Raw genomic sequence first — 123,266 nt, 5'->3', positions numbered from 1 at the left:
AACCCGCGTCCCCTGAATTGGAAGGCAGATTCTTAACCACTGGACTACCAGGGAAGTCCCAGCAATCTGTGTTTTAACAAACCCCTATTAGAGGCCTGAAATGATAGGCAGAGCCAGACCTAGGAATGGAGGGTGGAGACTGCTGTGAGAGGCTTTGAGGAGGTTGAATCCATAGGAGTCGATGCCAGAGTGGATGTGGAAGACAGCATGGTAGTAGGAGTCATAGTAATAATAACAGCAGCAGCAGCAGCAACAGTAACTGAACATGTATTGTGCACATACTCTGTCTGACACTGTGTTTCTAAGTATCATCTTCATTTAACCCTCACAAAACCCCTAATAGGTAGGTACTATTATAATCCCAACTCTTTGGAAAGGAAACTGAAGAACAGAGAGGCCGTATGAATGCCCAAGGTCACATGGTGGGTAGGTGGTGGAACCAGTCTTCAGGTGCTGGGTTTTTGCTTCCTCTCTGATACCGGCCTGCTTTGGTAAATCTGAGGAGGTGGTTGGTGAACAAAGTGAACAGTAAGGATTGCTCAGGGGAGGAGTAATTTTAAGGCAGTCTAACACTGTGTTTTGTTTTTGTTTTTTCTTCTGGGCAGGATCTTAGTTCCCGGAGCAGGGATCGAACCTGGACCCCCAGCAGTGAAAATGCCGAGTCCTAACCACTGGACTGCCAGGGAATTCTAGACACTATTCTGTTTTTAAATATACTGAGCACTTACTGTGTACATTTGCTGTACATTGTCACATTTAAACGTCACTTTGATCCTCTAGGTACTGTAACTATCCCCCATTTTACAGATGATGCAATCGAGGCTCAAAGAGACAGGGTCACCTGCCCAAGGTCATAAACTGAGTGGTGCAACACAAATTTAATGCAAGGCAGCAGGAATTTGGAACTCTTGCTCTTAATCCAGATGGACTTGGTAGGGACCCACTCTAACACAGGGGTGCCTTCCTGGCTTCTGCCAATCTGGGATGTCCACCTTTGTGTCCTCAAGCACCTAGGATAGATTCAGGCACAGAGTATGCACAGAGTGAATGTCCATTAAGTGACATTAATAACATTTGTCTAAATAAAACAATCTACAGAAACCAGAAGAAGGAATTAAAATTTATGGAGTCTCTCCCACGTGCCGGGCACCTTATACAGGGCACATTTAATTCTCTCAGAGGGTCCTTCCTTTTGTTTTATTATCTGCATTTTATAGATGAGGAAAGTAGACTCAAAGAGGAAGCATGATGTTAATGGAAGAGCCAGGGTTGAAGCCCAGTCTGCCTGACCTCCAAACTGGTTCTCTTTCCACTGGTGGGATCTGTGACTGGAGGTTAGGAGTGTGCAGGTAGGGTGGGTTCAATAAATGGCGACTGGTATAATATGGTAACAATAATTATTATTATTATCATCATCTGTAAAGTGGATGTGTAATCCTGACATGAGGAAGGGAAGGAAGTGCTTCAGAAGTGGCAATCTCAAGGATGCCCTATTCTCACCCCATTCTATTTGGTTGGCCAAAAGATTCCTTTGGTTTTTAAGTAAAAATAAAAGACACGTTTTTCAGTTTCATCAAGAACTTTATTGAACAACGTATTCACCCTTTTGTTCCACTACCTTCTGCCATTTTTCAGGCAACTTCATAATTCCATATTCACAAAACTTTTTATCTTTTTGAGCAAAGAACTGTTCCAGATGTCTTTTACAGTCTTCAAAGGAATTGAAAATTTTTCCATTAAGAGAATTTTGTAAAGACTGAGATAAATGGAAATCCGAAAGTGCAATGTCCGGTGAATACGGAGGATGAATCAGAACTTCCCAGCCAAGCTGTAACAGTTTTTGCCTGGTCATCAAATAAACATGTGGGTCTTGTGTTATCCTGATGGAAGGTTATGCATTTTTTGCTGACTAATTCCGGATGCTTTTCGTCGAGTTATGCTTTCAGTTGGTCTAATTGGGAGGAGTACTTGTTGGAATTAATCATTTGGTTTTCGAGAGGGAGTTCATAATAGAGTCCTCCCCTTCCAATCCCACCATATACACACCGTCACCTTCTTTGGATGAAGACCGGCCTTTGGTGTGGCTGGTGGCGGTTCATTTCGCTTGCCCCATGATCTCTTTCGTTCCACATTATTGAACAGTATCCACTTTTCTTTGCCTGTCACAATTTGTTTTAAAACCGGAAAGTTTTCATTACGTTTCAGTAAAGAATCTCATGCAGAAATATGGTCAAGAAGGTTTTTTTCTGCTTAATTTATGTGGAACCCAAACATCAAAGCGATTAACATAACTAAGCTGGTGTAAATGATTTTCAACGCTTGATTTGAATATTTTGAGTATGTCTGCTATTTCCCTCATGGTAAAACGTTCGTTGATTGTTCTCAATTCATGTCTCGATTTTTTTTTTTTTTTTTGCGGTACGCGGGTCTCTCACTCTTGTGGCCTCTCCCATTGCGGAGCACAGGCTCCGGACGCGCAGGCTCAGCGGCCATGGCCGCTGAGCCGCTCTGCGGCATGTGGGATCCTCCCGGACCGGGGCACAAACCCGTGTCCCCTGCATCGGCCTGCGGACTCTCAACCACTGCGCCACCAGGGAAGCCCCATGTCTCAATTTGATTGCTATCAACTTCAACAGGTGTATCCGACCGTGGAGCATCATCCAGTGAGGAATCTCTAGCACGAAACTTCGCAAACCGCTTTTGACACTTTGATCAGTCACAGCACCTTCTCCATACACTGCACAAATCTTTTCTTGCGTTTCACTTGTGTTTTTACCTTTCTTGAAATACTAAAGCATAATATGTCGAAAATGTTGCTTTTCTTCTTCCATCTCCAGTATTAAAATGGCTACACAAAAATTCACCAAATTTTTATGTTTTTTCTTTTTAATGTACGCTGATATGACAGCTGTCACAATACAATCTAACACAATTGTTTCCAATGAAGTTAAAGACAGCTAAGTGCTACTAGAGCCATCTTATGGAAAAAACGAATGAACCTTTTAGGCAGCCCAGTGGGTTCCAATCTTTCTTCTACCAGAGCTGGATGGCCAACCTGCCCAGGACACTACAGCCCTGGCTTTCTGCTGCCCTCTGCTGGCATCTGTCAGATGTGGCACGAGGATGTGAAATCCATATGGCCCCAGCATCAGCTCGCTGACAGGTTCTTTGTGAGTGACCAATACTGGGTTGGGGAGACAGGGCTAGTGAGGCTCTCTAGGGCCTCCCTCGTGAAATACTCTCCTTGCTTCCAATTCACCCCCCACTGCACATTGTCCATATCCTATCTGGTGGCCAGAAGGTTCCTTTAAAAACATATTAGTCAACAGTTTAGTGGATTAGATAACTCTGAACAACTTTTTTTTTTCTGAACACCTCTTTTGCTCAAAAAAATCTAAAAGTGCTAGGTAAAATATAAAAATACACTACTGAGCTGCTAAGAATGAAAGGGATATAGCAAAACCTATTTCTTTTCTTTTTGGCTGCGTTGGGTCTTCATTGCTGTGCACGGCTTTCTCTAATTGCGGCCAGCGGGGAATACTCATACTTGCGGTGTGCAGGCTTCTCACTGTGGTGGCTTCTCTTGTTGTGGATCACGGGCTCTAGGCATACGGGCTTCAGTAGTTGTGGCTTGTGGGCTCTAGAGTGCAGGCTCAGTAGTTGTGGCACACGGGCTTAGTTGCTCTGCGGCATGTGGGATCTTCCCGGGCCAGGACTCGAACCCGTGTCCCCTGCACTGGCAGGCAGATTCTCAACCACTGCGCCACCAGGGAAGTCCATAGCAAAACCTATTTTGATACACGAGTATTTCTGCAACATCTGAGTCATACAGCTTATGAAAATAAAGGAGATTATCAATTCATGAAGTCTTCCTACATGTAAATCTCAAACATGATTGGACAAGAGTAATTGTATCATCCACTTTAGACCTTTTCTATCATATTGGAGGACATGAGTCAAGTATGACAGTGGAATCTTTGGTTCTGAAAATTGTAAATCTTTAATTGTAATAAAACTGGAATTATATAAATACTCAGTTTTACTGAAATACAAGTTATATATCACAAAGTTCACTTGTATACAATTCAATGGTTTTTAGTATATTTACAGAGTTGTGTGACCATCACCATAATCTAATTGGATTTTCATTTTACATTTTCATTACATTTATCACCCCCAAAAGAAACCCTTTACCCTTTGATAGACACTCTTCATCTTCCCACCCTGCCTCCCACTCTGGACAACCACCCATCTATTTTCAGTCTCTAAAACTTTGTCTATTGATATAGCTTTGCTTATTCGTTTCATATAAATGGAATCATTCAATATGTGGTCTTTTGTGACTGGCTTCTTTCACTTAGCACAATGTTTCTGAGGTTCTTTCATGTTGTAGCCTGTATCAGTACCTCATTCTTCTTTTTTATTGCTTAATAACAATCTATTGTATGAATATATCACATTTTGAGTATCCATTGCATCAGTTGATGGATATTTGGGTTATTTCCATCTTTTGGTAACAATAATAATAATAAAATACTATGAACATTATGTACGAGTTTTTGCATGGGCAAATGTTTTCATTTCTCTCAGGCATATACCTAAGAGTAGACCTGCTGGATCTTATGATAACTCTATGTTTTATAACACTTGAGGAATTGCCTAACTATAAAACTGGAATTGTTTATTTTTTCAAACAAACTTTTAATTTTTTTAAATATAAGTTTTGCATTTTTCTGTCTGGTGATCTGAGGGTGCAGTTCCTTAGACCATAAGAGTAGACCTTAACACATATTTATTGGATAAATTGACTGTTTTGTTTGATGTTGACATAAGCTAGAGGTTATTTTTATCTCTCTTTTTCTTTTATTATTGAAGACACACAAAGACTCTTTTTAGAGTTTTACTTCAACCATGTCTTGTAAAATATTCTTCAATTTTTCTTTAAATGAGTGCTGTAGTGGTATGTTGATTGAACTGATATATATGAAGATGATGTATCAAAAGATTACTATCGGGCTTCCCTGGTGGCACAGTGGTTGAGAGTCCGCCTGCCGATGCAGGGGACATGGGCTTGTGCCACGGTCCGGGAAGATCCCACATGCCGTGGAGCGGTTGGGCCCGTGAGCCATGGCCTGTGCTCTGCAACAGGAGAGGCCACAAGAGTGAGAGGCCCGCATACCGCAAAAAAAAAAAAAAAAAAAAAAAAGATTACTATCAATTTTGATGAAATAAACTTTTAATTTTAAAAGTTTTAGATTTACCAAAAAATTGTGAAGATAGTACAGAGAGTTCCTATACATCCCACACCAAGTTTCCCTTATTATTAATGTCTTATATTATTATGGTACATGTGTCACAATTAATGAACCCATGTAGATATATTATTATTACCTAAAATTCATACTTTAATCAGATTTCCTTAGTTTTTCCTAATGTTCTTTTTCTGTTCCAGTATCCCATCCAGGATGCCACATTTCCTTTAGTTGTCATGTCTCCTTAGGCTCCTCTTAGCTGTGAAAGTTTCTCAGACTTTCTGTATTTTTGGTGACCTTGACAGCTTTGAGAACTGGTCAGCTATTTTGTAGAATGTCTCTCTATAGAGATTTGTCTGATGTTTTTCTCACAATTAGACTTGGGTTCCTGGTTTTCGGAAGGAAGCCCAAAAGACAGATTATCTACAAAGGGAAGTATTTGACTGACAGCAGACTTCTCAATAGCTTCAGTGGAGGCCAGGAGACAGAGATAGAATATCTGCAAACTGCTGAGGAAAAAACCTGCCAACCTAGAATTTCTACTCAATGAGACTCTTTTTCAAAAAAAGCATAAAATAAAAACATTTTCAGATAAAGCAAAACAAAGAGTTTACCATTAGCATACCCTCTCTCGCTAAGGGAAATTCTCAAGGATGTAATTCAGAGAATAGGAAAATAATCCCAGAAGAACATTCTAAGATGCAAGAGAGTGAAGAGCAAAGAAGACAGTGAACACATAGGTACCTCTGAATCGACATTGACTTTATAAAGCAACCATGATATCTAATTTGTGAGATTAAGGAAAAATGAGCACGAAAATACTAGACGAACACAGCAAATAATTTGGGAGAGAGTAACTGAAGATCATAGATTGGAGTTAGTATGATTAGAGAATACAACTTCCAAATAGTAGAAGGAGAAATGTTTTAAAAATAGTAAAACTAAACAATAGACTGTTTAGTATTCATACATATGCCAATATATTAATATGTAATGAAATATAAGGACATGATTATAGCAAAATTCACATATTGGTAATCTCTGGATGTGGGAAGAGGGAATGTGATAAGGGGTGGGGCAGTCAGAGGGACTCAGATGAATTGATCATGTTCTTTTTCTTTTTTGGCCGTGCCCAGGCCATGGCAGTGAAAGTGCCGAGTCCAAACCACTGGACCGCCAGGGAATTCCCCATCATGTTCTATTCTTTAAACTGGGTGTTAAGTATATGATTATTTATTTTCTTATTCTTTACACATTAGCTAGATGCCTTAATTATTTTAAATATTTTAAATACTTAATAAAAATTAAAGGTAACTCCATAAAACAAACCATGTTATTTCTCCACTGAAACCCTCTAGTGCCCTCCAGCTTGGAATAAAATCTGGCTGTCTCTCCTGGCCTCACGTGGTCTGCATTATCTGGCTCTTGTGACCTCTCTGCACTTTCTCTCTTGGTCATTAAACTACAGCCACCCAAAGAAGCCAAGGTCTTTCATACCTCAGGGCCTTTGCACAGGCTGTTTCATCTCAGCATTATTGGCTCCTCATTAACTTTTAGGTCTTAGCTTGAATACACCTCTTCCCCTGACTACTCTCCAATAGGTCCTTCTTGTTATTCTCCATCGTTATCCCCTGCTAGTTTTTTCAGGCAGACATCAGATTTGGCAATTATTTGATTTGTTTTCTTGCTTAATAAAGACTCCTCCACTAGACTGTAGATCCCATTAGGGCAGGGACTGTATACATCTTGTTCATGGTCTATCCCCAGCACCTAGCACAGTAACTGGCTGAGACTTACTAATTTTTTTTTCCCCCGTTCGTGCCGCACGGCTTGCAGGATCTTAGTTCCCTGACTAGGGATTGAACCCTAGCCATCAGTAGTGAAAGCATGGAGTCCTAACCACTGGACCACCAGGGAATTCCCAAGAGGCTTAATAAATATTTTTGAATGAATAAATAAATGAACTAATGTCAGACAGATTGAGAGAGGAGGCCCAGGAATAGTCTGTTTGATCAGAAAAGATGTGATTTTTCACGCCTACCCCAGCCTCACTAAACAAAATTTGTTGAATAAATGAAAGAAGGAAAGAATTCCAGCTGTGGGTGGCATCATTTTAAGTGGAAACCAGAACACTTTTCTGCTATTCAGTATTCATTCATCAAACATTACTGGACTTTTACCGTTTATCAGGTCTTGTGCTGGGGCTTTGATGGTGTGTAATACCGTGCCTGCCCTAATAGATGGAGATTATTGAGCCCTGCCTGAAGGTATGAAGTGCTGAGCTCAGTCCCTCTCCCAGCCTTCAGCCTGGAAGGCCATCCCTCTACTTACCTTTCACGGACACAAGCTCCTATTATTCTCCCTCAGGAAGTATGCATTCATTCATTCATCCATTTAATAGATATTTATTGAGCATCTACTTTGTGCTGGGCAGTATGCTAGGTGCTGGGGTTACAGCAATAAACCAGGTGGACAGAGTTCCTGCCCTCAGTGGGTGCCCAGTCTATTGGGGAGACAGGTGATAATCAACTAAACAAACATATGAAGCATGAAGTACAAATTGTGATGAGTCCTGTGAAGGAAATGAACAGGATGGTTATGGGAGAATTATTAGACGTTCTCTCAGCTTTCATTTTAACAGGCATTTTAAAAAGGCAGTCTTGAGCCTCCAGCACAGAGACAGCAAGATTACAAAGTGTGAGGGTGTCCTCTCTCCCTGACTTGGCTTGGGTGGTGGAGAGAGCCCTCTTAACTGGAATGGGTTACCTTGTGGGAATGTGAGGTCCCTATTACTGGAGGCACCTAAGCACGGGCTAGAGTGGGAGCTCTTGGGGATGCTATAAAGGAGCTTCTTGCTTGGGGTGAAGTGGGGGAATTGGACTTGGTGACATGTGATGGGTTGCCTCTCCTAAACACCAAAATTTTTCGTTGCTAATGTTCTTTTATTCTAAATTCCACAAGCCTACAATTTGAAATCTCTAAACATTCTGAGAGTCTGATTTTTTTTTTTTTTTTTTGGCTGTGCCGTGTGGCTTGTGGGATCTTAGTTCCCTGACCAGGGACTGGACCATGGAATGAACCTGGGCCCCGTCAGTGGAAGTATGGAGTCCTAACCACTGGAACACCAGGGAATTCCCCTGAGAGTCTGATTTTAACAAGGATCTTAAGGTAGCCCAGAAGAGGCCAAAGCTTTGGAATCAGAAATAACCTGGTTCATATTCAGGCTCTGCCATTTATTAGCTGTATGACCTTGGAGAAATTGCTTTCCCTCTCTCATCCCTGGTTTCCTCCCCTGAGGAATGGAGATGATAATGCCTGCCTCACAAGGTTGCAAGGAAGATTAAAAGATGGTATATAAGCGTAGCACCTGGTTTGGTTTCCATCCCACAAGACGCCACAGAGTCTTAGATTTTGTTATTTATTTATTTATGGCTGCGTTGGGTCTTTGTTTCTGTGCGCGGGCTTTCTCTAGTTGCGGTGAGCAAGGGCTACTCTTCATTGTGGTGCATGGGCTTCTCATTGCGGTGGCTTCTTTTGTTGCGGAGCGTGGGCTCTAGGTGCACGAGCTCAGTAGTTGTGGCACACGGGCTTAGTTGCTCCGCGGCATGTGAGATCTTCCTGGACCAGGGCTCGAACCCGTGTCCCCTGCATTGGCAGGCGGATTCTTAACCACTGCGCCACCAGGGAAGTCCCTATTTTTAATTTTTTTAATAATCTTTTTTTCCTGACCGCGCCATGTGGCTTGCAGGGTCCGAGTTCCCCCACCAGGGATCGAATCTGTGCCCCCTGCAGTGGAAACACAGAGTCTTAACCACTGAACTGCCAGGGAATTCCCAAGTCTTATATTTTGGAAACCTCCTCACTAAGATCCAAATTTCTCCTTGGGTGCAGTATGGTGACACAGTGAGCTCTGGTGCCAGACTGCTTGGGCTTAGTACCAAATGTCTCTGAACCTCAGTTTCCTCATCTGCCTAATCGGGATAATAACAGGACCTACTTCCTAGGATTATCTTGAAAGTTAAATGAGATGATCCACCGAAAGCAGTTATGTTAAGCAGTTGGTCCTGTAAACTCTCATTATTACTTTCATCATTGGGTCTTGGAGGTTAGGAGTGTTGAAAACTCTGCTACCTGCCTTGGATCCCGAGCACGGAGGTCTCCCTATCTCAGATGAGGGCCTGAGACCGCTGGTCCAAGGGCCTGAGCCTGCAGTGCCTTCAGTGGGAAATGGAGACTGGTGAGCTGATCGGCTCCTCTCTTCTGCCTTTTCCCTTCCCCCTCTCCTATCCTTTGAGAGTGAACTGGTTTCCTCTGGGAGCTCTGCCCTGGGGTTTGGTGGGAAGCCAGGCCTGTGTGTATGTGTCTGGAACGCCAATTTCTGAGCCACAGCAGAGAGGCATCAGCTGACCACAGAGGAGGGATAATGCATTCCTCCAGCTACAGAGTTCCTGGGGGTGGAGTGACAGGGGCACAGCTGATTGGCATTGCCCATACTGTGTGATCATGGACACACACACACACTCTGTCTCTCTCACAGATATGCACATAAAATACACATACACATCTCTATATACACACGTACACATATACGCATGTACATGCATACACCACTGTTTTCTCTGACTCTACATCCTTCTTCCTTCTCTGCTAGCCTCCTCTTATTCTGCACACATCATCCCTCTTCTTCCTCCTTTCCCATTATAACCACAGAAAACAGTGTCCCAGGGCAGGAACTCTGTTTCAGGGCTTTTTCTCACCAAGTTTGTCTGGGGCTTATTAAGTCTTTTTAAAGCAGGGCAGTACGTGGGGGGACTTTTAAGGATCTGGTTTCAGGCTTTGGTTCTGGGAAAGGAGTCTCATCTCCCCTCTGGTCTCTTGCTTCCCTCCTGATCCCCGCCGCCCACCCCGCTACCTTCAGAATGAAGCTTCCAAAAGCCAAGTAAAATGCAGTTCTCATTTATCATTGTTTACTGTCAATTTTCTCAGGTTGCCCTACAATCTTCAAGCACACTCATACTTGAAAAATATCAATGCATATATATAATTCTGTATTTCCTTCTTTCTTCTTTCTTTCCTTCCTTCCTTTCTCACCTTGTCTCTTTCTTCTATATATTTATCGAGTGTCATGTATATGTCAGACGGTTGCTTGGTTTGTTTCACTTGTGTCTACCCTGTTTTGATACTTATCACTCTAAATTAAAGCTATTTGATTGATGCTTGTTTTCCAAGATAATTACAACTCATATTTTTATTTATTTTTATTTTTTTAAAAAGGTTTTTGTTTATTTAGAAGACACAGACTAACATTATTAGATGGTAAAGTTCACAAATGGGTTCATTTCATTCCTTAGTTGTTTTTGGTTGCATTGGGTCTTCGTTGCTGTGCGCGGGCTTTCTCTAGTTGCGGTGAGCAGGGCGTACTCTTCGTCGTCGTGTGCGGATTTCTCATTGCAGTGGCTTCTCTTATTGTGGAGCATGGGCTCTAGGCGCAAGGGCTTCAGTAGTTGCAGCATGTGGGCCCTAAAGCACATGGGCTTCATAAGTTGCAGCACGTGAGCTCAGTAGTTGTGGCTCTCAGGCTCCAGAGCGCAGGCTCGGTAGTTGTGACGCACGGGCTTAGTTGCTCTGCGGCATGTGGGATCTTCCTGGACCAGGGATCGAACCCGTGTCCCCTGCATTGGCAGGCAGATTCTTAACCACTGCACCACCAGGGAAGTCCCACAACTCTTATTTTTAAATGCTAATTATGTAGTACAGGAATTGTGTTAAGCAGTTTACCAATATTATTTTATTTATTCCTCATAATAATCCCATGGATAGTAATTTTAATATCCCCATTTTATAGATTATGAAATGGAAGCTGGGGTTTCCCTGGTGGCGCAGTGGTTGAGAACCACCTGCCAATGCAGGGGACACGGGTTCGATCCCTGGTCCGGGAAGATCCCACATGCTGCGGAGCAACTAAGCCCGTGCTCCACAACTACTGAGCCTGTGCTCTAGAGCCTGTGAGTCACAACCACTGAGCCCGCGTGCTGCAACTACTGAAGCCCACGCACCTGGAGCCCGTGCTCCTCAATGAGAAGCCTTCGCAATGAGAAGCCCGTGCACTGCAATGAAGAGTAGCCCCAGCTCGCTGCAACTAGAGAAAGCCCGTGCACAGCAGCGAAGACCCAACACAGCCAAAAATAAATAAATAAATTTATATAAAAAAAGAAATGGATGTTTATAGGTTAAAAACGTCACCCAGGACCACAGAGATAGAAAATGGCACAGTGTTATATGTCAATTATATCTCAACAAAGATGGGGAAAAAAAGGCACAGTAGGAATTTGAACACAGAAAATCAGAATCCAAAGTTCCTGTTCTTAACCACAATGAGATCCTGCCTCCCAGTGGGCTGTATGTCCTGTGAGGTGAGACACTATCTTGTTTACAACTACTTGTTTATGTACTTACCACTGTGTCTGGCATATAGTGGATATTCAATAAATATTGTTGAATGAATGAATGAACTGTGAACTCATCCTTTGCTGCTATGTAGGCTGCAGAAATGAGAAGGAGGGATATGGGCTTAGAAGCCAGAGAGACCCAGGTTTGCATAGAGATCTGTTCTTACTAGTGCTGTGCCTCAATTCCCTCATCTATAAAATGGGGATAATATAAAGACTGTGCAGGATTCATGTGAGGTTTAAATGACAATGTATATCAGCCAGCTCATGTGCCAATGTATAGCAAACTGAACAAATGACATCTATTTTTTATATGTACATGTGCATATAATACAACCGCATTATGTATGTGGCCTCAGTGGGGTTTTTTTATTTAAAAAATGTATTTATTTTATTTATTTATCTTTGGCTGTGTTGGGTCTTCAATGCTGGGCACAAGCTTTCTCTAGTTGCGCCAAAGGGGGATGCTCTTCATTGTGGTGCGCCGGCTTCTCAATGCGGTGGCTTCTCTTGTTGTGGAGCACGGGCTCTAGGCGCGTGGGCTTCAGTACTTGTGGTGCCCGGGCTCAGTAGTTGTGGCTCGTGGGCTCTAGAGCACAGGCTCAGTAGTTGTGGTGCATGGTCTTAGTTGCTCTGCGGCATGTGGGATCTTCCTGGAGCAGGGCTTGAATCTGTGTCCCCTGCATTGGCAAGCTGGTAGGCGGGTTCTTAACCACCGTGCCACCGGGGAAGTCCCCTCGGTGGGTTTTCAGTGATATAGAGCCATTCCCCTCTTGTTGGATACTTGGCTTGGCCTCTAGTTATTTGCAAACAGAGGTTTGCTGTGGACTATTTGTATACGTACCTATTTTCTTGTGAGTTTTTTTTTTTTTTCCCTTGATGGTATCTTATGTGGAGGATTCTACCTGAAGATGCAGGGAATCTACAGACTGATGTGGCCCTATTTATTGCCTAACACATCCCAGGTAGGAGTGGAAGATGGAGACAAGAGGCAGAGATGAGGGCTGCTTGAGATGCGCAAAGTGATGGGATTTTTCTGGTAATGATCACACCTCGCTTGTGTGTTTGGCAGCTGTCTAGCAGAGTGGGTCAGTGCCCAGGCACCAGTGTCAAACAAGCCTAGGTTTGAATCCCAGCTCTGCCCTTCTCACAGATGTGTGACCCGGGCCAATTAGATCTTCTAAATTGTAATTTTCCCTTCTGTATAATGGGAGTGTTCTTAACGGTAGCTACTCCACGAAGCTACTGTAAAGTTGAGAAAACACATGAAAATGCTTAGATCTAAGCCTGGCCAATAGTAAGCATTCAATAAAAGTGATTATATTGATTGCATAAGATTCACAGAGTACAGTATATTTCCCCATTGATTTAATCCTGACACAGTCCCTGTGAGGTAGGGGTTATTAGGACCTCCATCTCACAGATGAGGAAATTGAGGCCTAGAGAACTGAAGTGCCGGGACCAGGGTCGATGTGGAGCTCACACAGTGTCTGAGCAGGGTTCGTAAACCAGGTCTCCAGAGGCCCAGACCCAGAGCCCCACCGTCTAGCTTTCTTCTCTCACACCAGGAGTTGTGGGTTCTTCTCTGGCCAGTGTGGTACTTCAGGCTTTTCCGTATTCGACTGTGAACAGAACAGGGGCTTAATCTCTTAAACTCCCTTCCAACTTCGAAGTGGGGACAGTGTTCACCCCTTACCCAAGCCCTAAACAGCCAGCAACGCGTTCATCCCAGAGGGCGGAGCCTGGCAGCGTTAGACACCAGGCCCCACACTAAGCCACGCCCACAGACCAAAGCTCCAGCCCCACAGTGGGAAACCAGCTCCCTCAAATCTCCTCCACTAGCAACCTGCCTGCGAAGTCCCTCGCAGCTCGTGTCTACCTCTTAAACTCAAGCCCTGTCCCTGGAGTCCAGCGCTCCGCCATGTGCAGCCCACCCCAACGCCCAAAGCCTCGCACCAGGATCCACGGTTCTGTCTCTTTTTCTTGTGCTCCCAAGTGGGCGAGCTACGGCGCCGGCCCTCCACGGCCATGCCGGGTGCAGTCTCCTCCACAGGGTCTTAGGGTCCAGCCGCTGACACGAAGTTCCGCCCCCTAATGGCCCTCTCCATCCCACTTCATCCGCTGGTTGCTTTAACTCGTGGCACCGCCCGGACACCCTTATGACCCCACCCCCATGTAGTCCCACAGCATATCCTTCGGCTCTTGGACCCCACCCCTGCCCCCTCTAGCTTGACTGTGGCCACGCCACTAACCGTTAGCCACACCCACATATAGCCCCGCCCCTCTAGGCTCCACCCCCGGAGGCCAGTGGTAGGGTGGCGGCTGGCCCAGCCGGGCCCCGCCCGCCCTCCGCCCTAGGCGCTGGGTTGGAGCGGGCCGGGCACTGCGGGGCAGGGCGAGCGCGGCGGCCCGGGGGCTCGGAGGCGAAGATGGCGTCAGGCAGGCGTGCCCCGCGCACCGGGCTGCTGGAACTGCGCGCCGGGGCGGGCTCGGGGGCTGGAGGCGACCGGTGGCAGCGGGTGCTGCTCAGTCTAGAGGAGGACGCGCTGACCGTGAGCCCCGCCGATGGCGAGCCCGGCCCGGAGCCCGGTGCCCAGCGGGAGCCGGAGCCCGCGCAGCTGAACGGCGCCGCCGAACCGGGCGCCAAGTCCCCGCCGCTGCCGGAGGCGCTGCTGCTCCAGCGGCGCCGCGTGACGGTGCGCAAGGCCGACGCCGGCGGGCTGGGTATCAGCATTAAAGGTGGGCGCGGGGCCACCGAGCGCACGGGTCGTGGTGTCTGTGGGACCGCCGAGGGCGCAGAGGTCGCGGGGGCTGGCAGCGTATTGAGGACATGGAGTTGGATGGCTTCTGTCTGGGGGGTAAGGGCGTCTGAGAGGACAGAGGGAACCGAGGGCACCAGGAGCACCAAGGTCGGAGAGGGCTTTGAGGTCTCAGTCAGAAGGCACAGGTGTGGAGGGCGTTGGGGACTCACCAAGGACACGTGTGAGTGGGGAGTTCTGTGTGGAGGCAAAGAGATCTGAGACTGGTTGCCTAGTCTAGGGTTGCATGGCGATCAAGAACAACAGGGACCCCAGGAGAGCAAAGGATGGAGAAAGGAGACTGAGGCCTGGGGTGCTACTAGGGCAGGGAGGGGGAAGTCTTCAAGACACAACCGAGGTGGGAGGGAGGAGTAAGGCCTGGAGTAGGAAGCATGGCTGGTGGGGAGATTGGAGACTAGCTGGAGGCGCCAGCTGGGCTGGGCTCACAGACAGGGGGCCAGAAAGGACCTAGAAATCTGAGGACCTAGAAAGGCTGTGGACCTAGGTGAAGAGCCCTAACAGCTGGGTTTGAGTTTCCTGATCTGACCATTTCCACCTTCCACAGGATTGAGGTGGGCTCTCAGCCCCCAGTACTGACAGCTTTCTTTAGGGGGCAACCCAGACTGAAGTCCAGAATCAGCTGTGTGAACTTAGACAAGTCATTTCCCATCTCCGGACCTCAGTTTCCTCAACTATATAATGAGGGTAATGGTAGAATTGGGATGTTTCTATGAAAACAGGAGTCCAAAGTACTCACCCTGCCAGCACATAGTAGGTGCCTGGAGAATTATGGCTGTTAGATGAGAGGAAGACTAGAGGTCACGAGAGACTCCCAAAGTAGCTAACCTCGTGCTAAAAAAACTGCACACCCCAGCTGTTGGGTTCACCATTCCTTCCTGAAGGGGTGGGGATGGTGGTGACTTGGCTACCACTGTGTGCCAAGTGCTGTGCCCAGTACTCTAGGCTCATGATCCACTTCATCCTGGCAACAAGTACTAAAAGGTAGGAAGCATAATCCTCATTTAGTAGGTGAAGAAACTGAGACTCAGAAAAGTAAAATGGTTTTCCCAGGGTCACACAGTCAGTGAGCGACAGAGCTGGGATTTGAACCTCAGTTATGAGGCCCCTAGAGAGTGTCCAGAGGAGTCGGTTCTTCCCCATGGAAGGGCAAACTTCCATGCAGCCAACCAAAGGGATCTAAAAGGGGAAAATGGGAAAGCCAGGGAGTGGGCACCAGTTTTGCCTTCAAACTCCGGCATGGGATAGGGCAACAGATCAATCCAGAAATTGTACACTCAATGTGTTAAAACAGGAAGGAACTTAGAGTTCACACAGAGTTCCATTTTGCAGATGGACAAACTGAGTCTTGGAGAGGAGGGGGACTTTCCAAGGTCACATAAAGTTACCTCCTAGCGTCATACTTCCAGGTGGGAGTAGGGGTACTTTTTGGAGGTGTCAGGGGAATACCAGCTCCATTCAGTTCTTCATGTATGGAGACTGGGCTCCTGTTGCAACGTTGACCTTTCCTTTAGGGTCCAGCCCAGCCCAGGCATCCAAGAATAATCATGGATTCAAACTGAACTGAAGTCCCTAATTTCAGGCAGAAGAGGGCAGATAGATATAAATAGAAACTCCTTCCTTTCCTAGGTCTCACGCTCTGTGTGGTGCAATGAACAAACTGTTGGGCCTGTGTGGGGGTCTGGAGAGGCATTCCAGTCCTACTTCTGCCACCAGTTTGTTGGGTGACATTGGAATTATGACCTGGGCCACTTGTTCCTCATCTTTGAGGATGGAGCACTAGTATGATACCTGAGGGCCTGACTTGTAGTCTACCATAGAGTTAAGAGTGTTGGTTCTGGAGCCAGGGGACCTAGGTTCAAATACTGGCTTTGCTGCTAACCAGCTGGGTGACCTTGGGCAAGGGGCTTCTCTCTACACTTCAATTTTCCCAGTAGGAATCTGAGCATGCCTGTGTGACTGGGGTGTTGTGGAGATGCAACGAGACAAGATTGAAAGCATTTAGCATGGTGTTATTACTGTTTCTGATTTTAAAAGGACATTCAAGAATTTAGAAATAAAGCAATGTGGTAAAATGTATTAGGTTTTTTTTTTGGCTGCGTTGGGTCTTTGTTGCTGTGCGCGGGCTTCCTCTAGTTGTGGTGAGCAGGGGCTACTCTTTGTTGTGGTGCGTGGGCTTCTCATTGCCGTGGCTTCTCTTGTTGCGGAGCATGGGCTCTAGGCGTTCAGGCTTCAGTAGTTGTGGCGCGTGGGCTCAGTAGTTGTGGCTTGCAGGCTCAGTAGTTGTGACACGCGGGCTTAGTTACTCTGCGGCATGTGGGATCTTCCCGGACCAGGGCTCAAACTCATGTCCCCTGCATTGGCAGGCAGATTCTTAACCACTGCACCACCAGGGAAGTCCCCAGATAGGCTTTTGAAATCTCTAGACTCTAAGGCCTTGGTTTCTAGCCTGGATCCTAGGTTGTAAAGCTTTCTGATTGCTAAAGAGATCCTTCGTGGCCATAGCAATAGCTGACTTCTATCTTTATTCTTTTTTTTTTTTTTTTTTTTTGCGGTATGCGGGCCTCTCACTGTTGTGGCCTCTCCCATTGCGGAGCACAGGCTCCGGACACGCAGGCTCAGCGGCCATGGCTCACGGGCCCAGTCGCTCCGTGGCATGTGGGATCTTCCCGGACGGGGCACGAACCCGTGTCCCCTGCCTCGGCAGGTGGACTGTCAACCACTGCACCACCAAGGAAGCCCTCTGTCTTTATTCTTGATTAGAAGCTATCAGTGGGTTCCCCCATTATGGGAAAATTGCTTAAAATCCAAAATAAAATAAGAAAAAAGTTTCTGAAGGACCTTGTAAGTTACTCAAACACTGGTGAACACCCAAAGCATTTAACCAAAAGATACATTATAACATTATAAATCTAGAAAATGACTTGCAAGTGTTATTAGTGTCCTAACTTCTAAGGCTCTTTTCTGAGATTCTCTTTACTCTCCACTCCCCATTTCCCAGCACTGGTTTGGACACGGTGAGAGACCTTCAGAAATAATTTTGCCTCGATGTGACTCGCAAGTGTTGGAGTGTCTGCCTCAGTTTCTTCCTCTTTCCGTGCTTGTGCAGGGGGCCGAGAGAACAAGATGCCTATTCTCATTTCCAAGATCTTCAAGGGCCTGGCAGCCGACCAGACGGAGGCCCTCTTTGTAGGGGATGCCATCCTGTCTGTGAATGGGGAAGACCTTTCCTCTGCCACCCATGATGAGGCGGTGCAAGTCCTAAAGAAGACAGGCAAAGAAGTGGTGCTTGAGGGTAAGCATTGGGGACCCCAGGGGTGTTCAGTTCTTCCCTACCTTCCCCAGGCCTCATGCAGTGTGGGCTGGGAGGTGGGCAGGGTTGAAAACAGAAACAGAACTTGGGGATCCCCCTTGAGACAGCAAGGGCGGTGGCCCAGAGCCAGGCTGACCTGGCTTTCATTTCCTCTCTCCCACTCCCTAGCTCTGTGGCCTTGGACGAGTCACCTCATTCCCCTGAGCCTTACTTTCCTCATCTGTAGGGCAGGGATGTAACTTCTGCCTTACTGGGTTGTGGAAGGAGGACAAAAGGTCCATGGCAGGCAGGATCTGCCACCCAGTGAGTGACTCAGGGGAAGAGAAGGGCGGGGACTGGCAAAGGGGCGGCTAAGATTCTTTCCTGAGGAGCCAGGGGAGCTCTCAACTCTGAGTTCTCCTAAAACCCTGAGACCCATCTTGCTTTGGGAGGGGACTTGGCCTTTATGTAGCAGGACATCAAATACTTCCAGCTAGGCTCAGAGAGGAGTATTATTTTTGGGCGGGGGGGACTTGGTGGCTCCCCTCCACTATCCCGTCACTGTGGGTCTTAGATGAGACCTTGGCTTTCTCCGGGACTCAGTTTCCCATAGGTTGTTACAGTCTCTTGCTGGGGTGGTCCCAACTTCTGCCTTTTGCCAGCTCTGTCAGGAGGTTTCTGCTCTGCTCAGCCCTTTCATCAAACTCCACTCTGTGGGATAGGGAGGGTAGGAGGGAGATGCAAGAGGGAGGGGATATGGGGATATATGTATACATATAGCTGATTCACTGTTATACAGCAGAAAGTAACACAACATTGTAAAGCAATTATGCTCCAATAAAGATGTTAAAAAAACCCAAAAACCAAACCCCCAAAAAAACTCCACTCTCTCAGTTCCGGAAGCCATGGGGGCCTGAAGAATGTGTCTTTGGCTCCTGGCCCAGAACAGGCACACGGAGGTGGCGGGGGCTGATGGAGAATGCCATGGCCAGTGAAGCTGCAGAGCTGAGCCCCAGGCTCAGATCCTGATAGGTTGCCTTTGTGTCCCCAAAGAGGTCTCCAAGAGGCCACAGAGACAAACAGGCTCTGGATCCCTGGGTGATCTTTGGCATTCTTGACCTAAATTCTCTATTGTTTTGTTTTATTTTATATTTTATTATCTATTTAAATGTACTGTGTGTCTATTTAAATGCTACTGTTGCATTTTAAAAATATATACTGAAAGCTGACTCTGCAGTATTGGTCCCTAAAAGCTTAAGTATATCAATCATATTTTAACAGCAAAATTAAATAACAAGATCACACATTAATGATATGGATATAGGAGACTTTCCCTCCCATATGCCTCATCACTCTGATATTTATAGCCAGTAATGCAGTTTAAACAGTTGAAATTCATCGAAGTGTCATATTTTGGTTGACTTGAAAAGCTCTTTTAGTCTCTGCTGTTTGAAAGTTTAGTCCATGGATGGTAAAATTTCTACTGTAGACACATTTCTGATCCACGCCAAGGTCCCCTTCACCTCCTCATCTTTAGGTAAAGAATGTCTCTATCTGCCTTCTCAGTGTGGATCATTCTGAGAGGGTAGCATCTCTGAGTGTTAGACGTTTGAAGCGTCTCCTGGTTTCGGGGCTAATACCCAAGCCTTCTACCTCATTTACTCCATTCCTTCCTCACTAAAGCCAAGAAGCATTTCCAGAGACCTACTATGTACCTGATTTGCAGAGCATTGGGTCAGAAGCTAAAGCAGACCCGGCCCTTCCTGAAGGAGCCCACCAGTGAGTGGGGGAGACAAAATATGAACACTGTCTTCTCCACACAAACTATTTAAAAATCAGCGTCTAAAATCCTGTCTGCTCTGTAATTAATCTGGCCTTAGGCAAGACCCTCGTCTTCTCTGGGGCTCAGTTTTCATATCTGTTGGGGTTAAGCTAGATCAGAGATGACCAACAGCTTTCGAGTGTTAGCTTCCTTGGTGGCTGCTGAGAGTTCCATATTTGGAAAGATTGGGAGGTCTTATCTGGGCTCAGCAGAAAGGAGCTGGAATTGATTAGCAATGTCTGCTGCACATAGAGTAGGGAAGAGAAATACCATGTGTAACATCCCAGGACTGAGGGTTTCCAGCACTTATGTTCTCTAAGACTTTTCATAGGGCAAGAGCTTTCCTTGGCAAACGCTGCCCCAGGCTGCTGGATGGAGCCTGGCCTGCCTCTTGCCCAGCATAGGATTTGGCACAAGGTAGGCACTCTATAAATGTTAGTGACTCCCCTCCTGTCCCATAGCATTTATATAGAATTGGTATTATTTCCTCCTTAAATGTTTGGTAGCATTCTCCAGGGAAGCTACCTTTATAGAAAGGTTTTTTTTGTTTGTTTGTTTGTTTTGCCACACTGCGCAGCATGTGGGATCTTAGTTCCCCTACCAGGGATCGAACCCTGGACCCCTGCAGTGAAAGTGCGGAGTCCTAACCACTGGACCGCCAGGGAATTCCCGATTTTAATGTCTTTAATAAGGCAATTTAGATGATCTGTTTTTTTTCTTTTCTTGGTAGTTTATGTCTTGCAAGGAATTTGTCCATTTCATCTAAATTGTCAAATTTCTCAGCATAAAGTTGTTTATAATCTTCTGGTATTTTTCCTCCCTTTTGGATGACAGCCCTCTCCTGCTTTCTCTTTCTCTCCTCCTCCCTTTGTACTGCTCTACTCAGTGGTTTCAAGGGGACTCTCAGTCTCGTGGGGCAGATAGCTGAGCAAACCTACCAGATCACCATCCTGTCACAGGTGCTGAGATGGGGTCTGCGCAGGGATTGGAGGAGGCCGGTGGTCAGGAAAGACTTCCTGGAGGAGGGGATGCTGGCACTTTATGAACAATAAGCAGATGTGGGTATGGGGTGGCGAAAGGGCATTCTGGGAAGGGGAGCTGTGTGAGCAAAACCACGAAGGGGTGAAATGACTTGACTTACCTGCGGAGTTTCCTGGGAAGTAATTCAGCTTTATCTGAGCCTAGGTGTGAGTGGAGAAAGAGAGGGCTATTCAGACTGACAGATTCTGCAGGGCCTTGAGTGCCAGACTAAAGGAATTTGGAGGGAAACAGAGCGGTTAAAGGGTTTTCAGCAGAGGCTCACATGGTCAGCTCTGGGCTTTACAGCATCAACCTGGTTTGGAGGGAGGCAACAGTAGATGCAGAATGGCAACAAAGAGGCTGGGGCCACGAGCAGGAGGGAGATGGTGGTGGTTTGACCTAAGCAGGTTTGAATAAAAAGAGGAGTCTCGAGGTTGTAGCCTTCATGTTAGTTTTTTCCCAGCTTTTTCTTAGTTGAAGTCTCTGTCTGAGCTGCTCTCCAGCAGGCTTGTAGAAGGAGGTAATTCCACCCAGTGCGGGTGAGCACTGGCGTCAAGACTCTTTGAATCGCACAGGTGATCTGAAAAGCCTGGAAGACATGAGGGATCTAGGATGCTGGGTTGTGACTGGTCCTCGAGATTTGGGGGAGTTTGTGGAGACTGGGCAGCTGCCCCAGTCTGGAGCCAGAGCTCCTGGAAGCCTCTCTGGGCTTAGGATCCTCCCAAGCACCCAATCACTGGTCACATTGTTCAGAACTTCCCTGCCCTCATCCCACTTCTAAGACCACCTCCAAGGGCCCATGGCCTGTCCTTTGGATGTGAACTTGGCAGGGCAGCTGGGCATCTTTCCTGAGGTCTGGGGCTTGTTGGGTACAGAGCTTCCTGAGAACATCCTAGAAGAAAAGATGTCACTAGCAAACTGCAGTTGCCAGCCAGAACCCTACTTCCCTGGCCTAAGTCAGGGGCTCAGCTGGGTATCAGCAACCCCAGCCTGCCTTCTAGACCTTTTCCTCTCTGAGGGCAGGAGTTTGCACAAGTGTCTTGAGCCTATTCTCAGCTATAGCGATGTATTTGTGACCAGAGTCTGGACCCAAGCTGACAGCCAACACGCCTCTGTCTGCTGCTTAGAGAGGCCCATTGTGTGCAAGGATCTGGAAGCAGGGCCAGCCTGGGCCCTTGGAGACCAGGCCTGGGGGAAAAGGGAGGGACAGCCAAATGCCTCCCCTCCCTCCACCTGCAGTGAGGCTGACAAGACACAGGTAACAGGGAGCCTCTGATGCATTAAAAAATAATACTAAAGGACAAAAATGAATAAAGCCAATTTTAGTACTTTGTACAAAGTAGAGAAGGTTCACCCCACACAAAGATCAGGCTTTTAAAAGATACAGGCATGGGACTTCCCTGGTGGTGCAGTGGTTAAGAATCTGCATGCCAGTGCAGGGGACACAGGTTCGAGCCCTGGTCTGGGAAGATCCCACATGCCACGGAGCAACTAAGCCCGTGAGCCACAACTACTGAGCCCGCACGCCTGGAGCCGGTGCTCCACAACAGGAGAAGCCACCGCAATGAGAAGCCCACGCACAGCAACGCAACTAGAGAAAGCCCATGCACAGCAACGAAGACCCAACGCAGCCAAAAAATAAATTTATTAAAAAAAAAAAGATACAGGCATAGAGTAGCATGTACATAAAAGACACAGAGAGTAGTAGGAATTGCTATAATCCCTGCTTTACAGACAAAGTCACCAAGATTTGTTGAGAATAAATAACTTTCTTCAAGACATACAACTAATAAATTGGCTGACTCAGAATTCAAAACTAGGTCTGTCTGATTGCAGAGGCCACTATTGACTCTGCCTTGGATAATACCTACCTCTCATAGTTGTTTGCAACATAAAAAAATAATGCATGTAACATGCTGGGACCAGTGTGCATAAGTAGGCACTCATTTATTTTATTTGCTATTTATAAGGATGAGACAATGCATTTGAGGTTTATGGCACAATTCCACACAGTAAACGTTTGATAAACGTCAACCTTTGTCGTCATCACATCAGCAGCAGCATTTTTGTTTTCTCCAGTAAACCTGAAGGTCTCTGCAGGCAGGAGTCATGTGTAGTTTGCCTCAGAGCCCCAAGCCTGGCACCAAGCCCAGCACACATTAGATGTTGGTGAGTTTGGGGGGAATGATCACCTAGGGGACATCCCTGACCGTTTCTACTTTGCCTTTAACCTCCTCAATTGCAGTTCACTTTCCTAAATGTTTAAGATGGGGCTTAAGGCTCAAGCTGGGCTTGACTGATCCCTGAGAGTTTCCACTGTGAGTCCTCAGAACTCCAAGGCCAGGCCCCTGCCAGCTCATCGCCTGGGAGATGGACACTGCCAAGTGTCCTGCCTGAGATTTGGCTCAATACATCACCCCTGTCAAAAGTGGGATGTTATTAATGGATGCAGCTAATTTGAGGCCACTCCATGCAGCTTAGCCGAGTGATGCTGTGCCTGAGAGGTGCCTGAGGGACCTGTGTTCTGGGAACAGAGGCATGAATGGAGCCCCCGTCCAGTCCTCCCATGGCTGCAAAGACCTGTTGTTCTAATCATTGTTCTCAAGAAAACATTAATTTGGCTGCACACCCATACGGCTTGGGGCCATGTGATTCCCCACAGACAAAACTTGGCTTAATTCAGTTCTGGCCTGTTCCCTGGATCTTTGATTAAAATGCTTGTGGAGCTCTGGAGGCAGGTTTTGGCCTTGATTAGCTATGTGAGCTTGGCTGCTGGTGGTGGTGGTGGAAATTATAATGATAAGAATGTTAATGATAGTGATGGTATGTCTGCTGTTTAATGAGCACCTACAGTGTGCTGGATACTGTGCTAGGTGCCTTCCATATGCTTTCTCGTTGCATCCTCAAAACCACCCTTATGATTCAAGGTACCTTATTCATTCCATTCTACAGATGAGAACACTGAAACTCAGAGAGGTGAAGCTTTTGCCCGAGGTCACACAGGGGCAGAGATGGAATTTGAGGTCAGATCTGTCAGATGTCAAAACCCATATTCTTAAATTTTTTTAAAAAAAGTAATTATTAATTCATTTTTTGGCTGCGTTGGGTCTTCCTTGTTGCATGCGGGCTTTCTCTAGTTGCGACGAGTGGGGGCTGCTCTTCATTGCAGTGCACGGGTTTCTCATTGCGGTGGTTTCTCTTGTTGTGGAGCACGGGCTCCAGGCACGCAGGCTTCAGTAGTTGTGGCGCAGGGGCTTAGTTGGTCCGCGGCATGTGGGATCTTCCCCGACCAGGGTTCGAACCCGTGTCCCCTGCTCTTTTTTTTTTTTTTTTTTTGCGGTACGCGGGCCTCTCACTGTTGTGGCCTCTCCCGTTGTGGAGCACAGGCTCCGGACGCGCAGGCTCAGCGGCCATGGCTCATGGGCCCAGCTGCTCTGTGGCATGTGGGATCCTCCCGGACTGGGGCACGAACCCGCGTCCCCTGAATCAGCAGGCGGACTCTCAACCACTGCGCCACCAGGGAAGCCCTTTTATTTGTTTTTAACAAAAGTTTATTCTTAAATGTACAGTATGTTCCAAGACAACACTTCATTCTAGCTATAGGTGGCAACAGATGTTATGGCAGAGAATCCAGATGTTTAAACAGGAATGGAATTAATGATCATCATTGCCTCAGACACAAGGAGCAGATTACTTTTTGCCAGATTTCCTTTTTTTGCAGATTTATTTATTACTTTTTTATTTATTTAATTTTATTTTTGGCTGCATCGGGTCTTAGGTGCGGCATGCGGGATCTTCGTTGAGGCATGTGGGATCTTTTGTTGTGGCACGCAGGCTTCTCTCTAGTTGTGGTGCGCAGGCTCCAGGGCGTGTGGGCTCTGTAGTTTGCAGCTCTCTGTGCAAGCTCAGTAGTTGTGATGCACGGGCTTAGTTGCCCTGCGGCATGTGGGATCTTAGTTCCCTGACCAGGGATTGAACCCGTGTCCTCTGCATTGTAAGGCGGAGTCTTTATCACTGACCACCAGGCAAGTCCCTACCAGATTTCTTAATTCCACCCGTGGTCAGGGGCCTTTCCCCGGGGCTTCGCTTTTAGCTCCTCAAGTTTTTTCTGCTCCTTCTTCTGTTTCTGCTTGAATTGCCTTCAGGGACTTCTTGCCACCTTTGTGGCCCAACATGGCACCTGCCGCCCCTTCCCCAGACCCTGATGGTATATTTTTGAAAAACAGAGTTTAAAAAAAATGTGAAAAGTAATATATCCTTAATTAAAAAAAAAACAAACAGGAGAGTGTAAAGCAATTATCTTCTCATACCCATGGCTAATATTTTCACACACTTCCAGAGAAAGGTTTCCATATTTGTTTTTATCATTGAGCAAGTTGAGGACCTCTTTCCAACTCAGCCATGTAGCTCTGTTTCATTCTCTTTATTATTATTATTATTATTATTTTTTTTGCGGTACGTGGGCTTCTCACTGTTGTGGCCTCTCCCGTTGCGGAGCACAGGCTCCGGACGCGCAGGCCCAGCGGCCATGGCTCACGGGCCCAGCCGCTCCGCGGCACGTGGGATCCTCCCGGACCGGGGCACGAACCCACGTCCCCTGCATCGGCAGGCGGACTCCCAACCACTGCGCCACCAGGGAAGCCCTATTATTATTATTTTTAAAAATAGATTTATTTATTTATTTTTGGCTGTGTTTGGGTCTTTGTTGCTGCGTGTGGACTTTCTCTAGTTGCGGCTAGTGGGGGCTACTCTTCGTTGCAGTACGCGGGCTTCTCATTGTGGTGGCTTCTCTTGTTGCGGAGCACGGGGTCTAGGTGCTTGGGCTTCAGTAATTGCAGCACGCAGGCTCAGTAGTTGTGGCTCGTGGGCTCTAGAGTGCAGGCTCAGTAGTTGTGGTGCAGAGACTTAGTTGCTCTGTGGCATATGGGATCTTCCCGGACCAGGGCTCGAACACGTGTCCCATGCATTGGCAGGCGGATTCTTACTTAACCACTGTGCCACCAGGCAAGTCTTCATTCTCTTAAATGGTTGCATAATATCCCATTATTGGGATTCAGACATTCATCTCACAAATATTTATTGAGCCCTTGCTCTATGCCAAGACTCGATGTAAGGCACTGGGGATGTAGCTGTGAACAGGACTGAGTGGTCTGCCAGGAACTCAACTTTTAAAAATAAAAATAATTTATTTGGCTGTATTGGGTCTTAGTTGCAGCACGCAGGATCTTCGTTGGCATGCAGGATCTTTTGTTGCAGCTCACGGGCTTCTCTCTAGTTGTGAGATGGCGTGTGGGCCTAGTTTCCCCATGGCATGTGGGACCTTAGTTCCCCCAGCAGGGATCGAACCCGCGTGCCCTGCATGGAAGGCGGATTTTCAACCACTGGACCAGGGAAGTCCCGAGCTCACTTCTTGTATTTAGCAACCCCTATTCATGGGATTCAAGTTGCTCCTAGCCTCTTGTGCCATAGACAATGATGCCATGACCCCTCTATGCACCTGTGAACGTTTATCTGAAGGGGATTCCTGCAAAGGGTATTGCATGTTCAAAGTGTTCATGTGCCTTTAGGATCTTGATAGATGGTGCCCCCTATACTGTACAAGGGTGTGGAAGGTCAGATTTTATGCCCCAGAGTGTGGCAATCCAGGCAGCTCTGCTGCAAGGCCTCCCAGTGGCTGGGAACTATGTATAGTCCAGCCTTGCTGGACCAGCAGGACCTCAAAGATCATCCAGAGCCCGTTGGAATGCCAAGTCCTCTCCTCAGCATCCTGGGTGGGCAGGTGGGAAACTTGGACTTGAATCCTCACAATGCCTTACTCAGAAAGCTGGCATATCAGTGCCAATTATATAGGCAAGCAAACTGAGGCTCAGAGAGACTGTGGGACTTGCCAAGGCCGGAGAGTAAGCGTCAGGGCCTGGATTGAAGTCTTTGTCTGTCTGTCTGTCATGACATCCTGTGCTCATCCCCTTATACTGTCATACTAAGAATAGTAGCAGAAATAATAACCACACTGCTATTTATTGAAGACCTATTCTCTGCCAGGCAGGACAAAGTGCTTTACAAGCATTGAATCTCAGTATGTTAGGAGATAGATATATTTTACTCCCATTATAAAGATGAAGATGTAGAGGCTCACAGAAGTCAAGTCACTTGTCCAGGGTCACAGAGCAAGGAAGTTAAACCCAAGCCTGCCTCACTCTAGAGCCCAATTCAATGTTGTCTCCATCCTGAGAAGCCCCAGGCTTGTCAATATTCATTTATTTAACACATTTCTTATTTACTGATTACCAGGTATATGTCAGGTACTATTCTTGATGCTGGGGATATCCTAAAAAGCAAGGAAACATGTCCCTGCCTTTATGGAACTGACATTTTGGTTAGAGGAGAGAGGCTGTAGACTAGTAAGCAAATGGATAGATCATGTAATTTCAGGCAGGGGCAAGTAAATGAGCACCCACTGAACAGACAAGGAACAGCTTGAGCTTAGGGGACAGGCTTTAGCCAAGACTCAAAGCCAAAACGTTCAGTCATAAACATTTATTGAGCACTGGGATAAGTACTGGGGATACTGTGTTGAGCCAGAACAGATGTATCCCCTTCTCTCTGCAACACATATGTTCCCTCCCAATTGTCCTGGGCCAGGCAAATGGTCCTGCCTTGCCTCTGTTCCTTGCATTTCTAGTGGAATCTATTCCTGGCTCCTTGGGGTCAGGGCTGGCTTCTCTCCTTGGCAGAGCTGGCAGTCGGGGCCTCTGGAAGGGGCAGGGTGTCCTGTGTCTGTTTCAACTTTCCTGAGGAGGAAGGGCGCACGTATCTGCTTTACCAGGCTCCTGGGCTAGAGGTTTGGCTGGGGAGGGTGTGGACACCAGTTGGGTCTATCCTTGGGGGTCTCAAGAATGCTGGCCACAGGGTCATGGTCCTGCCCTCAGCTCTCTAGGACACTGCCTTTGGGCAGCCCCGCCCTGCCTGGCTGGGTGACTCAGGCAGAAATCAGAGCAGGGAGGAGGCCTCAGAGCTGGGCTATTTATGGCCACACTCTGGGGGCCCCAGCACCCCACCCCCACTCTGGGACAGGCTGATTGGTTGGTGAAGTGCAAGCCGTGTTTCAGACACCAGCTGGTATGCTGTCCATCTATAGCATGTTCCTGTGGGAGAGGAGAAGGAGGACCCACTTCTGGGATGGCCTGGGTGAGCAGGGCCTCTGGTAGTTTCTCTCGCTTCAAAGGTGACAAATATTCATTTGCTGAGCACGTAGCATCGGAGATCCCTGCTGGATTCTGGGGGGTACAGAGACGAGTCAGTCAGGGTCCCTGCCTTCACAGTGCTCCCAGCCTGGAGGAGAACACGGACTCCCACATGGACACATAGGGAAGTGGGGTCTAGGGGACTGCAGAGGTGGTGGGCGTGGAGGTTCCAGAGCGGGTATCTGGGAAGGTTTCCTAGAGAGGCGATGTCTGAGCTGAGCCAGGACCTTCTGGGCTGTGGCACCTTCTCCCGCCTGCTGAACGAACCTGTCCTGCCCTGGCGTTCATTTCTCCATTCACAGAGCACTGACTCTGGGTTTGAATCAAGCCTGGTTTCTGTCTCCTAGGAGCTCCCAGTTTGGTGCGAGAGACAGCCCCAACACACAAAATCACAGCAGAGTTCTAAGTGTGGGCGGAACCTGTGTCATATGTTTTATATCATCTTATTTAATTATAACGTCTCTCTGAGGTAGACATCATTATGCAGATTGAGGGCCAGAGAGGTGAATTACCTCGTCCATGATCACATAGCTAGACAGAGCTGGAATTCAAATCCTAGAGTGCCTGTCTCCAAACCATGTACTAAGGGCATTCTGTGCAGGGAGAACTGCATTTTTAGAGGCATTTGGAAGCTCCTACAGCTTCTGAGAGCTCTGAGGAGGTTAGTATAATTGGATTAGAGAGCGAGATTGGGGATGTGGCAGGAGGTAAAGTCAGCAAGGTAGGCAGGGCTCAGGTCCTGGAGAGCCTTGCAGTTGGGTGAAGAGTGCAGGGAGCCAGAGCATGGCTTTGAGTAGGGGAGGGACGTAGTTAATTATAGTAGGGAGATATATCAGTTGCAGCCTGAGTCGGAGTGGGGGGAATGGGTGGATGCTGTATTAGTTAGGATGCTTTTGTCTGCAAGTAACAGGAACCCAATTCAAAGAGGTTTAAACATTGAAGAAAATACGTTTTCTTCCAGAATACATAAAGTCAGCATGGCTCCAGGGTGGATTAATTTAAGGATTCACCATCCTCAGTGTGTGGACCCCAATCCTGGGGTCAAAGTGACTATCATCGGTTTAGGACCAACTCCCCCCTCCCCGCAACTTCTAAAGGCTAAAGAGGAAGGGAAGGGAGTATATTTTCCCTCACAGCTCATTGGACAGAATTGTATCATCTGCCCCATTCTAAGCTAATCACAAGCAAGAGGGATGGAATGATCATGATTTGCTTTGACCAGTCAAGATTTTCCCCCTGGGCTGGGGAGAAGCCCAGCCTTTTGGGCTCTGGGTTCTGTTAGCAAGGAGAAAAAAAAGTAGGGGAATGGTTTGGCTGTCAGGTAGGCTGTGATGTGTCCCACCTCTATCACCCCTTGAGACATAATCCTGGGGTAAGTCATTGCTGTAATGGTGAGGATGAGTCATTTTTAGTCTTAGTTCCCAATCTTCAGACCTAGACTTTGTTCTCTCAAAAAAATCTGCTCTTGTTTTCAATATAACTTCTCTTCCAACCCCAATAGGGCTTGTAACTCCCTCTCACTTTCACCCCTGTTTGCCTTGGATCCTATCTGAGCCTCAGGGCCAGTCTCCTGCAACAGAAATAGCTTCTTATGTGGTTCTTCCAGGGAGCTGGGCCAAGAACTGCTTCCCCACCCCTTCCTGGTCTGTCCGCTCACAGGCAGAGCATACTGACTGGGCCTTGACTGCAGACATCAGATGACTAGCAAGCCAGATGGCCATGGGAGTAGAGGTGGCTGAGAGGAGAGGAAGAGAGGCTGCCCAAGGGCTAGCAGGCATAGGTACTATTCAGTAGGGCAGCAGAGGGGACAGCCTGGCTGGGAGAAGAGAGACCAGTGCTCGGGCAAGACTTTTAACCACTTTGATGTACACACTGTCCTTCTAGCAGCTCATTTTAGAAATAGGAGACTGCTGCTCATCAGAATTGGGAACAGTCCAGATGCTGGGACAGATGTGGCAGACACTACTGGTTGTCTGTCTTCCAACCATTTCCCCTTCTTCCATGTTACCAGAGCCTGATTTAATTGGGTGGGAATATGCTCAGCCCTAGAGGCTGAATTGTGATTGGTCTAAATTAATCATGACTATTCACTCTTACTAATGATTTGCTAGAAGTTGGCATGCAGCCCAGTCAGGCCAATGAGATATAAGGCTTCATGGAAATATTTACCTCTCTGATAAGAGGGAGATGTGAGGAGACAGCCCTTTTTCTGCCTGCCTCCTCCCTTCTTGCTTTGGGTTTTGTTATGTAAGGAATGATTAGCTTGAGCCTGTTGCAACCATCCTGTGGTCATGAGGGGAAGGCCAGAGAATGGCAGAGATCCAATGGCAGAGAGGCCTATCTAGGATCCAATGTCATTGAGCCACTGAACCAATCCTGAAATTGCCTTCCTCTAGACTTCTTGTTACATGAAATCATAAATATCTTTATTGCTTAAGGCACTGTTATCATATATTCTATTATTTGCAGCCAAACTCAACTAATTGATAGAATAAGAATGCCAAAATGTTTTATTATCAGTTAGCTTTAATTGATTGGTTATGGCTGCCATAGAACACTATGATTGATTTGTGATGGCTTCCTTGAGCAAGGGATAAACAAGTGGTAGCTCAAGTGTCACATGTTTACCATCCCAGTCCTACCTAGAGCCAGTCCAACACCTGGCACATATTAGGTGCTCAAGAAAACTGACTTGTCTCTGAAACTCTTCTCCCACCAAGCTCTTCTCAGATCAACCCTGTCCTCATGTTGCCTTTCACTTCTAGCTGCCCTTTGTTACTGACATCTTCCTTTTGTCAAAAGGCATTGAATCCAGGCCCCAGTCAAGACTCTTTTGGTTGCAAATATCATAACTCCTGTTGGAATGGCAGTCTGACTTTCTAAATGAGGAGTATCAGAAACCAGAACATTAGCAGATGCCTGGCAGGGCTTTCCCTCTGTCTCTCAACATGCATCTCCACTGATTTTCTCTCCCTACAAATTAGCTCTCTCCTCTTCTCTGTCCTCACTGCAGAAGGTGGTTGCCCCTATAGCTTTCAAGTGTGTTCAAGACATTAGTGTAGGATCTCTCAACAGTCTCAATTTGGGTAGCCTAGTGTGGGTAAGGGGTTGACCCCTGGTCCAGCTAACATAGCCAGGAGAGCAGGATCACATATCAGAACATGACTTTATGGGTCAGTTGGGCAGAGGAACTGAATAAAAAGTTCAGTTCCTCTGAATTTTGTACAAGCCACATTTCAAGTACTCAATAGCTACATGCGGCTAGTGGCTACTGTGCTGGACAGTGTATACAGAGAACGTTTTCATAATCATAGAAATCATTGTCTCTGTTGGACAATGCTATTCTAGAAGGAGTCCACTATACTCACTCAGTGATGACTGGTCAGAGCTAAGAGGGCCTCTAGACATCATATTGGTTAGGGTACAAGTTGTGCTGCTGTAACCAGATCCCCATAAAATACTATGGCTTAAATATAATAGAGGCTCCTTGCTTTCTTATGTAACAGTTCAAGTCTGACATGGCAGTCCAGCGTCTCAGCATCCATTTATTTCTGTTTGTTAGTCAGCCTTTTAGAGTGTGGCTCATGTTCTCCTGGTCAAGATGGTGCCCCACCAGCCTGTGTTCTAGCCAGCTCAACCTGTCAAGGGAAAAGACAGGGAAAGGAAGGTCGTGCCCCTTTCTTTTTTCTTTTAAATTTATTTATTTATTTATTTATTTATTTATTTATTTATTTATTTATTTTTGGCTGCACTGGGTCTTTGCTGCTTTGCGCAGGCTTTCTCTAGTTGTGGCGAGCGGGGGCTACTCTTCGTTGGGGTGCATGGGCTTCTCATTGCGGTGGCTTCTCTTGTTGCAGCTCTAGGCACGTGGGCTTCAGTAGTTGCAGCACATGCGCTCAGTAGTTGTGGCACACGGGCTTAGTTGCTCCGCGGCATGTGGGATCTTCCTGGACCAGGGCGTGCCCCTTTCTTTAATGGGCAGAACTTGGTAGCTGCACGCATCTCTTCTGCTGTCATCCTATTGGCCAGACTTGGTCAAATGGGCACTTATAGCTGCAAGGGAACCTAGAAAATGAAGTCTTAAGATGGAAGTTTATCACTATCTTGGAGGAAAATTAGCAGCCTCCACCATAGGACTATCTCATGCAGCCCCTCCTTTTTGCAGATGAGAAGACTGAAGAGATAGAGGCAAACAATGGGACAGTGACAGAGCAGTCACATCTTCTGACTCCCGGTGTCCTCTCACTGCCTTGCTGCAGCTGTTGCCCATTCCCTTTAAGCAACCATCCTGAAGCTCTAAACACTTAAACTTAAGTGGTTAGAACTTAGTTATGTGGCCACACCTAGCTGCAAAGGAGGCTGGGAAATGTAGTCTTTCTTCCAAGTGGCCATGTGTCCATAAACCAAGGGAAAAGTGAGAGAATGGATGGTGGCATGCATCCAGAATTTTCTACTATGCTTCCCTGTCCGAGACTTTAGCCTAGAGGAGGATAGTGATAGTGGACATAAATTAAACTTTTAATGAATTAGTGACAATTGTGATGTGTGCTACGTGGGAGCCCATGTCACAGTGGTAACTGCTGACCTCTCCCCTAACCAGTCAAGTACATGAAAGAGGTCTCACCATATTTCAAGAACTCTGCCAGTGGGACCTCGGTTGGCTGGGACTCGCCTCCTGCCTCACCCCTTCAGCGGCAGCCTTCCTCCCCTGGCCTCCCACCCCGGGACCTCCATGATGCCAAACACATGTCCTTGAAGATGGCATATGTCTCGAGGAGGTGCACCCCCACTGACCCGGAGACCAGGTAAGCCTGGCGTAGGGGGCAACTCAGACAGACATGCCCTCGTGTTAGGTAGTGGGGCCAAAGGAAAGATTCCCTTGTGTTGCAAAGTGGCAAGCACGATGCACAGACGTAGTAGGTGCTTAAGAAATGTTTGTTGAATGGATGCAAGGGTGAAGTTATGGGGATGATAGTGTGCTTTGCTTCTCTCTTCTCCCTCTGGGCAGTTCACATCTGAGGAGGAACTTGGTCTGCCAAGGAGCCCTGGATTCCAGTCTTGGTTCTCCTTGAACTAGTCCCTTTTCCTCACTAACCTTTAGATTCCCCTTTGTGAAACAAGGATATCGGACTCAGTGATCCCCTCAAGTCTCTTCCAACTCCGCTGAGGTTCTGAGATGTCTGGTAACGTTTGTGTCAGGGCCGTGGAAGGTTACCATCCCTTACATCTGCGCAGCCTTTAACACCGATGATAAGATTGATACCAGCCAACATTACTGAGTGTTTATCACGCACAACTTAACTGTCACAGCAACCCTACAGGCAAAGTCCTATTATTTCACCCCCATTTTGTAGATGAGGACAGAGAAAGTAACCTGCCCAAGATCACACAACCTGGAAGGAATGGAGCTTGCCTCGTTTCCAGGTAGCCCTCTCTGCTTCAGAAGCTTCAGGTGCTTGAGTGATGACGGTGGTGAATGCAGTCTATGTTGATTAAACGCGGTGTGCAGTATTGGGGTGGTGTGTATATGGCTTGGGCATAAAAGGCTTGTGCTGTGGGTCCTAGTTACAGCTGAGGTTCAATGCCAGGCCAATGCCCAGCATTGCCCTGAAGGGCTGATTAATGTTCAGCATCCGTATCTCCTGGCCCTGCTTGTTGCCCCAGCCTGCCCCCATGAGGCAAGAACTAGTGAATCACAGGTCACTTACAGGTGCTCCACTAAAGGGGCCTTGTGTGTTGGGTGAAGGTGAGGTGGTGTCAGTCCTTCCTGAGACTCATAGAACTTTAGGTTAATTGTGGATCCCAGCCTGATCCCAGACATCACCTGAAGCATGTGTGTACCTATATTTCTATGTGTGTCTACATGTAGATGGCATTTAAATACAAGCGTTTGTGGGTATATGTGAGCATTTGCACGGGCAGGGGTGTAGATTTGTGCATATGTGTTTGTGTTAATATTTGTATGTGTATACTCATGTATGTACATGTGCCTGATTTGTGTACATATGTGTAACTTGAATATAACTGGGTTTCCATATCAGCACAATATCCCAGTCAAAGGAACACAATCTGGTAACCAAAATGTAATGAAAAATATTTCAAACTTTTACTTAGTGTTAGGATTACATTGGGCTGCAAGTATCAGAAACCCCAGCACGAAATGGCTTAATAAGTGAAGAGTTAATTTTTCCACATGTTTAAAAAGAAGTCCAGCGGTCAGCTGTTTAGGCTGCTGTTGCTGCTCAAGAATGCCCTCAAGGCATCAGGCTTCCAGCTTCCTTTTTTTATTTTTATTTTTTTAATTTTTTTTTCGGCCGCACGACATGGCTTGTGGGATTCTAATTCCCCGACCAGGGATTGAACCCGTGCCCTTGGCAGTGACAGTGCGGAGTCCTAACCACTGGACTGCCAGGGAATTCCCCTTCTGCCATCTTTATTGTGGATTTTCTTCTTCCTGGAAGCAGGATGGTGGCTGCATCTCCAAGCATGTGTCCATATTCCAGACAGGAAGAAGGCAAAGGACAAAGGAACTTTTCTCCTGGTATTTTGTTCTATTGCTGCATAACAAGCCATCCAAAAATTTAGTGGCTTAGAAGATAACAGTTTATTATTTTTCACAATTCTGTAATCTGGGCTGGATCAGCCGGCCAGTTCTGTTCTATGTGGTATCTGCTGGGCATGGAAGTCCAAGATGGCTGTTTCACCCACGTGCCAGCTGGGGTGGTTGGAACAGCTGGAGGCTGGCTAAGCATTCCGCTTTCAGTATGACCTTTCTGTATGGCTAGCTTGTTCTTCTCAAGGTGGGTGGCCTCGGGCTAGTTGGATTTCATGATGGCTTGGGAATGCCCGAATGGCACTTCTGCCACATTTTATTTGTCAAACCAAGTCACAAGGCCAAGTAGAGGAGAAAGAAGCTTCACCTCTTGATGAGAGAGGTGCACTGTGTGTATAGGGAGGGATGAATTTGGTGGAGGTCACCTTTGGAAACTAACTACCACAGCTGGGAAGGCTTTACCTTTCATTTGGGAAGGGACACCCTCCCCAGAGCCTTCTCTCTCTCATCGGTCAGAACTGGGTCGATGGCCAGGGCTAGCTGCAAGGGAGCTCTGTAGTGGAGGAAGGCAGAGGCGGAGGGCATTGGAATGGATGTGTGTGAGCCGTTCTCCAGTTTCTGACCCACTTCACTGTTTACAGAAAAGCCAAAGGGGAGTGAATCTTTAATGCCCCACAGAACATTTGAAAGTCCTCTCCCTGTCACTAACTCCTCTTGTACCTCCCTGAAACCTTTCCCCCACACTTACCTGTGTGGCTTTTTCTCTCCCTGCCCTTTTCCCTTCTCCATTCCCCAGCTCTTTTTTTTTTTTTTTTTTTCCACACCACGGATCTTCGTTCCCCAACCAGGGATCGAACTCGTGCCCCCTGCATTGGAAGCATGGAGTCCTAAGCATCAGACTGCTAGGGAAGTTCCCTGCCCCCCACCTCTTTTTATGTAGACCATCTCAGGCTACCAAGCCTCTTCAGTTGCTGTGTCCACACCCCTACCCCGTCAGTGCGTTACTTTGGTTCTGTACCACAAAGGAGAACCTGGGAGATGGCCCAGCAAGACAGTCCTTCTCCTTAGAAACCAGGAGGACAGGGCAAAATCATGAATCCTCGCACAGTGATAATTTTGGCCCCCGTCACACATGTTTGAGTGTGTGTGTTTGTGTGTATATGCCTATGTGTGTGTGTGTGAGATAGTCTCTTATCCTGAGATAAGATAGATAAGCCCCATGAGGCTCCAACAACTGTGGCTGGAGCCCTGCAGCGAGTGTCGCTCCTGATTCTGTCATGGACATCCCCTGTGGTTTCTTCTGGTTTTGTGGTAGATGGGGTTTCCTGGCCCAGATTTCAGGGTTGGGTACCTGCAGCCCAGTGGACGGGCCCTCCCCTCCACCTCATTTGTGCCTGCAGGTATCTGGAGATCTGTTCAGCAGATGGCCGGGACACCCTCTTCCTGAGGGCTAAGGATGAGGCTAGCGCCAGGTCGTGGGCAGCTGCCATCCAAGCCCAGGTCAACGCTCTGATGCCCTGGGTCAAGGACGAGCTGCAGGCGCTGCTGTCAGCCACCAGCACAGCCGGGAGCCAGGACATCAAGCAGATCGGCTGGCTGACTGAGCAGGTGCCTGCAGGGCCCGGGACCTATCCTCCCCACTCTTCCCTTGTCCTGGAGCTGACCCAAATCCCATTGCCCCTCACTGCCTCACCCCTCTCTGGCCCTCTGACCTCTCCCCTCTCCGTCCCTCCTCACTGCTGCCTTGTCCCCTGCAGCTGCCCAGTGGGGGCACAGCACCCACCTTGGCCCTGCTGACCGAAAAGGAGCTGCTCCTCTACTGCTGTCTCCCCCAGACCCGTGAGGCCCTGAGCCGGCCGGCCCGTACTGCCCCGCTCATCACCACCAGGTATCTGCGGACAGGCAGGACTGTGTGTCCCACCCAGAGCTTGGGGAGTGATGCTCTAGATGGACCTCAGAAGCTGGGGATTCCAGCCCTATCCTGCCCTGAGTTATTCCCCAGGTGGCCTGAAGCGAGTCTCTGCCTTGTCTGGGCCCTGGTTTCCTCGTCTGTAAAATGGGGGCTTGGAACAGAAGGATATGAGGTCCCACCAGTCACTCATTCATTGATGCCTACTCTGCCCAACCTTGTGCTGTGTGGTTCAGGAGACAGAGAGCCCCCAGAGGCTCCGCCCTCAGGGAGTCCCCAGCCTGGCAGGGGAGACTGACCCGGGAACAGACTTTAGGATGCAGAGTTGTAGGAACCACTTAACTCTACCTGGCCTGGTGGGGGAAGTCTTCGGGCAGAAGGTGACATTTGAGCTGGACTTTGACAGATGAGTAGAAGTTTGCTATTTAAGAAAGGCTGGAAAAGCATCTCACACAGAGGGAACAACACAGTCAACGGTACAGAGGCATGAAGGGCTCTCGCACGTTCATGGAGCTGTGAGTGTGCTATAACCAGTTTGTAGACTCTCTGCAGGAAATGGAGAGGCAGGGAGTTGGCAGGGCCTGATCTTGCAGAGCCTCTATTGGCTGGTTAAGGAATGTTAGCCTTATCTTAAGAGCTGGGGCAGAGTTGAAGAGTTTGAGCCTGGGAGTGAGGTGGCTCTTTGGGTTGTGTTTTTTTTTTTTTTTCTGCGGTACGCGGGCCTCTCACCCTTGTGGTCTCTCCCGTTGCGGGGCACAGGCTCTGGACGCGCAGGCCCAGCGGCCATGGCTCATGGGCCCAGCCGCTCCGCGGCACGTGGGATCCTCCCGGACTGGGGCATGAACCCGTGTCCCCTGCATCGGCAGGCGGACTCCCAACCCCTGCGCCACCAGGGAAGCCCTGGGTTGTGTTTTAAAAGAATCCATGTTGCTGCCACCTGGAAAATATGCTGGGGGTGGGGGTGGATGGGAACAGTCATGCAGGAGAGCTGGTGGAGGTAGGTGGAGGCAGCAGATGGAGAAGGAAGGCCGCATTTGCATTGGAAAACACATGGGTGGTAAAATTAACCAGGCTTAGTACTCACCAGATGGGGAGGGTGAGGGAGGTGTCCGGATGAATGGATGAATGGGAGGTTTGGAGCTTGTGTCTGGGGGAGCAGTGGGACTGGGGGTGGGAGTGCAAAGGGAGGAGGTCAGAGCAAGACGCTGAGTTGAGTCCAGAGTGTGCAAGGGACAGGTAGGGAGCTTGGGTAGGAAACTTGGAGACTTGTGGGTCTGTAGTTTAGGGCTGCAAAGTAGGGGACTGGGTATCAGAAGCAGCTCCAAGGGGGAATGAAGCTACGAGAGAAAGTATGTGGAGTGAGGAGCAAAGAGGGCTAAGGAACAGAACTCTGGGGTCTGCTGCCCAGAGAGGGGCATTGAACTGCCCAAGGTTACACAGCAAGTGAGAGTCAAGCTGCGGGGTCTCGGCCCTTGTTGTCCATGTCTCCTCACTCTGGGCTGGGCTCTGGCGTACGTGTCAGGAGCCTGCTGCCTACCAGGGATAAGCAGGTCATGAATTGCCTGCCTAATTAAGTGATTCATTAATTCAGGTCACAAATGTTTACTGAGCACCTACTATATGTCAGGCATTGTTTTAGTTGCTGGGAATATAGTGGCGAACAATTAGACAAAAATTTGTACCCTAGATGATATTCTGGAGAAAAAGACAAAAGCCAACCAAAACAGTGAAAAGTAATTATAACTTCTGGTACCATAAAGAAAAGTAAGGCTAGTGGGTGATAGGGAGGGGTGCCACTTTAGACAGAGAGGTCAGGGAAGCCTTCTCAGAGGAGATGGCACTTGAGCAAAGGTCTGAAGGAAGTGAGCAATGCAGATAATCAGGGAAGCGTGTGCTCGGCCGAGGGAACCGCAGAGATGCTGAGGCAGGAGTGTGCTTGGCGTGTCTGAAGACATCAGAACGGTTGGAGCCGAGGGGGCAAGGGGAAGGGTGGCAGGAGATGGTCTCCTGTGAGTCAATCAGTGGCTGTCTGGAAGTCCTGTCCCCACATTAGGTGGCAAAGGAGTCGCAGGGTCCCTTCCCAGGTAACCACCCTCGTGGCCCAGAACTACCTCCCTGCTGCCTGAGGCCTCATGCTTAGCCCTCTGCCCCCTGCCCCCAGGCTGGTGCACTCAGGCCCCTCCAAGGGCTCCTTGTCCTACGATGCAGAGCTCTCTTTTGCCCTGCGCACGGGTACGCGCCACGGTGTGGACACTCACCTGTTCAGCGTGGAGTCACCGCAGGAGCTGGCTGCCTGGACCCGCCAGCTGGTGGATGGCTGTCACCGGGCTGCTGAGGGTGTGCAGGAGGTGTCGACAGGTGGGCTGGGTGGATCTGGGAGTGCCTTTCTGGTAACAAACCTCTTATCCCCAGGGGCCTTCAAGTTTCCTTCTTTAGGGTGCTTCAGGAGGGGGAGAGAGAGTGGGATTTGGGGTCTCTGAGGGCCCTCTGTTTTGGATGTGCAGGTGCCCTGGTAGGTAGTGAGACTTTTCCCAGGGGTTTTCTCGTGCCGGCTTTGTGACTCTGCTGGTGAGGATATGAGAGATGGCACTTGGAGTAGGGTTGCCAGAAAAAATACAGGACACTCACTTAGATTTGAATTTCAGGTGAAACAGCAAATAATGTTTTGGTATAAGTATGTCCAAATGATCCATCGCTTATCTGAAATTCACATTTAACTGGGCAAGTCTACAGGCCTCTAAGGTCTCCAAAGGCCATGCTTGGTGGGTCTGCTGATGCCTTTATAGGGAGTGGGCCTCCTGTCCAAAGCAGAGTTGAAACTCCCCCTTTCCACCTTGGCTGCTGGCAGTGGGACTGGAAGTGGGGTATAGGTTTTCTGCCTGCTCATCCTTCTGTATTTCAGAGTGTGGGTGACTCTCTACAGGGTGGGTGTACAAATGGCATTGACAGTGAGCCTCCCACCTCCAGTGGCATTCAAGTTCTGCTTTTGGAGCTGCCAGTGGGGATTGGAGGTAGGGCTTGCGGTCTCTGAGGTGTCGCTGTGCCCATGCCCACACCCTCCCCACAGCCTGCACATGGAACGGCCGTCCCTGCAGCCTCTCTGTGCATATTGACAAAGGCTTCACACTGTGGGCGGCTGAGCCAGGTGCGGCCCAAGTTGTGCTGCTCCGACAACCCTTTGAGAAGCTGCAGATGTCCTCCGACGATGGTGCCAGTCTCCTTTTCCTGGACTTCGGGGGCGCTGAAGGAGAGATTGTGAGTGGAGGGGCTGGGGGGTGATGCTGTCCGGGGGCCCAGGCTGGATGGGGCTCCTGACCCTTCTCTCCGTCCACCCTGCAGCAGCTGGACCTGCATTCATGCCCCAAAACAATGGTCTTCATCATCCACTCCTTCCTCTCGGCCAAAGTCACCCGTCTGGGGCTCTTAGCCTAGAGGTCGTCAGATGCATTAGCCCTGAAGAGGGGGTGTCCACCACATGGCCTGACCTGGCCCTCCGCTGATTGCCTGCTTACCACTGGGCTGAGGGAAGGGAGAGGAAAGGAACAAGGAGGCAGAGACCCAGCCCCTGAGAGGCTGGGACCCAGACTCAGGACACAGTGGATCCTGCCAGTGATGTGGTAGCCTCCCTGCTGCTCCCCCCACCCACACCAGTGCCTTTTGTGGAGAGATATTTTGTGTATGCAGAAGCCATTCCGAGCCCGGGACCTGCCCCTCTGGGGATCTTGACCCTAGCTGACAACTGCCAGGCCTCCCAGGGGCCCCTAAACTGTCCCCAGAGGCCCCATCTGAAGCTGGAGTTCCCTGGGGTCTGTGTCAAGAGAAAGAGGAGGAGCCTTTCTGTTCATTTCTCCCATCAGCTCTACCACCTTGAGGCATCTGGTTTTTCTCTTCATCCTCTCTCTCTCATCCTTAGTCTCGGATAAATAAACAGCCTGTGAGTACATAGGCAGCCTGGCCCAGTGTCTGTGGTTTGTACCTTGGCCTGTGGGTGCTGTAGTGGCCCCTGTAGTTGCAAGGGGGACCAGACCCAGGACTGGAGCCCCTTTCCCTAGAGAAGAGCAGACCTTTAACCACAGGGCCAAAAAAGAATCTATTGGTTATCTACTATTGCATAACAAATTACCCCCAAATTTCACAGCTTAAAACAGTGAACATTTATTCTCTTTCAAGTTCTGTGGATTAGGAATTTGAGAGGGGCTAAGCTGGGTTGTTCTTGCCTCAGGGTCTTTCATGAGGATATAGTCAAGGTGTCTGCTGCACTCATCTGAAGGCTTGACTGGGGCTAGAGGATCTGTTTCCAATATTTTTCACTTATGGATGTTGGCAGGAAGCCCTAGTTCCTCACCACATGGGCCTAATTATAGGGCTGCTTGAGTGTGCTCATGACAAGAAGGTTGGCTTCACCCAGAGTGAGTGACACAGAAGAGAGAACCAAGAGGGGCCCACAATGCCTCTTATCACCCACTCTTGGATGTCACATACTGTCACTTTTGCTTTATTCTATTCATTAGAAGTGAGTCACTAATCCCAGCCCACGCTCAAGGGGAGGGGAATTAGGCTCCACCTCTTGAAGAATTTGTGGACCTATTTTATTTATTTATTTATTTATTTAAACATCTTTTGTGTGTGGACCTATTTTAAAACCATCATAGAGAGCCTCTCGCTCCTTTCCTGCAGAAGGGAGGACGCTTGGAGTGTGCTTCGTGGAATGTTTCTTTGGAATCTGTACCATGCAGCTGGCTGCATATGAGCCCCAGTTGCTTGCGTTGTCCAGAAAAATTACCGTGATGACAGTAACGATAGCTTACATTTAGAGAGTGCTTGCTATGTGCTAGGCACTGTACATACATTTCCTCATTGGATCCTCACCACGTATCTATGTTGATAGGCACGGCAGTCTCCATTACACAGGTAAGAAAACGGGGGCTCAGAACAGGAGAGTGACTTGCCCGAAGTCACACAGCTATGAAATGTCTGAGCTTGATTCAAACTAGGTTTTTCTGACTGCAGAGCCCTTGTTCACCTTAGAGACTTTCTGGCCCTGCACCATCCACTAGAAATATAATGCAAGCCACATTTGTAATTACCAATTTTCTAGTAGCCATATTTTTAAAAGTAAGACAAAACAGATGAAAATAATTTTAATAATAAATTTTATTTAACCCAGTAGATCCAAAATGTTACCACTTCAACACATATTATAAAAATTCATTAATGAAATGTTTTACATTCTTTTTCTCATACTGTCTTTGAAATCTGGTGTGTATTTTATACCTACAGCACATCTCTATTCAGATACCAAATTTTCATTGGAAACCTTTGATTGGTATTCAGATTTCATAAAGTTTCCAGTTGAAAAAATTAGATTCACATAATCAGGTATTTCCAAATGTACTAAAGTTTTCCAATAACTGAATTATCAGTTTTTAAATTAAAATTCATTAAAATGGAATTAAATTCAGTTCCTCATTCACACCGCTTGCATATCACATGCTCAGTAGCCACATGTGGTTAGTAGCTACTGCATTAGACTAAGCAGTTCTAATCAAGGTCCCACACGAAACTGAGGCCCACATAGATTCACATAACAAGCCAGAGCCAGAGCTTGTTCTAGAAACCTGGGGAAATGCAGGTAAGCAGAGAGATTCCAGCTTTGCCCACCTCAATCTGCCCACCCATTCGTCAAGCCACTGTTCATTTTTTTTTTTTTTTTTTTTTTTTTTTTTTTTGCGGTACGCGGGCCTCTCACTATTGTGGCCTCTCCCGTTGCGGAGCACAGGCTCCGGACGCACAGGGTCAGCAGCCATGGCTCACGGGCCCAGCTGCTCCGCGGCATGTGGGATCTTCCTGGACCGGGGCACGAACCCGTGTCCCCTGCATCAGCAGGCGGACTCTCAACCACTGCGCCACCAGGGAAGCACCCACTGTTCATTTGAGAAATACATAGTGCACACCTACTTTGTGCTAATCCTTGGGTCCAGGAGCTGATTTGCTGGGAGCAAGACTGACAGGCCCCCTTGCACAGGGGAAAGAAATTCAGCAGAAGCTCTCACAATCAAATGTGTGATTGGGTAGACTCATGGAAATACCAGAGAGGACAGCAGGGACCTGACCTGCTCTGGGGGTGAGGGCAGGTTTCTCTCAGGAGGAGACCTGAAGCTGATGTCCTTCTGAAGGAGCAGGCTAAAAATCAGCTGCTGTTGCAATAATGCTGTGGACCAAAACAACTCCAGACTCTGTGGCCACAGCAACAAGCATTTATTTTCATGCTTCTGGGGCTGCATGTTGACTGCAGTTTGACCATTAGAAGCTGGGCTTGGCTGGGTGGCTTTGGTCCAGGCTGTGGGTTGGGCTCAGGCCTACTCTATGATTTTCCTTCTGGAGCCCAGGATGAAGGGGCATCAGCTCCCAGGGCATGTTCTCATGGCAAGTCACTGGAGTTCAAAGACAAGCAAAGTGCACAAGCACATGTACATCCTCTGCATTGTGTCCGCTCTCATTCCGTTGGCCAAAACAAGTCATTTGGCTGAGGCTGAATCAGTGGGGAAGGAGGAGGGGAAGAAGAAGTTGCTCAGTAACTGTTAGAACTATCAGCAACCAGGAGGAGTTAGGTAGGAGGGGGAATGGCATCCCAGATGACAGATTCCCAAGGTGGGATGGAACATGAGCCTTCCAAGCTCCTGGAGATCTGGGCGGGGGTGGGGGGTGTTGTTTTTATCACCTTCATTGCCCAAGACACAACACTGTCTGAGACTCCACAATATGGCAGCTGAAAGGACCCTTGTTGTTGGAATGTAGTGGGTGTTGGGTTGGGAGGTTGGAAATGGTCCCTGGCCCTCACATGGGCTGATGTGTGTGGGAAAGGATAGTAGGGATGTTGGGAATGGCTGGTGTGTGTGTGTGTGTGTGTGTGTGTGTGTGTGTGTGTGTGTGTGTGCATGTATAGGTGGGGGCAACATAACACGCACCAGAGAACATCCCTCATGCCCATCCCATGGGCAATCAGAACTGGCAAGGGGTAGCTCTGACATCTGACTTGCTGCCTCCTGCTCTGGCCACAAAAGGGGAAGGTGACACCTCCTTCTGGGGCCACTAGGGGAAGATCCAGATTTGAAAGAGCACAGTTCTAAGAGGCCAAGAGACCTGGGTTGAAATCCTGGCTCCTCCCTGACTCCCACATTGGAAGCTCTAAAAGTGGCTTCCTTCCAGCTCTAGAATCCCTCTCTCCTGTGATTCTAGGAGGACAATACCGAGGCTAAAGAGGGAAGGGCCATGTTGAAATGATAAGTAGGACCTGGGATAGAGAATTGATGTGTCGGGAAGGACAGGGTCCATTCTTGGGGTCACTGTGGAGAGTGAATGGGTGTTGTCTGACCTTGGTAGCGTGGGTGGGAGGCTTCCCTCCTCAACGTAACTCCTATTGGGATGGAGGTTCGGCCACCATGGTGGGGCTCTGTGTGGCACAGGTGGCACCCCACCCCCGGCCGAGTTAGGACAGAACATCTTCCCCTTGTAGTAAAAACTTTCACAGGAAACCTGAATATTTCTCCAACTGGAGTCTTTAGATCTCAGAGTTTCCAGGAACTTGTCTCTAGAGTCTAAAAGTTTTCCAGGAATTCTGAAATTTTGTATTTTTGGTGCTGATTATTGCCTGAAAAGATCAGAGCACATTCTAGATTACCCGGAGAACCACAGTAAAAAACAAGAGCCATAATACAATTCTTGGGCTGTGTTTGCCTTTGTATATTTGACTCAATTGGCACCCAGCAGTCATGTAAAGAGATGCTGTGGAATTTATTGTGGTATGTCTCAAACTCCTGAAATCTGGGTCTGTTTTTTCCTCACTGCCCCAAGCCATCGCACTGGCCCAGGACTCCACAATCTCTGGACAACTGCCACAGCCTCCTCAATACTCTACTGATTTGTCTTCCCACCCTCCTACCCTCAGTGCAGTATATTTTCTGCATAGCAGCCACTTTATATGCAAAGAAAGTGGAAGTCAGCAGCGGGGACTGACTTGGCCATGGCTATCATGGTAAGCATCGGAGCCTTAATGTGAACCAGCCAGTCTGACTTTGAATTAGTCAGTCAGTGTTAAGAATAGGACTTTGGGATCAGACTGACCTGCGGGTGGATCCCAGTTCTGCCATACCCTAGTTATGTGAGCTTCAGCGCTCGACTACCTTTTTGTATTTTCAGTTTTCTCACCTGTAACTTGGGCCAATAATAACCTCATAGAGTTCTAATGAGGTGTCGAAGAGGCCAGTTGTAGCAGGGGTTGTCAGGCCGCCCAGAGCCTTGGTAATTCAGAATGCTGGAGTCAGTGACTGCATTTTATTGATAGAGGTTTTTCTCCCAAACCACAGCCTTCCCTGCATAGGCAGAGTAGAAGCACTGAGGAATTAACACATGTAGGAATATCCTTCCACCATGGCTGGTAGTATATAACTACCCCAGCTTCCTCTCCGTTTGGGTGAAATAATTCTGAGGTCTGTGTCTTACACTGTTTCCTAGAGCTCCCCAACAGAATGAAGACCCAGATGCCCACCTGGCTTGATAACACCCTCCTTATTGGCTGTCTCCCCTGTCTCATTCCCTGAGTTACCTTATCAGCGTCTCCTGTGATCACCTGCCTGCACTCAAGTCCTTTTTTCAAGGTCTGCTCTGGGGAACCCAAAAAAGCAGTCATTTGTTCATTCAACAAGTATTTATTAAGGCTTCCTATGAACCAGACTCTGTGCTACGTCCTGGGGATATTGCCGTGAACATGACAGAATGTGTTGCTCCTCTCAGGGAGCTGAATGTCTAGGAAAGAGGCAATGGCAAGTAAACAAAAAATGCTATCATTTTGGATAGTGACAAATACTGAGAAGAAAATGATGTGATAGTGATGGGAGCCTTTTACATGGGGTGGTCAGAGAGGGCCTCTCTGGAGAGCTGAAGGATGAGAAGGCACCAGCCTTGAAACAATTTGGGGGAACATTCCAGAGAGAATGTTCAAAGTACAAAGGCTCTGAGATAAACATGTGCTTGGGGTATTGAAGGAGCAAAATAAAATTGTGTAGTTGAAATATAGTTAACTAGAGAGAACATGCTAGGAGAAGTAAATAGTAAGAAATAAATAAGTAGGTTGGAGAAGTAAAAAGTAAGCAGTAGCCAGATCATGCAGGTCCTAGGACACAGTAGGAAATCTGGATTTTATTGCAAAGGCAATGGCAAGCCACTGGGAGTTTTCAGCAGAGGAATGATGTGATCTGAGTTGTCTTGTTTTTTTGTTTGTTTGTTTTGTGTTGCTTTCTTCCTGCTGCACTGCACAGCTTTCAGGATCTTAGTTCCCCAACCAAGGATGGAGATTGAATCCAGGCCCACCTCAGTGAAACTGCGGAGTCCTAACCACTGGACCGCCAGGGAATTCCCATGATCTGAGTTAAGAAAACAAACTCTCTTAGGCTCTGTGTGGGAAATAGTTGGTAGGAGACTAGGTTAAGGGCAAAAGCAAGGAGGCCAGTTAGCAGGCTATTGCTGTCCTTTCTGATCAGATGATGGTGGCCTGGGCTAGAGTTGCAGCAGCAGAAGAACGGGAGAAAAGGAAGTGGATAGATTTAAGACATTTTGGAATTAGAGCTGACAAAACTTTGCTGATAGACTGAGTGTGGAGATTGAGGGAGCGGAAACAAAAAATGACTCAGTTTCTCCTAGTGCAACTGGGAGGATGCTTGGGTCATTTACTGAGATGGGCAAGACTGGGCAGACACAGGTTTTGGGTTAGGATGTGTACGAAGAAATGAAGAGTTCTGTATTGAGTTACAGACGGTCGATAGGTACCCAAGGGGAGGTGCCCCATAGACAGTGGAACTATGTGTCTGTGACTCCAGGGGTTGGGAGGGGGGTTCTATGCTGGAAACGTGAATTGGGAAATCTTTAACCTATAACGCAGCACTGTCCAATAGAAATAGAAAGCGAGCCACGTAAATAATTAAAATTTTCCCAGTAGCCACATGAAAAAAGTAAAAAGAAACAGATGAAACTAACTTAAATAATATACTCATTTAAACCAATAAATCCCAAATATTATCTCAGCACGTAGTCAATATAAAAATTATCGAGGAGGTAGCTGGCATCCTTTCTTCGACATCCGGTGTGTATTTTACATTTAGAACACATTTAACTCGCACTCGCCACATTTCAAGCGCTCAGTTGCCACCTGCCGGCTAGGGGTTACCGCTTGGTTCAGCTCACCAGTGGAGGGTTTTCAAAGCCAGGAGCTTGGACCCACCCGGACAGTAGAGAAGACGCACTTCCGCCGGACGGAGCGCCCCGGACGGAAATTGGAGGCGGAACGGAAGTTGCGCCTGTGCGTGCGCAGCCGCAGACAGCTGAGCCGGGAGCTTGCCTACTGAGAGGAGCTTTCGCGGCTGGACGCCAGGCTTTCGGGCAGCGGTAGGTGAACGGAGCGCCGGCGGAGGTCGCTTGCGCCCTCGGCCACGCCCCACGTCTGGGACTGGAGGGGCGGCGGTGCCCCGGGAATGCGCGGTGTTCAAGGGGAGGTTGGCGCGGTGGTTACAGCGCGGACCCTGGAGTTCGGCTGTCGGGGTTCGCACTCCAGCCCCGCTTCCTACTCGTTTATGACCTTGGACAAGTCAGCCCTCTTTCCTCTGAGCCTTAGCTTTGTCACCTGTGAAGTGAGGATGATCGTAGAACCTGCCTCACAGTTGCTGTGAGGATTAAATAAGGTAATCCATGAAAAGCGCTTAGCACCACGCCTGACACATTGTAATCACCAATGAAGTGGGATGCTTTATTGTTTATGTTGAGATGAGGCTATTGTCTCATCGTTATTGTCGACTAATTAATGTGGGCCCCCACCGAGGCCCCCTACATTGTGCTATGCAAGCATTTTGTTCGTATTGTCACATTTGATCCTCACAACAGACATGGAGATAGGTGCTGTAATAGGTACTATTATTCCCATTTTACACATGAGGAAATGGAAGCTCCCAGAACTTAAGACGCTTCCACGTGCCCAAAGTTACCTGGCGAGGCAGCAGTTGGGTCAGACTCTGTCTCTCGCGTCTTAACCACAATGCTCTATACCCACCATCAAAGGAGGTGTGGGCAGCAATTGTGCAGTTACTGAAGACTTACTGTATGCCAAGTTAGGTTTTAACATCTTTAATTCTCACAACACCTCTGAGAGGTGGGTATTATTTTTATCCTTATTTTACAGATGTGAAATTGGTGGCTCAGAGGTGGGAATTTGACTTTCCTGAGGTCACACAACAAGTAAGGGGCAGAAACGGGTGACTTTAAAGTTCACACTAAAAGTCTGCTGTTTTCTGTCACTTGAAAGGAGGTTGGCATTGCTCCTGCCTAAAATGCTGGTAGCATGTACAGCAGGTGATCGGGTTGGAGAAGTAACAGGCTACATCTGCTCATTTGACATGTATAGCACCTGCCATGTTACTAGAATGGGAGATACTAAGAATATAGATATGAATGAGATTTGTTCCCTGCTTTCAGAGACCTCCGGCTTACAAGAGATAAGCAGTAATTAACAGCAAAGTGTGATGAGTCTTGTGATAGTTATAAGGAGGCTTTGGGAACCTAGGGGAGGACCCCTAGACTTTGGCGGTGGTGGCCAGGAAAGGCTTCCAGGAGGAAGCAGAGACCTAAAAGTAGTGTAGGAGTTGGCCACATCAGTTGAGCGAAGATACACTAGCCAGAGAAAACAGCATGTGTAAAAGCCTGGAAGCTAGTGAAGATCAGTACAAAGATGTCTGGTGTGGCTGGAGTGAGGTAGTCAAGCTGGAGATGTGGGGTCCATTAAGAATATGTGGTGGAAAGTAAGTCTCCACCTTTTGTACTTTGAGTCACCTAGGTTCCTTCCTGGGAGGCACCCACTGTTTCTTATGCATTCTAGAGATATTGTGTGCATTTATAAATATGTACCTGAATGTTCATGTCTTCTTTCCTACACAGATTTGTGGATGGCCCGCTATATCTAGTATAGCACTTTGCTTCTTTGCTTTTTTGTCATGTATAGATTCAACCTCACTTTCTAACGGTTGGATCTTATTCCATTGTATGGATGTACTGTGACTTATTTAACTAGTCCCCTATGGGTGACATTTAGATCTTCCCCGTTTCTTTGCTATTAGAAACACTGCTGCATCAAATATCCTTATGCATAGGTTATTTTGCACATGAGTCTATCTGTAGGATAAATACCTAGGAATGGAACTGCTTGGTCAAAGGGTTTTTGTGTATGTGTGTTTTTTTAAAATTAATTTTTATTGGAGTATAGTTGACTTACAGTATTGTGTTAGTTTCTGCTGTATAGCAAAGTGAATCAGTTACACATATACATATATTCACTCTTTTTTAGATTCTTTTCCCATGTAGGTCATTACAGAGTACTGAGTAGAGTTCCCTGTGCTGTACAGTAGGTTCTTATTAGTTATCTAGGGTTTGTGTGTTTGTAATTTTGATGGAAGGTGGCAAATTGCTCTCTGTAAAGGTTGTGCCATTTTCCATCTCTCTCCCCCAGCCATATGTGAGAGAGTCTGGGTGGGAAGTTTGAAGGGCAGTAATCTGAGACTCTTGGAGGTCGAAAGTAGTCACCGATCAGGCATATGGTGCCCCCATGTTAGATACTTTACTTTTGAAGGAACCCAAAAGAAGATGCCCTCAGTAAATGGTTTTCACAGTGTGGGGAGGCGGTGTAGCAAGGTGGCTAGGGACAGAGGCTTTGTTGTAATAGAGACCTTTATTTGAATCCCGACTCTGCTGCTTACTGGCTGTGGGAGCTTAGGTAAGTCCCTCAGCCTTTCTGTTTATTTCCTCCTCTCTGAATGGGGATAATAATAGTGTCTGTTGCCTATGTTACTCAGGATGCTGTGAAGGTTTAAAGAGCTGATACACTTAAAGCCCTTGGAACTGTTCCTGGCACAAGGTGCTACTTTGTTATTTTGTCAGGGCTTCTCATTTCATCTCTACCACCCCTTTGTTTTGAAAACAGACTACCTGGATTTGCGTCTCATCTCTGGCACTTCTTTGTGTGATATTTGGCAAGTTGCCTCAGTTTTTCACCTGTAAAATATTATTAAGGGGACAATATTATTAAGAGTACCTTCTTGGGTTTTTGTGAGGATTAAATGTATTAATACACTTGGAAGTGCTTAGAGCAGTGCCCTGTATATAGTGTTCAATAAATGTTGGTGATGTCTGTCATTCTCTTGCAGTCTTTGGGCTGTTTTAGTGCCATGCATCCTTTACAGTGTGTCCTCCAAGCACAGAGATGTCTGAGGTGGGGGCCCTTGACCTCTGTGTCCTGGCTGCTGCTTAGGACCTGCAGGGCACACAGTGGTGTCCGCAGCTCTGCAGGTCCCAGTCCAGAGAGGCGGCAGGAGGATGGAGTTTGGAAGGATTTCAGCTCCAGGCTGGCCACTGGACCGACTTTTCAGCATTTTTTAAGAAGTGCTTCAGTTCCTCAAGAGAAACCGTCTACTCCAGATGTGGAGGACCCACCCCCATATCTCACAGTGGATGATCTTTTAGGAAGGCAGAGAAAAGGTTGGTTTTACTTTACTTCTCTTTGGACTTCCTGCTTTACTCCTTTCCAGTATCGGTAGTCTGATTCTTTCTTTATTTTTTTGGCTACGTTGGGTCTTCATTTCTGCACGCGGGCTTTCTGGGCTACTCTTGACTGCAGGGTGCGGGCTTCTGATTGCAGCGGCTTCTCTTTGTTGCAGAGCATGGGCTCTAGGCATGCGGACTTCAGTAGTTGCAGCACGCGGGCTTCAGTAGTTGTGGTGCGTGGGCTCAGTAGTTGCAGCGTGAGGGCTCCAGGGCACGCAGGCTTCAGTAGTTGTGATGCGTGGGCTTAGTTGCTCCATGGCATGTGGGATCTTCCTGGACCAGAGCTCGAACCCATGTCCCCTGGGTTGGCAGGCAGATTCTTAACCACGGTGCCACCAGGAACGTCCGATAGTCTGATTCTTAACAGGTCTTTTATTACAGACGTGGCTTTGGAGGGTTAACAGAGTGGGAAGGCTGCTAAGTTATGGAATTGTCAGACTCTACCAAGTAACAATAATATAAAGGAATTTATAGTTTTGGTACACGCAACTTGTGGGTAGAAGTCCTGGGTAGTCCTCTTTTTGGTTACCTTTGGAAACCCTTATGATCTCTATTCTGATTTTTAGATCATCCTAAGTTATAAGGTAGGTTTCATAATTGGTGCTGTAGAAAATCATTATGCTTAGGCAGAGATCTTCTGAGAAACATAATGCACTCAGTTAAAATGCCTTAAAAAAAATGTTTGAGGGCTTCTCTGGTGGCACAGTGGTTGAGTATCCACCTGCCAATGCAAGGGACACGGGTTCGAGCCCTGGCCTGGGAAGATCCCACATGCCGTGGAGCAACTAAGCCCATGCGCCACTACTACTGAGCCTGCGCTCTAGAGCCTATGAGCCACAACTATTGAGCCTGCATGCCACAGCTACTGAAGCCTGCATGCCTAGAGCCCGTGCTCCGCAACAAGAGAAGCCACGACAATGAGAAGCCCGCACACCACAGCGAAGAGTAGCCCCCGCTCACCGCAACTAGAGGAAGCCCGCACACAGCAATGAAGACCCAATACAGCCAAAAAAAAAGGTTGAAGAGACATTAAGAGACAACCAGATCTCTCCCCTTTTGCACTGTTTCAAAAAAAAATTTCCCTTTATAATTCTTAATGATTTGGTTGCAGTCATATGGTGCAAATTATTTGTAATGTGCTATTTTCATTTAATATTCTTCCAAATACTAGTCTTAATAATTAAATTTAAAAACATTGGTGCAAAATATCACATGCTGTACCATGATGTTTTCCAATTGTTGGGACATTAGGTTGTTTCAAAAATTTTTATATTATAAATAACACTATAATAAGTGCCTCATATATATGTATACAGATACATGCATATATAGATAGCTTCTTTAAAAATTTTATTCTGGAATAAATTTCTAGGAGTTGAATTGGTAAATCAAGGAGTCTGTATACCTTGTGACTCCTGCTCAGTATTTTGTAGTCCTTTAAAATTTGTTGTTCCCTTCAGTGTCTGCCTGACATAAGTTTGGTGTTTTCTTTTTTTATACAAGGGAAGTGAGCCAAGGAAGGTTTAAAAAAAAATCCTGATTGTTTCTTTTTTTAAAAAATTACTGATCTTTTCTATTGGTTTTCATGTGATTATCCTTCAACTTTTAACTCCATTTAGAATTTATTTGGGTTTGTAGATTAAAGTGCGTTGGTGGGCACAGGGGTTGAGATAGGAATTTAGTTTGAAGGGTCTTACTACGGTGTGAAATTGAGGTTCTTATAACTTTGTGCAAATGTGTTTTATGTCATGTTAGCCATGCTTGCTTTCACTTAAGACGTTTGAAGTTACTGTAGGAAGTTGCCTCATTTTTATTTTGTGGCTTTATGTACCCTCTGGCCACTGCTGCTCCCTCCAGAGTCTGGAGAACCTCATTTTGAGAAGGAGGAGTGTAACATATGGATTTTTTTAAAAATAAATTTATTTGTTTTATTTATTTATTATTTTTGGCTGCATTGGGTCTTCATTGCTATGCATGGGCTTCTCATTACAGTGGCTCCTCTTGTTGCGGAGCACGGGCTCTAGGCACACGGGCTTCAGTAGTTGTGGCTCGCAAGCTCTAGAGCATAGGCTCAGTAGTTGTGGCTCGTGGGCTCTAGAGCACAGGCTCAGTAGTTTTGGCTCACTGGCTTAGTTGCTCCGCAGCATGTAGGATCTTCCCGGACCAGGGCTCGAACCCGTGTCCCCTGCATTGGCAGGCGGATTCTTAACCACTGCACCACCAGGGAAACCCTAACATGGATTTAAATTTATTTCCCCCAGGTTGATAATTATTGTCAACTAGTTCTCCCTTTTCTAATTGTTTTTATAACCATATTTCCTGATTCTCAGGTGCATGTTTTCTCCATTTTTAAATGATATGGCTTGTAATTGGTATGTGTATATAATGTAGTATTTCTTTTGTTCTGAAAGGCTGTCATTAATTTGGGGGTACATCTGGCAATTAATGACGCCTTAGAATTGAGGCAACAGGGGACTTAGCGGCTAACCAGTTGCCTCAGGTGTTTCTGGGGCATTTGGGGAGGAGCCCTTTTGAGACATGCTGTCCCTTTTCATCTGCCTACAGTGGAATTGCCCTCTCATTGCAGTCTACCTTGAGACCTATGGCTGCCAGATGAATGTGAATGACACAGAGATAGCCTGGTCCATCTTACAGAAGAGTGGCTACCTCCGGACCAGTAACCTTCAGGAGGTACACACTATTTCCTGCTTCCCCTTGTTTCCTGGGCGAGATTCTGCATGTGTGCCAGTTCTTGGGTGGAGTTTCATGAGCAGGCTGTGGCCTAGTGACAGTGAATTCCCTTGAGGAAAGTGCAGTGTGGGACCGAGCTGTACTTTTGTTGCAGTTATTTTTGAAACTTTTAAGGTAGTGCTCACCTTCAGGCAAGGAACTAGGTTAAAAATGGGCCGTGAAGAGGGGAATGGGGAGTTAGTGTTTAATGGGTACAGGTTTTAGTTGGGGAAGTTGAAATAGTTGTGGAGGTTGATGGTGGTGATAGCTGCACAGCAGTGTGAATGTACATAATGCTACTGAACTGTACACCTAAAAATGGTTAAAATGGTAAATTTTATGTTATGTGTGTTTCACCACAATCTGAAAAAAAAAGGGGCTGTGGGCAGTGATTCTAAAAGGTTAATTTCAAAGATCATAATTTTCTTTTTTTTCCTTGCTCTCCACCCAGGCTGATGTGGTCCTCCTTGTCACGTGTTCTATCAGGTGGGAATTTGTTCTTTACCTAGAGAGTGAATATATCTTATATAATAATGCCAGAGCCAACGGTGCCAGGCTGGCCCTACCTATGGAGATGAGCCAGTGGATTTGCAGTTGTACACCAGTGGAGATAGTAATGGTAGAATGTCAGGTCTTGTACTGAGTACTATACGTGCACTAACTAATTCTCACAACAACCCTGTGAGGTAGGTGCTGTTATCAAACTCATTTTATTGATGAGGAAACCGAGAGTGTGCTGAGTTGCCCAACTTTTCCTTGGGTTTTTCTTGCAGCCAGTGGCACATGTTTATGATGTACCTCACATCATAAGGGCTAGGTACCGTCAGTGGTCAGGGACAGAGTTCTTCTGAACAGAGATGGGTGGCATCCATCAGAAGTGAACATACCCTGTTCATTACTTTGTCTCTGTGTACAAGGCATGTTGGTGTTATGTTTCCTCAGCTGGCTATACTATCAATTAATTAATCCAGCATTTTTGTCCTGAGGGTCTTTGCTGCAAGACATTGGACTAGGTTCTTTGAGAGATTCCAAAATGCACCCTTCCTCCATGGCGCCTGACTTTAAGGAGTCTGGTCTGATACGGGAACTAAGACACATACACAAATAGCTCTAACATCTGGCAGAAAGCACTAGGTAAAAAAATCAAACAGTAAAAAGAAATTGCTGAGTACAGGGAATAGAATAGGTAAAGTGACAGGAGAACAAACTCTCCAACAGAGGAGAGTTGGGGAGGGCTTTTTGGAGTAGACTGTTTTTGATTTTGGCTTAAAGGCTTGTCAGGATTTGGAGATGTGCAGGGAGGGCATCATTCTAGGAATAGTTTTGGCCACACCGCATGGCTTTCAGGATCTTAGTTCCCCAACCAGGGATTGAACCTGTGTCTTTGCAGTGAAAGCGTGGAGTCCTAACCATTGTACTGCCAGGGAATTCCCATTCTTCCCATTGTCTTGCTCTTTTAGATTGCTTTGTAGTTTATTTTCAGGTTCAGGTCTACCTTTTTTGACCTCTGCAGGGAGAAGGCTGAACAGACCATCTGGAATCGTTTACATCAGCTCAAATCCTTGAAGTCAAAACGGCTCCGCTCCCGAGTGCCTCTGAGGATTGGGATTCTAGGTATCTGGTAATTTGCAGATTTTGTGAGTTTTGTGAGACTTGGGCTCCGTGTAGCTTTATATGCTAGGATTTCCCTTAGAGGCTGGATTCCCAGTGGTGAAGAAATCTTATACAATCTTATACATGCCGTTCAACTCTTATACTTAATGTCAGAGGCTGTAGGATTAAATGAGATAAAGCTCATAAGAGGGCTTTTCTTAGTGCCTTAAAGTAATAGGTACTGTACTCAGAAAGCGATCTGTCCTTACTAGTCTGATGGGGCTCATGGTGGCACAGAGTAGTGGATAGGAGAGAGTTTGGAGTCTGAAGGGGCAGCTTGAATTTACCACGTAGGCACCTTTTATCTTGACTCCTGAAGCATGCGCAAGTGAAGATCTAATTATTCATTGACCAGTATAATAGCCACTAGTCACATGTGGTCATTTAAATTTAATTACACTTAAATAATATTAAAAATTCACTTCTTCAGTCTCACTAGCCACATATCGACTGCTCAGTAGCCACACTTGACTAGTGCTACCAGTTTGAACAGTGTAGATACAGCACATTACCATTGTCTTAGAAAGTTCTATTGGACAGCTCTGGTATAGATAGCTGGGAGGAATATTTCAAAAATAAATATTCTGTACCCTCATGGTCCCAGAATTTAGTCAATGTACTTAACCTTAAAATAGACTGTGTCCATTGTGCAATAGTTAAATTAATTCTTCTTGATGATGGGTCGAAACACAGGTTGGAGCATATCCTTTATTACACAGATTAATGTACTGAGTGATGCAGGAGGATGGAAAGATTAGCTAGAATGTTTTGTTCCATTCCAGTTCCTTCATTATAGAAGCCCCTGGGTATATATCTGTTAGGAATGTCAGAAATCCCCCAAATAGTTTTTTTCTTTTAATTGTGGTAAAGTATACGTAACATAAAGTTTACCATTTGGACCCCTTTTAGATGTACAGTTCAGTGGTATTAAGTACATTCACATTGTTGTGCAGCCATCACCTCCGTCCATTTCAGGAACTTTTTCATCTTCCCAAACTGAAACTCCACACCAATTAAGTAATGACTCCCCATTCCTCCCTCACTTCAGTCCCTGGCAACCACCATTCTACTCTCTGCCTCTGTGAATTTTACTGCTCTGGGTACTTCATATAAATGGAATCATACAACATTTTGGTGACTGGCTTTTTTCACTTAGCATAATACCCTCAAGGTTCATCCAGGCTGTAGCTTGTGTCAGAATTTCCTTCCTTTTTAAGGCTGAATAATATTCCATTGTATGTATATATCACATCTGTTTATGGATGCTTGGATTGCTTCCACTTTTTGGCTATTGTGAATGATGCTGCTATACACGGTTGTACAGCCAAGAATAGTTCTTAAACCAGTGTTTTTAAAGGTTTTTTTTTTTTTAAATAAAATGAGATTTTTAATTGTATAGTTTTACTAATAGTGGTATTCTTGATTATGGAAGATACCAGCGTAGATGGATAACTCATTTCTTATAGGTTTTAATAAGTATTATGGGCAATAAGAGGGATAAAGTGTGTAAGTGCAGATGTATATAAATAAGTTTTATTTTAATAAGTAAGTTCCTGACACAAAATAGTTTTTATTTGTAGCACCAAGTAATTTTCAATTGAAAAAAGAGGTGGTTCATGTCTAGAAAGGTTTTTGGGTGGTGGTTTCATTTTTTCCAGGCATTTAATTGAATTGCTATAGAGCTCTTTTCCTGTGGTTTTCTTATATAGGAATATGCAGGTTCCAGAGGTATAGAAGTGTTGGGCAAATTTGAGGGATGCTGCTAAACTCTTAGAGAAGTTTCTGTGACCTGGTCTCTGATCCAGCTGGAGAGAATGTGTACTAAAAAGAAGTGAGACGAGATGAATTTGGGAACAGGTCTTAGCTTACTTCTTTTCCCTCCCAGGCTGCATGGCTGAGAGATTGAAGGAGGAGATCCTCAACAGAGAGAAAACGGTGGATATTTTGGCTGGTCCAGATGCCTACAGGGACCTTCCTCGGCTGCTTGCTGTTGCCGAGTCAGGCCAGCAAGCTGCCAATGTTCTGCTCTCTATGGATGAGACCTATGCTGATGTCTTGCCAGTCCAGATGAGCCCCAGTGCCACTTCTGCTTTTGTGTGAGTCACTGACCAAGAGATGGGGAGTCAGCTTCTCCTTTCTTACTTTTAAAATAACATGTTAATTTTATTACATTAAAAAAATTAATGCACATAGTACAAAAAACTGAAGACAAAAGATGGTATAGTAAGACTCCCTCACACCTGTCATCCTCAGTCTCCTAGGCTCCCTCTCAGAGGCAGCCATGTTAGGAGTTTCTTATATAATCCTTTCAGAGGTATTCTTTGCACATGCATTCATGTATATAATATGGAATCTTTCCTACCCTCCCTTCTATACTCTTATTATTTTTTTCACTTAAAATATCTAGGGCTTTCAGGATCTTTTTTTCCCCTCCTCTGATCTTTTAAGTTAAAAAAAGAAGATCTGGTGACAAAATAGTTCATGTTTGTTGAAGAATATGTGGAAAGGTAGAAAAACATAAAGAAGAGAGTAAGAATTACCTATACTCCTACCAGCTAATGATAAACACTATTATCAGTTTGGTGTGTATCACTCTGTTCTTTCTTCTGTGTTTGTATGTGTGTGCTTTGTGTATATTTATTTATAAAAATTGGCTCTTGGTGTACTTGGTTTTATGACCTTTTCATATTTAAAATAATGTACATTTGTTATGTCATGAAGTTTTCTCTAACAGATTGGCAAATAGGCTTATAGCCTATTTTTGTAAATAAAGTTTTATTGTAATACAGCCATACCCATTTGTTTATATATTATCTGTGGCTGCTTTTGCCACTACAATATCAGAATTAAGTAGTTGTGAGGAGGATGAGTCTCTACTGTATAGTCTGCAAAACCTCAAATATTTACCATCTGGTTTTTTATGGAAAAAGTTTGCCAACCTCCCATTTTAATGGCTGTCCAATACTCTGTTGTTGGAATGCTTTATAAAAATTAATAGCTAACATTTATTTAACAGTCCTTCAGTGAACATCTTTACTATACATCTATCCATCATTATTTCCTTAAGATAAATTTAGGCTTTCATATACATGATGCAATGAAAGAGGGTGATGTAACTTAGATACTTAGCATTTGGATCAGGAATGAGTGAGAGATGCAGAACCTTGTGTTTTAAATCCAAGGTCTCCATTCCTAATACACTCTTTTTTTTTTTTTTTTTTTGTGGTACGTGGACCTCTCACTGTTGTGGTCTCTCCTGTTGCGGAGCACAGGCTCCAGACGCGCAGGCTCAGTGGCCATGGCTCACGGGCCTAGCTGCTCCACGGCATGTGGGATCTTCCTGGACCAGGGCACGAACCCCTGTCCCCTGCATCGGCAGACAGACTCAACCACTGTGCCACCAGGGAAGCCCCCTAATACGCTCTTTATAGTATTTATTTTTTTCTGGTCTAGATTTAAAGAGTTCAAAAATATGTAAATATAAACAGTAGAAAGTGTGGTACGTCTGCAACCCGTTCGTTCACCACTGCGGTCCCTTAGGGTAACCACTGCATCCACCAGTTACAGTTTGGTTTATATCCTGTGATTAACACATAATTTTTTTTTTTTTGGCCGTGTTTTGCAACTTGTGGGATCTCATTTCCCCGACCAGGGATCGAACCCAGGCCACGGCAGTGAAAGCCTGGAATCCTAACCACTAGGCCACCAGGGAACTCCCCATAATAGTTTTTAAAGATAAAAAATGTCTGCTTTATTGCTTCTTAGATCTCCAATTGGTCCAGTGTGAGCCTGTTGCCAAGAGAATTCAGAGCCAAAGGATAATGCCAAGGGAGCTGCTTCTTGGGTTGGACCAGGCCATCCTCCTCCTGTTACTAAGTTCTGGTGCTTTCCTCCCCAGGTCTATCATGCGAGGCTGTGACAACATGTGCAGCTACTGCATTGTTCCTTTCACACGTGGCCGGGAGAGGAGTCGGCCTGTTGCCTCCATTCTAGAGGAAGTGAGGAAGCTTTCTGAGCAGGTGAAAAATTCTCCAGCCCTTCTTACCCTGAGCGTGTTTGTGGGAGGATGAGGACAACCTTTCTAGTTTTGCAGCCTGTGCTGTCTCTAAGCTGTACAAGTTTAGAACCATACCTGGCCAGAAGGAAATACCTGGGTATACATCTTGGATTTGCTGCCCAGGAATTATAGGCAGATCCACTGAGAGGTTTGCTTGGGCTGCAGCACAGTAGAATGGAGAGAGCATGAGTCAGATGATTGTGAATTCTGGCTCCACCATTCTCTGGCTTGATGCCCTGGCATAGGTCACTTAACTATCCTCTTCAAAACATAGTTTCCCCATCTATGAAAAGAGGGTAGATACCTTCTTTGCTAGGTTATTGGAAGGACTGTTACTGGAAGGACAGTTGTTACTGGCACTTAGTAAGTTTTCAGAGAATGATTTATTAGTCTGTCTTTGTATTCTAGGCTATTCCCAAATCTCTTGTTCATTTTATCACTGAGCCAGCTCACTGGTTGAGGGACAGAGGTTAGGTGAGGGTAGTGAATCAGATCAGAGGCCAGAGGGGAGATATCTCCTGCCTTCCTCCTATTGGGAGCTGGTCCCTCAGCCCTTGAGGTCTCTCCCTAACCCTAGGCCCTAATTTTCCAGACCTGCCAAAGAGGACAATAGGTGGGAATACAGAGCTTTTCTTCCACTTGAGTCTCTGTGTTTTCTTACTTGCTTGGGTTAGGAACCATGGGAAGCTAGCCCCTGCTCCAGTTCTAAGTCAACAGTTTGCCTTTGTTTGTGCACTTGGGCACGCTCTCTTCTCTTCTCCCATCCCCAGATTCTCAGTTCCCTGATTCGGTCTCTGGCTGCTTACAGGCACTGTGAGTATTCTTCATACCTTACCTCACCCAGTGCTATCCAAAGTGGTCTAAAGTGGTCTTCTTCCTCTCCCCTTCCAGCTCCCCAATAGTACCAAAACTCACTCCTTTGGTATGGAGATATTCTGTTTAAATAGACTGAGGTGGTGACAAAAACCCCCTAACTTTTCTAGGGTATTTGCATATAAAAGAAGGAACTTAATAACATTAAAGTGAATCTTAGTGAATTCAAAGACACTGACTTATGAAAAGTTAAGATTCTGCATTGTGTGTGTGTTTTTAAAAATTAATTAATTAATTTGGCTGCATCGGGTCTTAGTTGTGGCACTTGGGACCTTCGTTGTGGGATGCAGGATCTTTTGTTGCAGCGCGTGGGCTTAGTTGCCCCGCAGCATGTGGGATCTTAGTTCCCTGACCAGGGATTGAACCTGATTCCCCTGCAGTGGAAGCGTGGAGTCCCACCCACTGGACTGCCCGGGAAGTCCCTGAAATTTAATAATTGTTACATTTTGCTATATTTACTTTATTTTTTTGGTTGTTAAGTATCTCAGAGTACAGCATGACATTTCACCCTTAAGTGATTGTGCATCCCTAAAAAAAAATAAGGATATTTTCAATACCATTAATTCCTCTAAGAGGATTAACAAAAAATGCTAAATATCTTTTCATTTTAGTCCACGCATATTCAAATTTTCCCAATTGTCCCATAACATTTTGCATTTGGTCATTACATCTCTTTATATGTGTGTGTTTTACTTAGTTTTATATCTCACTATCTTTTTAAAAAAATTTCTGGTTTGGAATAACTTCAAACTTTTCTGTAAGAAAAGTTGCAAAGATAGTTACCTCTAATGTTAACATCTCACTTAACTTTGGTACATTTCTTACAACTAAAAGATTAGCATTGGTATATTATTGTTAACTAACTTCAGACTTTATTCTGATTTTGCCAGTTTCCCCACTAATGTCTTCTTTCTGGATCCAGTCCAGGATCCATGTTGCATTTAGTATACCCTGTTTTTTTAAGCTAACATTATGTCACAACTTGTAAAAATAAATAGTCTTTATGGAGACTCGGGTTTTGACAGTTAAATGCATTGCATGGTCCTGGAGTGGGATTCTAATCAGGGGGAAAAAGTGTTTAAAAAAATTACATATGTGGGCTTCCCTGGTGGCGCAGTGGTTGAGAGTCCGCCTGCCGATGCAGGGGACACGGGTTCGTGCCCCGGTCTAGGAAGATACCATATGCCGCGGAGCGGCTGGGCCCGTGAGCCATGGCCGCTGAGCCTGCGCGTCCGGAGCCTGTGCTCCGCAACGGGAGAGGCCAGAGCAGTGAGAGGCTCACGTACTGCAAAAAAAAAAAAAAAAAAATTATATATTTTAATGTGATTGTGATGTCATTGCCTAAGCAAGGTTGTATCCTGTCTGTGATAGTGTGAACATTTTCTCATGTCATTAACAGCTTTTAATTTATTTTTGTAGTTGTGTGGCCTTCCTTGGTATGGATGCACTATGATTTACTTGTAGGACAGCAGCTTTCAATTTGCTTTCAGTTCTTCCTCTGTTAAAACAGTGCTGTGTAGAAGTACATCTCTATGCATTAATCTTTGTCCATCTACATAGTTATATCCATAAGATAAATTTCTAGACATGCTGTTGCTGAATAAAGATTAAGAAAAAACTTATAAAGGACATAGGACAGTTGGTGAAAATTTGGCTTATGGAATGTGGATTAGATAATATTATCATTATTTCTGATTTTGATAATTGTCCTGTGACTACTATTATATAAGAAAATATTCCTATATGCTGAAATATTTAGAAGTAAAAGAGTATGATGTTTGCAACTTATTCTCAGAAGACTTAGAAAAATGTGTGCTTGCGTGTGTGTGTAGAGAGACAAAGTATATACATGAGGTGTGAATGTGAATAATAAAGAAATAGGACACAGTGTTAACAGTTATTGAATCTGGGCAAATAGTATATGGGAGTTTTTTTTTTTAATTAAAAATAAATAAATTATTTATTTATTTATTTGGCTGTGTTGGGTCTTAGATGTGGCATGTGGGATCTTGTCATTGTGGCGCATGGGCTCTTTGTTGTGGTGTGCGGGTTTCTCTCTAGTTGTGGCACGCGGGCTCCAGAGCACTTGGGCTCAGTAGTTATGGCACGTGGGCTCTCCAGTTGTGGTGCATGGGCTCCAGAGTGCGCGAGCTCGGTAGTTGCAGTGCGGGCTTAGTTGCCCCACAGCATGTGGCATCTTAATTCCCTGACCAGGGATCGAACCTGCTTCCCTAGCATTGGAAGGCGGATTCTTAACCACTGGACCACCAGGGAAGTCCTGGTAGTTTTTTACACCATTGCAATTTTTCTATAAGTTTGAAGTTATGTCAAAATAAAATTATAAAAAATAGTCTTTATAGAAACCATTATTCTTCTTTCTGAACTTTTACAATGCAAATTTTCAAACAGACAGGTTGAAAGACTAGTCTAATAAACATGATTATTAACATTTTGTCATATGTCCTTTATCTGCCTATCTCTGTAGATATATAAATATATTTTTTTGAACCATTTGAAAGTAAGTGGTAGTCATCAGGCCACTTTGCCCTGCATCCGTCAGTATGTATCTTCTCAGAATAAAGAATTTTCCCCTTCATAACCATAATACCATTATCATTTGTAGGAAATTTAACAATTAACTAATATTCTCTAACACACAGCCCATATTCAAAATTTATTAATTTATCCAAAAATATCTTGTTACTGTTCTGTTTTCAAACCAAGATCCCATCAAGATTTGTACAGTTTTGTTTGATTGTATTGTAATATTTCTTCAAACTCTCTTAATCTAAAACAGTCCTTTCACTTTTTTGTTGTGTGTCTTAAATGATGCATTAGACATGTCTGGGTTTGGCTGATTGCTTCCTCATGTTGTCATTTAAAATATTGCCCTGAATTCTGGTAAACTGGAAGTTAGGTGTAAAAGCTTGATGGGATTTAGACTAAATGCTTTTGGCAAGAATACTTCATAGGTGATGGTTATATAACATTCAGTGGACAGAATGGTGTCATAAGTTGATTTTGGGTGTTATAAATTAACCATTGTTATTGAACATGGGGCTTGAATCCAGCTTTTTTGCTATTCTAAAAAATGCTTTGAAGATTTTTTTACATAAGGTTTTATTCTGAAGTTCATTTCTTCAGACAAGGTGCCCAAGCATGAAATTATTGGGTTAAAGACAGAGTACATTTATGGATGGCTCTTGGTAGGTTTAGCTAATTTTACTTAGAGATTTGGTATGAAGCTGCCAAACATGTTTTAAAATTGCTTCCAGTATATTTATTTTCCCTTTTTCAGGGGCTGAAAGAAGTGACACTCCTTGGTCAGAATGTTAATAGTTTTCGGGACACTTCAGAGGTCCAGTTCAACAATGCAGTGTCCACCAACCTTAGCCGTGGCTTTTCTACCAACTATAAAGCCAAGCAAGGGGGCCTTCGTTTTGCTTACCTTCTGGATCAGGTCTCCAGAATAGATCCTGAAATGAGGATTCGTTTCACCTCTCCCCACCCCAAGGACTTTCCTGATGAGGTGAGTATTGAGAGTTTAGTGTGTCGAACTGACATCAGTATCCTTAAGCATGCCAAAGGCTGCAGCCAGTAGCATGCAGCAGAGGCATCCGTCCTCAGAGGATCAGGGGATCCTGTGGTGTATTACTATATATTGCCCTCTGAATCTACCCATCCTTTGGAAAGATTTGAAATCTCCCAAGGTGGGGGCAAGTAAAGGACTGATACTAAGACCACCAGTGGGACCATGAGGGCTGTGCGGAGAGAGGTTTTATTACAGGATGTTGTGGGAAGGACAGGTGGGGGGCAGTGTGATGCAGTGTGAAACAGTCTAGACTTTGGCCTCAGAGCTGAGTTCAGTCCTGGCTCTTCCACTGCTTTACCAGTAGGGGTGACCTTTTCAACTTGTCATCTTTGTTTGTAAAATGGTTAATAATCACTTCCTGCTTTGGGTTATTGGGAAGTAGATATAACAGGTAGAACGTACTCGGCAATGTGCTTGGCATGTAGTATGTAGCTCATGTGTGAAACCTTTTTTTGGAAGGTTTTTTGTGTTGGTGAAATGTCTGTCTTTTGGCCCCACCCCTACTTTTTCCCCTCTGTGTTATTTGTCTTATTGAGTTGTGAAAGTTCTTTATGTATTCTTGATATAAATCATTTGTCAGTATTTTTTTTCAGGTATTTCCTCCTAGTTTTAGTGTGTTTTTTTGGTTTGTTTTTTTTTTGCGGTGCGCGGGCCTCTCACTGTCGTGGCCTCTCCCGTTGCGGAGCACAGGCTCCAGATGCGCAGGCTCAGTGGCCATGGCTCATGGGCCCAGCTGCTCCGTGGCATGTGGGATCTTCCCGGACTGGGGCACGAACCCGTGTCCCCTGCATCGGCAGGTGGACTCTCAACCACTGCGCCACCAGGGAAGCCCTAGTTTTAGTTTCTTGATGATATCTTTTAAAGTGGCTAATTAGTTTGTAAGCTGGATGAAACAAATGCTGTTTTTCCTTTCTGGCCTCTGTTGGCACTACCCCTGTATAGCCCCATGGCTTGAATCTGACCACTGCTTACTTTCTTCACTCTTTGAAAGCAGAGGTGCTATCAGGTGAAATGTCTGGGACAGACAGAACGTGGGTTGAGCAAAAGTAAAGATTTTCGGTAATTTATGTGTTTGGTTTAGTCAGCCTCTTAATTCTCAAAAATTAACCTTGGTGGAGAAACAGTGGGGGGTGGTATTCCTTTCCGCAAGATTCTTTGGTGTGACTTTGATGACCTTTAATGTGTTCTATTTGATCAGGTTCTGCAGCTGATTCATGAGAGGGACAATATCTGTAAACAGATCCACCTACCAGCCCAGAGTGGAAGCAGCCGTGTATTGGAGGCCATGCGGAGGGGGTCAGACTTGCTTGCGGGGGGGGCATCCCATACCTTTCCATGTTTCCTTAAGGACCAAGCAGTGTCTAAGAACCTAGTGTAGTGTGTGGCACACAGTAGCTGCTCACTAAATATTTATTACATGAGTAAACCCATGGACATTATAACTTGCTTCTGTTCATTCTATAAGTATAGACTGAGGACTAGATCACTCATTTCATTTGTTTAGCATGTGTTTTATTAAGCACCTACTGTGTGGCACACTGAGATTTTAATCCTTTAGCTTTTAACATTAAAGGTTTTTAGGTCTTAGAATTTAAATATAGCTCCATGTATTCACTCACTTTGGGAATAGTAAGTATAGCAAAGATAAGACTGAAAGGATCATGTGACAAATGGCAAGCTGTATGGAACTAGTAATTTCCTTGTATTCCACATTGGCAAAGAGTTTTAGAGATATTAAATGTTAATTTGTCTTCATTTCTTAGTTAAATAAAAACATCTATTTAGAGTAATTTATGTTCTTGAATTAAAATTTTATAGGCTTTGGATTAGGTTATAGTACAGGATTTGGATCAAAAGGACTCTTCTGGATACTTACTCTTGTACTGTCCTATGTGAATGAGAAGTAATTACATGTGATTAGTTCATAGTGCTATCTTCTTATAGCATTCATTTAAAGAAGATTGGTTCATCTAAGCGTTTTCTTTTTGTTCTTTATTGCAGATATTCAAGAGAAGCTTATGTGGAATTAATTCATCATATCAGAGAGTCTATCCCAGGTACATTTAAGAAACATATTTTGCTGAGCACATTACTCTACCAGTGACCCCAGTCTTCTTGGTCAGATACAGGCAACACCTGTGGTAGTACATTGTGTCACCTTTCTCACTTCTTTTGCTCCTCTTCCTTTCTCTCTTTCTCTTCTTTCCGATTTTTTAATATCTTGGTCTTGCTAGATATACTCAGAGGTGTGGATTAGCTTGTGGCCTCAGGTACTAAAGGGATTCCTTTTCTATAGTCTTTGTGTTTCTGAACACATGAGAGAAACCTCGTTCCTGCTCGTTAGCTGGCAAAGTTATAGTCTAAATTAGTTCTGATTTGGGAGCAATTGATATTTTTAAAAATGTGTACTTAGAGGTAATTTCCTTTCTTGTTATCATAACCCTTACTCCCCTTTCTCTTTTCCCTTCCTCCGAATAAAATTACTCTGTAAGTCTTTTAGTTTAGATTTGTTGACAATGTCTACATTGTTTTACAAATTTCTAATTATTGTAACTTGTGTTCTGTACCAATACTTTCATTTGGATGGGACAGGATAGTGTGGAGGTTCTCTGGGCTGCAGTTTTCTCATCTGTAACATGGAGTTAATAGTACTCACCTTATTGGATTGTTGGGATACTTAAATAAATTAAAGTGTGTCGGAACATTGTGTTTAACTTCAAAAGTATATGTTTGGATGAGGTACTGAAACATTCTTCATGATAGATCCCATGCTGGGTCATGCAAACCATGGGAAATTTAAGAAAACTGAAGTCATAGCAAGCATCTTTTCTAGCCACGACATTGTGAGATTAGAAATCAACTACAAGAAAAAAACTGTAAATTTAAACACAAACACATGGAGGCTAAAAAATGGATTGCTGAAGAAATCAAAGAGGAAATCAAAAAATTCCTAGATACAAATGAAAATGAAAACATGACGATCTAAAACTTTTGGGACACAGCAAAAGCAGTTCTAAGAGGGAAGTTTATTTATTTATTTATTTAAAATTATTTATTTATTTTTATTTGGTTGTGCCGGGGCTTAGTTGCGGCAGGTGGGCTCCTTAGTTGCGGTTCACTGGCTCCTTAGTTGGAGCACGTGGGCTCCTTAGTTGTGGCATGTGAACTCTTAGTTGTGGCATGTGTGTGGGATCTAGTTCCCTGACCAGGGGTCGAACCCGGGCCCCCAGCATTGGGAGCGCAGAGTCCTAACCACTGCGGCACCAGGGAAGTCCCTAAGAGGGAAGTTTATAGCAATATAATCTTACCTTAGGAGACAAGAAAAACCTCAAACCACCTAACCTTACATCAGAAGCAACTAGAGAAAGGAGAACAAAAACAAAACCCATAGTTAGTAGAAGGAAAGAAATCTTAAAGATCAGAGCAGAAATAAATGAAATAGAGATGAAGAAAACAACAGAAAAGATAAACTAAACCTGGTTCTTTGAAAAGATAAACAAAATTGATAAACCTTTGGCTTATATATAAGAATATAAGGGAAAGGGCTCAAATAAATAAAATCAGAAATGAGGGAATTCCCTGGCAATCCGGTGGTTAGGACTCCTTGATTCCACTGCAGGGAGCAAGGGTTTGTTCCTGGTTGGGGAACTAAGATCCCTAAGATTCCATATGCCATGTGGCACAGCCAAAAAAAAAGAAATGAAAATGAAGAAGTTACAGCTGATACCACAGAAATACAAAGGATCATAAGAGACTACTACAAGCAACTATATGGCAATAAAATGGACAACCTAGAAGAAATGGATGAGTTCTGTATGTATTTTTTTTTTTTTTTTTTTTTTTTTTTCGGTACGCGGGCCTCTCACTGTTGTGGCCTCTCCCGTTGCGGAGCACAGGCTCCGGACACGCAGGCTCAGCGGCCATGGTTCACGGGCCCAGCCGTTCCGCGGCATGTGGGATCTTCCCGGATCGGGGCACGAACCCGTGTCCCCTGCATTGGCAGGCGGACTCTCAACCACTGCGCCACCAGGGAAGCCCTGGATGAGTTCTTAGAAAGGTAAAATCTTCCAAGTCTGAACCAGGAAGAAGTAAAATATGAACAGACCAATTGCAAGTACTGAAATTGAACTGTGATTAAAAAACTTCCAACAAGGGACTTCCCTGGTGGCACAGTGGTTAAGAATCCACATGCCAAAGCAGGGGATGGAGCTTTGAGCCCTGGTCCGGGAAGATCCCACATGCCCTGGAGCAACTAAGCCCGTGTGCCACATCTACTGAGCCTGTGCTCTAGAGCCTGTGGGCCGCAGCTGCTGAGCCCATGTGCCACAACTGCTGAAGCCCTTGTGCCTAGAGCCTATGCTCCACAACGGGAGAGGGCACTGCAATGAGAAGCCTGCACATTGCAACGAAGAGTAGCCCCTGCTTGCCACAACTGGAGAAAGCCTGCACACAACAACGAAGACCCAACGCAGCAATAAATAAATAGATAGATAGATAGATAGACAGACAGACAAACCCACCCCCCAAACTTCCAACAAACAAAAATCCAGGACCAGCTGGCTTCACAGGCAAATTCTGTCAAACATTTAGAGAAGAGTTAACACTTATCCTTTTTATCCTTCTGAAACTATTCCAAAAAATTGCAGAGGAAGGAACACTCCCAAACTCATTTTGTGAGGCCACCATCACCCTGATTCCAAAATCAAAGATACCACAAAAAGAAAATTACACGCCAATATCACTGATGAACATAGACGCAAAAATCCTCAACAAAATACTAGCAAACTGAATCCAACAGTACATTGAAAGGCTCATATACCATGATCAAGTGGGATTTATCGCAGGGATGTAAGGATTTTTTTCAATATCCACAAATCAGTGTGATATACCACATTAAGAAACTGAAGAGTAGGGGCTTCCCTGGTGGCGCAGTGGTTGAGAGTCCGCCTGCCGATGCAGGGGACACGGGTTCGTGCCCCGGTCTGGGAAGATCCCACATGCCGCGGAGCGGCTGGCCTTGTGAGCCATGGCCACTGAGCCTGCGCGTCTGGAGCCTGTGCTCCGCAACGGGAGAGGCCACAACAGTGAGAGGCCCGCGTACCGCAAAAAAAAAAAAGAAACTGAAGAGTACAAACCATGTGATCATTTCAGTAGATGCAGAAAAAGCTTTTGACAAAATTCTACACCCATTTGTGATAAAAGCTCTCCAGAAAGTGGGCATAGAGGGAACCTAACAACATAATAAAGGCTATATATGACAAACCCACAGCTAACATCATACTTAAGGGTGAAAAGCTGAAAGCATTTCCTCTAAGATCAGGAACAAGACACTTTTTTTTTTTTTTTTTTTTTTTTTGTGGTACGCGAGCCTCTCACTGTTGTGGCCTCTTCTGTTGTGGAGCACAGGCTCCGGACGCACAGGCTCAGCGGCCATGGATCATGGGTCCAGCCGCTCGGCGGCATGTGGGATCTTCCCAGACCGGGGCATGAACCTGTGTCCCCTGCATCGGCAGGCGGACTCTCAGCCACTGCGCCACCAGGGAACCCCAAGGAACAAGACACTTTTATTCAGCATAGTTTTGGAAGTCCTAGCCATGGCAATCAGAGAAGAAAAAGAGATAAAAGGAATCCAGATCGGAAAAGAAGAAGTAAAACTGTCACTGTTTGCAGATGACATGATGCTATACACAGAAAATCCTAAAGATGCTACCAGAAAACTACTAGAGCTCATCAATGAATGTGGTAAAGTTGCTGGGTACAAAATTAATGTACAGAAATCTGTTGCATTTCTATACACTAGCAACAAAAGATCAGAAAGAGAAATTAAACAATCCCATTTACCATTGCATCAAAAAGAATAAAATACCTAGAAATAAACCTACCTAAGGGGCAAAAGACCTGTACTCTGAAAACTATAAAACACTATAAGATGAAAGTTAAGAAACTATAAGATCAAAGAAATTGAAGATGACACAAACAGATGGAAAGATATACCGCGTTCTTGGATTGGAAGAATCAATATTGTCAAAATGATTATACTACCCAAGGCAATCTACAGATTCAGTGCAATCCCTATCAAATTACCAATGGCGTTTTTCTCTGAACTAGAACAAGCAATTTTAAAATTTATATGGAAACATAAAAGATGCCGAATAGCCAAAGCAATCCTGAGAAAGAAAAATGGAGCTGGAGGAATCAAGCTCCCTGACTTCAGACTATACTACAAACTTACAGTCATCAAAACAGTATGGTACTGGCACAGAAACAGAAATATAGATCATTGGAACAGGATAGAAAGCCCAGAAATAAATGCACACATCTATGGTCAATTAATCTATGACAAAGGAGGTAAGAATATACAGTGGAGAAAAGACAGTTTCTTCAGTAAGTGGTGCTGGGAAAACTGGACAGCTACATGTAAAATAATGAAATTAGAACATTCTCTAACACCATACACAAAAATAAACTCAAAATGAATTAAAGACCCAAATGTAAGACTGGATACTATAAAACTTTTAGAGGAAAACATAGGCAGGGCACTCTTTGACATACATGGCAGCAGTATCTTTTTTTTGGCCATGCCACATGGCTTGAGAGATCTTAGTTCCCCAACCAAGGATTGAACCCAGGCTATGGCAGTGAAAGCGCCAAGTCCTAACCACTGGACCACCAGGGAATTCCTGCAGCAATATCTTTTTTTGGATCCACTTCCTAAAGTAATGAAGATAAAAATAAACAAATGGGAGCTAATTCAACTTAAAAAGCTTTTGTACAGCAAAGGAAACCGTAAACGAAAAGACAAGCCACAGAATGGGAGAAAATATTTGCAAACGAAGCAACCGACAAGGGATTAATCTCCAAGATAGACAAACAGCTCATGCAGCTTAGTATCAAAAAACAAACAGCCCAATCCAAAAATGGGCAGAAGACTTAAATAGACATTTCTCCATAGAAGACATACAGATGGCCAAAGAGCACATGAAAAGCTGCTCAACATTGCTAATTGTCAGAGAAATGCAAATCAAAACTACAATAAGGTATCACCTTACACTGGTCAGAATGGCCATCATCAAAAAATCTTCCGACAATAAATGCTGGAGAGAGTGTGGAGAAAAGGGAGCCCTCCTACACTGTTGATGATAATGTAAATTGGTACAGCTACTGTGGAGACAGCCATATGGAGACAACCACTACGGAGACAACCTCCATATTGGTACAACCAGTTTGGATGTTCCTTAAAAAACTATATATAGAGCTTCCATATGATCCAGTAATCTTACTCCTGGGCATATATCCCAAGAAAACCATAATTCGAAAAGATGCATGCACCCCAGTGTTCATTGCAGCATTATTTACAGTATCCAAGACATGGAAGGAACCTAAATGTCCATCGACAGGAATGGATAAAGAAGGTGTGGTACGTATATACAATGGAATATTACTCAGCCATAAAAAAGAATGAAATAATGCCATTTGCAGCACTGTGGATGGACCAAGAGTTTATCATACTAAGTGCAGTAAGTCAGACAAAGACAAATAACATATGATGTCAATTATAAGTGGAATTCATAAAATAGATAATCAACAAGGACCTACTGTATAGCACAGGGAACTCTACTCAATATTCTGTAATAACCTAAATATATGGGAAAAGAATCTGAAAAAGAATGGATATATGTATGTGTAAAACTGAATCACTTTGCTGTGCACCTGAAACTGACACAACATTGTAAATCAAATATACCCCAATATAAGATAAAAATTAAATTAAAAAAAAGTTAAAGCAGGACAAATTTGAAAATACGGACTCCTACTGTGTCCCTAAATCCAATATTTGTAGTGAAAAATATCTTTTCTAGCACTGAGGGGAATGTAGACTGAGAAGCCAGGCTCTGGCATGGGAACCTTGTTGATGAGCAGGCCTTTACCTCCTTGCTCTATAATAACTGTTCCGTTTTACTTGCACACGGGTTGGCTAGCTCCAGGGAAGGCCTTACAGTCTCTATCCTTCCCTCCGTAATCCACAGGTACCAAAGGCTTCTCTTGAAGGTAAGCAGCAGTGACATGCTGTCTTTTGTTGTGTGTCACAGGTGTGAGCCTCAGCAGCGATTTCATTGCTGGCTTTTGTGGTGAGACGGAGGAAGATCACCTCCAGACAGTGTCTTTGCTTCAGGAAGTTCAGTACAACATGGGCTTCCTCTTTGCCTATAGCATGAGACAGGTGAGCCCTGGGCTGGGGGAGGAGCTACTTCTATGCTGAGACTGACATAATTCCCGACCAGTTTCTGGTCGATTGTGGACAGCTGGGAAGAAAAGAAAGTGGCAGCGAGGCTGTCCTTGAGAAACCACAAGGATCTTACCATTCATTTCTTTATTTTTTCTAATAAACCTGTCTACCCTTTTATACAGTTCAGCAACTTGAGATGAAAAACAATTGTGCTAGTATTCCTCTTCATTAGAATATTTAAAATTATGTTTAGGTTGTTCAGAATTTGAAAGTGGAGGGAGGGGCACTGTTCTCTTTAAAAGAAACCGAAAATCTTTTATTAATATGCAGAACTTCTTTTTTGGCCAACAGATGTGATTTGTTTTACAGAGGCTCCTTGTTGCCCTCCTAGCCATCCTCAGCCTTTTTTTTTTTTCTTTCTCGGTACGCGGACCTCTCACTGTTGTGGCCTCTCCCGTTGCGGAGCACAGGCTCCGGACGCGCAGGCTCAGTGGCCATGGCTCATGGGCCCAGCCGCTCCGCGGCATGTGGGATCTTCCCAGACCGGGGCACGAACCCGTGTCCCCTGCATCGGCAGGCGGACTCTCAACCACTGGGAAGCCCGAGAAATTCTTTTTAATGCTAGAGTTGGGAAGTGAGTTTTCAGTGTGAGGTGGAAGCATATCCTATGGGCATTGAATATGAGTGTTTACTTGGAGTCTAATTCCTAGATTAGGGTTAAGGTCCTAGAGGCTTAATCAAGTAGCATAGTGGATGAGAACAAGCACTCACGTTGTGCCTTTCCCATTTAATAATGTGTGACCTTGGGAAAAGTTTTTGCTTTCTTCATCTGTGAAAAGGGATAACATAAATACCAACCTCATCAGGTTATTTTGAGATTTAAGATAATATATATAAAGCACTTAAAATAGTGTTTTATAATAGTTAAGTGCACAGTAGAGGTTAGTTGTTAATAAGACAGAATAGAGTAAATCCTGTAAGAGAATTCTGTTTTAGAATTCTCTACCCATTCTTCATTTCCCTCTGGATGTGGTAGTTCTCTTAAAGGCAGATTGGTTTGAATGTCTAGACTTTGGTGTATAGACTTTCCACTTTTGTCTAGCTCAGTGGTTCTCCAACTCCATTATGAGCTGCGTACCTAAAGATATATATAAAGTGTGTGTGTTTATATATATAAACATGTATGTACACTATGATTTTGGATGATTTAAAAGGTTTTCAAGGATACATTTTCTTTTCTTTTTTTTTTTTGACTGGGTAAAACCTGAGTGTGGTATAAAATTCAAAAGGTCAAAATAGTATGCAGTGCAAAGCAGTTGTTTTTTCTTCCTGGGTTGCCTAGTTTTTCAGTTCCTTCCCTGAAGGCAACTGCTTTTAGCAACTACTTCTTTAACCTTCCAGAGACATTTCATGTATTTATAAATATATTTATTTGTATACTTTCTACATCAAAGTTATTATACATGTTGATCTGTGCCTTGCTTATTTCTGTTCAGAGTATATTTTGGAGAGCAATCATATCTGTATACATAGCTATCTCATTCTTTGTCACAACTGGGTAATATTCCATTGTGTAGATAAACCATTATTTGTTTTACTGGTTACCTATTTTTTAAAATAAATTTAAAAAAATTTATTTATTTATTTGGCTGCACCGGGTCTTAGTTGCGGCACCTGGGATCTTCAGTTGTGGCATGTGGGATCTTTTAGTTGCAGCATGCAGACTTCTTAGTTGCACCATGCAGACTCTTAGTTGCGGCATGCATGTGGGATCTAGTTCCCTGACCAGGGATTGAACCTGGGCCCCCTGAATTGGGAGCACAGAGTCTTACTCACTGCACCACCAGGGAAGACCCTACTGGTTCCCTATTGATAAACATTTACTATGCTTTGCATCTTGTGTCTTTATAAACACTGCTGCTGAGTAACCTGGTATATGAATTATTTAGTGTCTGTATCCTATAAAAATATCAAGAACAATTTTGAGTCTATGATTTCCATGTGCTAAATTTAGAATTTAACCCTTGTAAAAACGTGGCTCCACTGTATAGTTACCTTTTTCTCTTAGAAGGCCCAAGAGTTAGAGAACCCTTGTGGTGTGGCTTGTGTTCCTATACATGTGTCTGTAAATTGCAAATTGGATGAGCATGTCTGCCTCCGTGTTTGAAGAACGGATTCTACAAGTCCGTGGTGACCTCCATCTCTCTTTTTTTTTTTTTTTAATAGAAGACACGGGCATATCACAGGCTGAAGGATGATATCCCAGAAGAGGTAAAATTAAGGCGTTTGGAGGAACTTATCACTGTCTTCCGAGAAGAAGCAACAAAAGCCAACAAGACCTTTGTGGGTTGTACCCAGCTGGTGCTGGTGGAGGGGGTGAGGCTATGTGTGTATGTATGTATGTATGTATGTGTATATATATATTTCGTTTTGTTTTTTAGAGCACAGTATATCTCCCTTTATTTAGATCTTTGATTTCTTTTAGCAGTTTTTAGCATATAGATCCTGTACATGTTTTCTTAGATTTACACCCATTTTTTTCTTTTTTTTAGCTATTGTAATTGCAACTATATTTTTATTTTGGGTGTCCATATGTTCACTGTTAGTATGTAGAAATAATTGGTTTTTGTATTTCTATCTTGTATCCTCTGATCTTGCTGAACTAAATAGTTCTAGGAGTTTTTTGGGTAGGTTGCTTGGGATTTTCTTTGCAAGTTATCATGTCTGTTTTTCTTTCTTCCTGTTGTTCCAGGGTTCCTTCTTTTTTGTTTACTTTTTGCTTAGAGAACTCCCTTTAGACACTCTGGCAGCACATTCTCTTTGTTTTCCTTCATCTTAGAGTGTTTTGATTTCTTCTTCATTCCTGAAGGATATTTTTGTATTTAGTGCAAGGATTAGTGAAAAGTATTTCTGCTCCACCTTTTTGGAAACACTATTATATGTGTATTTTTAGAAACAATTTTATTGTTTGTTTTCAGTCCTTTTAAAAATCACACTTTCTTAGAAATGTACTGCGTTTTGGAAGTTTGGAGTTCTGTAGTCTTCTGTGGTCAAGCTTGGGAACCTGGTCATCATTTAGAGCACTAAACAGATGGGATAAGGGGTGAGTTAGGGAACCTAACCTTCTGTGAAGCTGCATTCTTCGGCTATTGAAGAGGAGAGGAAAGAGAGAGATAGGGCTCTTTCTGTGACTCCTCACAAGTCCAGGTTTGAGAAAGGAGAGTCCTGCTCCATGCCTTAGGATATGGCAGTGTCAAAATCAGCAATTGCTTGGTATTTGTGTTTGTTAGGACTCTCTGGTAGTGAGTAACAGAGGGGAAACTTGTTCAAGCCATTCAGTCTAAGCCAAAAATAATTCTGTGTTGTATAAGACTTCAGGAGTGTTTTGTGGAGCCCAAAGGCAAGAATACTGCCAGGTGTCTGGAAGGGACTGTACCCAGTCTGGGAAGCCCTTGAGGCTCAGACTTTCTTCTCTCCTCCTCAGACCAGCTTTTCCTGATTCTTCATCTGTGTGGTAGAGTACAGCAGCCCTATAGTTCCTGTGTTTCATGGTGTAGTTCCAGTTTTTCACAGACCAAAGTTGTGTCTTTTAGCTCCAATTCAGATTTCCAGGAGAGGGAGTCTGATCACCTCAGCTTGGGTTAGGAATCTTCCTGTGGTCTGGTCTAGTAGCTGCTGATGGTTGGTGATGCTGAGCTGGTGAAATACCTCAAAAGTGTTTGCCTCGATAAATGCTTTGTTATTTAGGGTGTCACTGTGATTCTGGAGACCTGTACATGAACATGTCTATTAGTAATCCACATTTTATCCAGTAGGAATTAGGTCATTATATGCCCAGCTCTCCTCACACAGGGTCTGGTCAGAATAGTGTACCTGTCTTTTGATTGAATGAATAAGTACTCAAAGGTTACTAATTTTTGTCCAACACTTCATCAACCCCACAGAGGGCCCATGGTAATTAAATGAACCAAAACAAGGCTTTGTTTTTTTTTTTTTTTAAAAAAAAAACATATCCAGCATAAGCCAGTACTCACCTGGGGCTAGAGAATAAATGAATTTTTCAAGGCCAGCATTGGAATCTTCACTTTTTTTTTCTTTTTACATCTTTATTGGAGTATAATTGCTTTACAATGGTGTGTTAGTTTCTGCTTTATAACAAAGTGAATCAGTTATACATATACATATGTTCCCATCTCTCTTCCCTCTTGCGTCTCCCTCCCTCCCACCCTCCTTATCCCACCCTTCTAGGTGGTCACAAAGCACCGAGCTGATCTCCCTGTGCTATGCAGCTGCTTCCCACTAGCTATCTATTTTACATTTGGTAGTGTATATATGTCCATGTGACTCTCTCACTTTGTCACAGCTTACCCTTCCCCCTCCCCATATCCTCAAGTCCATTCTCTAGTAGTTCTGTGTCTTTATTCCTGTCTTACCCCTAGGTTCTTCATGACTTTTTTTTTTTCCTTTCTTAAATTCCATATATATGTGTTAACATGCGGTATTTGTCTTTCTCTTTCTGACTTACTTCACTCTGTATGACAGACTGTAGGTCCATCCACCTCATTACAAATAGCTCAATTTCGTTTCTTTCTATGGCCGAGTAATATTCCATTGTATATATGTGCCACATCTTCTTTATCCATTCATCTGATGGTGGACACTTAGGTTGTTTCCATCTCCTGGCTATTGTAAATAGAGCTGCAATGAACATTTTGGTACATGACCCTTTTTGAATTATGGTTTTCTCAGGGTATATGCCCAGTAGTGGCATTGCTGGGTCATATGGTAGTTCTATTTGTAGTTTTTTAAGGAACCTCCATACTGTTCTCCATAGTGGTTGTACCAATTCACATTCCCACCAGCAGTGCAAGAGTGTTCCGTTTTCTCCACACCCTCTCCAGCATTTATTGTTTCTAGATTTTTTGATGATGGCCATTCTGATGGGTGTAAGATGATATCTCATTGTAGTTTTGATTTGCATTTCTCTAATGATTAATGATATTGAGCATTCTTTCATGTGTTTGTTGGCAGTCTGTATATCTTCTTTGGAGAAATGGCTATTTAGGTCTTCTGCCCATTTTTGGATTGGGTTGTTTGTTTTTTTGTTATTGAGCTGCATGAGCTGCTTATAAATTTTGGAGATCAATCCTTTGTCAGTTGCTTCATTTGCAAATATTTTCTCCCATTCTGAGGGTTGTATTTTGGTCTTGTTTATGGTTTCCTTTGCTGTGCAAAAGCTTTGAAGTTTCATTAGGTCCCATTTGTTTATTTTTATTTCCATTTCTCTAGGAGGTGGGTCAGAAAGGATCTTGCTGTGATTTATGTCATAGAGTGTTCTGCCTATGTTTTCCTCTAAGAGTTTGATAGTTTCTGGCCTTACATTTAGGTCTTTAATCCATTTTGAGCTTATTTTTGTGTATGGTGTTAGGGAGTGATCTAATCTTATACTTTTACATGTACCTGTCCAGTTTTCCCAGCACCACTTATTGAAGAGGCTCTCCTTTCTCCACTGTACATTCCTGCCTCCTTTATCAAAGATAAGATGACCATATGTGTGTGGGTTTATCTCTGGGCTTTCTATCCTGTTCCATTGATCTATATTTCTGTTTTTTGTGCTAGTACCATACTGTCTTGATTACTGTAGCTTTGTAGCATAGTCTGAAGTCAGGGAGCCTGATTCCTACAGCTCCGTTTTTCGTTCTCAAGATTGCTTTGGCTATTCGGGGTCTTTTGTGTTTCCATACAAATTGTGAAATTTTTTGTTCTAGTTCTGTGAAAAATGCCAGTGGTAGTTTGAATAGGGATTGCATTGAATCTGTAGATTGCTTTAGGTAGTAGAGTCATTTTCACAATGTTGATTCTTCCAATCCAAGAACATGGTATATCTCTCCATCTATTTGTATCATCTTTAATTTCTTTCATCAGTGTCTTATAATTTTCTGCATACAGGTCTTTTGTCTCCTTAGGTAGGTTTATTCCTAGATATTTTATTCTTTTTGTTGCAATGGTAAATGGGAGTGTTTTCTTGATTTCACTTTCACATTTTTATCATTAGTGTATAGGAATGCCAGAGATTTCTGTGCATTAATTTTGTATCCTGCTACTCTATCAAATTCATTGATTAGCTCTAGTAGTTTTCTGGTAGCGTCTTTAGGATTCTCTATGTATAGTATCATGTCATCTGCAAACAGTGACAGCTTTACTTCTTCTTTTCTGATTTGGATTCCTTTTATTTCCTTTTCTTCTCTGATTGCTGTGGCTAAAACTTCCAAAGCTGTGTTGAATAATAGTGGTGAGAGTGGGCAACCTTGCCTTGTTCCTGATCTTAGTGGAAATGCTTTCAGTTTTTCACCATTGAGGATGATGTTGGCTGTGGGTTTGTCATATATGGCCTTTATTACGTTGAGGAAAGTTCCCTCTATGCCTGCTTTCTGCAGGGTTTTTATCATAAATAGGTGTTGAATTTTGTTGAAAGCTTTCTCTGCATCTATTGAGATGACCATATGGTTTTTCTCCTTCAGTTTGTTAATATGGTGTATCACATTGATTGATGTGCGTATATTGAAGAATCCTTGCATTCCTGGAATAAACCCCACTTGATCATGGTGTATGATCCTTTTAATGTGTTGTTGCATTCTGTTTGCTAGTATTTTGTTGAGAGGATTTTTGCATCTATGTTCATCAGTGATATTGGCCTGTGGTTTTCTTTCTTTGTGACATCCTTGTCTGGTTTTGGTGTCAGGGTGATGGTGGCCTCGTAGAATGAGTTTGGGAGTGTTCCTCCCTCTGCTATATTTTGGAAGAGTTTGCGAAGGATAGGTGTTAGCTCTTCTCTAAATGTTTGATAGAATTCATCTGTGAAGCCGTCTGGTCCTGGGCTTTTGTTTTTGGAAGATTTTTAATCACAGTTTCAATTTCAATGCTTATGATTGGTCTGTTCATATTTTCTATTTCTTCCTGATTCAGTCTTGGCAGGTTGTGCATTTCTAAGAATTTGTCCATTTCTTCCAGGTTGTCCATTTTATTGGCATAGAGTTGCTTGTAGTAACCTCTCATGATCTTTTGTATTTCTGCAGTGTCAGTTGTTACTTCTTTTTCATTTCTAATTCTATTGATTTGAGTCTTCTCCCTTTTTTTCTTGATGAGTCTGGCTAATGGTTTATCAATTTTGTTTATCTTCTCAAAGAACCAGCTTTTAGTTTTATTGATCTTTGCTATCTTTTCCTTCACTTCTTTTTTATTTGTTTCTGATCTGATCTTTATGATTTCTTTCTTTCTGCTAACTTTGGGTTTTTTTTGTTCTTCTTTCTCTAATTGCTTTAGGTGCAAGGTTAGGTTGTTTATTCGAGATGTTTCCTGTTTCTTAAGGTAGGATTGTATGGCTATAAACTTTACTCTTAGAACTGCTTTTGCTGCATCCTATAGGTTTTGGGTCGTCATGTCTCCATTGTTATTTGTTTCTAGGTATTTTTTGATTTCCTCTTTGATTTCTTCAGTGATCACTTTGTTATTAAATAGTGTATTGTTTAGCCTCCATGTGTTTGTATTTTTTACAGATCTTTTCCTGTAATTGATATCTAGCGTGTGGTCAGAAAAGATACTTGATACAATTTCAATTTTCTTAAATTTACCAAGGCTTGATTTGTGACCCAAGGTATGATCTATCCTGGAGAATGTTCCATGAGCACTTGAGAAAAATGTGTATTCTGTTGTTTTTGGATGGAATGTCCTATAAATATCAATTAAGTCCATATTGTTTAATGTATCATTTAAAGCTTGTGTTTCCTTAATCTATTTTCATTTTGGATGATCTGTCCATTGGTGAAAGTGGCGTGTTAAAGTCCCCTACTATGAATGTGTTATTGTCGATTTCCCGTTTTATGGCTGTTAGTATTTGCCTTATGTATTGAGGTGCTCCTATGTTGGGTGCATAAATATTTACAGTTGTTATATCTTCTTCTTGGATTGATCCCTTGATCATTATGTAGTGTCCTTCTTTGTGTCTTCTAATAGTCTTTATTTTAAAGTCTATTTTGTCTGATATGAGAATTGCTACTCCAGCTTTCTTTTGGTTTCCATTTGCATGGAATATCTTTATCCATCCACTCACTTTCAGTCTGTATGTGTCTCTAGGTCTGAAGTGGGTCTCTTGTAGACAGCATATATATGGGTCTTGTTTTTGTATCCATTCAGCCAGTCTCTGTCTTTTGGTGGGAGCATTTAATCCATTTACATTTAAGGTAGTTATCGATATGTATGTTCCTATTCCCATTTTCTTAATTGTTTTGGGTTTGTTATTATAGGTCTTTTCCTTCTCTTGTGTTTCTTGCCTAGAGAAGATCCTTTAGCCTTTGTTGTAAAGCTGGTGTGGTGGTGCTGAACTCTCTCAGCTTTTGCTTGTCTGTAAAGGTTTTAACCTTTCCATCAAATCTGAATGAGATCCTTGGTGGGTAGAGTAATCTTGTTGTAGGTTTTTCTCCTTCATCACTTTAAATATGTCCTGCCACTCCCTTCTGGCTTGCAGAGTTTCTGCTGAAAGATCAGCTGTTAACCTCATGGGGATTCCCTTGTGTGTTATTTGTTGTTTTTCCCTTGCTGCTTTTAATATGTTTTCTTTGTATTTAACTTTTGACAGTTTGATTAATATGTGTCTTGGCGTGTTTCTCCTTGGATTTATCCTGTATGGGACTCTCTGTGCTTCCTGGACTTGATTAACTATTTCCTTTCTGATACTAGGGAAGTTTTCAACTATAATCTCTTCAAATATTTTCTCAGTCCTTTCTTTTTCTCTTCTTCTTCTGGAACCCCTATAATTCGAATGTTGGTGCATTTAATGTTGTCCCAGAGGTCTCTGAGACTGTCCTCAGTTCTTTTCATTCTTTTTTCTTTATTCTGCTCTGCAGTAGTTATTTCCACTATTTTATCTTCCAGGTCACTTATCCGTTCTTCTGCCTCAGTTATTCTGCTATTGATCCCTTCTTGAGTATTTTTAATTTCATTTATTGTGTTGTTCATCATTGCTTGTTTCATCTTTAGTTCTTCTAGGTCATTGTTAAATGTTTCTTGTATTTTCTCTATTCTATTTCCAAGATTTTGGATCATCTTTACTATCATTATTCTGAATTCTTTTTCAGGTAGACTGCCTATTTCCTCTTCATTTGTTAGGTCTGGTGGGTTTTTATCTTGCTCCTTCATCTGCTGTGTGTTTTTCTGTCTTCTCATTTTGCTTATCTTACTGTGTTTGGGGTCTCCTTTTTGCAGGCTGCAGGTTCGTAGTTTCCGTTGTTTTTGGTGTCTGTCCCCAGTGGCTAAAGGAGGTTCAGTGGGTTGTGTAGGCTTCCTGGTGGAGGGGACTAGTGCCTGTGTTCTGGTGGATGAGGCTGGATCTTGTCTTTCTGGTGGGCAGGTCCACGTCTGGTGGTGTGTTTTGGGGTGTCTGTGGACTTATTATGATTTTAGGCAGCCTCTCTGCAATGGGTGGGGTTGTGTTCCTGTCTTGCTAGTTGTTTGGCATAGGTTGTCCAGCACTGTAGCTTGCTGGTCGTTGAGTGAAGCTGGGTGTTGGTGTTGAGATGGAGATCTCTGGGAGATTTTTGCCGTTTGATATTACGTGGAGCTGGGAGGTCTCTTGTGGACCGGTGTCCTGAAGTTGGCTCTCCCACCTCAGAGGCACAGCACTGACTCCTGGCTGCAGCACCAAAAGCCTTTCATCCACACAGCTCAGAATAAAGGGGAGAAAAAGTGGAAAGAAAGAAAGAAAGGAAGGAAGGGAGGGAGGGAGGGAGGAAGGGAGGGAGGGAGGGAGGAAGGGAGGAAGGGAGGGAGGGAAGGAGGAAGGAAGGGAGATAAAATAAAATAAAGTAAGGTAAAATAAAAGTTATTAAGATAAAAAATAATTATTAAGAAAAAAATTTTTTTTAAAGTAAAAACAAAAACAGATGGATAGAACCCTAGGACAAATGGTGAAAGCAAAGCTATACAGACAAAGTCTCACACAGAAGCATACACATACACACTCACAAAAAGAGGAAAAGGGGAAAAAATAATAAATCTTGCTCTCAAAGTCCACCTCCTCCATTTGGGATGATTCGTTGTCTATTCAGGTATTCCACAGATGCAGGGTACATCAAGTTGATTGTGGAGATTTAATCCGCTGCTCCTGAGGCTGCTGGGAGAGATTTCCCTTTCTCTTCTTTGTTCTCACAGCTCCCGGGGTTCAGGTTTGGATTTGTCCCTGCCTCTGCGTGTAGGTCGCCGGAGGGCGTCTGTTCTTCGCTCAGACCAGACGAGGTTAAAGGAGCCGCTGATTCGGGGGCTCTGGCTCACTCAGGCTGGGGGGGAAGGAGGGGTACGGAGTGCGGGGCGAGCCTGCGGCGGCAGAGGCCGGCGTGACGTTGCACCAGCCTGAGGCGCGCCGTGCATTCTCCCGGGGGAAGTTGTCCCTGGATCCCGGGACCCTGGCAGTGGCGGGCTGCACAGGCTCCCCGGAAGCGAGATGTGGAGAGTGACCTGTGCTCGCACACAGGCTTCTTTGTGGCGGCAGCAGCAGCCTTAGCGTCTCATGCTCGTCTCTGGGGTCCGCACTGTTATCCACGGCTCGCGCTCATCTCTGGAGCTCCTTTAAGCAGCGCTCTTAATCCCCTCTCCTCGCGCACCAGGAAACAAAGAGGGAAGAAAAAGTCTCTTGCCTCTTCGGCAGGTCCAGACTTTTTCCCGGACTCCCTCCCGGGTAGCCGTGGTGCACTAACCCCTTCAGGCTGTGTTCACGCTGCCAACCCCAGTCCTTTCCCTGCGCTCCGACCGAACCCCGAGCCTCAGCTCCCAGCCCCGCCCGCCCCGGCGGGTGAGCCAACAAGCCTCTCGGGCTGGTGAGTGCTGGTTGGCACCGATCCCCTGTGCGGAAATCTCTCTGTTTTGCCCTCTGCACCCTTGTTGCTGCGCTCTCTTCCGCGGCTCCGAAGCTTCCCCCCTCCGCCACCTGCAGTCTCCGCCCGCTAAGGGGCTTCTAGTGTGTGGAAACCTTTCCTCCTTCACGGCTCCCTCTCACTGGTGCAGGTCCCGTCCCTATTCTTTTGTCTCTGTTTATTCTTTTTTCTTTTGCTCTACCCAGGTACGTGAGGAGTTTCTTGCCTTTTGGGCGGTCTGAGGTCTTCTGCCAGCGTTCAGTAGGTGTTCTGTAGTTGTTGTTCCACGTATAGATGTATTTCTGATGTATCTGTGGGGAGGAAGGTGATCTCCGCGTCTTACTCTTCTGCCATCTTCCCCCTCTCCCTCCCTACATCTTCCCCTTCTCCCTCCTTCACTTTTTCTTAGGGGAGACTTTCTTTCCTCCAGTCATGGCCAGTTCATTTATTTATTTTGGCTGCGCTGGGCAGCATGTGGGATCTTAGTTCCCCAACCAGGGATCGAACCTGTGCCCCTTGCAGTGGAAATGTGGAGTCTTGAGCACTGGACCACCAGGGAAGTCCCATGGCCAGCTTAAAACACCGGGTTGCTGTATTCAGTGTCAGAGAAGATGATAACGTCTGTATACTGAGCATTTACTATGTGCCAGAAACTGTGTACTTTACAGTCATCAGCACGTTGAGTCCCACCACAGTCCTTGGGGGTAGTGCTGTTATTACCTCACTTTTGTAGATGAAGAAAGGAGACTCAGAGAAGTAGGAATAACTTCCCCAAGGTCACACAGCTAGTGTGGCAGAGCCAGAATTTGACCCATATCTGTCTCATTCTGTAGCCTATAAGTACCCCCCCCCCCACCTTTTCAAATTATGGAGAATCTAAAAAAAAAAAAAATAGGTATAGAGAGGATAGTGAATGCCCACGTACCCATTAACCAGCCTCAGCAATTTGTTAATACAGTGTTAATCATGGCTGATCTTGTTTCATCTCTACTGCCCCCACTGAGTTGTTTTGAAGCAAGTACAAGACATATATTATTTTGTCAGTAATTATTTCAGTATATATCTCTAAAAGATGACTCTTTTTTAAAATAGACATAATGTGACTATCATATTTGAAATAATTGACAGTAGTTTCTTAATATTATCAAATATGTAGTTGATGTTCCAATTTCCCTCTTTGTCTTATAAATGTTCTTTTATGGTTGGTTTGTTCAAATCACAGAACATGAACACTCTCTCTTTTAAAAAAATTATTGTAAAACAATCACAAACTTGTAGAAAAGTAGCAGTATAGTACTTTTTTCTTTGAAGCTTTTGAGAGTAAGTTGCCCTGGTGCCCCCAATTCCCCAAATACTGCAGTGTGTATTTTGTGCAAACAGGAGCATTCTCCTGTACAACTGTAGTACAACCATCAGAATCAGAAAATTAAGCTTGTTAGATTACTACCATCCAGTCCTTAGACCCCCATTTAAATTCTCCACTTGGCTCAGAACTGTCATTTATAAGAAAAAGATTTAGTTTAGTATTACATGTTGTGTTAGTTGTCATTTTATCACTTTTTAGAAATTTGATGTGTCTTGGCATGGCTTTCTTTGTGTTTTGTTTGGGATATGTTGAGGCTACTTAGTTTGTGAGTTTATAATTTTCATCAAATTTGGAAAATTTTCATTTACTATTCTTCAGATATTTTTTCTGTACTCCTCCTTCCTGCCACCCGTCGCCTGCCCCCTGTTTCTTCTCTCCTTCTCCAGTCACCTATATGTCCAACCACTTGATATTGTGTCATAGGACACTGAGGCTGTTCAGTTTTTTTTCTCTTTTTTATATCTGTGCTTCATTTTAAATAGTTTCTATTTTTCTGTCTTCAGGTTCATTATTCTTTTCTTTGGCAGTGTCTCATTTGCTATTATGTATTGAATTAAAAATTTTAGATCATATATTTTTCATCTCTGTAATTTACATTTGGTTTTTTTAAAATATCTTTGGCTTCTCTTCTGTGTTCTTGTTTTCTTTTGAAACTTAGTATTTGAGCCTAATTATAATAGCTGGTTTAATATCTTTGTGATAATTCCATCACTGCTATCATTTCTAGGTCTGTTTCTATTGACTGACTTTTTTTTTTGTGGTACGTAGGCCTCTCACTGTTGTGGCCTCTCCCGTTGCGGAGCACAGGCTCCAGATGCACAGGCTCAGCGGCCATGGCTTACAGGCCTAGCCGCGCTGCGGCATTTGGGATCTTCCTGGACCAGGGGATGAACCCGTGTCCCCTGCATCGGCAGGCGGACTCTCAACCACTGTGCCACCAGGGAAGCCCCTATTGACTGACTTTTCTCTTGATTATGAGTCACATTTTTCTGCTTCTAGGCATATCTAGTGATTTTTGATTGGATGTTGGACATTATGTTGTCAGACATTATCTTTGAGTGTCTGAGTTTTGTGTTGGGCTTTGTTCTGATAAGCAGTTTTGTTACTTGTCGTTTGTAGTTTTGTTTGATCCTTTCAAGGTTTTTTTTTTTTTAATTGGGGTATAGTTGCTTTACAATCTTGTTAGTTTCTGTTGTACAACGAAGTGAATCAGCTATATGTATACATATATCCTCTCCCTCTTGGACTTCTCTCCTACCGCCCACCCCTATCCCACCCATCTAGGTTATCACAGAGCACTGAGCTGAGCTCCCTGTGCTATACAGCAGGTTCCCACTAGCTATCTGTTTTATACATGGTAGTGTATATATCAATGCTGATATCCCAGTTCATCTCACCCTCCCCTTCCCCCCTGTGTCCACATGTCCATTCTCTATGTCTGCCTCTCTGTTCCTGCCCTGCAGATAGGTTCATCTGTACCATTTTTCTAGATTCCACACATCACACTGGTCAGAATGGCCATCAAGTCTTGTTTTTAATCTTTGCTAGAAAAGTTTTTTTATTCTAGGGATAGTTTAGTCTTAGTACTACTTATGGCTCTTCTAGAGTTGTTACTGCATATCCCAAGGAATCAGTGAGGACTATTTGGTGGTAGGTCAGATGATTCATAGCCCTTTGTGAGATCTGGGAGCTAACCAGCTGGCAGTTCCCAGGTTACTTTCTTTGTCTGACATCATGGATTTTTGCTCCACACAGGGACGTATTATTATTCAGCAAAGACTCAGAGGGCCGCTATGCACATTTCTACAGCTCTTTTTCTGCTTAGCTCCCTCCTCTCTCGAACTTGCTCCACAATTTCCAGCTATTGCAGGCTCCCTGGACTTTGATCCAACTTTCCTCAATTCAGAGAGAACCACCATGCTCTGCCTTGAGATCTCCCTCCCCGCTTTGCATTCTCTCGTCTGGCACATGTCTTCTGGTAGAATGCAGGGGTGATTGAAGGGCTCACCCCATTTGTTTTCCTTCTCTTGGGGATCATAATTTTGCAAATCTGTTGTCCAGTATCTGAAAATAGATGTCTCATATATTTTGTCCAGTTTCCTGGTTATTTAAGGCCTGAGGATAAATTTGGTTTTTGTCACTTCATCATGATTGGAGCAGAAAGACTTGGGTATGTTCTGGAAATTAATACCATCATACTGGTTTTAGTATTCTCCTGGCCCAGTCTTTTGCATGTTGTGATGGAGACTCTGGCTTCCAGTCTGCCTATTCACTGGGACAAGTAACCCAGGCCAGACAACCCCAGAACATTCCTGAGACTATGAGAGTCTGAGACTATGAGACTCTGTGAAGTGAGAGTCCTTTTGCCAAGTGTATCACCCCTATGTCCTTGGCATCAGGCCTGTTGGAGGTCCATTCCCGCGAAAGGTAATTTTGTAATCAAAGACTCGTTGATTGAATCATATATTATATTGTCAGAAAATTTTATTGAGCTTCTGTTGTGTGCTATTTACTGCCCTTGTTGGTGAAGCAGCAGTAAAGCACTTAGTCTTGTGATTCCTTGGTTAAGAAATGCTCTATGGGGACTTCCCTGGTGGCACAGTGTTAAGAATCTGCCTGCCAATGCAGGGGACATGGGTTCGAGCTCTGGTCCGGGAAGATCCCACATGCTGCAGAGCAGCTAAGCCCGTGCACCACAACTACTGAGCCTGCACTCTAGAGCCCGCAAGCCACAACTACTGAAGCCCCGTGTGCCTAGAGCCCGTGCTCTGAAGCAAGAGAAGCCACCGCAATGAGAAGCCCACCGCAACGAAGAGTAGCCCCCACTTGCTGCAACTAGAGAAAGCCCGCACGTAGCAGCAAAGACGCAATGCAGCCAAAAATAAATAACTAAATAATTAAAAAAAAAAAAAAAAGAGGTATCATACTTAAAAAAAAAAAAAAAAGAAATGCTCTATGGGTCAGACCCCTGAGGATCTGAGACAGACCAAGAACTGATGACTGTGACAGACTGATAACCTCTCCTCTGTTCTTTTGCAGCTCAGTAAACGCTCTGCCACTGACCTGTATGGCCGGAATGATGGAAACCTTAAGGTGATCTTTCCTGATGTAGCGATGGAGGATGTCACTAACCCTGGGCTTAGGGTCCAAGCCCAGCCTGGGGACTATGTGCTGGTGAAGGTAAGGTATCCTTTTGCACTGTTGACTTGCACTGTGAAGTGGGTATTGGATTGGATAATTTGGGGGAATGAAAATTTTTTCTGGAGAAATTCTTTACTAAAATAAAAATCTCTTCTCAACCTGACCAATGGAAGGGCACTTGAATTGAATTTTAGCCTGCTCCAAACTAGGCTTTTTGTTTTTCTTCTCTCCTGCCCTGAAAGGGTTCTTTCTGGGAATTTGGTGAGGTTGGAATACATAGTGGCAAGTAGTTTCCTGCTGCAGAGAGGCCAGGAAGTGTAAGTGATTTTAAGTGAGTTGATAGTTCTCTCTGTCAGAGATCAGCATGCCCTTCAAGGTCTCTGATGCTGCAGGCATCCCTAACTTACGTGTGCTCCAGTTTCCTGCATCCCTTCCCTGGACTAACAGGTCTAGTTGAATGGCTGTGGGATTTTCCCTTTCTCCCTCTCGCCATTTCACTGAGGATATTCCTCATTTCTTCCCTCCTTCATGAGTTTCTTCCTTCTTCTTTTTCTTCCTACACTACCACAGGTCTGCTACTGCCATCTTCCTTTTTTTCCTCATGTCCACTTTGCCCCAGAGCCAGAGACTGGCAGGACACGTACTGATGAGGTGGGCAGGAGTAAGACCACTTTTCCAACACTGAGCTTTGAAGCATCTGCAAAGAGAGAGGTGGCGAGAGGGTGATGCTTCTGCTGATGTTGTTCAGTGTTATGTCCTCCACCCTGTTCCTTAGTGCCTTACCCTCTCCTCTGCTTTCTGTCCTTGCTCTTCATCACCTCCCTCTGGAGTCATGGGAGCCATGGTTCATGGTATGCAGCTGAGGGAGGCTCATTCCCCTGGCATGTAACTTCTGTAGATTGGCCTGGAAATTTTACCAGCGCTCAGAACTTTTCTGTTCTGTCCATCTAACAAAAACAATGATTTTTCATGTTGGGAACTTGATGATCCCCTTCCTTTCTGGCCTTGTCCTGACTGGGGATTGTCTTAACTTTCAGCATTACCTAGAGATTTCCTAAATGAAGTAATTCCTACTAGGCAACAACGTGATTGATCTGGAAACAGTCTCTCATAGGCTCTTCTACTTGTTCATTCTTCCTTTTTGACACTGTCTTGTTTTCTTCTTTGTCTTCTGAATGTTTGCTTCTTTGATTTTCAGTTGCTTTTTCATACCTCTTCCTGTTCTCTTTCTACTGTAGGTAAGGGTTATTTGCAAGATGAGTTTGGTGGTATGGGTTGTAATGTTAGTATGATATTCTTTTGTAAAATGGAAAAATTCCATTTGTCAAGAAAGATAGAAAGGTGATACTTGGGACTCTTTTTTTGTTCCGATACTTACGTTACTTGGGACTCTTGATGCGAAGTGACATAAACCCCCACAAGTGAGATTTAGTGGAAGGATCAGAATGAAGGAGAAGATGTGGAACCAGAGGTCTGTTGGATTTTTCTGTCACTTTTCTCATCTTTCTCTACTTAAGCGTCCCCGGGCTGTGCTAGAACCATTTCCTCATAAATTTCATTTTCTTGTCTCCCTTTCTTCTATGGTGCTTATTTGGCTAAACTCCAACCTTGGTGAAAGTGGTTATCTGCTTACTCTGCAGCCGCACCCTAGCAGCTGAACGTTGTTGGGGAAGAGCACACAGTTAATCTTTGTTACATAGATTAGGTCAGATGATGGGGATTGAAAACTCAAAATATGGTGGCTTAAATAAGGTAGGAGTTCTCTTTGTCATAAAAATCTAGATATAAAAGGTCCAGGACTGGTGATTTTGATGACTCCATGATCACCAAGGGTCTAGGCTCCTTCTGTCTTTTGCTCTGCTGTGTGTGGCCTCCATTCTCAAGGTTACCTTATGATTCAGGTTGGCTGTTCCAGCAGCCATGTCCTAGCTAGTAGCAAGCAGGAAGAAGAAAGGTGAAGGGCTTGTCCTCTTCCTTTTAGGACAGTTTGCAGAAGTTGCACATCCTATTTCCACCATGGTAACATATCACGCCAGGCTGCGAAGAAGCTGAGAAGTGTGGTCTTCATTCTGAATGACAATGTGCCCAGTTAAAAATTGGGAGTTCTGAGGAGTAACTGAGGAAGAACAGGAGAACTGTTGGGGGACAAATAACAGTCTCTTCACATAAACCAACTGCACTCAGTTCACATTCATGCCATAAAACTCAAATGAATGGCGCTGAAATCCTAATCCTACTGTATTTCCCCAGTAAAGTAACTTTTCCACTCTCATTCTCCCTAAATCTTCACTCACTTATCTAAATCCTAGTCTCAGCTGATGTCTTTGCCGCATATTTCATAGAGAAAATCGATACAATCAGGTGAAATCTCATTGTCTCATCATTGTTTCCACCAGCTCACTCACATCTCCACCTGTCCACGCTATCTGCTCACGTGGGACTGTGTAGGAAGTGTCTGCGTCTTCTGTCACGCTGCTCCTTGTGCTTTTTGCTTCCATCCATTCACTTCCTCTCCAGATTTGCATTTGTCTCCTTTCTTTCTTGCATCCTAAACTTAATGTGGCCAAAATAGAATGAATTCTTCCCACTTCCCTGCAGCTTTCTTCTTTTCAAGTCTCCTCCATCTCAGCAAGTGGCACCACTCAGTTGCTCAAACTGAAAATATAGGAATCATCCTAGATACTTACTTTCCTGTACTCCCCATCAGTAGTTCATCTGTTTCAGCTCTACCTGTGGAATGTATCTGGGACCTGACCGTTTCTTTCCTTCTCTAAGCCATCATAATTTCTTGGTTGGGAGATTAGAGCAGCCTCCTCACGGGTTTTCTGTTTCTATATTTTGAAAATGAATTATTTATTGAAGCATATCATAAATGTAGAAAATTGCTCACAAGTGTACTACTTGATGAATCATCACAAAGTGACCCTACCCATGTGAATACCACCTGAATTAAGAAACAAAATATTTTCAGAACTCCCCAAACCCCTGTCATGTTCCTACCAGTTACTCTTTTCCCCTGCATCCTAATTTCTAATACCATAGTTCAGTTTTGCTTGTTTTTGATATAAAATTGAATCATACAGTGTGTGTGTGTGTGTGTATATATATATATATATATATATATATTCTTAACATCTTTATTGGAGTATAATTGCTCTAATACAGTGTATATTTTTGATGCATGGATATTGTGCAATTCATCCATGATTATATTTATCCATATTATATGAATATACCACAATTTATATATTGGTCATTTTGGTTGTTTCCAGTTTGGAGCTATTATGAATAGAATTGCTACGACTATGCCTGTGTTTTAGTGCAAGTATATATTCATTTCTATAGGGTATATGGTTTGGAATTGCTGTGTAACAGGGTGTGTATAGTAGAAATAGCCAAAATGGTTGTACCAGTTTACACTCCCACCAACAAACAGTACCTGAGAATTTCAGAGGCTTCATATTCCTGTTTCCATTCTTGCCCTCTAGTCGTTCTGCCCCATAGAAGTCAGTGTGACCTTTCTAAATCAGATCACTCACTCATGTGCTTAAGCCCCACAGTGATTTCTCATTGGAGCCAGCATAAAATGCAGGGTGTCCATGGCCTTTTGTGATCTTCCCCAGCTACCTTTCCAACCTCATATGCCCTGTACTCTTTTTATTCTCTTTCCTCTAGTCTTGGTGACCTCCTTTTTGCCCCTCAGACCTAGTTCTAGTGTCAGGGACTGTGCACATGCTGTGTTGCTTAGGAGACTCTTGATTTTTGCCTGGCTGCCTTCTTTTAAACCTTCAAGTTCTCTTAAATGTCATCTCCTTGAGAGGCCCACTGTAGTGCTGAAAGCAGCTTCCCTCTGCCTTGCTTTTTTCACTGTTTACATTAGCCCATTTTATCTTCATAGCACTTTTTAGTGCCTGAAATAATTTTCGTTTGTTTATATATTGTCTGTCTTCTCTTGAAAGCTCTTTTGAGGGTAGGAAAAACATCTGTTTTGTTCTTCTTGATATCTCTAGCACGTAGGACAATTCCTAGAACACAATAGGCACTAAATAAATATTTACTAATGGACTGACTCATTCTTATGGTCAGAAATGAGGCCTCTGGTAATTTTGGGGGTCACATGCTTTCAGCTCTCAATTAGAGAAAAAAGAGAGCCTTTCTCACCAAATATTGGCCATAAATATCTTAAGGAGGAATTTGACTGGTACAGCCTGGATCACAGCTTACCTCTGGGATTAGGAGGGGCAGGGTCTCTGATAGGCAGCTCACACCTGAACTTTATGGTTGCCTCTGGGGAGAAGCCATCTCCCAAGAGAAAAGGGAGAAGTGGCTGTTTGGGAATGACCTATTTTGGACTTCTTAACTTATATGCATTAGCATTGTATCAAACGTCTCTTCCTCTAAGCATTGGGGGCACAGAGGAACCATGCAGTCTCTGCTGGCCTGTTATCTCCATTAGATTCCTTTTGGTGGCCTCTCCTCTGGATGATTCATATTAAGTCCCTGTAGTTCAGTCCTGGTTACCTTGCCTTCTTCTGACTGGTTTTCTTTCAGATCACCTCAGCCAGCTCTCAGACACTTAAAGGACATGTTCTCTGCAGGACCACTCTGAAGGACTCTGCAGCATATTGCTGACCTGAGTGGTTGGCCTCTCATTCCTTCCCAGCAGGAAGAGAGAGATGACTGGTCACTAATGAAAGAGGTAACGAAGCTTTGGAGACAAGCTGTAAGTGGTGAAGCAGCTTTCTATGAAATGGAAAATGCATTTCTTTGCTCCTTTGTGAACAGCTTTTACAGTCATTAAATTTACCTAAACTAAAGTGGTCCCTTTTTATCTACTTTTACTTCATTTTTGCCTTGGTTAGTGTCTCTGAGATTTTCCCTATAGTTTCTGGATTAAGTGTTTCCCAGCCCGATTTCTACCAGAAAACCTCTCTGGTTTTCTCCCATGTACCCTAGGAATTAGAGACTGAAGGGGAGGCGAAGGTGGAGAGAACCATTTGCTTAGCAAAAACTGCTCTAGATCTTTCTAACATTTTGGTTTGATAACATTGACTTAGCTGCCTGTCTCCTCACTTTATTCTCATATTTTACCTGAGAATTTCCCTCATGGACCCCTTTTTTAGCCTGTCAGTTCATTCTTTTTTTTTTTTTTTTTTGCGGTACGCGGGCCTCTCACTGTTGCGGCCCCTCCCGCTGCAGAGCACAGGCTCCGGACGCGCAGGCTCAGCGGCCATGGCTCACGGGACCAGCCGCTCCGCAGCATGTGGGATCTTCCCGGACTGGGGCACGAACCCATGTCCCCCCGCATCAGCAGGCGGACTCTCAACCACTGCGCCACCAGGGAAGCCCCTGTCAGTTCACTCTTTACCTTCAGGTCTGACAGCACTTGGAGTTTAGAAAGCATCATTACCTTATAGTAGGCTCTGAGGAGTCATTTTTGGCCCATTCACTACCAAGATTATGTCATTCTGTGGGGATCATGAAAAAAAAAATCCAAAAGATGGTAGTGTAGAATATTTGGAGTCAGAAGGACTTTCGTTGAATTCCCCACTCCATTGCTTCAGAGTTGTGTGAACTTGAGTAGTTACTTTATTATTCTTGTGTGCCTTGATTTTCTCTTGTGACATGGGGATAATAATAAAATGCTTATCTCTTATGGAGGTCAGTGAGATTATACTTGTAAAGAATTTAGCACTGTCTATGGAACATAGTAAAATCTTTTTTTTTTTTTTTTAGTTTATTTATTTATTTATTTTTGGCTGTGTTGGGTTCTCGTTGCTGTGCGTGGGCTTTCTCTAGTTGCGGCGAGAGGGGGCTACTCTTCGTTGCGGTGCGTAGGCTTGCAGTGGCTTCTCTTGTTGCGGAGCACGGGCTCTAGGTGCACGGGCTTCAGTAGTTGTGGCTTGTGGACTCTAGAGCTCAGGCTCAGTAGTTGTGGCGCATGGGCTTAGTTGCTCTGCGGCATGAGGGATCTTCCCGGGCCAGGGCTCGAACCCGTGTCCCCTGCATTGGCAGGCGGATTCTTAACCACTGCGCCACCAGGGAAGCCCCCATAGTAAAATCTTAACAAATGAGAGTGATCATTGAAAGATTTTGCTTCTAAAACAGACTGTGTATATTAGGATATGCTGAGGCTTTTATTGTGTGTCTGGCTATGATCTCCTTTGACCCCTTCCACTGACCTGCATGGTAGCCTTTGGGAATCCCAGGCTAGGAACATCTTCCTCACCTGTCGGTATGGCTTGAGAGGGTTGATTTCTGCCCTCAAGATCCATCTTCTACTCAAGAAATGTTTGTTATGGCTCTTCACCTCAGTTCTTCTTTCAAAATATGTGAAAAATTCTTTTTTGGAAATTTTATTTTACTTTTTATGAAAAAGTGAAACATACATGTGGTAAATAATTCAAACAATACAGTAGGTATCTGTAATTGGCCCGTTTCCTTCCCATCACTTTTTTCTAATCCCCTAGTTCCTTTTTAAAAAGCCAGCACTTGGGACTTCCCTGGTGGTCCAGTGGTTAAGACTCCGCGCTTCCACTGCAGGGGACACAGATTTGATCCTTGGTTGGAACTAAGAGCCCACATGCTGCAGGATGTGGCCCCCCCCCAAAAAAAAGCCAGCACATTTATCATTTTCTAATATGTCTTTTCAGATATAGTCTCTGTATATATGGTGTTTAGTGTGTGTATTTGTTTCATACAAATGGTTATACACCATGTACACTACTAACAGCTTTATTGAAGTATGTGTAATTGACATACAACTGATATGCACACATTTCAAGTGTATAGTTTGGTAAGTTTTGACCTATGTATATAACCATGTATAAACCGTCACCAAATCAAAATAGTGAATATATTCATCACCCCTGAAATTTTTCTCATGTCCCTTTGTAATCCCTCTCGCCTCTGATCCCCCATCCCCAAGCTACCATGGATTTTTCTGTCATGCCTTTTGACATGTTGTGTTTAATACTTCCCAATTTCCCTTTTGATTATTTTCTTTGACCAATGGGTTATTTAGAACTGGGTTATTTAATTTCTACATGTTTGGGGATTTTCCTGAGATCTTTGTGTTAGATTTCTAATTTAATTACGTTGTGGTTAGAGAACATACTTTGTATGACTTTAATCATTTGAATTTTATTGAGACTTGTTTAATGGCTCAGAGTATGATCTGTCTTTGTAAATGTTCGGTGTACATTGGAGAAGAATATGTATTCTGCTGTTGTTGGGTGTAGTGTTCTGTAAATGTCAGTCAGTTCACATTAAACCTATAATATCCTTGCCTACTATCTATCGAGTTCTATCAGGTATTGAGAGAGGGGTATTGAAATTTTTTTTTTTTTAATTTTATTTATTTATTTACTTTTGGCTGTGTTGTGTCTTCGTTTCTGTGCGAGGCCTTTCTCTAGTTGTGGCAAGCGGGGGCCACTCTTCATTGCGGTGCGCCGGCCTCTCACTATCGTGGCCTCTCTTGTTGCGGAGCACAGGCTCCAGACGCACAGGCTCAGTAGTTGTGGCTCACGGGCCTAGTTGCTCCGCGGAATGTGGGATCTTCCCAGACCAGGGCTTGAACCCGTGTCCCCTGCATTGGCAGGCAGATTCTCAACCACTGCGCCACCAGGGAAGCCCGAAATTTTTGAAAATAATTATGGATTTGTCTCTTTCCCTCTTGCAGTTCTACAGTGTTTTGCTTCACGTATTTTGAAGCTATGTTAATACATGAATAAACATTTAGGATTTTTATGTTCCCTTGATAATTGATTCCTTTATCAACATGAAGTGACCTTCTTTACCCCTGGTAATATTTTTTGCTTTGAAATCCACATTGTCTGATGTTACTGTAACCCTATATAGCCACTTTGACTGATTCCCTCTCCCTTTTCGTTGCGATGTAATTCACCTACCATTAATTTCACCATTTATGCAGTTCAGTGGTTTTTAGTAAATTGATGAGGTTATGCAACCATTACCACTGTCTAATTCCAGAACATTTTCATCTCTCCAAAAAGAAACCCCATGCCTGTTAGTGGTCAGTCCTCATTTTCCACTCCCCCCAACATCCCTTGGCAAACACTACTATCCTTTCTGTCTCTATGGATTTGCCTATTCTGGACATTTTCTTAATATATAAATGTAATAATACAATATGTGGCCTTTGTGTCTGGTTTCTTTCACTAAACATAGTGTTTTCAAGGTTCATCCATGTTGTGTAATGTGTTAGTCCTTCATTCCTTTTTTATCGTTGAATAATGTCAATCATTGGTAATACTCCATGTTAATAGAATGTATTGATTACTAATTCAGTCTCCTTACTAGTTATAGATCTGTTTATATTTTCCATTTCTTTTTGAGTCAGATTTGGTAGGTTGTGTATTTCTAGCAATTTGTCCATTTCAACCAGGTTATCTAATTTATTGGCATAAATTGTTCATAGGATTTTTTTGTAATCCTTTTTATTTCTTTTGTTTTGCTTGCTTTGGGTTTAGTTTGCTCTTCTTTCTCTAGTGCTTATGGTGGCAGATAGGTTATTGATTCAAGATCTTCTTTTAAAAATAGACTTTGTTCTTCTAGAGTGGTTTTAGGTTTACAGCAAAATAACAAGAAAGCACAGAGCATTCCCATATACCTCCTGCCTCGTGCCCATGTACAACCTCTCTCACTATCAACATCCCACGCCAGTGTGGTACATTTGTTACAATTGATGAACCTACATTGACTTACCATTATCATCAAAAGTCCATAGTTTACACTAGGGTTCTCGCTTGATGTTATACATTCTGTGGGGTTTTACAAATTTATAGACTTGTATCCATCATTATAGTATCATACCGAATAGTTACCTTGCTCTAAAATTCTTTTCATCCCTCCCTCCTGCCAACCTCTGGCAATCACTGAATTTTCTACTGTCTCAATAATTTTGCCTTTTCCAGAATGTTATATAGTTGGAATCATACATTATGTGGCCTTTTCAGATTGGCTTCTTTCAGTTAGTAATATGCATTTAAAGTTCCTCCATGTCTTTTCATGGCTTTATAGCTCATTTCTTTTTAGTGCTGAATATTATTCCATTGTATGGATATACGACACTGGATAAATGTATTTATTCATTCACCTAATGAAGGTCATCTTGGTTGCTTCCAAGTTTTGGCAATTATGAATAAAGCTGCCATAAAACATCTGTGACAAGTATTTGTGTGGACATAAGTTTACAACTCATTTGGGTAAATATCATGGAGCGTGATTGCTGGGTCATATGTGAAGAGTATGTTTAGTTTTATAAAAAACTGCCAAACTGTCTTCCAAAGTGGCTGCACCATTTTGCATTTTCACCAGCAATGAATGAGAGTTCCTGCCTTATCAACATTTGTTGTTGTCAGTGTTTGGAATTTTACCCATTCTAATAGATGTGTAGTAGTATCTTGTTATTTTATTTGCAGTTCCCTAATGACATATGTTGAGCATCTTTTCATATGCTTCTTTGCCATCTGTGTCTCTTTGGTAAGATGTCTGTTTAGATCTTTGTCTGTTTTTTTTTTTTTTTTTTTTTTTTGGAGTACGCAGGCCTCTCACTGTTGTGGCCTCTCCCGTTGCGGAGCAGAGGCTCTGGACGTGCAGGCTCAGCAGCCATGGCTCACGGGCCCAGCCGCTCTGTGGCATGTGGGGTCTTCCTGGACCAGGGCATGAACCCGTGTCCCCTGCATCGGCAGACGGACTCTCAACCACTGTGCCACCAGGGAAGCCCTTTTGTCTGCTTTTTAATCAGGTTGTTAATTTTCTTATTGTTGGATTTTAAGAGTTCTTTGTATACTTTGAACTTCCCTGGAGGTCCAGTGGTTGAAACTCCGCATTTCCACTGCAGGGGATGTGGGTTTGATCCCTGGTCTGGGAACTAAGATCCGGCATTCCACGCAGCATCGTGCAAAAAAAAAAAAAAGAAGAGTTCTTTGTATATTTTATATACATTTATTTATTTATTCATTTATTTATTTTTGGCTGTGTTGGGTCTTTGTTGCTGCTCATGATGGGCTTCCTCTAGTTGGCAGGGTGAGTGGGGGCTATGCTTCATTTCGGTGTGAGGGTTTCTCATTGTGGTGGCTTCTCTTGTTGCAGAGTAGGGCTCTAGGCACGCGGGCTCAGTAGTTGTGGCTTGCATGCTTCAGTAGTTGTGGCTTGCAGGCTTCAGTAGTTGTGGCTCACGGGCTCTAGAGCGCAGGCTTAGTAGTTGTGGTGCACGGGCTTAGTTGCTCCGTGGCACGTGGGATCCTCCTGGACCAGGGCTCAAACCTGTGTCCCCTGCATTGGCAGGCAGATTCTTAACCACTGTGCCACCAGGGAAGTCTCTTCTTTGTATATTTTGAATACCAATCCTTTATTAGATATATGCTTTGCAAATATTTTCTCCCAGATTGTGCCTGGTCTTCTCATTCTCTTAACTTCATCTTTCACAGAGCCAAAGTTTTTAATTTTAATGAAGTCCAACTTCTTAATGACCTCTTTCTTAGATTGTGCCCTTGGTGTTGTGCCTAAAAAGTAACTGCCAAACTCAAGGTCACCTAGATTTTCTCCTATGTTATCTTCTAGGATTTTTATATATATTTTTTTGCATTTTCTTGGGAGTTATTTTTTATTGAATTTGAATTTACGTAAAATTAAATGCTCATATTTTAAGTGTACATGTTGATGTGTTTTGACAATGTGTACACTTTCGTAACCACCATCCCAATCAAGATATAGAATATTTCCCATCACCCCACAAAGTTCCCAGTGCACCTCTCCAGTCAACCCTCCCGCTAAGGCAACTACTGCTCCAATTTCTATTACATTAGCTTAGTTTTGTCAGTTCCAGAAATTCATTTGCAGACTATACAGACTATACAGTAAGCAACTTTTGTGTCTGGTTTCTTTTGCTCAACATAATGTTTTGAGATATATGCATGTTGTTGTACACATCGGTTCATTCCTTTTTATTACTGATTAATATCTTATTGTATGAAAATATCACAATTTATATGTCCATTCACCTGTTGGTGGACATTTGAGTTGTTTCAAGTTTTAGTCTTTTATGAATAAAGCTGTGAGGAAAATCCTTGCCCATTTTGGACATATTTTATATTTCTCATTGGTGAATGACCAGAACTAAAATTGCTGGGTCATAGGGTAGATATATGTCCCAACGCACTTTTGTTCTTTTATTCCTGAGAATGAAGTTCACAAAACATTTTGCCTTCTTCTGGCCTCCACCCCATCACAAGAAAGTTCATATTAATCTCCAAAAATAAGTAATACGTATTTAGTGCTCACTGTGTGCTAGAACCAGGGATAAGCTTTCTGCATGCAGTACCTCATTTAATCTTTTTATTTTATTTTATTTTATTTCACATACACGCTGTATTTTATTTTTACAAGAGATAAACTGACACCAAGCATTGTAAATGGATGACCACAACAAAAGCAACGATTGCAATTACCAAACACAAAACACACTCATACTATGCCATAATATTGACATTCAGTCCAGTAATCCTCCACTGTAACAGCTCCTTTACTTTGCAGTGAAAATTGATTTGTATATTTTTTGCCTCTGAGTCCTTGTGGGATTTTTTTTTTATTCAAACAGAAAGTCACAAAAATTATAATCATCCTCATCAGTTCACTCAGTCCCATGTAATTAATTTTTTTTCATCTTGATCTTTTGTTAGCACTTTTATGAATTCATCAGTTTTCCATTAGAGTTCTGAAAATGCTTATTCATTCAGTTCAGCAGTATAATCAGTTACCAGAAACCTGTACTTGTCAGAGTCTTTTCCATGAATTCCTTGAAGATGAAACCCTTTTATAGGAACATATTTGCAAAAGCATCAGAGTATACCCAGAACTGTCTGAAATGACAAAAGACTTAAAAATGACCACGGTTAAAGATTTGATGAAAGTTCATAATAATGCAATTGACAAGGAAATTTAGTTATTTCTGAGATATACATTTTAAAATAATAACTAGAATTATGACTTATAACATTATACCAGAACATATAAGATTTTTAGAAATTTCATGTAATGTCTGAGACATTTATATTAACATATTTCCATACAAATAACCCTAAGAAAGTTTAGTATTAGTTGGTTTTTTTGTTGTTCTTGTTTGTTTGTTTGTTTTTTTGCGGTACACGGGTCTCTCACTGCTGTGGCCTCTCCCATTGCGGAGCACAGGCTCTGGACGCACAGGCTCAGCAGCCATGGTTCACGGGCCTAGCCACTCCGCAGCATGTGGGATCTTCCTGGACCGGGGCATAAACTCGTGTCCCCTGCATCGGCAGGCGGACTCTCAACCACTGCGCCACCAGGGAAGCCCTGTTTGTTTTTTTATACTGCAGGTTTTATTAGTCGTCAATTTTATATACATCAGTGTATACATGTCAATCCCAATCGCCCAATTCTGCACACCACCATCCCCACCCCACCGCAGTTTTCCCCCCTTGGTGTCCATACGTTTGTTCTCTACATCTGTGTCTCAACTCCTGCCCTGCAAACCAGTTCATCTGTACCATTTTTCTAGGTTCCACATACATGCGTTAATATACGATATTTGTTTTTCTCTTTCTGACTTACTTCACTCTGTATGACAGTCTCTAGATGTATCCACTTCTCAACAAATGACTCAGTTTCGTTCCTTTTTATGGCTAATATTCCATTGTATATATGTACCACAACTTCTTTATCCATTCGTCTGTCGATGGGCATTAAGTTGCTTCCATGACCTGGCTATTGTAAATAGTGCTGCAGTGAACATTGGGGTGCATGTGTCTTTTTGAATTATGGTTTTCTCGGGGTATATGCCCAGTAGTGGGATTGCTGGGTCGAATGGTAGTTCTATTTTTAGTTTTTTAAGGAACCTCCATACCGTTCTCCATAGTGGCTGTACCAATTTACATTCCCACCAACAGTGCAAGAGGGTCCCCTTTTCTCCACACCCTCTCCAGCATTTATTGTTTGTAGATTTTTTGATGATGGCTGTTCTGACCGGTGTGAGGTGATACCTCATTGTAGTTTTTTTTTTTTTGCGGTACACGAGCCTCTCACTGTTGTGGCCTCTCCCGTTGCGGAACACAGGCTCCGGACGCGCAGGCTCAGCGGCCATGGCTCACGGGCCTAGTCGCTCCGCGGCATGTGGGATCTTCCCAGACCGGGGCACGAACCCATGTCCCCTGCATCGGCAGGCGGACTCTCAACCAGTGCGCCACCAGGGAAACCCCTCATTGTAGTTTTGATTTGCATTTCTCTAATGATTAGTGATGTTGAGCATCTTTTCATGTGTTTGTTGGCAGTCTGTATATCTTCTTTGGAGAAATGTCTATTTAGGTCTTCTGCCCATTTTTGGATTGGGTTGTTTCTTTTTTTGATATTGAGCTGCATGAGCTGCTTGTAAATTTTGGAGATTAATCCTTTGTCAGTTGCTTCGTTTGCAAATATTTTCTCCCATGCTGAGGGCTGTCTTTTTGTCTTGTTTCTGGTTTCCTTTGCTGTGCTAAAGCTTTGAAGTTTCATTAGGTCCCATTTGTTTATTTTTGTTTTTATTTCCATTTCTCTAGGAGGTGGGTCAAAAAGGATCTTGCTGTGGTTTATGTCATAGAGTGTTCCGCCTATGTTTTCCTCTAAGAGTTTTATAGTGTCCGGCCTTACATTTAGGTCTTTAATCCATTTTGAGTTTATTTTTGTGTATGGAAAACTCCCGTTCTTTTAAATGTTTTTCAGAAAACAAGTTCTCTTTTCAGTTTTCTCTGAGTGTAGGGTTAGATAGATGGGAAGAAGGGGAAATTTGAGTCAGGGTGGCAGAGAATGAGAGGCTCCAATAGTCACAAGGTGACAGTGTAGATGAATTAGGCATATATAGTGGGGGTGTTTCTAATCCAGGGTTAGGACTTACATGGTAACTGAAGGAGCAGTACGCAATGAATCTACCTAGGAAAGAGTGGGGGGACCAGAGGGAGCTGGTGGGAGAGCCCTGAACAGACTGTGATGCCAGGGCCCACTGGCCCCTCTTTGTTACTCTGAAGACTGAAGTGCAGAGTGAGCTTTAGCGTGAAAGGAAAATGTTTATATTTCTTTTTCTTACCAATTTAAGCACTTGAACCTTGGCATTGTTTAGTGAGTTTGAGATTACTCCTGGTGGAATATTCCATTGATTTAAATTTTCTGAAATAAAGAAGGAGCATCTTATGATATGAGTTGAAAGAAACAATGACTAGGCTGGGTTGTTTTAGCCACAGTCAGCTGGAGGATATCTTTGGGCAGTGTATGGCTCTAGGAGAAATCTCTCCCCTGCTCATTCAATGGAGGGATTTGAGTTAAGGCATAGTCTCTCCCAGTCTTTTGTGTGTGTGAGGGTGAGTTCTCAAGGACCCTAGAACTAGCTGGAAATCTGATGGACATTATATGCGCGGAGAATTGATACCAAGAGATATGCCGGCATGTCTCCCCTCCCTACCTTGAGAAAACAGAAGAATTAAGCCCTACTATTTTGATTTCATTTGCAGTACATTGAACCCCCTAGAGTTCATCATAAATATGTACAGATGGCATTTTGCATCATATCTCTTGATGGTTATAAGGGTTATGAACTCACACTCTTGCATTTCTCAAACCCCAGTATCTATGTGACTAGGTGACTTGGTCCCTGTTTCCTGTCATGATGCTGTTGTTCTGAAAACACCTAGTGGGCTGGATTTCATTTGGAAGTGTAGAAGGGACATTTTGATTTGTTTTTCATGTTTTGCCATCTCAAGATGCTGAAGTCTCTATCTAAAAACAAAAAAGTGCTTTTCAATCACAGTGATCAGACGCCGTGTCACATTCTGGAGTGTGGTTTCCCATGTTTGTACCTTTCTTGTGACACTGACTCTTGTAGGTGTTCACGTTATTAGTTCCACATACCAACAGTGGCAAGCAGTAGTTTCTTCAGAACCACAGGTATCACATTTTGCACCTCGTCCATCTGAAAGAGATGGGTAGAGCATTTTTGTTAGTATATCTGCTAGTCCCCCAGGTAGTCCTCACATCAGGGAAAGTGGTCTTAGGTGCCTCTGTACATATGGGCTTTTTTCCTGGTGGAAGAAGTCTGGTACTCTACAAGGCTATGAGGGGAAGTGGATCTTAATCTATCTCTCAGGCCTCTAATTCTTTGGGAATTTTCAAAGGCCCTTCAGTAGGTTTTGATGCCTCAGGTGGCTCCTTTACCAGTGTTTTTTGGGCTCCTTTTATGTTCCAGACATTGCTGTAGGCACAGTGGTACAGCCATGTGCCCTCAGGCCAAATGTGAATTCAGTATTTTGGGGAGGATGGATGGTGCTTCCTTTGGATCCATTCTGAGTCCCTCCCTGATCTGGTCGTCCTCGCTGGTGCTATGTTTACCTCCCTTCTTATGCATTCCCCTCAAGAGGCCGATGTGTCCATGCGACCTACCCTTTGCACATCCTGTTCCCTCTACCTGGTACATACTTTTGCCCTCTGGTAAACTGCTCCTTCTTCAGGGCCGAGTTCAGGCATCATTTTCTCAGTGAACCCACAGTCTGCCTTCCATTTCATGCTTCCTCCACTCTGTCTTCTTCATGCTCAATTGACAGCTATTTGCATGAGTGTCTGTGTTCCCTGTCAGGTGGGTAGTTATGTGGCGTCAGGGTTCATGCCTTTTGTGATCCTTCCCTGGCACAGAGCTTGGCCTAACACATAGCTGCCCGGTACAGATAAGATGAAGCAACCCCAGGCTTGCACCGACTCCCAGAGTCTACCTCTCACATGACTCCCCACTATCTCACGGCTGACATATGGGACATAGACATAAGGTTGTTCACCTCTGGGTACCCATTGTGTGCCTCCGTCCAGTGTGTGGTTACCAGACTCTTAATGATGTGGCTTATTTATTTATGGTTTTAATCTGTTCCTGTCCTCCTGCTTAAACTAGAGGGTCACTCCTGGAGTCTGGGACCTCATCACCGCTTCATGTTATAGATTTAGGGCTGGACACGTAGTGATGCTCACTAAATGTTTGTTGAATGAAAGTGTGAACATGTGGGAGATCAAATGTCTTAAATGCGGAGGTGGTTGGTGAACCTTCTGTAAGTTTCCATATCTCTTTCTGGAGCCTGGTCCCTGGGTCCCACCCTTGCTCTCCCCACTTGCGTACCTCCCAGGTCTCGTCTGGGGCTCCATGTGCTTGCTCTGTAGAACAAGGACTGAAAACCTCTGATGGGAAGTGTGAGGCTATGGGAGGCTGGATATCCTCCTGTGAGCCAAGGCAAAATTAGAATCTAGATCATCTTTTTCCTTCCAGTGGACCCCCAAGACTTCTTGGTGTATGAGAATCACCCAACACTAAAAAAACACAGACTCTAGGCCTTCCTTTAGGTCACTGACTGAATGTGGCATTCCAGTACTGAGCTTGGGGAACCAAGTTTTAAGAGCTTCCCAGAGAGAACCTAGGTTTGGAGCCTGCAGTCCTGCTCCACATTGTGCCTGTGATCTAGTCTGTGTGATCTTTTCCTTTGCAGAGTCCCCGTTTCACTGAGTGCCTGGCTTTAAAATAATTTCTCCTCTATTATAGATAAATGTTTTGAAAATCAAATCGACTTACAGCCTCAGGGGGTGTCACTCTGTATTGAGAGCTGTCAGGAAACAAAATACAAGGAAAAATTATTTTTAAATAAAAATTATTAACCAGTTCTAAAGTAGAGTTTAGGTATTAGTTCAGTTGCTTCTTTTTTAAAATTTTATTTATTTGTTTTTGGCTGTGTTGGGTCTTTGTTGCCGTGCGCAGGCTTTCTCTAGCTGCGGTGAGCCGGGGCTACTCTTTGTTGCGGTGCGCGGGCTTCTCATTGCGGTGGCTTCTCTTGTTGTGGAGCACGGGCTCTAGGCTCATGGGCTTCAGTAGTTGTGGCATGAGGTCTCAGTAGTTGTGGCATGCGGGCTCAGTAGTTGTGGCACATGGGCTCTAGAGTGCAGGCTCAGTAGTTGTTGCGCATGGGCTTAGTTGCTCCATGGCACGTGGGATCTTCGCAGACCAGGGATCAAACCCATGTCCCTTGAATTGGCAGGCAGATTCTTAATCACCGCGCCACCAGGGAAGTCCCAGTTCAGTTGCTTCTTAAAGTCACGTATAAAATTTATTTTTTATTTAAAAAAATTTTACTTTTACTTTTATTTTTTAACATCTTTATTGGAGTATAATTGCTTTACAATGTTGTGTTAGTTTCTGCTGTATAACAAAGTGAATCAACTATATGAATACATATATCCCCATATCCCCTTAAAATGTTGAATACAGAGGGGAAAGAGCAAATTTAAGGTGAATAAGAGCACGTGAGTAAAACTTCCTTCTGATTTCCCTGTGATCATCCAAGTATTTCCCAAGGGCCTTCTCCATTACTCTTCGCATGTGATTTGAATTGGGTTTTTGATATTGCTTCCTGTGCTGACGAATGTTGAGGGGTTTGTAGTTACAGACAAGTACCTCTCAATCTTGATGTCCGCTATCAGTTTGTCTTTTGAAATCTTGCATGCATGGGAGATGATTAAATCCTGCATTAATATAAAACAAACATGAGTTAAAAAAATACCTTCACCACGCTACTCAGCAAACATGTCATATTGTGATATGACCAACAAGGTCACAGGTGAGGCCTGGAGTGGAGATGACTGGGTCTCAGGGGACCACCTGTTTAGTCTTCCCTCAAGGCTGAGCCTACCAGCCTGGTTGGTCTCCTCCTCCTAGGGACACACAGGCACTGTGGCCCCCAGGGTTTTGGTATGAGTTCCCCCTACAGAACACTCTTCTTTCCATGTGACCTCTGCTCCTGCTAGTTCCTCCTCACAGCTCAGTCGTGATTTGTTACTTAGCACTCACCGTCTGCCCAGTGGCAAACTTCTCACCATCCTTTTCCATGTCAACCCAGTAGGTGGCGTGGATTTTGTTTCTTGACAGGTGGTTGTAGACTATTTTGGTGATCTTTGCACCTAGGTTACTCATCTGTTGTAAAGAAGTCATCATTTAGAGTGTGGAGAGGAAGAAGGACTGCAGGATGTTACATTGCGAGATATCCATGCATTGCTTGGTTCTTTTATTTAAATATTTATTGATCCTGCAGTATGCATTGGTCACCTTGCTGGGTGCTGGTACAGGTGATATGACCACACAGACACTAATTCCAGACATTTCCCTTTATCTCATTTCCTTTCTCGGAAGGACAGTGGGGCATATAACACAGAGACACATTTTCTGTTACTCCTCATCCTGTTTAAAGCCCGTTTCTTTCTATGCTCTTGTGGCAGATAGTTCTGCACTTGATGATTTTGGGAGACTCTGGTAAGGAAACATTGTACATTGCTGAAATAGAGCCTGACACAGAGAGGACTTAAGGTTAGTATTTTGTTGTAACTACTGCCTTCTACCGCTTTTGGGGCGGGGGGCAAGTGAATACCTCATATGTAGATAAACCCACCCCCTTGCACATGCTTTGACTATTGGTAAGTTGCTTCTCTCACTTTGGTCACCTGTAAAGTGGGAATAAGAAGCTCTACCTCTCAGTGCTGTTGTGAGGACGAAATGACATCATGTAAAGACACCTGGCTTTGTACCTGGCACGTAGGAGACACTCAGAAAACATTTGTCCTCCTGTGCCCCTGCTTTCTCCTTTTCCCCAGTGTAAGCAAGGACCCACTTATATGACCATTAAGGGAAAATATGTATCCCATAGCATTTCCTCATATTTATCTATGGAAGAATGTTCCAGAACCTACTTGTATTTCTACCTTCTCAAACTTAGAGGTTGATAGACTAGACTTAAGCAAAGAGGAGAGTGGAGGAGCCATGTGGGTAAGGCTTACCTTGACAGAGCTCTGCCTGGCACTGTTAGTGATGATTTCCTTGAGCATTTCTTGGGACAAAATTACAGCAGTGTTGACATTTTTAGGATCTGGAGGAAGGGGACTTCCAGGCACAGGGGATGTATTTTGGTTAAAGTGGGTCTAGAGGGAGAACAAGAGAAAAATCCCTGTTATCATGTGAGACTACCATCAATTTCAGTATCTTTGGAGGCCTGGCTCTGATGTTGAGGAGTGAGGTGGCCCGGTGTGAGCACCCCAGTGGATGAGCATGAAGGCAAAGGGCAGTTGACCTCCCAGCCTCCATGTTGCAGGACCGTGGGGGCGTGGCGGGGTTTGTGGAGACGGAGAGAGGAGCCCCTTAGAGAGGAGGAAGCACTGCTCTCTCCAGCTGATTAGCCCTGAAGCAGACGGCTCGGTCCCCCAGACCTCTGATTTTCCAAGAGAAGCCACACATCTTCATTTTTCAGGTGAATTCCTCCATTTAAGTAGTGCTTCAAGTAACATGTGTGTGTATGCATGTTTATACGTAACTCACAGTTCTCCCAACCTTAGAATGACTTTCTTCTCAAGCAAGCTCAAGCAAGGCTCATCTTATCTGTGGAATTCTGGCCTCCATTGAATAATTCCTCTTCCTTTCATACGCATTTCGCTCTCTGTTTATAAAATACAGACCCCACGTGGCAGGAAAAGTTCAGAGAAGTATGAAGAAGGGAAAAGAGATTCTGAGTGACGGCACTGGTATTTCTCCTCTTTTTTTTTTTTTGTTTGCATAGACCTAATGTCATTTTTATTTTGCTTTTGAAAAATTAACAGTACCTTCATAAGCATTTTTGTACACCATTCCATTTTTTGAGAATTTTCTAATCTCATGCTTGACTCAGATATTTCCTTTTTGTTCTTTTCTAGTTTTTTTTTCTTTCCCCATCATTAATATCTGTATTTCTTTGTACTTAAATATATCTATACTCAGGATGTTTAATACAGATGGATTCACAGAAGTGGGTCCAAAACCTTGCCTCTCCTCATGGCCTAGATTTGCATTCCCTGGGTGGGTGAGTCGGCACTTTCTGTTTTCTTATGTATTGTCCGTTGAGTGTCTAGACCTGTGCTGGACACGTCCTACTGGTCGAGAAATGGTCATCGTTGTAATGCCTCACAGGGATTGTACATATGGAAGTGAATACATGGCCGGCCCCTATGGCAGGCTTTTAGGTGTTATGGTTGAAGCCTGGGAGATTCACTCTGTGGTGCCAGTGTCACGCCTTGGTCATAGTTGGCACTCAGCATTGAGTGACCAATACTAGAGCGGGGATCTGAGGGAGTGGGTATGGGGTCCCTTTGGATAGGGTGTTCGGGGATGGCCTCCATGTCAAGTGACATTTTGTATCAGATGTGTGTGATATGAAGGATCCAAATGGGTGCAGGAGGATTGGAAAGTACACAGTGTCTCAGGCAGACAAGAGCATGAATGCAGTCCTGGGGGATTTTAAACATGGTTGTTACATGATTTGTTCAGCCCCTTTTCCTTTCCCTAATTGCCTCAGGAATGAGGCTTGAATGGTGTCAGTAGCCTGCTGTGGTGCTCATCTGAATTCAGGATTTTCCAGTCTCTAGCCCAGGCTCCTTCTCACTTATTGTCTCATTTAATAGCTCCCCAAATTCTAGAGCCTATTCTCTGGGCCTCAGGTTTTTCCTATAATTTAGAGAAGGCCCAGTTCTCTGTTAGGTTCCTACCACTCGATGTTTTGTGATTTTGTACGTCCTGTTATGATCATGCTGTGGTATTCCCACAGCTTTACAATGCAAGAGTGTGGGAGAGGGAGGCGATTTTGACTGATGGGATGGTTAATGCCTGAAGTGGGGGAGTAGGGGCTGGGGTGGGGATTGGGCTGGGTCCCTGCCTTCAGGCTCAGCATTTTGCTGCAGGGCCCTCCCCAACTTCACTGCTCTCATACTGTGAACCTCAGCTACAGTTTCAGTTGCCAAAGATCCCATTTTGGAATTGGCTGGAATGTTAAATGCATAGAACAAATGACATTGACCTTTTCCAGAGGGCAGAACCTAGGCAGAACCTATACATGATGATAAGCAGAAGACAAAACCCAACTGTCCTGGGTCTTATTTTTCTTGGACATTTGAGGGAAATGGAATCATCTTTTAGGTGAAATTTGTGACACCTGTTGGTGGGTGAACTTTGATTTCAGTGCATCCATTGATTTTTTGGACCCAGAGAATGAACCCAACTCCAGAGGTCGGGAAGGGGCACATCAGGGATGCAACCTCTGACGGCCCTTGGGACCTCCCAGTTCTTTGTGTCTCTGTCCTTTAGCTTTCGAAGGTGGGGCAGCCTTTGAATTCTGCTAATCCAGGATCCGTGGGAAGGTGTTTCATGCAGGTGTGGTTTCTCAGGCTGGGCACAAGGACAGTGCTTGTTCCCAAGCTCTAAATGATTTGACCTGCCGACTCTTGAAGGAGAGGGCCCTTTCAAGGTTGGCCAAGGCTTGGCTGGGATCGCAGTTGTAGGTCATAAGGCAGGGACAAATTCTTAATGACCTCTGTGTGAAGAGGTCTTAATAGGCCCGGCTGAGCCACAGTTGTCTTGGTTGGCATCAGGATTATGGCCTTTCATATGTGGTTTTTTTTTTTTTTTTTTTTTTTTGCGGTACGCGGGCCGCTCACTGTTGTGGCCTCTCCCGCTGCGGAGCACAGGCTCAGCGGCCATGGCTCACGGGCCTAGCTGCTTCGCGGCATGTGGGATCTTCCCGGACCAGGGCACGAACCCGCGTCCCCTGCATCGGCAGGCCCTCTCAACCACTGCACCACCAGGGAAGCCCCAATCCATTGATTTTTGAAAGTCGTAAATCATTATAGAAGACACTATAAAATGTATACAGTAAAAATGAAAGTCCATCCCAACACTTCTTCCCCTTTTCTCCTAAATCCTATTCTCAGGGGTAACCACTATTGACATTTTGGAGTATATCCTGACAGACTGTTTTCTACACACATAGAAGAATGAATAGATGGGAACATTCTAACCAGATGGTCCTGCACCTTATTTGTTCCTCTCAACATCAGTACATATAGAACAACCCCTTTCTTTTAAACAGCTGCATAGAATTCCACCTTATATAGCCATTACCTGACTTATTTTACCAATTCCCTATTGATGGACACCTAGGTTAACTTTATTTTTCACCCGGTAACAAGTGAAGCTGCAAAGAACACCCTTGCACATGTACCCTCATCCACTGGTGTAAGAATTTCTGTAGACATGGAATCACAGGGTTCACTTCTAGTCTCAGAGCTGCCACACCTGTGTGGAAAGGAGGGAACAGTATGGGGAGGCAGGAGCCCTGGCTCCAGTCCTGATCCTACCTGCTGGGTGACTTGGGAAAGTCATTTTCCCTATCTGGGCCTTGGTTCCTCCATGTTAATAATGGAGCAATAACATTAGATCTCTTCCAGATATAGATCTTGGGATTTCATATTTCAGTGTTTACTGAGCACACCCTGTGTACCCTTCAGAGAGTATACTGTTCATAGTCCCCGTCCCCAAACTGGAGAGACAGTGAACACACAAAGTTAAATAAATGAACACACACAAATATACATATGTGTGTATATGTATATATACAACTTCGCATATATAACTTTACTCATACACACAGTGAGATCAGTATTTCGAAGGGAGCAGAGTAGAAAGAGAGAGAGGGTTTTGGGTGAGGGAGAGAGAAAAGGCTTACTTTAGATATTTACATGTGGTGGTCAGGGAGCAGCTCCCTGAGGTGATGACATTCGCACAGAGACCAACAGTGGAGAGAAGAGTGTTCCAGGCAGGGAGACGGCATGTGCAAAGGCCCTGAGGTGAGCATCAGCCCATCCTGTGTGGCTGGAGCATAGTGGGTGAAGAGACAGAGCTAGAGAGGTGTGCAGGAGCCAGATCTCACGAGGCCCTGGGGCTGCAGAGAGGAGACTTGACTTTATTCAGAGCACGATGAGGAGCTGCTGGGGGCTTCTGAGCAGTGATCTATGTGTATTTCTCCCTCATGTGATGCCCTCATCGACCCTGGGAACTTGCTCTTCCCATTGACTTCTGTGTGTGTGTGTGTGTGTGTGTGTGTGTGTGTGTGTGTGTGTGTGTGTGTGTGTGTGTGTGTGTGTGTGTGTGTGTGTGTGTGTCTGTGTGTGTGTGTGTGTGTGTGTCTGTGTGTGTGTGTGTGTGTGTGTGTGTGTGCGCCTCCTTGCCACCATTCAGGCCACCTCCTCAGAGATGTATTCACTGACTACAGTGTCCAGGATAGCTCGCTCACCTCCACCACACACTTGCTGATCCATTGCTCTGCTTATTATAAATAAGATACATTATTTTATTTATCTGTTTTCTTGTTCAGTTTCTATTCCTCCAGTAGACTTTGATCTGTGAAAGGGCAGGGACCCTGTGTGCACAGGGCATGGCACACAGTAGGCCTTCAATACATGTTTGCAGCATAAATGTTATGAAGAGAGGAACAACAAAGGGGTGTTCAAGGAAGTCTTTCCAGAAGAAGGAACTTCTATACTGGGTTCTGAAAGCTGAATAAGAGTTCTCCAGGTGAGGTCCAGAGAGGGGAAGTGACTTACCTAGGCCCACCCAGGAAGGCACTTATGCCACCTGGGCCTTGGTTTCTTCATGTGAAAAGTAGAGCAGTAATGTACTTTTCTCAAACACTCACCATGGGGTCCTGGAGGTTCACATGTATCTCCTTGCTGGTGTAGAGGCAGGACAGGATGTCATTGTAGGTTTGCAGTGAAAAGACCAGGTCTGCCAGGCTGCCCGGGGCTAACTTTGGGAGGGGCTTGGGGGCCAGGTGGTCAGGCCTTGGGGCTCTCTGGCCTGGGCTGCAGGGATCATAAGCTTTAGAAAAATGAAGGAGGAAGGAGAAATTCAGAGGGAACAGTCTCCTCAGGCAAAAACTGGTTACAGCTAACATATGGAGGGCTCAGTATGTGCCAGACACAGCGCTGAACACTTACAGGCACAATCTCATTTTGACCTCGCAACAGCACCACGAGATGGAAACCATTTGATAGATGAGGAAGCTGAGGCCCAGAGGAGTGAAGTGACTTTCTCAAGATCCTATACATGGTAAGAGGTGGAGCTGGGTTTTGCTTCTCCCTCATGTAACCCCATTCTTTTCTCCGTGACTTTGTTAACAGTGCCTCGTTCCTATCCACTCAAATCCTCCTGTCCTCCTGACTCACCTGCTACCATCCCATGGAGGAGAGGGGCAGCCAGCCTCATCCCTTCTCTGGGCCTTTGTTTCCCCATCTGAGGGGTCCCTTCCAGCTGGGTGTTACACGCGGTCCTGCTGTTCTGAGCCACCCCATCTGCCCTTTTGTTGGAGCCTAATTTTCACTTGTGGGACATACAGCCCCGTGGCCTCTCCACCTTTCCAGGGTTGAGCGGGACTTCCCAGGCTCAGTGTGAGCTCCAGAGGGTGGGGCCTGCCTGGTCTGCCCTTTCTTCTCCCTTCCCCTCTCTCCTCCTCTTTTGCCCACCACTTCCTTCGCTTGCTCCTTCTCCTCTGCCTCCTATCCAGAGAAGCCCCACCTCATTTTCCTCTGTGCCCATTCTCCCCCAGACCAGTGGACATCCTCAGAGGGTCTGCCCTGGCCAGGGGCTGCTCACCTGGACTTTCATCAGGATGGCCTCCTCCGTGAATTCTGTGCTGGTGACATAGTGCTGGAAATCTTCCGGGCCGGAGATGGCTGGGGCTGCAATGAGGAAATGGAACTGGGGCTCAGCCTCCCTGGGGGATGGAGGGAAGGGCATGGAGAGGCACTGAAGCAGCAAGAAATTTCTTCTCCCTCTCTGCTTAGCTTGAAGTTCATTGTGGGCTGGGCCTCAGCTTCTTGTAACAATGAGCATTTATTGAGCCATAACTCTGTGCCAGGTTTTATGTATTATCACAACAGTCCATTCTGTGAGCCTGTGATTAATCCCATTTTACAGACTGGGGAACTGAGGCTCGGGGGGGGGAAATGATTTACCAAGGTCATAAGGCATAATGCCCTTTTCCCCCTCCTCTAGGAAGTAGGCTCCCCGTGGGAAAGCTTTGACTGTTTTATTTCCCATCATATTTCCAGAGCCTAGAAGAGTTCCTGGCACACAGTAGGGGGACAGCAGATAAGCCCCTTCCTTGGCTGGGAGCTACGAACTCAGAGTGATGTGTAACAGGTCTTCCAGCAGCGAGTTGAGCAGGGCTGTGGCCAGGGGACACCCCTGGAGGGAAGGCATGAGGGGGTCATTGTTGAGGTCAGGGCGAGATCAAGGGGCTGTCCCATGGGGTCACACCCCTCTCTCAGGGGGTGGGGCGGGGGGAATGAGCAACTTACTATCTTCTGTAGGAGGAAGGACAATGCCTCATCCAGGACATCTGTCACTAAACCCAGAGCTTTGTTCACCCAGAGGGGGTCCATTTTAGAGGCGGGGAGAGCAGGTGGGGTCTGAGACACCATGGAAGGGGAGACTGAGGCCAGAGAGGGGAGTCCAGGGCAGGGCTGAGGAAAGCCCCAGTGGGCCTGTGAACAGGGAAGCTCAGGGTGGCTGCTTCCTTCCCCGCCTGGTGTCCCTCTCCTCTCCTCTCTCCTCTTTCTCCCCTTTCCTTTTCTGTTGTTTCCCATTCTTGCTTTCTCTCTTCTAGACTTTGCCCTCCGCCACTTTATTTCTTCCTGATTGTCCCTTTATGCCTCTCTTGCTTTATTTCTCTCTCTAATAAAGGTCTCTGGGATTTTCAAATCCCAGAGTGGAAGTTAATGGAAGGCTTCCTGGAGGAGGTGGCTTTTTTGTTAGGTATATTAAGAATCATAAGCAATGGCCACTTTATGCGGCAGGTTCTGTGCTAAGTAGCTCACAGGGGTTAGCTCATCTCTTCCCCACAACCACCCCGTGCTGGCTGAGTTCTGTGATCCTGTTCATTGGTGAGAAAACTGAGGCTCCTGGAAGCCAAATAGCTTGGCCAGGGCTCCTGGTGTTAGCGAGCAGCCAAGCCAAGGTTTGACCTGCGTGGCTGCACACTTTGGCCATAACATTCAATGTGAAGGCAGGAGATACTGATGGGTGGTGTGTACAGTTGGTGGTCTTGGAGATGACCGTGTCCCTGACACCCTTGGTCACTCTAGACAGCTTAGGCTGAGGAGAGGCAGCCTAAGACTGAGACTCTCTGGGGAGAGGCTCAGTGAAGGGCTGGGTGCAGGAGTGGTAGGGGGTAGGTACTCACTGCTCCAGAACCTCAGTGCTCAGGTATCCTGGTGGGGTGTGGCACTCCTCAAAGGCCACATTGGTCTTGTTCCCCGTCTGCTCCAGCCGTACCCCGATGCAGATGTTGTTGGTGACTTTGAACCGCAGGATCCTGTAGGGGCAGCATGTCTGGGCAGGCTCCAAGCCGCAGCCCAAGACTGAGTCCAGAAGTCACAGGCTGGTGGGGCCTGCAGTTGTCTGGAGGGCTCAAATGAAAAACTGGAAGAGTTCATTAAAAATACAGGGTTCAAACTTTGGAAAACCTAAAAGATCTGGAAACTCTCGGCCAGCATCCTCACAGGCGGCTGATGTGACCTTGAGATGGGCCACATCCTCTCCTGTTTGCTACAGTCCCCACCAGGCCAGGGGTCAAGCTGCATTTTTACTGCACATCATTATAAGGGTGATGATATGTTTATTGTATAGCAGAGAAATATTTCTCTGTGCCCACATCCAGGTGAAGAAAATATTTCTTTGTGCTCACTTTTCTATTAAAAAGGGAAGCTAGACAAAAAATGCCATCTTCCACACACACAAAAAAAGACAGTGGGCATATTCCTAAGGGGCATGTAAGAATATTCCTGTTTCATGTGCAAATCACTCCCTTTATTGGCTGTTGTGTTTACAACCCCAGGTTGGCATCATCTTCCACAGTTTAGTGAGCGGTCTGAGCTCTTAGATTAGCAGTGAACTCTTATAACAGCCAAGGGCAGTAGGGGACTTGATCATAACACTTTGTGGATGAGGCCCAGAGGACAGACACCCTTACTCAAGTTGCCTGGATGGTAAGTGGGATTGGCGTCCAGGCGTGGTGGACCCCAAGGTGAGCTTGAACCAGACCCTCCTTGGATCATCCCATGAAAGCATCTGCCTTTTACTCAGATGGGGCACATGTCCCCTGACATGGAAGTCAGAGGGTTTTATCTCAGCCTCTGCTGCAGATTTCACTGTGTGATCCTGGGCAGGTCCCTCTCCTACTTGGTGCTTCAGTTTCCCCATCACAAAAAAGTGACTTTGAAACATGCCCAAGTGGAAAGGATTATTGTAACCCTTTTGGTGACATAGGCAGCAGAATTTTGCTAGCCTTGCATGGCAACCGAGGGAGGTGGAGAGGAAGCCCCCAGAGCACACACTCACCTCTAGAGCGAGAGGTACAGTTTGCTTCGCAATGTGACTTGCAGCAAGCTGTCAGTCAGGATTTGTAGGGTGACATCAGGGCCTTTGGCATCTTCTGTGACCAACCTGTGAGTGGGTTGGGGGGTGTTGTTTGTATGGCCTGGTAAGGCCCCTGTGACTCTGTGGAGTGTGTCTGTATTGGCTAGAATAGGGGCAGACCCCAGGAGGGGTGGGGGCTGCTTTGGGACAACCCCTTCCCTGACCCTCAGCCCAGCTGCAGAACACTGGGCTCTAGTTACAGCCTCTAAGCCTTGAAGACCTGGGAAAGTCCCTTTCCTTCTCCAGGCGTCAGTGTCACCCTCTACAAAATGAGGAGAATACCGTGGAGGACCTGTCCGTGCACATTAAACAGGTCTGAATTCAAATATAAGGGTTCTGCAAAAAAGACGCAAGCAGGCAGGAGTCAGAGAGAGCAAGACGGCTGGTGATCCCACCGCCTTCCACTCAGGGACCACCGGCCCTGCTGAGCATCCAAGAAGGAGGACGTGAAACTTCTGCTCCCCATGATGGCCTCAGGTCCTCGCATCTCCCTGAGCTAAGAGCAACCCAGAGTTTTATGTACTTTTTGAACATTAGATACAAGCTGGTGACTTACCTGGTGCCCACTGGAGTGGGCAGCAACAAGTTCCAGTGCTGGAGGAAGACCTGGATGGGTTGGGCTCCCCAAAGGCTGTATGCCTGCCTCCACCATGGCACCTTCCAGAGGTTTTTGAAGAATGACTTGGACCATGTGGGGTTTTTCCTACGGCCCTCCCAAGCTGATGCCCTGTGCCAGGATGGGTGAGTAGAGGTGGTGCAAATGCACAGGCAGGGGTGAGTGGTGGCTAGTCCTAGGCCTTGGAATGGGCTGGGGCAGGTGTGGGTGCTGGGCCTAGCACCCTCCTCCCAGGCCTCTCTGGGAAGCACCCCTACCCACCCCAGGCCCTAGCTTTTCATTTCATTTCACCTCCATCAGAAAACTTCTTCTGGACTCTATCATCTTAGGACCCATCTGGCTCTCCCTCCTCATTCTGGGGGATGGATTCGGAGGCCTACCTGTGGCTACATAGTTGACCTTGCAGGAACCCCTGCCCCAACCTACATAAATATCATTCATTTATGTTGGTACTTATTTTGCCAGAAGTCTCCAACTCATTTGCCTTCAGGGCCAAGCAGGTAATGTAAAGGGAGTGGAGGAGGAGGTGTCTGGGGACTGACTTAGGGACTACAGATCCTACACCAATGATTGCCACGTGGGAGGTCAGGCCAGGTGTGGCCAGATCTTTGTTATAGAGAGAGTTGCTATTAGGGGTTGAATTGTGTCTGCCTTCCACCCCCCCAATCCATATATATATATATATATATATATATATATATATACACACACACACACACACACACACACATACATACATATATATATATATATAAATATATAAATATATATAAATATTTTGGGCACATTGGGTCTTAGTTATGGCACACGGGATCTTTAGTTGCGGCATGCAGGCTTTTTAGTTGCAGCATGCAGACTCTTAGTTGCTGCATGCGAACTCTTAGTTGCAGCATGCGTGCGGGATCTGGTTTCCCGACCAGGGATCGAACCCAGGCCCCCTGCATTGGGAGCATGGAGTGTTACCCACTGGACCACCAGGGAAGTCCCCCAATTCATATATTGAGTTCCTAATCCCTTATAAAAAGGGGAAATTTGGACACAGACAGAGACACACAACCAGGGAGATTGCCAAGTGAAGAGGAAGGCAGAGATCAGGTGATGATTCTGCAAGCCAAGGAAAACCAGACTGCCAGCAACCCTCCAGAAGCTAGGGGAGAGACATGGAAAACGCCTTGATCTCAGAATTCTAGTCTCCTGAATTTCTGTTGTTTAAGCCACTCAGTTTGTGGTATTTTTTTATGGCAGTCCTAGCAAACTAATACAATCAGAAAATCTGGATTTTTATTAAAACACTCCAGATTTTTATATATTGGCAAGTCACTAAAATATTAAAAAAATACTATGGGAGTTTGCAATACCCAGGTATAAGCTGAATGTGGAGGGTTGGAGGGCTGCCAGGCTAAGATCCCTGGTTGAGACTCTGCTTTGTTCCTTGGAGGATTTCAAGTGGCTTCAAGAGGTTTAGGGACAATAAAAATGTACTTGCTGAGGGCTTTCCAGGCTGGAGAAAAGCTCCGACGACGCTGGGGCCTCCTACCCACCCACAAGGTGAGAACACTGTTTCTGAGGGGGAAGAAAAGCCAGAAGGCCACTCACCCACCCAACTGGAGCAGCTCCCCCAGCAGGGGGAAGCTCTGCCCCGGGAGCAGGTCCCAGACCAGCAACAGATCAAGCCCACTGCTCTCTTTGGAGAGGCCTTCTCTTACGAAGGGCAGGTGGTCCAGGATGGCGACTCCTTCACTTGTGGCCCCCATCACAGGGATCCTGGCCACACGGTCCAGGACATGGTGTTTCGAGAGCAGGCCTGAAATGTCTGAGGACAAGGCCCTCCTCAAGGTGGGGCTCACCTTTCATTCAGTCGTTCAACAAAGGCCCACCAGCACCTGCCCCGAGCCAGCGATTTAGACAGTCATTTAGCAACAGGTACTTATGAAGCACTTACTCTCTTCTGGGCTCAGGGCCCGTGGGGTTCATTCTAGGAGCAGGGGTGGGGGGGTGGGGGCGGGCACAGAAAACAATTGAGCCCTCAGATAAGCAAGCAAGGCAATTTTTGAAAATAAAATGGAGTCGGATTGGAGCATGACTAGGGGGAAGGTCTACTTTAGATAGGGTAGTCAGGGAGAGCCTCTCTGAAGGGGAGGCATTTGAGCTGAGACCTGAATGAAGTGGAGAAATCCACTATTGCAAGACCTGGGGAGAGAGCAACGTAGACAGAGGGAACAGCACATGCAAAGGCCCTGAGGTGGTAATGAGCCTGGTGAGTATATGAAACAGAAAGATCAGTGAGGTTGGACTGTGTTGAATGGGGAAGGAGGTGAATGGATAAAAAATAGCTCACAGCCAAGAGTTAGGGAGAGACAGAAAGACAGACAGACAGGACAAGTACAGTACGCTTGGATAAGGCCATAGATGAAGCTTCACCAAAGGGCTGTGGGAACCCAGTGGAAGGAGACTCCTGCTGGGGAAACTGGGACTATTAGAGCTTTGCCTTAAATGGTGAATCAGAATCCATTGTGTTGAGAATGGGAGAAAGAATAGCACAAGCAAAGGAAGGAGGCTGGAAAGTCTATAGGGGCGGTCAGGGCAGGTGGTGGTAGAAGAGGCTGGAGAGGCAGGGCCTTGAAAACCAGGATGAAGAGCTTGGAGCTTCTCCTGAAGGTACTAGGGAGCCACAGCAAGTGTTAGAGCAGAGGAAGGATGGGGTCAACTCTGGGCAAAGGAAGGCAAATTCTGCTGCTGGTGATGGGGAGGCCAGAAGAGGAAAAGGCTTGAGCAGGGAGGTGGTATCACCTTCCACCCCTGCTCTTCCCTGAGTTCCTGCCTCCTGCCACCCACCCCTTAAAAAGCTACCTGTTTCCAGCTGATCCTTGCTGAAGCGCAAGAAGACTAGGTGCTGGGCCTCCCCTGGGGCCTGGGGCAGCAGCCCCCAGCATAGCAGTGACCCCCAGAACAGCAGCATCCTCCTGGCCAGGACCTGGGGACACAGAGCTGGGAACCCCACTGGCCACCTCACTGGGGAGCCACTGGCTAGCTTCTCCCAGCTCTGCCTCTCCTAGAGCCATCTCTCCAGCTTTCTTTCCCTCTCTTCTCCCCCTCGCTCTAGATCTGCTAGTCCTTGAACACAGCCTTACCCCCACCATCTCACATTAGTGCTTTCGGTTCCTTCTGCCTGAAATGTCCTTCCCTCTCAAGTGGGCTCTCTTCAATTCTGGGCTTTGCCACTTCCAGACTGTGTGACCCTGAGCAAGTTACTTGATCTCTCCGTGCCTCAGTTTTCTCATATGTAAAATGGGGGACAATCATAGATTGTTGTGGGGAATGCACTCAATATGCACAAAGCACTTAGCAAGCAGTGTGCCCAACAGCTGTTAACGTGGCTGTGTGACATTGTGAGACATTAAAACCATGGAGGTTTCTGAATCCTGAGGAGGACAAGGGTTGGGGGTCCTGGGGGAAGCTCCATAGTGGCCAGGGTAGGCACCTGGGGGGCTTAAAGTCATGGCTCTTTACCAACTAGTAGGGAAATACTTCCGTATTTCAAACAGTACGTTTGTACTGGTTCCTGCCTGTTGAGCCTCAGCCCAGGTGGCCAAGCGGCATAGTTGGGACCCCAGAGCCTGCAGGCAGGGGGCGCTCCAGGTGGGCAAGGGTGTGCTGCCAGGAGATGCAGCCTTTGGAACTGCAAGGCAGAGGCCAGCTGGATACAGACACGTCCAGGGCAGATGCCAGCGTAAGCGGGGCCCATTAAGGAGCCACCACATCCCCACCCCAATGCCCATGAAGACACTACCCAGAGGGTAAATGCTGCCTCTGGGCAAAGCCCCCAGAGTGGCTGAGCCTACTCTGGAGTGCCTGAGAACATCCTGGCATCGTCTCAAATCAGCAACATCCAGTTTTTTTTGCTTGATGGCAGGAATTCAAAACAGTGATTAAAATGGGTCCTAAAAAGAAGAAAGTTTCTTGTTTATTTGCAGATGTGAATTTTGGATTGGGAAATGTGTACTCATGGCATTAACTATTCATATTCTGCTACCAGGCTGACCTTAAATTCATCCACTACTCATCCAACCAGTGTTTAGCCAGTGCCCATGTTAGGCACTTAATCAGTTCACCCAAGTCAGGTCTCTCCTCCCTTCCTGCCCTTAGTACTTCACACCGTCCCCCAGCTGTCTCCATCTCGTACCAGTCTTGAATCATACTGGCCCCGACTTTTACTTGAGTCCTTACTATGTAGCAGGCTCTATGCCGAGAGCTTTACAAGCTTTGTTGCATTATTGAATCCTTACCATAACGGTCTGGGGTCATTGATAGCAGGCCTATTTTACGGAAATGAGCACAGATAGGAGAAATGGCTTGCCCAAGGTCACACAGGTAGTGGCTGCAGAGCCTGGGTTGGAACCCAGTTTGGCTGAGAATCGATGCACCACATCACCACATTATTGTAGGTACTGAAGAAATATTTGCGAAATGCCCATGTTAGCCTCCTTGTCCTTACCTCTCCGAGAATAGGGCTGTCCAGAATCTCTCCCGGGGCTCTGTCACTAGCTTCTCAGAAAGGCACAACTTTTATAACCCGAGCTCTGAAGCTCGGGTGGGTGGAAACATGGCAGGAAGTCCAGCCTCCTGGCTGGTTTGTGCTCAGTGGAGCCCTTCAGAGGAGGGAGGGGTCCTCTTGGCACCGGAAGGCTAGGGGCTTCTGGCCAAAACTGATGGGGCTAGTCACTGGGGTCTAGGGGTAGGTTCTAGTCCTGGGCCAACAGACCCCAGGGAGGAAGTAGGTGGGGGCCTTGTGGTTTTGGGGGTGGGCCCTTTCCCTTAGGAGCCACATCAGTGCTATGGAGCCTGGGGCAGGGCCTCCAGCTCTCAGGAGGGGCCCGAGGAGGCTCCTGTTGCAGGATGTAGCAGTCACAGGACCCAAGGGAGTTAGGATGTATGTTGGGGTGTGTGTAGAGGAGAGCAGGGCTAGAGGCAGGCCTGGGAGGGGCCCAGTGACCACATTGTGGCCACTCCCCATGCTCTTTTCATATATGGCACCCATGCCATGCCTCTGCAGCCAGACAGGTCTGGGTTCAATCCCCACTGTCACTCAGTAGCTGTATAAATGTTGGCCAGTTACTTTCCCTCCTGAGCCTCACTTTTCATGTCTGCAAAATGGGAATAATAATCCATCTATGTCTTTTGGTATTGTGAACATTCATTGGGGCAATTCATGTAGATGTTCCAAAAAAGTTGCTTATTTTAATTTCCATTTTATAGATGAGAAAATGGAGACTCAGAGAGGTTAAGTGATTTACTCAAGGTCACACAGCATGTCTGTGGCAAAACTGGGATTTGAAATCAGAGCCCAGAGAGGAAACTGGCCATCCAGTGAAAGGGAAATTTGGTGTTACTATGTAATGCAGCTCCAAGACCTCAAGTCCTCACTCCCAACCAAACTGCTCTGCAGACCTCCTCTTCCATGAGAATCTTGACGCCACCATTGTGAGTGCACGTAGCTGACTGTGTCAGCATCCACTCCTTCATTAACTGCTGTCCAGCGCAGTCATCTCAATGGTGGGCAGGACTCACCTCTAGGCGGCTTTTAGATTTTCCTTGTGGATAATTCCTTTCCCTTTCACAGTCAGAGTTGTGGTTAGGGCAGGTGTTAAACTCCATTCTTGGGCTGGAACATGGCACAGAAGGGCTGATGATGAAAGGGCTGGTTCTGGAAGACAACAGCTATGCAGGAAATGCTAGGGCAACGTTAGCTACGGGCTCCCAGTGCAGAGGGCCTGGGTTTGATCCCTGGTCAGGGGACTAGATCCCATATGCATGCCGCAACTAAGAGTTCACAAGCCACAACTAAGGAGCTGGCAAGCCGCAACTAAGGAGCCCATGAGCCGCAACTAAGATCCAGTGCAATCAAATAAATAAATAAGTCAATGGCTGATATTAGTATGGTTTGGTGCCATATTTCAGATGGGATGTACTTATTCTAGGATCTCAGCATCATCATCATGGACGTTTTGGTTGGAAGATGCTTTAAAAGTTGGCAGGTCCCCCTCATTTCTGTCAATTGGGTCTCAACATACTGCCAAGTGCTGTCCTCCTGCCTGAGCAGAGAAAGGCTCTAGGGTTAATTTCCTCATCTGAGTCACTAGGGGCTGGTGCAGGATATTGGTGGAAGCACAGAGGTCTCCCTTCCCTTCCAAGATCTGGCCTCTCTAAACAGGATAGGAGGAAAGATTTTGGCTGGAGCACCATGAATTCTGTATGTTTACCTCATGAACTAATCTCTGCTGAGAGATGGGAGATTTCCTGGGGGTCTCCTCCATGAAAGGGAAGCCCTGGGAAGGACACAGAGAGGTACAAGACATCATTATTGTCTGTCTCTGAGCCCCAGTCTATTCATCTATAAAATGGGAAAGTTAACCCACAGGAAATGTCTAGTACTGTACTGGGAACTGAGTAGCCCTCAGGGAATAGAGGCTGTTAGTTGTCACTGTTATTTTGAGGAACAGAGAACAAACATATGGATACCAAGGGGGAGGGGGGGTTGGGATGAATTGGGAGTTGGGGATTGACATATATACACTATTGATACTGTGTATAAAATAGATAACTAATGAGAACCTACTGTATAGCTCAGGGAACTCTACTCAATGCTCTGTGGTGACCTAAATGGGAAGGAAATCCAAAAAAGAGGGGATATATGTATACATATAGCCGATTCACTTTGCTGTACAGTAGAACCTAACACAACATTGTAAAGCAACAGTACTCCAATTAAAAAAAAAAAAAGAAAACTGGGTCACTGTCCTGCTGTGGATTCAGGTGGGAGGCTGGGGCAAGTGGGTGAGGTTTGGGTTCCCACCACTTCATCAGCTCTGTGTTACTTGAGTTCTCATCTGTAAGACAATAATTCCTGCAAGGCAGAAAGAGTTACTGAGATATAACTTGGTGTTTTTCATTTGCTGCTGCTGCTAAGACTCAGAGGGAAGCAGAGGACTTTTCCCTCTCCTAGCCCAGGAAGGTGCTGGAATCTTGGAGTTCCGGATCTGCGGCTCCTGCCTCAGGGGTGTACGGATGGCTCCTGTGTTTCAGGGTGCAAATCGGAAGGGGGCTGGCACAGAAGACCACCTCTCTTCTTCTTTACCGGGGGGTGGAGACTCTGGGGGAGTGATGAGGGAGCAGAGAGTAGAGGGAGGTGGTGCGGGGTAATGCATAGGGGCTGCTTGGTAGTCGTGTTGAGCTGTGAGAACCTGTTTCCTCACTTGCCAAGTGGGAGCAGCATAGGAGAGGCACTGGGTGAGTGAAGGTCCGTAAGACCCTTGGCCTAGTACCTGCAGAGCAAATACTTGTCTTGGTTTGGGTTCCCTAGAAACAGAACTTCAGACCAGGATTTGAGTGCAGGTAGCTGATAGGGGAGGTGATGCCAGGAGACACTGGTAGGAGAGGGGGAAAGTGAGGCAGGGAGGGAGACAGCCCATAAAGGTGTGTATCAAGCAAGTGTCCCCATGGGCACCTGGGGCTCAGTTCCTCTGGGGTGCTGTGGGGGCCAGTGTGGAGTTGTTCCCAATGGGTGAGGAAGCAGGGTTATATATTCACCACCCTCCAGGAAGCCCAAGAGGTTGTGGGCGGTCGGAACCCAGGAGCCATGGCCATGGCTGTTTTGGGGAAGTGCCCCAGTGTGGCCAGGGCTCCAAGCTGCTCACCTCTGACAGGATCCTGTGGGCTGGGACGGAGATCCATTCATCGGCACCAGATGGGACCAAGGACCGGAAGCCCTGCCCTACTCTCCAGGCTCCTGGGAAACTCTCACAATAGAACGTGACATGACCCTAGGGAGCCAGAGAAGATGGAGATGGACTGTCTCAGCTCCCTTGTGAGTGGGGGCTCAAAACCCAGGTTTAATATGATACAGAAAAATAATGGAATGTGGGATGTGGACCACAAAGCGTGGCTGGGGGTCGAGGATGCATGTGGGGAGCTGCAGCACAGGGCCCAGCACTCAGCAACTGCCCAGCGAGTGTTCACTGACCCCAGTGTAAGCACCTCGTGCAGCGTCTTGTCCTGTCCCTCTCGGCCTAACCTGTAGGAGTCCTGTAGGAGAAACTCCTACCTGGCTGCCGTTCCACGTTGCGAGGTGTTCTTATGGATGTTTTTACTGTGAAGCTGTGTAGCGTCTTTTCCTGAAACACCCGCCTGTCCCTTCCTGCAGGGCCCCTCATGGGATGTGAGCTCTGTGTGCTGGGACGGACCCAGAGTCTGGAGGACAGGGGCCTTATTGTCTGTCCTGAACCTGCTGGCATCAGGAGGGCCAGGGAGACAATGACAGTCACGTGCTGTCTAAGTGGGAAGGGACTTCAGTGATAAGGCCCAACATCCCGGAGTCCAGGTAACAAGAGTGACAATGACATCACCCACAGATGACATTGTTTGAGCACCTCCCACGTGCTGGGAACTATTTTCTCTCATTTCATCCTCACCACAGCCCTCCAAGGTGGGGACTAAGATTCTCCCCATTTTACAGAGAAGGAAGCGGAGGCCCAGAGACGGGGAGCCATATTTTAGGGTCAAGCAACCACTGAGGGGTCCAGGCCAGAACTCAAATCCTGCCTCCAGAGTCACACTGTTCAGCGAGCCCCCGACCCACCACATCACCAAGATCAACACAATGTGCGTACCCCCCAGAGAGGCTGTCCTACCATAGGTGGTCTAGAAGCTGACGTGGAAGGCAGGAGGGGGCAACTGGCT

At 45.1% G+C, this 123,266-nt stretch overlaps 3 protein-coding genes across 9 annotated transcripts; 2 read left to right on the top strand and 1 right to left on the bottom strand.

Annotated features, from left to right (window-relative positions):
• The first annotated feature begins 13,995 nt into the window (after positions 1-13,995).
• On the top strand, positions 13,996-40,311 carry SNTA1 (syntrophin alpha 1). Its single transcript, XM_033840102.2, has 8 exons — positions 13,996-14,440; positions 17,627-17,812; positions 32,496-32,700; positions 35,849-36,056; positions 36,206-36,336; positions 38,519-38,715; positions 39,425-39,612; positions 39,697-40,311. Exons 1-8 carry the CDS (start codon positions 14,131-14,133, stop codon positions 39,787-39,789), a joined length of 1,518 nt encoding a protein of 505 aa, XP_033695993.1. The 5' UTR covers positions 13,996-14,130; the 3' UTR covers positions 39,790-40,311.
• Positions 40,312-43,194: 2,883 nt separating this feature from the next.
• CDK5RAP1 (CDK5RAP1 mitochondrial tRNA methylthiotransferase) lies at positions 43,195-115,222 on the top strand. 7 transcript variants are annotated; one of them, XR_004521993.2, is made up of 15 exons: positions 47,658-49,929; positions 52,583-52,686; positions 53,177-53,211; positions 54,239-54,339; positions 56,264-56,474; positions 58,277-58,397; positions 62,607-62,837; positions 64,099-64,196; positions 64,902-64,957; positions 70,991-71,121; positions 73,354-73,503; positions 86,437-86,577; positions 91,090-91,237; positions 110,464-110,545; positions 114,161-115,222. XR_004521993.2 is itself a non-coding variant. In XM_033839214.2 (14 exons), exons 2-14 carry the CDS (start codon positions 49,620-49,622, stop codon positions 91,168-91,170), a joined length of 1,770 nt encoding a protein of 589 aa, XP_033695105.1. In that variant the 5' UTR covers positions 43,195-46,797; positions 49,599-49,619; the 3' UTR covers positions 91,171-91,359. The 7 variants fall into 7 exon arrangements, 5 of the variants coding, with proteins under 5 accessions (XP_033695105.1, XP_033695107.1, XP_033695108.1 ...); XR_004521992.2 differs by lacking the exon at positions 114,161-115,222 and adding an exon at positions 111,042-112,221; XM_033839214.2 differs by lacking the exons at positions 110,464-110,545; positions 114,161-115,222 and adding an exon at positions 43,195-46,797 and having other exon boundaries at positions 49,599-49,929; positions 91,090-91,359.
• On the bottom strand, positions 110,092-117,567 carry LOC101323640 (uncharacterized). Its single transcript, XM_033839220.1, is given in 8 exon segments — positions 110,092-110,314; positions 111,082-111,174; positions 111,619-111,682; positions 111,796-111,881; positions 112,681-112,811; positions 113,837-113,941; positions 116,127-116,343; positions 117,381-117,567. Coding segments are annotated over 8 exon segments (999 nt in total). The 5' UTR covers positions 117,490-117,567; the 3' UTR covers positions 110,092-110,120.
• Positions 117,568-123,266: the final 5,699 nt, after the last annotated feature.

The sequence above is a fragment of the Tursiops truncatus genome, chromosome 15, assembly GCF_011762595.2.
Source record: "Tursiops truncatus isolate mTurTru1 chromosome 15, mTurTru1.mat.Y, whole genome shotgun sequence".
Classification (NCBI taxonomy): domain Eukaryota; kingdom Metazoa; phylum Chordata; class Mammalia; order Artiodactyla; family Delphinidae; genus Tursiops; species Tursiops truncatus.
This window is presented reverse-complemented; position numbering and strand designations above follow the sequence as displayed.

Coding starts and splice junctions, on each gene's coding strand:
- SNTA1 (XM_033840102.2), top strand. CDS start 14,131: ATGGCGTCAGGCAGGCGTGCCCCGCGCACCGGGCTGCTGGAACTGCGC. Junction 36,337..38,518: donor GCCCCGCTCATCACCACCAG/GTATCTGCGGAC, acceptor CCCTGCCCCCAG/GCTGGTGCACTCAGGCCCCT. Junction 39,613..39,696: donor GGGGCGCTGAAGGAGAGATT/GTGAGTGGAGGG, acceptor TCCACCCTGCAG/CAGCTGGACCTGCATTCATG.
- CDK5RAP1 (XM_019950844.3), top strand. CDS start 49,569: ATGTTGGTGATGTCTGTCATTCTCTTGCAGTCTTTGGGCTGTTTTAGT. Junction 49,930..52,582: donor TTTAGGAAGGCAGAGAAAAG/GTTGGTTTTACT, acceptor CTCTCATTGCAG/TCTACCTTGAGACCTATGGC. Junction 62,838..64,098: donor CCAAGGACTTTCCTGATGAG/GTGAGTATTGAG, acceptor CTATTTGATCAG/GTTCTGCAGCTGATTCATGA.